The 141173-nt window shown below is 41.5% G+C and overlaps 9 protein-coding genes across 17 annotated transcripts; 4 read left to right on the top strand and 5 right to left on the bottom strand.

Annotated features, from left to right (window-relative positions):
* Positions 1 to 2686: 2686 nt before the first annotated feature.
* asap2a (ArfGAP with SH3 domain, ankyrin repeat and PH domain 2a) lies at positions 2687 to 59274 on the top strand. 4 transcript variants are annotated; one of them, XM_085441373.1, is made up of 29 exons: positions 2687 to 3246; positions 19521 to 19593; positions 27005 to 27150; positions 28994 to 29068; positions 36714 to 36763; positions 37142 to 37165; positions 40765 to 40894; positions 41750 to 41835; positions 42517 to 42592; positions 42673 to 42759; positions 43840 to 43943; positions 44507 to 44576; positions 45352 to 45439; positions 46176 to 46224; positions 46513 to 46679; positions 48118 to 48251; positions 48784 to 48878; positions 49792 to 49981; positions 50141 to 50226; positions 50597 to 50712; positions 52103 to 52170; positions 52277 to 52384; positions 53369 to 53594; positions 54097 to 54237; positions 54628 to 54724; positions 55146 to 55204; positions 55315 to 55394; positions 55968 to 56087; positions 57741 to 59274. In XM_085441373.1, the coding sequence occupies exons 1-29, from the start codon at positions 3118 to 3120 to the stop codon at positions 57813 to 57815; spliced, it is 2949 nt and encodes a 982-aa protein (XP_085297499.1). In that variant the 5' UTR covers positions 2687 to 3117; the 3' UTR covers positions 57816 to 59274. The 4 variants fall into 4 exon arrangements, with proteins under 4 accessions (XP_085297499.1, XP_085297500.1, XP_085297501.1 ...); XM_085441374.1 differs by having other exon boundaries at positions 55971 to 56087; XM_085441375.1 differs by lacking the exon at positions 37142 to 37165.
* Positions 59275 to 59696: 422 nt separating this feature from the next.
* Positions 59697 to 63855, bottom strand: itgb1bp1 (integrin beta 1 binding protein 1). The gene is made up of 7 exons (XM_085441379.1): positions 63512 to 63855; positions 61903 to 62017; positions 61740 to 61818; positions 61516 to 61646; positions 61301 to 61393; positions 60755 to 60904; positions 59697 to 60670 (listed from the first exon to the last, which is right to left on the bottom strand). The coding sequence occupies exons 2-7, from the start codon at positions 61972 to 61974 to the stop codon at positions 60587 to 60589; spliced, it is 609 nt and encodes a 202-aa protein (XP_085297505.1). The 5' UTR covers positions 61975 to 62017; positions 63512 to 63855; the 3' UTR covers positions 59697 to 60586.
* A 4-nt stretch (positions 63856 to 63859) lies between these two features.
* LOC146686493 (cleavage and polyadenylation specificity factor subunit 3) lies at positions 63860 to 73662 on the top strand. Its single transcript, XM_085441377.1, has 18 exons — positions 63860 to 64066; positions 64191 to 64254; positions 64505 to 64602; positions 64708 to 64836; positions 64915 to 65092; positions 65201 to 65290; positions 65393 to 65543; positions 65734 to 65909; positions 65997 to 66155; positions 66591 to 66737; positions 66831 to 66983; positions 67092 to 67200; positions 67391 to 67489; positions 67691 to 67785; positions 68204 to 68291; positions 72350 to 72416; positions 72552 to 72648; positions 72728 to 73662. The coding sequence occupies exons 1-18, from the start codon at positions 63996 to 63998 to the stop codon at positions 72827 to 72829; spliced, it is 2073 nt and encodes a 690-aa protein (XP_085297503.1). The 5' UTR covers positions 63860 to 63995; the 3' UTR covers positions 72830 to 73662.
* Positions 73661 to 75412, bottom strand: LOC146686494 (uncharacterized). The gene has a single exon (XM_085441378.1). The coding sequence runs from the start codon at positions 75334 to 75336 to the stop codon at positions 74296 to 74298; it is 1041 nt and encodes a 346-aa protein (XP_085297504.1). The 5' UTR covers positions 75337 to 75412; the 3' UTR covers positions 73661 to 74295.
* Positions 75413 to 86644: 11232 nt separating this feature from the next.
* On the top strand, positions 86645 to 92038 carry LOC146686495 (transmembrane protein 151B). 3 transcript variants are annotated; one of them, XM_085441900.1, is made up of 3 exons: positions 87141 to 87204; positions 88538 to 89480; positions 89654 to 92038. In XM_085441900.1, exon 3 carries the CDS (start codon positions 89732 to 89734, stop codon positions 91253 to 91255), a length of 1524 nt encoding a protein of 507 aa, XP_085298026.1. In that variant the 5' UTR covers positions 87141 to 87204; positions 88538 to 89480; positions 89654 to 89731; the 3' UTR covers positions 91256 to 92038. The 3 variants fall into 3 exon arrangements, with proteins under 3 accessions (XP_085298025.1, XP_085298026.1, XP_085298027.1); XM_085441901.1 differs by having other exon boundaries at positions 87147 to 87204; positions 89429 to 89480; XM_085441899.1 differs by lacking the exon at positions 88538 to 89480 and having other exon boundaries at positions 86645 to 87204.
* A 1612-nt stretch (positions 92039 to 93650) lies between these two features.
* lrr1 (leucine rich repeat protein 1) lies at positions 93651 to 98772 on the top strand. 2 transcript variants are annotated; one of them, XR_014916712.1, is made up of 6 exons: positions 93651 to 94194; positions 95586 to 95684; positions 96879 to 97131; positions 97345 to 97819; positions 97920 to 98301; positions 98592 to 98772. XR_014916712.1 is itself a non-coding variant. In XM_085441405.1 (5 exons), exons 1-5 carry the CDS (start codon positions 94012 to 94014, stop codon positions 98173 to 98175), a joined length of 1266 nt encoding a protein of 421 aa, XP_085297531.1. In that variant the 5' UTR covers positions 93651 to 94011; the 3' UTR covers positions 98176 to 98772. The 2 variants fall into 2 exon arrangements, 1 of the variants encoding a protein (XP_085297531.1); XM_085441405.1 differs by having other exon boundaries at positions 97920 to 98772.
* On the bottom strand, positions 98767 to 101380 carry dnaaf2 (dynein axonemal assembly factor 2). Its single transcript, XM_085441404.1, has 2 exons — positions 99381 to 101380; positions 98767 to 99290 (listed from the first exon to the last, which is right to left on the bottom strand). Exons 1-2 carry the CDS (start codon positions 101139 to 101141, stop codon positions 98910 to 98912), a joined length of 2142 nt encoding a protein of 713 aa, XP_085297530.1. The 5' UTR covers positions 101142 to 101380; the 3' UTR covers positions 98767 to 98909.
* Positions 101381 to 103848: 2468 nt separating this feature from the next.
* On the bottom strand, positions 103849 to 107441 carry LOC146686498 (Krueppel-like factor 11). The gene is made up of 4 exons (XM_085441896.1): positions 107241 to 107441; positions 106146 to 106448; positions 104842 to 105781; positions 103849 to 104627 (listed from the first exon to the last, which is right to left on the bottom strand). The coding sequence occupies exons 1-4, from the start codon at positions 107253 to 107255 to the stop codon at positions 104326 to 104328; spliced, it is 1560 nt and encodes a 519-aa protein (XP_085298022.1). The 5' UTR covers positions 107256 to 107441; the 3' UTR covers positions 103849 to 104325.
* A 9231-nt stretch (positions 107442 to 116672) lies between these two features.
* grhl1 (grainyhead-like transcription factor 1) lies at positions 116673 to 132525 on the bottom strand. Of its 3 annotated transcripts, none has more exons than XM_085441229.1 (16): positions 132336 to 132525; positions 129982 to 130171; positions 129633 to 129706; positions 129002 to 129135; positions 128665 to 128897; positions 127971 to 128053; positions 127536 to 127689; positions 127097 to 127208; positions 126612 to 126706; positions 123738 to 123981; positions 123141 to 123268; positions 121474 to 121502; positions 121189 to 121274; positions 119662 to 119747; positions 119194 to 119258; positions 116673 to 117964 (listed from the first exon to the last, which is right to left on the bottom strand). In XM_085441229.1, exons 1-16 carry the CDS (start codon positions 132353 to 132355, stop codon positions 117850 to 117852), a joined length of 1848 nt encoding a protein of 615 aa, XP_085297355.1. In that variant the 5' UTR covers positions 132356 to 132525; the 3' UTR covers positions 116673 to 117849. The 3 variants fall into 3 exon arrangements, with proteins under 3 accessions (XP_085297355.1, XP_085297357.1, XP_085297356.1); XM_085441231.1 differs by having other exon boundaries at positions 129982 to 130174; positions 132336 to 132523; XM_085441230.1 differs by lacking the exon at positions 132336 to 132525 and adding an exon at positions 130279 to 130340 and having other exon boundaries at positions 129982 to 130174.
* Between the last annotated feature and the right edge of the window lie 8648 nt (positions 132526 to 141173).

Here is a 141173-nt window from a genome sequence, read left to right on the forward strand (position 1 = left end):
CAGGAGAAATGCAAGCACTCTGGGAGCAAAGGCTGTTGTTTTTTCAAGCTCCTGTTGACAGAAATTCCGGCATGAGAGTAACTCTTCACAGTTTTAGACTGTGCCTAATGATAGAATATTTTATTTTCTGAACTGTATTTTAGTAGATCCAACTTTTTTTTTTTTTTCATTTTTATTCTTGCCTGTAACTTAAAATACCCATGCTCCATGGGCAAAACAAACATATACTAAACAAACTCTGAAGTGTAGGCAGATAAAAAGATGATAGAAAGCACACCATCAGATTTCCCTCCTTGCACTGATGCTGGTCCTCTTCAAACATAAATCTGGAACTTTTTCCTTTCTTTATCAAAGATGTGGTAGGAGCTGTGACACTATCGAGAGAACAGGAGATCAAAAATGGGTATTTTCCATTTAATCTTCTCATGCAGCACAGTCACATTAACGATGCTCACCTTTAAGCATCAGCATAATCCAAACAATCACATTCAATCCAGTTATTTTAAGTCTTTATTCTCTGATTCACTGAGCCATGATGAGCGGGCTCCTTGAATGAATACTGTACATGCTTTAGCTACTGCTGGAGTATTTTAGGCTCTGTTTGAAATCACAGGCAACATCTGAACAGCAACCCACTGTTACACAAAATAAAATGTTAATGTGCTCCTGCTGTTTAGGTGTTTAGCCGCATATAATTGGATTCAGAGATTATCTTTAGTGATGATCATTCCTTTAAAAGTAACTGTGTTTGTACAGAATAAGAACTGCTTGCTTTATGAGCATTACAGAAATACAGACCTGCAAAAATGACACTCTAAACCGCACTTTGATTATGATAGTGCCGCCAATTTGTTACACCCGGCTGCTTCTCCTCTCTCCACCTTAAAAAAAAGAACCAGCAAGCGACTGTACACTCAAAGTGATGCTTTAAAGGTCTGTAGGAAATATTTCGGTAGGCGAAAAAGCTGACTCGTGGAACGCGGACAGTGCACTGAGTTTAGCTAATTTAACACATGACATGTATGTTATATTCTATTGTGCATTTAATACACATATTCTTACTTAACCCTTTATGCCACTTTTGATTATAGGCTAAAAAACCCGCATGTAGTATTATTGGTAGGGTGTTTTGCCACTTTGCAGCCCTTTGGTGATGTCCTCAGGCACTAATTTGTGCAATATCAGTGATGTTCTACATTAACTTATATGTTATGTTATGTTTTCCTGCAAGATTTAAAAGTGGCATGTATAAAATTACCATAAAGGCATCAGAGTCATATGTGGACTGAGTACAGCTAGCCTAACAGATACACAATACTGTTGGTGTGCCCTACAGTATTTTTTTTTCCTCAGATATTTTTATTAAAGTTTCTGCATCCATTTTTACAAAAGACCTACAGTATTTTTTGATTGAAATCACAGTTTGTATTACTTTTATCAAATGTAAAGGTTCATATCAACGTGAAAACTGAAGCCCCCCACACTCACTACAGTGTCCAACCTCCTTCTAAACGTCAGTAAGACAAAGGAGCTGATAGTGGACTTCAGCAATAAGCAGGAGAGGAACTACCAGACCCCTGTCATCAACGAGTGCCCAGTGGAGAGAGTGGACAGCTTCAAATACCTCGGAGTTCACATCACGCAGGACCTGTCATGGTCCTGTCACATCAACACCGTGGTGAAAAAGGCCCGTCAGCGTCTCTACCACCTCAGACGCTTGAGAGACTTCCAACTGCCCTCCAAGGTGCTCAGGAACTTTTACTCCTGCACCATAGAGAGCATCCTGACGGGAAACATCTTAACCTGGTTCGGGAACAGCACCATGCAGGACAGACGAGCTCTACAGAGGGTTGTGCGGTCAGCTGAGCGCACCATCCGCTCCGAGCTCCCTGACCTGCACTCAATCTACAGCAGGCGGTGCTGGACCAAGGCCAGGAAGATCGTGAAGGACCTCAGCCACCCCAACAACAGACTGTTCTCTCTGTTGAGGTCAGGAAAGCGATTCCGCTCCCTGAAGACCAACACAGAGAGACTGAGGAGGAACTTCTTCCCGCAGGCGATACGGTCTCTCAATCACACCACCACACAGTACTGACCCACACATATGGTTCTTACACACACTGGACATTCTGGACATTGTTTTCACTTCATTACTTAAATCACGCTGCTGTTATTGTGTATATGCTGCTGTTATTGTGTATATATTTATTTATATTTCTTCATACATTCTTATATAGTTCTATATTGTGTATTTTGTTGTACAGTTATTTTATTTTCAACTTTAATTTATATATTTTATCTTATTCTCCCAGTTAAATTTACCCTTCATTCTAATTTGTGTTGTACAGTTATTTCATTTTTAACCTTAATTTATATTTTATTCCTTCCTAGTTAAATTTACCCTTTTTAATTTTTCATATTTATTTCCTATCTTATTCATAGCCTTTTCCTTTTTTGTTTTCTTTAGGTCACGAGCAGTTGTTCAAGCATTTCACTACATATCGTACTGTGTATGACTGTGTACGTGACAAATAAAATTTGAATTTGAATTTGAATTTATATATCACAGAAATCACCTTCCTACTGCGGTGCTATAATTTACAAGCAGCACTGAACGCGGCGTGTCCCCATTGGCTGGTGCGGGTTCATTGAATCCCCTCCTCTACCTTTGTCAGTTCCTTGCGCTCCCGTTGAAACGCCTGGTTGTTGTTTCCCGGGGCTTGGAGGAAGGAGAAGTTACCTCTGCTCTGCTGCAGGTTTTCGGGACACCGAGAGAGGACAGCGGGATCTGCCGAGGAAGCTTTTCTTTCCCCTGTGACCACCCGGCTGGCCGTTAAACTGAATGGAGTAGCGGGATAAAAAGGCAGGAGGGATTTAACCTTATCCATCACCTTGTAAAGCACGGCGCGGTGAGAGCGGCAACGTGCAGCACTGCTGCGCTGGATTGTGTAGGGAGCAAACAAGGGAATAACACAAACAGAGATGGTTTACTACCCGCAGGGACCTTCACACACACCACTGCTGCTACTGCTCCTCTGAACTTTTCAGTCCTAGAAGTGCGCAGACGAGAAGGGGGTTAAGAAAAAGGGGCTCGTTCTTATCAGCAAGAAGGGATTAATGATGCCGGACCAAATCACAGTTGCAGAGTTTGTGGCAGAGACCAATGAAGATTACAAATCGCCGACCGCCTCTAACTTCACCACCAGGATGTCCCAGTGTAGGAATACAGTGGCTTCCCTGGAGGAGGTGAGTGATGGTAGCCCCTTGTTTTGCAAACATAAATGAGTTCTATTCAGATTTTCCAGTATTGGCAGGTAGTGACGTAAACGGTTACCACTCACTTACACATCCCTTAACCTTTATATTCACGCTTTGGCAAACTCAGACATCATTAATTAGAGGTTTTTTACTGTTTTGCGTCTACAATGTGCTCTGGTTGTAATTCAGTTTAATTTTAATGTCCAATTAGAGATCAGTCCTCACAGGTTTGCACAGCATTTCCAACATATCTATCCGTAAACCCCCGATTCCCCAAAATGGAAGGAATCTAAAAATGTATAACAGAGGAGAGGGGTTCTCCTTTCTAAGAGGACTAGACATGCAATAGATGTCTCATGTACAGAGTAAATGAATGAGGTAAATTAGGGGCTGTGAGAGGATTAAAAAAAAAGAGAAAGAAATCAGTCAAATATACACGACTTTTCACTGTTCCTGCACAGAGAGCACTTTGTGTTCTCCTTTAACTTGCAGGTCATCAGGAGGAAGGACACTTCCGCTTTGTTTCCTGACAGCCCTCTGCTGCCTCCCTCCCTCTCTTGTTGTAGTTTCCCTACTTTGTGTACTGTAATGGCAGAGCCTCGCCCTGCCTCCTGGTAAAAATAGCATTTCCCACATGAGTAGCTCCGTTTGTTATGTGTGTTAGTGTGTCGCTGCTTTGTTTGCCGTTGGGTGGCATGTGGAGGGAATGGGGGGTTTAATTCTGGTGTCATTAAGGTAAAAAGTTTTGGAACTGGTGCAGTCATTTTTCCATCCAACACCTTTTTATTTAAAAAAATAAATAAATAAAAATGACAAGATGAGGGAATCTGGTGGCTTAGATAATCCACATATGGGCTCAGTGTCAGCTTAAGCTTCCTGATCCTCCACACCTTGGTGAGGGTTGTGGCTTCATTTTTAACCTGTGTATATATGTGTGTGTGCGTGCATGGAGGACTGAGCCAGGCAGACGGTCACACACCTGCTCTAGCTGACAGGTGCTTCTCCTTGGCATCAGTCACCATTCTGCACATACTTTGCCTCAACCTTTTCATTTATTTATTATTTATTTATTTTGCTGCTGCTCATTTTTTTTAAAAATAGCCACTAATTTCCAGTTGGGAAGGATTTTCAGCACTGCTCGAATGTCTTTTCCCGTAGAAGTAAACATAAAAGTGTTTTTTTTTCTCTTCTTAAATAGCAGGTCAGCTGTAATTGGTGGCTTTGTGAGCTTGAATTGTTGGGTTGAGAGACTAATTCAGCAGCTTTGTTTTAGAGTGCTGCTGCCGCTGGAGAGGCGCACAGAGTGGCGTGTTGTTGTTTCACATTGACCTGCCCAAAGCTGAGGCTCAGGGAACACAGGGCCTTATTGTTGGGCCTAGCGGAGCTCGCTCACTTTGGTCTGTTTGACCAATTAAACGCTCCAGTGGAAGGGGAACACTTCCTCTCATTGTCTGCAGGCCTGCCTGGAATTTCAAGCACATGTACGCAAACATAAACACATTTACATACACATGCGTGCACGAGCATCTGTTAGTGGTGCTCATCTTCCTGGTGGCTCATCTTGGAAAAAACTGACTAGCAGTCAAATGGACAGCGTACTTCACGCATTTAACCTCGAGTATAATAATACACCTGCATACTGTCTAGTCATGAATGCCGGATGAAGATTTTATACTGCTGTTTTCAGCATTATACCGATCGTCGAACCTTGTGCTGATTCTGGCCTTTCTGTTTGCTGTACAAGTGCTCATTTCTTTGCTTTTACCCTTCAGCTGACAGTCGAGGACAGAGCAGCAGTGTACTCTGTGATGCTACAGTGTGTTGGTATATGATTTCAGGTGACACTTGTGAGCTTTGTTTCCCTGTACAAGCTCCACTCGACAAGTAGAGCTTCTCCACTAAAAATGTGTTTTTATAAAATGACCACACTGCTATCATTTGCACAAAAAATGCATTTTATGGTGCAGTAGTGTATCGTGGTATCTCCTGTTCCACTGCTTTAGGAGCTTGCCCCCCATTATAACTTAGCAATGGGTTATTTATTAGTAGAAAGGAATGATTACTAGTCTTAAAACAGTCCTGTTTGCTGTTTGGGAAAATACAGGAGGTTTATCTGCTTTATCCTGTACTGTTTTGGAGATGCAAACTGCTTATAAACCTGGACGCCTCACCTCTTTGGAAGGTTGCATCCAATAATCCGTTTTCCTAATGAAGCGTGTTGTAAAGTACCTGATGGGCTTACAGTCTCAACTTCTTTAAAGACTCTGATCTTTGTTTCTGGCTGTTTATAGAAAAGCTTTAAACATGTTAACCAAAGCGGAGACTGCACCGCTCTGAGAGTTTATGTCAACGGGTGCACATTGTTGTGTAATTATTTCTTTCCAAACTTAATTGCATCTGACAGAATCTTAATTAGGCTAGTAGCTTTAAAGTGCTGGCTATTAGGAGGCCATTCAGAGAGCTTGTGCGCATGTGGGTGCTCGTTTGTAAAAACCACAACAATAAAAAGCTGTTTATCCAGTAAGAGGATATTGGGCTTTGTGTCATGGCCCCCCTCTGTGCTCATGTAAAACACTTGTGCTGACTTTGCTCTGGGCACACTTTTCAGCAGTCGAGATGTAGGATCTGTTTTTCTTTATTCGTAATAGTCTGTAATCGTTTTTTCTCATTCCTTATTTAAAAATATGACACTGAGGCAATCGTTATTATGTCAGCTGTCAGGTTTTTTTTGTTTTTGTTTTTTGTATAACACAGACTGTGCATATCAGGAAAAACCATGAGCTCAAGTGGAAAGCAGGACTTGCCCTGAGGGATGATCTGATCCCTGTCTATTGATCACGCTGAAGAGTCATGCACTCAAGGCTCACCCGAGGAGAAACTCATGAGTATGTTTCGCTGAAGTCAGAAATTGGCACACATTGTAGTCGTCTCAGGTCTGTTTTTGCACCTTTTTTTCCCCCCCTCTTTCAGTTACTAAAGGCTGCCTGGCAGACAGACACCTAAAACAGCTGCAATCAATAGAGTTGCCTCCAGGAACGAATCTCACGTGCTTTCACTTCTATCTTTGGCAGCAGTACCTGGTAGTTTCGTGTACTGTCACTATGTTGCGCTTGAAACTCACAGAGGAGGTTAAAGAATTACTAGTACATTCATTCTGTGGTAAAGTGGGTCACTTACTGGGTTCGCGATGTGTAACATCAACAGTCCTCTCAAACCGTTTGCTAACGGTATGAAAGAGATGTTAGTCATACTTTAGACTGCTGAGCAGCAGCGTCTGGGGCTGTAAAACAGCCGTCACTACTTGATATTCAAGACAAGCTTTTGTGTTCTCAGCCCTTTGATCAACCCTTTGCAGGCAGACACACAATATCCGTTATGACATTACAGCTGCTTTCTCATTTAAAGTTGTTTGACAGGTAGAGTGCTCGCCTCCCCGGTGTAGCTTCGTATGTAAAAGTATCCCTAACTTGTTCCTCGACCTTAGTATATTTGTCTTTCTGTTGTTGTATAGTTATATGATATGTGTGTTGCTTTTGTGTGTGTGTTTTCTTTTCTTTTTTCTTTTAAGGATCATGTAAACCATTGTCCACCACAATACACACACACACAACAAAGGAAGACAATTACTTCATGTAAAGTAGCATAAAGTATTTATGAAAGGCCACTTATCATGCAAGTGTTTCAACATTTGACAAAAAGACACCTTACAGCTTGCTCTAAGTGCATGGTTTAGGTAAGGCCTCAGTTAAACAAGACTAGAGATGAGTCAGCAACCTCTAGCTGCTAGGGAAAATGTGTATTTCCAGGGAAAAATGTTTATCTCCTGGCTGTTTGTGACTGGTAGCTGGCACTCACTGTGAAATTGACTGCTAAAGCCCTGCTCACACAGACCAAGAGAGTGTTAAGTGATCTCACTGTTGACCACAGAGTGCTTGGGAGAACTTTATATTCTTTAACCTGTTGAGGTTTCTGGCAGTCGCTGGAGTGAAATTGGCTGCAAAGTTCAGTAGATGGTACTGCACCAAAAACCTTCCCGTGATTGCTTTAGTTGTAAGTTGGGTGCGGTGGTTGACAATAGTTTTCATGGAAGGTGCCAACTTGTCTGCAAACACTCGCTGTTTACTGTACATTGTGTTTACTTTGGTTTACAGTGAAACTGCGATGCAAGCCAGAAGTGGAGACCGTTCACTTTCAAAGTAACAGTTGCTTACTGCTTCAACCAGCACTTTCCAAAAGGTGCAACTTTTACTTTGAAAGTCAACATTTCTAATTTTGGTTTGCATCACAAGCGTTTGTTTCAAGTCACCATCTTTCATGCAGTCTACAGGCAACCATGGTGATGAACTAGAGACCAGTTGCAAGGAGGTTGTTGTAGGTCTTTAGCTTACAATGTGAAGCTGTTGTTGTGATTTGGTGCTGTGTAATTAAAGTTAAATTGACTTGCTACAGCAGCCAGTTTCACCTGGTGACAGCCGGCAATGTCTAGAAACCACTTGCCATCTGGTTGAGGAATACATGTTTTTCTGTAGCACCAGCAGTTTCAAGGGCATTGTCAACTGGGCTCGATGCGATTGTAAGTGACGTGTCAGGATACCGCGTGCAGGATGCAGCACCAAAGACATCTATTTGCCCATGCGTGCATACAGATTTTATACAAGGCAGGTTAAACAACAGGTTAAAGATCTGCTGATGTCCGATCAGGCGGTTTAAAATTTGCATTTTTACATGCACTTCCATTTGTTCAAGAGCCTCGGGGCTGCAGTGCTTTTGTGAAAACGGCTCAGGTTACTGAGCCAGAAAACTTAATGAACCATGACAAGGAGCAACTAGAGGTCCAATCTGAAGCTTTAAGTGACTTCAAGTTCATTGAAATGCTAAAAAAAATCAGTTTCTTGATGTAATGGCAATAGTAAATGACTGATGCAGAATACTGCATGGCTTATGCCCTCTAATACACCCACTCAGTGGGCCTCTCCTTCCAACCTCTATCTCATTGTTAAGTTTATTCATTTTTTGCAGATGAATAACGGTTATTTATAGCCAAGTCAGCTTTTCATGGATTGTTCCTGGCGTTAAGGGCAGTTGGGGGTAACTCGGTCTTGAAGGCTAGCATCATTATTCATCCATCTGGCTATTAATTCACCCAACAGAGGTCCATGACTCTGGCATGCCAGCTATGCATTGTAAAGCCTGCTGGATTATTTGCACTTGATTTTGTAGTGAGATTATTTTGTGAGTATCTCTGGGAATGGAAATGGCATTCACAGCATGCACGGGTGCTGGCTCTGCAGCCCATACCAGTCTGCAGTCTGGTTCTCACAGACTGTTACTAACTTTTCTAATGCTGGTGTGCAACATGGGGATGTGGCTTATGAAAAAAAAACAGTGTGTTTAAAAAAACAGCAGCTGATTACTGCCTGCCCTGAGTCTTTAGCCTCTCATCTCTTTATAGCACCTCTAAGCCTAATCTGAAGCCACCAGTTGTTATGGGTACATGCTCTAACTTGACGCTATCCTCTGTTAGCACATGGTGATATCTCTTAATTTCTAGTCTGTTCTGCATAACCGGTTGGAGCAGGACAAAACATTTATTCTTCTCCTACTATTTGCGTTGACATGTTTTACCTAAAGTGCAACAATTTGTGGTGGATGTGTCAACATCTAAAGACAAATGTGGTCTCCTAACTCATTTTACACATGTCATTCTGCTGGCTTGTGTTGATTTTCCAGCAGCTCCCGGGCCTAAAGAGAGCGTGGCCTTCTCCTGTCCTGATTGCTGCCCCATCCCAGGCGTGGTTGGTGTTAACGGCTGTGACCTGGTCAGGGACAGCAGCTGCACCCCCATTGGAACAGGTGGCCTGGAGGAAAGTTTTAACAGCCTTCAGACAAGGATTATCAGTGCAGGGACAATCCACATCTAATAGCTTTAGAGCCACACAGTTGGATCTATAAGCTCTTACACATACGGCCTAAATGCGCCGTCTGGTCCAAGTGAGCAACCCAAACCCCCAGCCACCTTGGCCAGTCTTCTGTATCCCACCAAAGAAGCTTAATGATGCTCTCAGTAATTGAAATGGGATTTCTGGCACGATCACAGCAGTCTTGTCTCCTCCCTTCATTCTAACTCTTTATCCGTTGTCCCTCGACTTTGCCTTAACTGTAGTTAAGGCACCAGAATAGGCCAAGTATGTTGAAGCAAAGCCAAATCTTGGGATGAGCTCTTGAATTTTTAGCTTTTAGTTTATTTTCTATAGTAATCTTGCTTGAGGTACTGGTGATGGAATACTTAAAGTTGATATCTGGGAAAAGACATGTTGCATGTGATTAAACACTCTCACTTTATGACTATATCTGTGGTAAAAGTCCCTTTTCATTATCTGTGTGGGACTGCTAACTCAATGATTCCCAAGGGTTTCAAATGGGAGGTGGCTGTCTGGCGTCTGGGGCCTGGTAATGCAGTGTTTGTGTTATCATCCTCCTCAGATGGACTCTGGCCAGGACTCTCTATGATGTACCTCATTAAGATCTATTAGCGGCAAGCGTCCCAGTCACTTCAAAGCATTGATGCCTTTTATCCTCCGTGGCTTTGACTGTTACGATGTGATATGATTTTATTCAGTTTTGTGTGCTGTCTAGACTTGTGGGTGAACGCATCAGGACTTGGTAGCGAATTCATTTTCCTTTATTGCAGCCTGTTAGTCATTGTTAGACCTAATAAGTCTGTTTCATTAGGAGACAGGGTGAAAATGGTCAGAAACTGAGTCCGGCATGGTGAAAAGGACTGAGGTTAAAGGACAAACTGGCTTCTCTCTGTCCTAAACAGAGGTTAGGGGGTTAGACACCAGGGGCACTTGGGGATGCCTGGAAATTAAAGCCCATCTCATCCATCAGAGTGTCCTGGCCCAGATTGTCAGAGACGGCTGCTTTTGATGGCTTTTGTTCCCTCACAGGCTCTACCTCTTCCATTAATGAACTCCGCTATTGATTTGTAGTCCCGTCCACTCCATGTTGCTTAGGCCCACGGTGCCGTGGGAGGGGTGAATCCTCACAGTTGTGCTGTCCTGTTGTCACTTTCACTCAGAGATCTGACCCAGACCTCTCCTTTGTTTGTTCTAGCGTTGCCTCCTCAGAGGCTCTCAAGGCAATCTTAGTTCGATTGCTTCTGACTCGCTTGGGGCCTAAGATCAGTTGTACGGTGTTGGAATTACACATCGGTAGTCTGGAAGGTGTGAAACCGCCAGTCGAACCTGCACCACCACCCTTCAGTTGTAGTACTGCTCTGCAACATCCAACATCTGTCCTCCTGGTGTGCAGTTTTCATAATATCAGTGATAAATTAAATGTTCAGCACAAGTCACAAAGCAAATGCTCTAAAATAGATTTGTAGAATTGATTTGTGGGAGTCTGCTACAGCACTGGAAACAGTGATACTTCCTGTAATTTTTGAAGCATGTTTTATCTGCAGAGATTGCCCGAGTCTGACACTTTTCAGATTGTCTGAGTTTCGTAGAGCGGAGTGAGTTCATGTCAATCGGAGCTCTTTTCAAGTTCTGAGTTCCCGGCGGAGTTCAGAGAGGGTTGTGTGAAATACAGGTCATCCTCGTCTCTACGTCTGAAGTGCGCTCTCAAGCCAACAACGGCACACAAACACAATCGTGGTCTCTGTAGTTTTTTACAGCAGAGTTTTCCAGGAGAAAACAGGTCATTTTCCCCTCTGTCTCTCAGGCATCATGTTGTAACTGTTGGTCTCTGGCACAGGAGTCTCTGACACCGTGAAGCTGGCACAAACCTCCGTGTGAAAAGAAGCCAAACAGAAACTTTAAGGTGAAGTCAGAGGAGGGTTTTTTCCCCACTGCTTCCTCAAAGTGCAGCACATTTGGTCCTTATTTCCCCCCCACCCTCTCCTGCAAACTTTTATCAGCCTCCTGCTACTTTTATAAACTTCATTAAATACTCCCCCTCAAAGTTAGGCAGACCGTTTTAGCAGGTTTTAAATACATGGCGCCATCGGGGTCTTAAGCCTGCTGCTCATTTAACCCTCATTTTTAAGATCTTTTATGTTATATTTGAAGTCATGCACAGAGCGTGGCGGATACAGTGATGCAGACCTGAATCTGTTAGTGATGGGCTGGGGCTGCTCAGATGCTATAGATGCATTTCACTTTGATGCAGTGCAGCTGTCTGGGGAAACCAAAAGGAAACCATACTTGCATTGGGGTCTCTCACCTTGTAAAATGTAAAACACCCTGAAATACGCCTCGGGACTTAACATGAAAGTTTGTTTTCTCTGCCACTTAAAGCGCTGCAGTTGATGTTGTCATCCCAGTGTGATTTCTGGCAGCTGGTAGTCAAGGCTGTGGTCCAGCAGCGGTCTTTGTAGTGCTCACCGAGGAGCTGTAAAGCAGCGAGTGCGCGGTACTAAAGTACTTGTGGGTGGATGAGATGTTTTCAGAAACTTGCAGTTGGGGAGAAAACTTAAACAGAAACGAAACCGAAACTTCCCAAGTGAGTTCAAGCTGGAATTATTAGGCTCCCTGGAAAAAGATGTTGACTCATAATAAATGTAGTCACTGTTTAGCTTTGTGCTGGAGTCTTCATCAGTTCTGTCGCCAGAGATGCAAAAATGTACGCATTTCTGTGTTAATGAGCTCATGTCAGCGTGGAGTTTTCCATGCTGACCTCGGGCAGACTAACTTCTCACATCTCTGCAGTCGAGGGAACAGAAAGCCTGCAACTATGGCCCGTTAGCAGTCCACTCCACGAAACCCACCTCTGTCCAAATATTGACTTTTCTCACTCAGCACAGAGAAAAGTTGTGAATGAAACACTTGAAAGTGGCTTTAAAGGAGCTCTTTTAAAGAGGGAATTCATCTGCAGCTCAGCTGAAGAGGTTTAAAATCGAGATTATAGATAAAATCTGTCTCGGGTGGAAAATCAGAAGCAGAGACATAAGAAAACGGCATGGCTTGAGCACAGCTTCCTCAGAGACATGCCTCTTGGTTTTAATGTCTGCATGTTTGGGGACATATTATACTCATTATACATTTCAAAGTAGCCCTTATATTTACTTTGAGCCTCGATGCAACTAAATTCATCCACTGTTGGGTTGAGCCTTTTTTTCTTAGCTCCTGTTCCTCGCAAACAAAAGGTTTGAACAGGAAGAGAGACGGGCTTCTGCGCTCAGTGTCGCACCTTTGTCACAAATGAGATGATCATATTAAGCCACATTAAACATGTTGCTTCACATCATACAACATCATACAGAGCCAAGAGTTTAAAAAGCTCTCCAAGGGGATTACTTGTGGCTATTGTGACCTCAATGTTTGTTTAATATAATAATAACCACTGTGAAGGGAGACTTATGACAAGATATAAGGAAAAGCATAGTAGGTCTACTTCAGTGTTCTGAGTTTTGAGCTGAGACACAGATCTTCCTTCACCGACACAGAGCGAGTTTCCCTTCCTGTGTTTCCACTGTGAAACATATGGAAGTGCAGACAGCAGCCCGAAGGCTGGTCAGTACTTTGCACTGTGCAGCTGCTTCAACAGCACACCTGCAGAAAACCTGACTTGTCCCTTTTTTGTAATGTTTCAGAGAAGACTGCATACAAATGTAATGTTTTATTTATGTTTCTCTTGGGCCCAAGTATACTTTTTTTTTTTTTTTTTTCCCCCCCCCCCAGGTGACTCAAAAAAAGGGAAAGTTTTTGATGCAGTCTCACACAGTGTATAGATGGGCGTTAACCTCGTACACCTAATGATAGATGTTCATAAGACACTTATGTAGCGCTAGTGGTCGACCTGCTAACCGCGGTGAGTCAGTTGCTGTTTGGCCTGTGAAATCTTTTACACAGCTCATCTGCTGTTTCAGATATGAAGTTAGATCTGTCTCATTAAGAGATCCTGTTCCAGTTTTTGCTGTGTGGGCTGACCACCTCGCAGTGGGGAAATAAATATCAATGTGATGTTGAGTGCAGTCAAATGATCTTCACATCAAAACTTAGGCTTTTTCTGTCCTATTAACTCACTCTTTTAGTTGTAGTTGTTTTTTCCGTGGAGCTACTGTACCAACACATGCAGCAAATCCTAGGCTGCTGCTTTCTTACTCCCTGGTTTCCACTATATGAAGCAGACGCTTCCTTGGGTCTCCCGTCGCAGGCGGTGGGGAGCTTAAAGGGTAAGGCAAGGTTATAAGACGACTTATAAAGACGCACAGACAGAGCGCAGATGTGCGTGTGTGTGTGAGCTTCAGAGAAGTGTGTGAAGATTTCTCGGATTGCCTTTCTTTAAAATTTAACGTGTTTGTTGTCTGCTGATGGGGCCTCTGAGGAAAGAGGGACGGCATCTTGCAAAGCAGACATGCTGTCATCAGCAGATAGTTAGCTGGCAGGAACAATGGGGCTGGGTCTCTGTCTTGTCTGTCAGTCACTCCTGCATGCAATCATCCAGGAATGTGTTTCTTCTTCAGACAGAGGAGAAAGAGGTGGAAACTGCTACGGATAAAACAGCCCTGTTAGCTGGACCCACTTTTGCTGGCGTTGTCTATCACTCCCCGCTGTCTCACATGGTCTTCGTGTTCTCTCTACCTCACTGTGTTTTGGGTTTTGTTTCTCTTCTCAAGATATAAAGGTTCTTTTGTCAGTTACAATTATTTTGTCCTTATATAATGTCACTTTTTTCAGTCTGAAACCAGATTTGAAGTAAGTTTTAGTTTAGAGCAGGTCACCTACTAATTGGAAGGTTGTTGATCTGCATGCCAAATATCCTTGTGCAAGATAGCGATCCCAATTTGCTTTCCGATGCATCCATTGGAGAATGAATGTTATCAATGTTGGATAGAAAGCACTTGCATTGGAAAAGCATAGAAAAAAGTGCTTGTATGAATGAATGTTAATGAGTGAAGTTGTATTAAAAAAAAATTCTTTGAGTGCTCCGTTTGAGCAGAAATGATATGTGTCCGCTGTTTTTTTTTTTTTTTTTTTTTTTTTTTCTCCTCTTAAAAAACCCTTTAAATTCTTTTAATTTTTTTTAAAATGTAAACTTTAGTGGAGTGGAGTTGAGCATCGTCAGCATTATTCAGCTTTACGGTGTCTTCTTTCCTTCTGTCTCTGATATTATCTATCAGCTGTGGGCTCACGGCGATCAGTAACATGACATATAATACTCAGCAATTCAGGAAATGTACAAACTCAAGTGAATGGATCACTCTGACAGTCACCCCCGTGACCCTGCGTTAGTCTGCGCAGATCGGCTGCAGCAGATGCTGCTTTGTTATAATCACCACGATGATGATGCTGATGTCATGCCTTTAAGATGATTATCAGTAGAATTCAGTTTGGGTCTCTGATCCTTCACAAGATGGGAGAAAAGTGCGCTTCTAGTTAGTTTACTGTGAACTGCTAACAGGGAGGAGAAAACGGCTGACATCGCAGAAATGTCACATAAATTTGGCTGGTGAAGCAGCTCCAGGCCGGGTGACGAGGCCTATTGTGTGTGTGTGTGGATTCAGCTCGGAGCCTGGGCTGAGCCTGGGCTGATGAAATATTACAACACCGCGGAGTTCCCCTCGCACTGTGAATACATTTCTGGGTTACATTTCTGCTTCAAACAAGTTTTTACAAAAAACTGCTCAAATGTGGGCAGTGCATCGGAGTGCAAATGTGTGAAAGTGATTGATGAGTCATGTGAGAATGAGTCAGAGGAGTGTGTTTGGTGGGTTTATTACCCTGCTGGCCTGTCAGACCACTCTGTGCTGATTGATGGTGTGCTTTGTGCTTGAGCGGGGGACACCTTGTGTGTTTGGGAGGCGAGATGCCTGTTCCAATGTGCGTGTAAGCCTTGGACTCGTCACTTAGTGTTGTTATGAGAGAGGTCAACCAGAGGTTTAGAGGTAACGGTCTGTGAGAGCAAAGTATTGACAGCTGAGCAGCCAGAACATAAAAATTGGCTGTTTAATATTGTGCCACTGAAAATAGCTCTGACCCATCGGATCGCACTCCGGCACCAGGTCATTGACCCAGTGTGTGGGGAGGGAATCGTGCACTCTTGGAGCTTATCCTGGGCTAGTTTTGCAATTAGGTAGGGCACATTTTCTTCCAGCTGGAGGCATCTGTCATGGGGGAGTCCCATTAACCTGTTTGGGGAGAAGTTTTAGGAGGGGTGATACATGTCAAAGTAATATCCACAAGAATGAGAAGACTCTAGCCAATTGCAGCACACGAGGCAGCATGTGAGTAGTGAAATGTATTCTGGGATAGCGCCGCATCCACCAGCGCACCCAGTTTGCATATGCATTGTAAACCTACTGCAACACAAACCTGCTTTATGTGAACAAAGCTGGACTCTTTTATTCATCACAACTGTTATAACCTGCACAGGGAAATGAGGTCACATTGAAATCAATGTTGCCTGAATGTCAGTGTTTCCCTGTGTACTTTGCAGTAGTTGACAAATAACTTCTAACATAGAGGCTGTTTGCTGATACTGATGCAGAACACATAGCTGCCATCTGACTGCTCTGATACAGCATATGCACCAAAATCTTTAGTCACAAAACTAACAGATTGCGGTAAATCTGATCCATTTGGCTCGTCGTCCTCCATGAAAACATGCACTTTATTGCCAGAGAGTCCCGCTGAGTCAGAGTAAGAGTGCTCCATGACTACCGACCTCGTCTTGTGTCGTGTATTTTTTTAATTTAACATATCATTCTTATCTCTTGTTATAGAACTCACTGTTCAACTTAACTGGAGTGAGCTTGCACCTGACTGTTATCTCAGTGCATGCAGCACACATTTTGCACTTGTGTTTTAAAATTATGAATTAAACATACACAGATGATTTACTTTTTTATTTTTTATGCACAAAACTCGTCTGTAAAATTCTGCCACATGCGTTAGCTTCCGCAGCTCACCTCTGTTTGACCTCTCGTCCTCCAAACCAAAACACACTCAACCTCAGATGATCAATAAACAGATGAAAGGTTCAAGCATGTTTTTCTGAAATTGCTGGCTAGCTTAAATGAATTCAGCTATACGTGAGGCAGTTTTCATGACACCCTGAGAGTTACAGGGTAACTGTGAAATTGCACATCATATCGCCTCAAGCGCCAACCCCTCACTATGTTTGATATGTTTTGAGCCTGAAAATCATTAACTCCACCTTATGTTGAAGAGGGGATCAATGAGATCCTCCTGGAAGCCTTCTACACTCTCGCAGAAGCTCAGATACCAGCAGAAATGCTTTGAGTGCTTTTATGGCTTTCGTTCTTAGCACTTGGAGTAGACTTGATGTACAAAGGCAAGCCCCAGGTGAGATTAGCTCTACTAAAAAAATGCGCTCTGGGTTAAAAGTCTTTGTGTAGTTGAATTGGTTTGGCGGCGTATGCAGAGATGATACTCTTTGTAGGAAAGCTGTACTTTTCCTCAGTCCTTTTTCCGATTGAAGCTCAGTCAGAGCTACAGCTGCAGAGTCTGTCTGAGCCAGACAGAGCTAATGGGATAATGGCATATGTTACAGATGAGTCATTTAACGGTAGCTGAAGGAACTAAAACCACAGAACTGTAAGTCCCACTTATATGCAAAAGCTTCTTTTAATTTGCACAGTTCCTCTGGTTAAATACATCATATTTTATTTTTAGCACGTTACTGTTACCAGACGCTGCTGTCTGGAAGCTTAGTTGTATAAACACATATGTTCAGGGGGGGAAAGCAGTTATATTTAGAAATTTGAAATATTAGCACTTTGCACATGCCTGTGTTTTCACAGCATGAAAAATGCCTGAACTGTATATGGGAGAGATTTGGTCTTCTGTGAAACGCCAAGTAGAGGTTGACAGTGCGGATAATGTGCTGCTGTTTCAGGGGTCAAGGCTAGGTGAGCGTGACCGCGGGGTATTTTTCAGCTGAAATGAGCAGACTAAATGCATTTGTCAAAGGCAGGAGTGTGTCATGTATCTTATTAGTTTAGCATTTGTGTTAACAGTTCTGCACATATAAAAAAAAACTATTAAGAAGTTAATAAAGAGAGTAATGAAACAGGAAAATGCCCACCAGTGTCTGCTAATAAGGGAAGGTTAAATCATTCATCACTAAAAGTGAGTGAAGTTGATTGAGAGCTCTCCTGCTGGGGTAGTTTCTTTTTGCTTCATGATGGATGTGGGAAATAATCTTCCTGCTATGTTTCCATCCTCAGTCTGCTAATCTGCTGATCTGCTAACTAATTTTCTCATCTGCAAATTAGTGATTTGCATCAAACACGTCAGTGCCAAAGTGCCTTAAGCTAGCATGCTTTTCCAGTGATTCCAGTAGACTGCTTTTGTTTCAAAAGAGATTTCCTATTGTAAAAGACTCCTCGGCTCGACTCATATGGCCGACCTTGTGAATGGTAAGTTGTATCCCTCTGGTTTTCCGTCAAACCCACTCTTAGTTACAGGCCTAGAGACCAGTGGGGAGTCCACTGGCAGTCACCAGTTCCTCCACCCAGTTTGTCAGTGGTTGCTAACAGCTTCTGTGAAGCCGTTTGCTAAAGCTGCTGTCATGTATTTTGAAAGTAAAAGTTTAGCCTTTTTTGCCTTCACTGCTGCTCGGCAAGTGGTTGGATAGTGTTTGCAGACTAGTTGGCAAGCAGCTGTGATATGCCAGAAAGCACAAGGAGGTTTTTGGTGCTCTTTGCGTCCAATTTAACATAGTGACAGCCTGCGTGACATAAGATGACAATGACTAAAATCATCACCTGGCAGCTCCATAATAGTTGTTAGTTTCATGGTTTCTCTATCCATTTTTTTTTTTATTTACAGTTTTTTGAAGTTACATCGATTTTACATTGAAGTAAGTGTAAATGTCATAGCTCATTAAACTCATTAAAATGCTGTTAAACTATAAAAGTTTCATCATTCTGTTCAAGACTGATCCCCCACACCCCATTAGTCGTTTTTTCCCTCTTCCATGAGTGTAACTGTATCCCCTAACAGACTGACAGGGTCCCCCCTCTTTACCCTTATAGGTGGCCTCTGTGAGCCCGTACTGACAGAAGAGTGAAAGAGGACATTGTGAATGTTCTTGTCTTTTCTCTGAGCTCTGTGTTTTATTCTGTCTGTCCCTCAACCAGTGCCACTTAATTTATCTGTCACTTTCCCTTCAAAGTCTCTCATCGCTTCCTCTTTTTCTGTTAGTGTGGGTGAGATGTGACCTCAGGGAAAACGACGTGCTGAGCAGTTATTCAGCATCTCGGAGCCTGGATATTAAAACGATTTATGGATTTAATAAGTTTTGTCATCGCATCTTGTGCAATTGCAGAGTAGAAAAAGTGCGTGTGTGTGTGTGTGAAGTATGTGTGAGTACATTGCTGAATGGGAGTCATTGTCTATTTTTGTTTTCAGGGAGTTGAGGGGATCTGATGGGTGTCAGTAAGACGGGGAGCGGGGCAGAGAAAAGTGGCGCCGGCTTTGCCCTGGTCAAGCGGACATACTTAATAAAGTCTCTAAAAACTTAATTTCCTAAAAACCCCCTCACCCCAAAAGATTCCTGTCATCACTGACACAGTGGCGCATTGTGTGAGCTTTTCTCTGTGAGACTGGCCTGAATGCATTGGAGGGAAGGTGTGTGCGTGCATGTGTGTGTGACTTTGGTTAATCATAGACTTGTGTATATATTCATTGCGGGGAAAATGCCCTTGTTGCAATGGACCTCAGTTACTCACTGCTCTTGCCCTACGAGCCGTTACAGTGATGAACACACACACACACTGACACACTGACTGATGAGGGAGCCCAGGTCTATTCTTGGCTTTACCTTGAATAATGCATTGCTAGGAGCCACATCGGTGGGTTAGAAACGCACAAACTGTAGCGACCACACACAGGCGTGGATTGAGGTTGTGGACTAAACCGAAACCACTCAACGCCTCATTACAATTCAGAGCAGAAGCACAATCTGGGATTAGGAGGTAACTATCTAACAGTACACATTTAATAAAGGTGGTACATTGTGTTACTGCAAAGCATGGCTGCTTGCAAAACCTCAATCTCCACACAAATATGAGCGATTCAGATATGTCCATCTACCTCACAGGAAAAGGCACCGTACAGACTGGTGTTTCTGTATTCTGTGCACACTGTTGCACTACATCCTACTGAGTTTACCTTTGGAAGAAGAGTAAAGACCTCATGCAGACTAAACATACGCCATCTTTTTCACGCCATAAATTTGCACGAAGTTGAACGTTGACTTCTTAATGTGCTCTTCTCTGTGTGTCTGTCCAGGCTCTGGATGTGGATCGCAGCGTGCTGTACAAGATGAAGAAGTCTGTGAAAGCTATCTACACGTCTGGGCTAGGTGAGTCTTGACTACGCTCCATCACCACAGCAGATCGCCGGCCTCTTCTGCATTACTGAAAGAACAATGCTGCATGATTCAAATATTATGAACCATTTTAACATGCCAGCACTGAAGGAAAGAGTTAATTTGCAGTAAGACTAGATGCTTATGTCTTACCTTTTGAGTCTCCTTTAGGAGGAGACTCCTTGTTGGAGTGCAGTGAGCAGAATATTTCTACATCTTTATTTAGTAAAAAAATATTTAAGAGGTTGGTTTGCTGGAAATGCTTTTTTTCAGTTCCTTTGGTCTTTATTTTCTGTTTGATTTTAAAAGAAAGTATATCCTCTGTCTTTGAGGGGGAGAGAGAGGTTTGTCTTTTAAGCCCTGTGTATGTGTGTGTGTGTCATTACCATGCTCATTATGCCTGGCTGTGCCAGTGTTGGGTGTTTTTTAGTGTCTTTTGTTTGGCCTGCCTGACAGAACCCTGCTGAGAGGCAGAAATGGAGAGAGACCTCTGAACAATGTGCTGAGCACGTCTTTTTCAGAACAGTGTGAGCTCTGTTCAGGCAGGAGGGACAGCTGTCTGATCCAGACCCCCGGAAGGAACAGCTGGGGAGGGGCACAGCCTGTGTTTGTATGTGGCCGCTGAGGCATGGACACACACGTTCTCACGTCACTCATGCATTTACATTTATAACGTCCAGCACTTTTCAGTCCCATGTAATCTTTCATGCAGGTGTAAGCGTATAAGCTGCAAAATGTTGCCGTAGGCTCTTCATTTGAATCTTTTTACTGGGACGTTGCTGCATTTCAGACGGTTTTTATAAATGTTTGGAGTAGAAACATTGCTTTGTCTGTAGGAATACCACAGGGGATGCTCTTATTTATGCTCGCATGAATGGAGGTCACCTTTTGTTATCAGCAATTATCAAGGAGAAGCAGCCCAGACACCAGTGTGTTTTGAGTATAACCCAGAGGATTTCAGTTTCATGTCTGTGTGATCCTCATGTGCCGAGTACATGGCACTTTTAAATGGAAACACAATAATGACAGTTGTTTAGTATATTTTCCAAATACAGGCTACTAAATTAAAAGCCATATCTTATACTTAAAGTTTTATTGATCCATATTTCTATAATAACGGTACATCCACTGAGTGTTGTGACAAGGGCAGTTTAAATTACTATCTGCCAGTTCACTTCAGGCTTTTTGTCGCTTACATCTTGCTAACTCGCACTTGTTTTTATTATTAGGCGGCTGCAGACCTCCTCTGTTGTGGCTCAGTGTGCTCCCTGCCCAGCAGCTAAGTGTATACAGACATTTAGCTGCTATGTGGGGAATATAGTGGAGTATGTTGCAGGTGAAGCCAGATAATTACCTTTTGGATTTGGTGGTGATCAAAACAAGAAAACCAGAAAAGTGACTATTATGTTTCTCAGGTGACCAACCCAACAGTGTGTATTTCCTCACTCAGCACACCTGTGTCCCAAATGAGCGTTGCCAGGTTGTTGTGTTATCCCGAAGTCTGACAGACCTCGGTATCATTAAATCTAATGTTTGTCACTTCAGGGCGGCAGGCTAATGCTAAGGATTTAGAATATGAGCGATCTGCTTCCTTTGCTGCTGCAGCCGTCTACAGAAAGCTCGGCTTGCTTGCTAGTGGCTGCATATTTCGTAGTTGGACGGCAAGGCAGCCTTGTTTGTTTGACAGCATGCCAAACTAACCCGCACATCAGTGTAATGTAAATGGGTTACATAGCGCCGTAAATAAACAATCCCTCGACTGTAGTTTAGGAGCAGTGTTCATGTGGGCGGCTTTGCAAACCCTTTTACCTGCAGAAACAGGCTACATACACTCAAAAATGATCCTATTGGCTCTTTAAAACCAGCTGAGATTAATTAGATTGTAAGTGGTTAATGACACCATGCAACTTGTATCTAAAGCCAAGCTCTAACATAAATATAGAGGAAAAAGGATCACTTGAGTTTTCTTAATGTTCTCCAGACAAGGTGTTGTGGGTAAAGTGTGAGTAATGTGACACATAACAGGGAGCCTCAGCACCTGCTATGGCTGACTGACTCTTCCAAAATTCTGCAAAGATATTTTAGGCTGAGAAATAACGTTTTGTAACGATGAGGAGAAAGAGGAGCTGGGTAAGCAGAGGGAATGTTGAATGTTTAGAGACTGTATTGAGGTCAAATCAACGATTTTTTTAAAGAATTACCATCTCAGGGAAAATCTGAGAGGCTGAGCGTGCATGGTGAGTTTGTAATGTGGATAAAGAAAAAGATGGGAAAGGGAGCGAGAAAGGTGGAGTGGTTTTAAATGAGCAGGAGAACCCTGTGTTGCTGCAGAGACCTGTCAAGGTGTCAGCATGTGGGTTTTGATGAATAAACCAGCAGCAGCATCTCAGACCTCAGAAGGAGCAGGAGCTGATCGCGCAGAGCTGCTCGGACAGGCTTGTCAGAGCTGCTGAACAGAGGATAACTGGAGGGGGATGATGTACCTGTAGCTGGGAAGGACATTTAGTTGCTGAATATAATACAGAACTCAGACCACGCTGCATCAGAGAAACACTGAAGTTGATCATGTGTCTGCAGGTAGCAGAGAAAACGAGATTCTCCATAAACTTTTAGCACGATTACCTTTAATGTCTGAGATAAATGGGCCGAGGAGAAACTAAAATGAATGCAGAGAGGACTCAAAAAAGAGCTCATGCTACTTGTGTAAAGCGGTTTCTTAGATTTTAGTAAATACAATTTAGAAAATATAACGTTGTCTTTGCAAGACTGAAGGTTTCAGGTGGAGTTTGCAGCTGGTTAAGCTGCTGGGTACATAATTGATATTTAATTATTTATGTTTATATATAAATACGTATATCAATGTTAAAATAAATTATTTGCATGTGCATTGGCTTGCATAGAAATGTAGCTTTAGACAAAGTTAAGTTGGCCGAGCTAACCCCGCCAGTTTCTGTTTTCATTCTAAGCTAACTGGATTTGTACTATAGCACATGTTCTCACTCACTGTCATCTCACTTACTGTCCTCGTTCCAGGAATTTGCAAAAAAAATATTTTAGCAAAACATCAAACTTGAACTTTAAGGAAAGTTTTCTTTCTCCTTTGATTGTCTCTCATGCCTCTGCGATTCCTTGTCTCTGTCCCGTGGGATTAATAGTCACGCTTCCTTTTCTGTGTGCTTGTGGTCATTTTGCTCAGCGTTGTTTTCATTGAGCCCTTAGAGAGATCTGGAATTGATCGGAGGTCACCGGCGCATTGTGTCGCCGAGCGTCAGCTGACCCGGACTTACGAAGCTGTGTGGGAGAGACGGAGAGAGGAAGTTGCTATCTGGTGATTAAATCCCGCATGTGTGGGAGAGAAATGGAAGAGGCTGCAAAAACAAGCCTTTGGGATGTAAGATAATCCTCAGCAGACGCCTGGAAAGCTGTACATGTGTGTGTTTGTAAGTTTAGGAGGAAAGATACAGCGGTGAATGCCACAGGCGTGAGCAGGCTTCTGTCTTGCAGTGAATGCAACTTTATCATTTCCTGAGGTTGAGCAACAGGAATCCTTTTCTCTCCCTTTGACGCACAATATGCTGCCATTTACTTTCAAGCCGACTTCTTAAGCCATTTCTCATGCTGATTTTAAATAGACAATAACATCCACTCTCAAAGTTTCCCTCAAAGGAAGATGAAAGTACTGACTTCAGTTATACAAAGGAGAGGGGACCATCTATCCTTTTATTTTCCTTATCTTCATACATTACTGAGACAATATACGCTCAACAGCCAGTTTATTCAAACTGCGTATTAATGATCTATTGCAAATAACACGAAAAAGCTTGTTTCAGAGATACCAGGAGAAGCTAAATAAAGATGACTTATTATGAACTGTGACTCATGCAAAGCTACACTAGTAGAAACTAAGATTAAAAATACGGACTAGAAAAAAGCACAACATTCCCCACATTGAGTTTTTTGCAGAAGGGTAAGGGTTTATGTTAAAGTGGGCTGAATTGTGGTTATTTGCATACCTGTGCAATAGCCTGAGGAATCACTAAGAACTCGCAGTCAGCCTGTCAGCTCTTCACTAATTGTAGCTCATTTAGTGTTGTTATATTCTGAGTTTGTCTTCTCTGAGAAATTTCCCTGTAACCTCTCGTCAGAGCCTGAGTTGGCGTCTTTTAGATCTGCAACAATAAAAATCAGGTAAAATCAGCTTATGTAATGCAACAATCAATGAATCTTTTAAGCTCTAATCATATAAAATCCCAATTCCCCATTTTCTGTTGTTGCATATCTTTAAGTGAGGTTCGGAACACCAGTGTTATTTCATGGAAATGTTTACTCAGTGTCTACACATCTGCAGGTAAACAAGGAATTAGCAGGTTGTGTTTGCAGTGTAAACTACAGGAAAATGTCTCTCCTGTCCTTTGTTGGGTTTTTTCCTGCCACGTAAACTCACACGCCCTCTGCTCTGTACTACGGGGCTGCATGCACGACATGTTTGGGTCATGTTACAACAAATACACATGTAGTCACTAAGCTGCCCTGGAGGGGTTTGTGCTATTTGTCAGCTTTGAGTAGGGCTCTCATGTGCCACTTCAAAAACAACAACAGGACCCCGCCCTGTTGGCTCGAAACCTGGCTGAGCTAAACAGCTGGAGCGGATTTGGAAAGCGGGCTGTGGATGTGTGGCAGTGGTCGGTTTCTGACACATGACTGTGATTGAAGTTTACTACATCTTTGTGTGGTACATCTCACTGCAGGTCTTTGTTATGTAAAAGAGGATTTGGTGCTTTTGGTTTTTTATTTATTTAGTTTTTTGGATGAAGAATTGATCACTTTATCGAAACATGAGATCGTTTTTTTCCCCCTTTATTTATTTTTGTAGGTCTTTTATTTCTGCACAGACCACAGACAGAGGGGGGAAAGTCTCATTATAACACATACTCGCCAGGCTTCTCATTTTGCCACTTCCCTTGTGAGTCTCGCGGCAGCTTTCTTATCATCGACCTCTGTTATTGCGTCAGATGATATTTTGTGGCTTAAATTAGATTCGTCTCGTGAGCATGCCTGCAGGTAGTGACTCAGGCTTTCAGCTCTTCCCTTTTAATAACCTGATGGATACGTCAGCGGCCAAGACGTGAGCTTATCTAGTTACCTGGAACATCTGTGCAGTTGCTCGTTGTGTGTGTTTGTGTGTGTGTGTGTGTGTGTGTGTTACCTCTTAAATGCTGAGTCATAATGTGGTTGCAGGTGTCTTTTGGCATGCATCCTCACAATTTCAGACCCCCCCACCACCACCGCATCCCCTTATTTTTTTTTCTTTCAGTTGTTCCTACTTACACCCCCTTCCTTCCACCTCTGTTGCGTTTCTCTGCAAGTTGTCGTCATAGCAACAGTCCCCTGGCGCTCCATCCCTGGCTCCACGGCTATCCCAGTGGCATTGGTTGTTATCAGCAGCCTAGTGTGGCGTGAAGTGCATTAAGTGGAATCTCCTAGGCCTAACCTTGTGGTACATTAAACCGATTTTAGACGCACTCTGAGATTTTGGGGCAGCAGGCGGCATTAGATGAGGGAGGCCTTTTGTGTGTGTCTTGCGGATTACATTGAAAACCGGATGGCAAGCTTGACACGATGGTATTGTCACAATACCCAGGAAAACACTCAATAACATTTTTCGATACCACAAGGAAGTTTCACCCCAGATTTAACAAAATAATTTCAGATTATCATCAGAGGTTTCATTCATTTTACAGATTATGAACATTTCTTTACAAAACCTAGTAATAAACCAAGGGTACAACAACACAATACCTAAAGTCACAACAACTTAAGTTAGAAGAGCATAAAAGTTGAACTTTGGATAAATTGTTGTGGTTAACATTTCTGATAACTGGTTAATTATTCAGTGGTATTGAAATGGGAATTTTCCTGACCTTGTTTAATTTAATATCAGTGTTTATTCTCTATTAATATTTGAGTATTGATACATTTTTTTTCCTTTTTGACAACCTTAGTGAGGATTTGAGTAAATTAAAGAAAACTTGAGATTGGGCCGTCTCCGGACCAGTTCAATCAGTGGTGATCAGTGCTGCCACAGGGTCGCTGGGATATCGGCTTAGTGGGAACTGTGGCACATAGTGACCGAGCCCGGCAACCATCAGATGCTAACATTACGTGTAGTAGTCCAGCTTGCTCTCTCTTGCAGCCTTTCACCACACGGGCGCTAGGATATTTCCTGGTGGCAATCTCGTGCTTTTGGACGACTGTGAACAGTGAACCGGAGTTGGTGGTTTGCTGATTACTAACTGTCAGGATTTGCATACATACATCCCAGGTCTGCACAAGCAACTCACTGGCAACAAAATCTAGATAAGATTGGCAAAATATTATATAAAGACCTTGCCTAGATGATAGCTAAAGTATATGTAACACATTTAAAAGGGACCAGTTGTCCTTTTTTCCTTATTTCTGTCATTTATTGTTACAATAAGCATTCATCAGTCAATTTTAGTGTCAAAATTGGGAAGAACGATAAAAGAAACTGCTGATCTACTGCAGTTTTCCCACCCAACATTGTTCAGTCTTTAGCATGAAGTCAATGAAGACAAAATCAAGTCCATCGATGCCATCGAGTGAAAAGGACGGTATTGTAGGAAGAGGAAAGATGGCAGGCGGGGAGAAGATAAAAGAGTTCATTGCTACAGATGAAAGCAAATGCTGAAAAATAACCCTCAGATAGGGACCAGTTCTCAAAAACGTGAGTGAAAGCACAAACACGCTTGGCCTTATAATATTATTATTGCATATCATTTGAACATTTGCTCTCTCTGTGTATCATTCTGTTTAGGCTAATTATCTCATCATTTGTATTTGTACGACCTATAAAATATGAGTATGCCCAGTGGGTGTAGACACACTGTAGCCTACCAAGAAAACACACTTCTCTGGATAGAGTCTGACCAATTTATCAGGCAGCAGATATTAGCCATTTGTCCATCTATTGGTATCGCCAGTTATATCAGTCATTAAAGGGAAAATTTAAAAAACTGAAGTAGAGACTGGAGAAACACCCTTCAACCATGTTATGAGTGTGGATGTTGACTAGTTTGTCCACCAGACCAGTTTGTCCAAAAATGATTGCAACTATAACTTGACTGAAACATTTTATCAACATGTAGGGTTAATTTGTAGAATTTATGGTTTGTGCCGGGGGTGAGTATCTCTTTTGGTCCGTCCCTGCTGACCACCTTCACTATAGATGTGTGAGGAAAACCGTGTAATGGAAGGAAACTGGATTGTTTTACACTGGAAGACTATCACCATGCATTATTAATACTTATTGATTGACTTTTAACTTGTTAGGATCAGAGAGAAAAAGACTTTGGTTAATCTGTGTGTATATATGTGTGTTTTTCAGCACATGTAGAAAATGAGGAGCAGTACACTCAGGCCCTGGAGAAGTTTGGAGAAAACTGTGTGTACAGAGACGATCCTGATCTGGGCTCGGCTTTTCTCAAGTTCTCCGTCTTCACCAAGGAGCTCACAGCGCTTTTCAAAAACCTTGTGAGTTCACACTGTGTGTGTATGTGGCTGTATGTGTGGGTGGGTAAAGTCCTCTGGGACAAAGACAAATTTTCATGCTGTCCTTAACTGTGTTTATTCCACCGTGTGTGTGTTCTCTAACACACACTGATCACACACCAAGTCCAGCTTGAACTTAAAGCCCTGAGGACATAGCCCTAGTTTTTCCATCAAGACATCCGAAGAGCCAGTGCAACACCAAATATCTCCTGGATCTAATACTGCCTGATCTGTTAAGCCCAGGTCTTGTGTGAAAGCCAACGCTTCATTAAAAAAATTTGACTCCATCTTGTGAGGTCTGTCGCTCCCCTCGCACACTTTATCAGCTCATACCGAGAACAGGAGCTTTAGATTTTGTGTTGGTGTGATCTCAGCGTCTTATATTAAAGAAATATGAGCTTCTGCCTGACCTGGATGTGAAGATGTAATCTCCAATAGCTTAAGAAAGCACTGGGTTCCTAGATTGCGTGTAGGGGCTGGCCTTTATAGCAGCTTGGAAACAGCCGAGTTAAAGGCAGAATTTGTGTCTTTAACAAGTTTGAAATGTGATTAAATATGAAAATGATACCAAGGGTGGTGGAATTTTTATACCCAAGACACTGAGCTATGTGTAATTAACCCTTTTGCACCTTCACTCGATGTTTTCTCACAAGCTTAACGATTCCTGAATCCGTTTCAGACTAAAATCTTAATAGCATTTCGTTCAATTCACTTTTGTTTAGATGCCACCGATTCACAATAACAGTCACTTTGTATAGTAAGATCTGACAGTGTTAGAGAGGATCTCCTACAGTTGAACAAATGATCAATTCAGGTCTCAAGCACACAAATCTAGAGCTAAGTCCGTGACTCTCGTGGCAAGCATGGTCTCCAGGAAAAAAATCTGCATTCCTGGACTGGTTAGCAAGTATAATCAGTCCCAAAGAGCGTGCCGCAATAAAAACCTCCCTGTGATTGCTTTGGTTGCTAGCAGACTGTAGTGATCGCCTATAGTTTGCATGTACATGGACTTTTCTGCAAACACTCACCGTTTACTCTCCGAGAAGCAGTGAAACTTGAAAAAATGGAACAGCAACCAGAAATCGAGAGCATTCTCCTTCAAAGTAAAAGATTTATCTCACTGCTGCAACCAGAAGATTTTCAACTTTTATTTTGAAGGAGAATAGTATTTGCTTCCTGTTTGCGTGACATTTTTCACAGTTTCACTGCTGTTTTGCAAGTAGTTTGCAAGTATCTGGAGACTTCTGTGCAAACTACTGACGACTGCAGCAACCTGCTAGCAACTAAAGCTATCACAAGTAGTTTTTTGCTGCCAAATGGTCACCAACACGTAACTAAGCCTGTGTGACTGAGACCTTATCTTCATTAAGATGCTACATACTGCAGGCTTAAAGAATAACAAAACGAATGACCTGATTCAGCTGATTTCCAACCTTCCTTGACTGAGAAACCATCCATACCACTGCTTTTATTGTAAAACATGACCAGTTGTGTATACATGCTGTCGTAGTAGATGTTTACACATATTTATTTTTAGTGTTTAGTGACTGTTTCCACTGAACCTGTGTGACGTGTTCTGTGTTACAATTTGTCTGCTAGTGGCTTCTTTATTTGCGCAGCATTAGCCTTTCAACGCTATTATTTACTTAAGATGAAGAGCTGAAACTCTGGATACTCTGGATTTTGTATGTCCACTGCAAGGAGACGCAGCACACAGGACACTGCTGAAAGGATTACGTCTCAGTGACTTTCAGTCTCCTGCTGTCTTAAAATCTCTGACGTAACCTTTCGACTCTTATTTGTGTCTCTCTTCAACTTCCTCCAGTTCCAAAACATGAACAACATCATCACCTTCCCTCTGGACAGCCTGCTGAAAGGAGACCTGAAGGGTGTCAAAGGGGTAAGGAAACTAAACAGCAAGTCTTTGTGTTACTCTCCATGTGCTGTGTTTTATACAGGAGGAAATATTAAAGCCATTATTCTTGGATGATGCCCTGAAGTACCTCTTATTCTGCGATAGTGGACGGACACTAAGGGTTGTTCTTGCACTAATTTCAATGTAAATGTCAGCTGATGAACATATTCATCTTGCAGTTGTTTAATCCGTCAAAGAAACCAGATCGCAGAGTGAAAACGGCTCACTAGACGTACAGAGAGACCTTCTGAGTGGTTCAAAGCTGCTGGACAATTATTAACCTCCTTTAGGTGCTGCAGTCTAGCTATCAAGGTTAATAACACGCTGCTTTGATCTCAGACCACGTTCCTGTTCCCAAAAAAGTAAAAGTGGAGCTGGCAACACACAGAGAGAGAGAGATGGTGGATGAAGCAGTTCCTGGAATATACCTGTCTGCAGCAGAGCTGATTCATCAAACTGCAGAATAAAAAAATCAGCTTCTGACTGAATGAATATTAATGTTAATGTTTTTGTGTAGTTATGCAAAACTATGAGGGATGGAGTCCACAATCTCTCAGCTTGAGTGATTATTTATTAATGTCTTTGATTGCTGCTACAATGGTGCAGGTTCATATTAAAATGGCCATAAGGTCAGCAAGCGTGCAAATAACAACACCAGTGAGAGCAGATATTCTTAATAAGGTTCTCTCAGGAGCACAGCTGCTTACAAACATGCTATTTATATGCTTTGTTTGCAAGGGGAGGCCAATCAGATACTTGACTTAAAGGGAGAAGGGCGCTAGCTAATAATGTATTGACTTTTTCAGATCGAGGATGAACAAGGCCCAGAAAATAAAGATTATTTTGAACCATGAATTATGCAAAGCTACTTTTTAGAGGCCGTGAATAGAAATGCGGAGCATATGAATGTTTGAGAACGTGTTACTGTGCATGTGTTTGCAGGATCTACTGCAGTGCTTCTCACTTTTTCTGTTGTGAGATCTAAAACAATATTCATTTGCTTGGCTGGTTCAATCTATAACTGTGTGTTTCTTGTTTAGCTTGGAGAAGCAAAATAGTTTTCTGCCCATCATGGGCGGTTTGTTTAATTTTGCAGTCCTTTCAGGTATAGAATAATAAATATGTTCTCCTGTAAACTCTTCTTCTTGAAAGCCTACTAGGAGTAAACCCTGAAGCTCTTCTCTGAACTTAGTGCTTTCTGTGACATTTCAAGCCTTCTTATAGAGGAAATTAACTGTGTGTGCATCAGAAGTTAGCTGGGGTGGTCTCTGCCTGTGCAGCTATGCTCTGAAAAACCTGGAAACTATTTTAATAGTCCTTAAACGGAGTCTTTATTGATATTTTACGAGGTGTCAAAACAATGTCGTCTTTATCGGGGGAAGAGCTAAACAACCGTGAAATGCCACCAAAACAAAAGCAGTAAATTAAGGTGGGAATAAAAGACCGTAGCTCAGTATTTTCGCAGGTTTTTAGTGCTACGTTTGGAGACTGCAGTAAGCGAGGGAGGGGTGACACAAAGACTCGCAGCAAGGAAATGTTTAATGCCTGCAAACACGCTTTGGTCTGAAATAAAGTGTGTTGAGGTTTAATAGACAGGCCTGTGCCTTGTGTATTAATGCAGTCTGCTAGACGGTCATGTGTGTCCACCAATCAGACTAAACCCAGACAGACACTCATCAACAGTCTCTGCCAATCTGTAATGCAATCAGACTGTCCACAGTGGTCTGTGACCTTTCACTCTCTAGGCACATGATTAGATTTGGTTTCCACTGAGGTATGATGTAGTTAAGTCGGCTCTAATGAGGGTGGTTGCCATGGAGAAGCCAGTTGTCCCCATGACCCCTGGCCACTTTGTGCTGTCTGGCCCCTGAACTGCCCCCCCCCCCCCCCTTTTTTTTTTTTTTTTTTTTTTTTGCGTTCTTTCCTCAAGTGTTGTCGTTTTGGCTTCAATCTCCTTTTCTGTTCTGTGATTTCCTGCCTTTGTCCTCTCGTCTCTGTTTTAACTCTGCTGATATCTCCGCCTTTCTCTCTCGACACTCCCCCCCCCCACCCCCCCCCCACCCCGCCCACCCGGCTTTGGCAGCCAGTTGTCTCCGCAATGCTTGCCCACTTATTGCTCATTAGCCCACAGATGATTCTCATTACCCCAGTGGCAAAGGACTAATGAGCTGCTGGTTATTTTATACTTCAGGGCACACTCACATTTACACACACTTATATAAATGTCACCAGTGATGTAGTCACTAAACCTGGAAGTTAGGCTTCTACACAAAGAGAGAGAAAAGGTCACAGAGATGTACAGTAATGTTTACCTGTTGCTCACTTACACAGCCCAGAGGCTTTCCCTCGTCTCTTCCTTATTGCCATTCATTATTCACCTGTTAGGAGAGCGGGTGGGGGAGTAGGAAGAAGTCCAGACATGCACGACAGGCTGTTTACACTACAGGGAGAGGAACAACTGAAGTATAATATATTAATTGGCTGATGTGGATGTCATTAAAGAGTAATGTATTTAAAAGATCAAAGGAGCTTACGAGGAGGAATGTATTGCAATGCGGATGGGAATTATGTACTTCACCAGTCACAAGCAGGAACAAGATTTACACATTTGTACGCTCATTTTAAACGAGTTGTGGTGTTTTTGGAACAAATATGCAACAATTTTACAAGCAAATCAAACTCGCCTCGAATAAATGTTGATGACGGAAACCTGAGTTCACTTTTATTAATGTAGCTTCGAAAGCAGACCGTGCTTGAGGTAATAAAAGGAACTTGTGCTGATTTCCCTATTTTGTTCTTTGACTTTAATAGAATGGCTTTGCATGATTTAGGGTTCAAAATAATGCTTGTTTATGTTATACCAGTCCTGAATAAGACATCTGAGCTCACCTACCGTTTTAGCACCTTAAGCCCGTCTTACCTATAAGTCGTCCCCCCCCCCCCCCCTTTTTTTTTTTAATAGGTAGGATTAACCCTAACTTCTGCCAGTAACTCTTTACTCAGCATTTAAGGCTAAATGTATATCTTGATCAGATCATTTCTCAAAAATTTACACACAAAAGAGGGCAACTAACAGTAACACCTCAACAAATGAGAAGTATGCTGCGTATTTTGAAATGTACTTCCCTCTTGCCGTTCAGTGCAGATCAAAAATGCAGTTTGGTCTCTTAAAATTCTCCACGTTCAACGCTGCGGTGTGGCAGCTTCAGTAGTTACCAGCCTTTACATTTGATTTAATTCAGGATTTAATGGCTTTCTGGTGACCGGTGCTCACATAAACCCTGTTAATATTCTGCCAGTGCTGTCTTCAGCAATGAGTGCAATGAACTCACTCTGCAAGAGGCAGCAGCTAATGGCTCTGGGATTAGAGGGCTAACACTTAACAACCTGTCACTGCTGTTACTTGATTAAAAACCCCGACCATCTTATCACAAAGGAGAATCAAGATTTCATGTGTAAAAGTCAATTTTAAGGCAATGCAACACCCTTCTTCTCTTCGTATTTTGCTAGGAAAATGTGAAATGCATTTGTTATGACCATCTTTATTCTTCAACACAGCCTGAAGTCTCTCAGGCTTTTTGTCATTTCTTTATGTAGTCTTCAGGAATAGTTCTCCAAGATTCTTGAGTGACATTTTGCTCTGTTTTTTGTCAAGATAATCCAACACTGCTTAATAATGTTGTGCTCTCTGGGGAGGCGATCCATGTCTGATGGTGTTGCACTGTGTGTGTTTTTTTTTTTTTTTTCCCACTCATTATGTCTTTACTGAGATCATTGTGATGCTGAAAAATGAATGTGTTCGTGCTGCCAGTGAGAGGCTTTCCAGATGGTACTCCATGGTGAATTAAAAACTGATGGCAATTTTCTGTGTTCATAATTCCATCAATTTTCACAAGCACCAGTGGCTAAAATGCACCTCAAACCACGACAGTGTTTTACAGATGGTCGTGGAAGTTTTGGTATACCTCAGCATTATTTCCTTGTTTCCCTTCTTATAGAAAATGGTCAGGTACAAGGACTGGACTGAATGAAAAATCGGCCAATATCCAAAGCAAAACCTTGAAAGATTTCAAAAAACATGAAGAACTATTGATCAAGACCACTTTGAAAAAAAATGACAGGAGTAGAAGAAAGTCTGGCTGCTATGAAGAAATTAGTGGTGGCTAAAGAAGTTTTGCACAGTAATGAAATTAAGCCCTTTCACTGTAGTACCAACAAGAATGCCGCTGTGAGGGTCAGTGGAAAGCCCAGTAGTGTTATTGCTGGAGATAGACACACTCCCACTCAGGAGAAATTAGAAAGTGTTGATTTCACCAGTCTGTTCTGCTAATACTGAATTGTGAGAGCGGATGCCTGCATGACATCATACCTGCCGTCTACTCGCTCATCACATGCTTATGGAGAGGTCTCTAACACACCGTGAATCATATCAACTTATCAGTATTCAACCCCAGTGACTAAGGGGTGCAGAACCTAGTGTGTGTGTTTGGAGCTTTGGTGGGGGGAAGCTAGTGTGGACTAATGCATTTGGATTGAGGGATATTAGTCCAGCTGTGTCCCCCCCCTCATTGTGTTTCAGTGGATCGTGAACACCCGAAACCGCCCACGCATGCTAGCTGTTGGAGGTTTTTTAGATGAGAGCTGATCTGTGTTTGCTGATCTCATTAGTTTGCAAACCAAATACTCTGCAGCATTAGTGCTTTTAAAAATGACATTGGCAGACATTTAAAAACAGCACAAGGAAGTAGGTTAACGTGCCAGTGGACCTCCGCTGTAGTAACCCTTTCGTAGCACCACGTCACATGTAACACAGGCTTAGTCATTATTCTGGTGGCCTCGCATCAACTCCAAGCATTTTTATTTATTTTTTTGCAAGTCATCCCTCTGCTTTCTCCCTACTTTCCTGCCTCTCTGAACCTCTCTGTAAAAAAATAAAAAATAAAAGGGAAAAAGTAGGTCAGTAGACAGTTCTACAAAGTTTTAAAGTTAAGAGCCTCCACATCATTGATACATTCGAGTTTCATCTTATTACATCCCTTCTTCTGTTTCTCCACTCTTGCCTGATCATATCTAAGATCCCGCTGTGACATTCAGGGGTCTTTTTGCTGCTCACACTTTCTTCCTTTCTCTCTAAATATTCTTTAGCCAGTCTGTTAAATGATGACAGTAACATTTCATTTGTTTCTCTTCCTGATAGGCCCCCCAAAACATGCTTTTATTTTGTCCATCTTTGGCTGTGACGATAGAAGGATTATGGGCTGCCAGCCAATGCAAATGCTACGTAGTTCTTTGTCTTTTGTGCCCTCTGTCTTCTTTGCAGCAGGCGATAAGCTAACACACAAAAAAGATCCCAAACACAAGCAAGAGTAATCCACAGTACTGTTTTTTTCACATGTTTTTGACAGCTGCAGCATGTAGTGATTCTGCCAGGGTGTACATAGACCCCACACTCCCCCAGTGGCACCCTTACCTCTCATCAAGAGCCCTTGAAAAGGACTCCGATCTACTTTAGGTTGCACATTTAGTATATCTGTAGGAAAAGGTGTGAGGCACGTATTCCAGGAGCTGCTAATCCTTCACATGTATGCTCCTTGTATGGTCCTGGGTAGTAAAAGGTCGCCTTCTCCATCTTTAGATTCAGCCAGACAGGATACAGAGTGCTAAAAGCCTGCATATCTCTGAGGGAGTGTTTTGCCCCTGTGCCTTGTCCTATTCTGCTCTGCCCTTCCCTGCCCAGTGATGCCTCTGTCTGGTATTTTTAGCCATTGTTACCATTTTTCCTCCTCTCTCCGGCTCTGACATTTCCTTCCGCTTACCCTCTTTTTTTCTTTTTTTTTTCTCACTTGCTCTCTTGACCTGCAGTTCATTCTTTTAGTGGCTTCCTTCTACCCTTTGACAATTTTCCCCGCAGTCCTGTTCTTTTACGTTGGATTTTTATAGCCTTTTATACTCTCTTTTCTCTGGCGGTTTCTGCCGTTGAGCGGGATGAGTGAATGGCTCCCTGCCCCTTGAATTGGCCCAGTGAACCATGTTGTGATCCTGTGGGCCGACAGGTCGAGCCTGTCACTCCTCTGCTGTTGAAGTGGAGGTCAGCGGTGGGGATCAGCTCACTCTGGAGATCTAACAGTGGCACTGAAGCCGTAAGCAAAACCTAAGGCAACAGAAATTCATAGCAAGGTGAAGAAAAGTGCTGCATGATTTGGTTTGGCTTTCTGTGGTGAGCTCACTGTAATGTTTTAATTACAAGAATTAAAGCAGCTTAATTGCAGCTAAATCCTTTAGTTTTTTTTTCTGTTTCTCTGCTGTACAGCAGATTTTCCTGGCCTCCTGACCCCCCTCCACTCCTCATAACAACACAACAGTTGATTTTGGTGTATTGGTTGTTTTTTAGGGAATAAAATGGGCAGCTGTACCCAGTAATGTCTGCTTTGTGCGTCCTAATCACTGTTTAATCAGCACTGGAGGACCAAAGAGGTGCTTTAATCAAGAGTTTTGCTCAAGCAGCACACGACGGCAAGAAATCGTTACCAGAGAATTTGCGTTATGAATGCCAGAAACAGTCACCTTGTGCTCCTGCTCACTGTTGAGACAAATGCCGGCTGTATAGATTAGCTATATTTTTTTTGCAATGTTTTGCTATTGACGTGGTGAAGGCTGTGTCATTCTGCATCCAGTTTCTTGATTTCTGCTCGCTATTTTAACAGTGTAACCACACAGTTCCCGAGTTTTCTGCTTGATGCGCTTGTCTGCGTTGATTATGTATAGTACATGTAGGGCTCTGACTATCAGTTACTTTCATTGTTGAGGACCTAAGAGTATTTATTAACCGTGTTTGGAAGTCATATGTGAATAAAATCTTTGCACCTTGAGAAGCTTTACATAAATACAAGAAATGGGTAGAAGCTGCTAGTCTCTCTTTCTGAGAGGTAAAAAATTATATATATATATATATATATATATATATATATATATATATATATATATATATATATATATATATATATATATATTTTTATTTATTTTTTTTTACCTGCTAGCGCCTCTGACTAAGTCTGAGGCCGGCCAAGATGTAGACAACTTCCCACAAAAGTGCAGCAACTTGGACTCATTAAACTAAACAGCTGTCACGAGTATATTAATGAGCTTCAGAGGCCTTTTATTATTTTTGGATAAACACAAGCTGTTTCCTCCTGTTTTCAGTCTTTCTTGTAACTTTTTGGCTTCTCCTTCGTGACGTCCGAAAGTAACTTCCCAATGGGTCTCAGCTTTCTTAATTAAATGTATGTGAGGATCCCAAAAGTTGCACCAATCACAGGAAAACCACAGAGTAATGTTTTTTTGTTTGTCTGTTGTTGTTTTTTTATGAAGATGCAATAAAGGCTTTGTTCTGATAAATGAACCAAACAATTAATAGACTGTAAGAGCCAAACTACCCCGTTCATTCAGCACCTGCAGCTTTGAATGTTACCATGTGCTCCACTTAAGAAAATGTCGTCCCAGTTTATTTCTCGTCTATGTTCTACTCAACCCTCGATCGTCTCGCTGTCTTTCAAAGAGCTTGTTGCTGGTTTTGTTCAGTTTTTAAAAATAATTATTATATTAATTAATACTTCCTTTTGTTTTTTCGCAGGATCTGAAAAAGCCCTTCGACAAAGCCTGGAAGGACTACGAAACAAAAGTGTAAGAAACTAAGCGCATCTAATCAGCAGTTCTTTGTGTGTTTTCTACCATATTTGATGTTTGCACTGTTGTTAGTCCATGACTTGTGCTCATGTAGTTATACGTAGTTTAACACTTCAAGTTAGTTTTGTTTGAATGATTTTGGGCAGTATGTTTAAAATCAAATGTTTAGTAAGTGTCTTGTGTCTGTCCTCCATGTTTCCCTTTTAATGCCTCTTCCCTTGATTAACAACTCAGGCAATTCCTTATAATGTGAATAACCCACTGTCACCTTTTCCACTTCCACACTGAGACTCCATTTTCACCGACACTCCTTTGTGATTGTGCATGCAAAGAACTCGGGAGTTTTTATAGCACTTTCATATATTTTACAAGCAGCAAAGGACATTCTTTACTGAAAGGGTAATGCGTCTTCTCTCCAAACCGTTTTGATCAAGCAGTGCAGACTGTGTGCTGACATTAAGGGTTCATCTAGATGCCATGTGACCATTCCCGACCGTCCTAACTTGTTCTATTTTGTTCGACTCCATTGATGGCTAATGGAGGCCATCAATAGAGTTTTCTGCCTGATATGAAAAGCATCCAAACATATCAGTGATCATCTAATCTATCCGCTGTCTCCATTTCATAGGCTCAGTCAAAGAGCAATTACAGTATTTGGTCAACATGGCATTGATTTCTGGTTTCCTAATTTTGTTTGCGAGCTCTTTGCACCCAATGCCTGATTTTGAATTCCTTGTTAGGGGTTCATCCCACATTAAAAGCTGTTTATTCAGGAAGTGTTTTGGCTTCATTTTCACAAGTGATTCATTTATATTTTGTTTAAATGTAGAAAAACTCCAAGTCCTTTGTCTTGTGGGTGCTTTGCTTCCTGAACCAACAGTAGTGAAAATGAATGGACTCTCAGCCCCGTCGTCATTTGAACAACTGTCAGTTTGGCTAGCAGCCAAACAGCCTGGCTAACACGTGTCTCTGTATTTGTCGGGGCTGAAGATTCATGTGCTGACAAAGGCCGGCAGTGTAAACCTAATGAAATCGGGTTTGGCACCTTCAGCAAAGCTAAACAGAAAGTTTAGGACAAAAACCAAAAAGCTTTTGGGACTAATGTCTGTGAGTGTGAGGTTGTTTGTGTGTGGTGTGCTAACTGTGTCTAAGGTTTTAACACTGTACCCATGAATATACACTCACTGGCCACTTTGCTAGATACACCTGTTCAGCTGCTCATTAATACAAATATCTAATTAACAGCTGAATTGATGCCAGATGCCACATTGCAGCAGCTCGGTACATTTAGGCATGTAGACACAGTTAAGGTGACTTGCTGAAGTTCAAGCCAAGCTTCAGAATGGAGGAAGGTGACCTAAGAGCCAGATGGTCTCTGAGAGAAAATATCTCATGAGCGGCTGTTCTGTGAAAATGTCTCGTTGATGTCAGAGATCACAGGAGAATGGCTACAGTGTTTCGAGCTGGTAAACAAACAGCCACTTGCTGCTGCCTAAGTATGCAGAAGAGCATCTCTGAATGCTCAGCACGTCAAACCTCTCACTCCATAACCACTCCTGTCAGCTAAGAACAGGAAACTGATGCTGCAATTCTCATGTTCCCACCAAAACATTGCCTCACTTTCAATGATGGCTGCTTCCAGCAGATTAATGTGGCGTGTCACAAAGCTCAGACCATGACGATGAGTTCACTGCACTCAAACGGCCTCCAGATCTCAGTCCAGTAGAGCACCAATAGACCTGATACCTCAAGATTTAAGGCACTTCTGAAAGCAAGAGGGGGTCCAACCTGATACTACCCAGGTGTACCTAAACACAGTATCCAGTGAGTGTACCTCCAATGAAACCTAGACAAATGTGACTGTACAACTAAATACAAACAGCTCATAATGTCACAGGTAAGACAAAATATTTAATTAAATAATTAATGGACTTGAAAGTAAAATTTTAAAGTTGCTTTTTTACTTTTGCTAAGATTCTTAATTTGAAGTTTTGAATATTAAGTTTAAGGTTAATAAGTGAGTTAAACATCAGGTAGTGAGCTAAAATGTCTCGATGCATGCTCAATCCATCCAGGTAAGGAAATCCCAAAAAGTCGATTGTGTTCATGAACACAATCAACTTTTGTTACTTTAACGCACATGAAACAGGCTGGACTCTTACGCAGCTTTCAGTCACATTTCTGCATAACTGTTTAAAAAATATGCTGTGAGAAAATGCGGCACATCCAAAAGAATGACCTGTTGCATGAAAGGTTCCCCCCCCCCTCCCTTTGTTGTCTTTCTGTGTTGTCCTGATTGCCTGTGGAAGATGGAGAATTTATGGGAAAAACTGGCTCTGAGCGCTGGCTGTCAGGCAGCATGTATCTCATTGGCTTGTAGTCTCTTAGGTCCTACTCCTGACCTTTTTAGTACACTAAACCCATGGCTAACCTTAATCATCTTTAACGTAATCATCCTCAAACACTAAAAAAAACCCATGCACAAAAGAATCCTGCAAAAAGTGTGGAATCGAATCGCTGAGTCAAACCCCTCTCCCTGGTCGACATCTGCGCTCTAATTCCTTCTGCTTTATGTACTGATCTCAATTGTCGTCATCAGCGAGAAACTACAAGTGTTTGATTTCCCAAACAAGCTCTCAGCTAATTATGGAAACCTTCCAAAAACAGCGCTGATGAGCTTAGTGCAGTTTGACTCTTGGCACTTCTGTTCAAGCAGCTTGGATTATTTATTTATTTATTTGTTTTTCTATCATCTCAGTGAAATCGGTGCAATGAGCCGTGCGTTCCTCCTGTGCAGACACACCTACGCATTTGGTGTGTTTGCTTCAGGACACGATACATCTGGCAGTACAAGGTGATTAAAAAAAGGCGAAATGAGACACCAGCTCGAATTACTGAGGAATGAATGAAGTCGGCTTTGCAAGAATTACTTTCTAATTCATCATGATTGTCTGACATAGCTGGTGGATCATTTCTAATGGGGTGTCTGCAAAGGAAGCAGTTCGCTGATCACAAATTCGGAGAAAGTCGGAGAGATTCAATGATGACGGGTAAAAAAACAAAGTGGGCATTCCCCCGAGTTAAACTTTTCTCACTTTCAAGGCGACATGTGACAGAGTTGTGAAAATTCGAGGCAGCTAGAGCCTGGAATATCAAACATCAGCTGTATTCTTTGTTCTCATTGGTTGACACTTCAATCACTTGCTTTGGAGTTGAGAGAGGTTTATCTCAGGACCGGTCCACTCTTCATTCCCGAGCCTTTTTACACCCGTCGCTTGTCCCTTGAGCTTCAGAGCAAAGCGTGGCGAGTTAATCGTTCCCTGTATGGATGCCTTTTTGAACATCTCTCAACTCTGAGGCCAGTGACTGAAGCGGCCATCAATGAGAGCAAAGGATACAGTTGATTCACAGAGGGTTACCTAGGCAACTGGAGCCTGGAATGTCCTCTAGCGGGCTGGATCACTGACATAGGAAATCACTTCCTGTGCCAACGCCCCTCGGTGTTGCTCAATACTTTACTACGCAAGAACTTTAGGCACTTGACTAAATCTGCGTCCATGCAGCATCACTTTGTCGCTAACGGATGGTTTCTAGGAGACGTTTCAGGCTCCGGTTGCCTAGGTAACCCAGTAACATATTTAATACCAGGTTATGTCAATCCTGTGCTCTTATCAGGAGCTTCTTCAATTGCTCGCCTCGATATTTTCAGGTCATGAGACAACTTTTTTCACTCAAAATCGCCAAATGTAATCAACACTCTATGGTTTCTAAACATTAAGTTTTAATAAAGAGAATTTCTGCTTCTTCATGTAAGCCCATCTACTGCCTTGACACTTTTACAAAGCTGGCTTTTTCTCATCTTATATGTAGCTCAACCATGAACTGCCTGACAACTTTAGGGCTGATTTTTCACATTATGCCTTCTGTATGCTTTCGGTGCTGTTATGGATCTATTGATTGCTCTTTGACACCCTCTGCCACGCTGTCACTCTTGCCAGCACCAAGATAGAAAAGGAAAAGAAGGAGCATGCGAGACAGCATGGGATGATTAGGACGGAAATCAGCGGGGCAGAAATCGCTGAAGAGATGGAGAAAGAGAGAAGATTCTTCCAGCTGCAGATGTGTGAGGTTAGTTGGAGCGATTATCAAGAGACGGGTTTCATTTGGTTACCAGTGTTTTAAATATATATAACATGAATTAATGAAACATTAAAATTGTATGAAATCCTGTACTCAGCATGGATGATCTGATATCCTCGTGTTGGTGTTGTTCCCAGACCATCATGAAAATGTTGTTCCAGGTTCAACATTGCAAGTGACCAATCACATTGTTGTGACGTTATTCCTTTGCGCGCCAAGCCATTCGTGCATTTATGAAATTCCAATGTTGCAAGGACAATATTAATTCTGCTTACTGTTTATTAAAGGGTCAGGGTCCATTGATCGGCGGACAGAGGCGGTTTCACGCAGCTTAAGTACAGTTTTTTGTTTTACGCCGGTTTTTCCCGAAGTCGCAAAGGTATGACGTCACAACATTCTGATTGGTCACTTGCAATGTTGATCCTGGAACAACATTTAGTATGATGATCTGGGAACAACACCAACACGAGGATATCAGATCAACCACTCAGCATAGTGTTTATCAAGAAAATAACAGGCAGTGGTGGGTTGAGAAAACAGGGCAGTTTCTGTCAAAGTAACGGTAAAAACTGAATACTGCGCAGCCTGATGGAATACAAAAATCACATTACATGTAAGCATGTTTATGTGCTGAATGCCTTTTTTTGATGTTTCATTTTAATGAAGCCTTGCTTGAAAAATTACATTTTTGCCCTTTTGAAGTGTCTGGGTATGAGATGAAAGTGATGTATACATTTGAGATGGTCCATGAGTATTTGAAGTCTCAGACTTCAAAGTTGCTTTTCCATCTGTGTGAACCTGGACTGACCCCTCTTCCTGGATCTGGATTCAATCTGTTTACAGTATCTCCTCAAAGTCAATGAGATCAAGATCAAGAAGGGGGTGGATCTGCTGCAGAACCTCATCAAGTATTTCCACGCACAGTGCAAGTAAGACGTGCATATTATATACGTCAAATTTATTTTACATCGTAGGCCACGTACATACTACTTTGATGCTAAGTGGACCTGACACATTGTGTAAAATTACAGAAAAGTTCTGGTAGTTCATCATCATCCAGACAGTCTTGTAATTATAACATAAAAAGATTATGTTATCATATAGAAAACTTTTGTCCTTTCTGTAAATTCACTGTTAAAAAAAACAAAAAAACACGTGCATTTATGTAGCAGATGGTGAAAAAAGTTTATGTTATTTAACTGTTGATGAGGCTCCTTTTATCTAAATAAAAGGCTGTAAAACCTAGGAAAATGTGGTTAAACGTTCAAGATCTGTGCACTCCTTTACATTCTCAAAAGCCATCTAGCGGGCGGAATAGGAGTCTTTACCAGGCCCATTCTGGCCCCTAGGCCCTATGTTTGACACCCCTGATACACGTGGTTAAATTGAGTATATATGAAAAGCATATTTTTACTGTCTAATAGTAAAGATTTAGTTTGAGGTATGCATACACAGTTGATGTTATTTTTAATGTATTATATCAACAATATATTTAGGATTTAGGCAAATCCAGTGCCCCGATCCACTGTCACTGCAAAGAAAAAGTTACTCACGTATACTGTAAATCTGTTTTGTGGCACTGGGATAAATTTGTGTGCTTCGTCATTCAGTTTCTTTCAGGACGGTCTAAAAGCTGTGGACAACCTCAAACCTTCCATAGAGAAACTGGCCACAGATCTGCACACGGTCAGAGCCGTTTCAATCCAGCCTGTTTGTCCACTCTTAAACTTTCCTTCATGACTTCGACATGACTTGTGTCTGTACAGATAAAGCAGGTGCAGGACGAGGAGAGGAAGCAGCTGGCTCAGTTACGAGACGTCCTCAAGTCGGCGTTACAGGTGGAGCAGAAGGAGGTAACACCCACAACAGAAACGAAACGATCAAATGCTTTATGATGTACCGGACAAGCTGAAATCTGCTTATTAAACTTCAGCTTCTCTCAGTGATGACATTAAGTTGGGACTCACGCACACACTAATGTATATACGACTCCATTACTAATCTATCCCTCTGGGTTGGGATCTAAACTATAATTGAAAAGAAGCACATCTTTTTTTCTTTTCTTACATCTGTCTTGTTTCTTGCATGTGCTATTAGTCGTTTACTTCTCTACCCAAATGAACTGAGGTAGACTGCTCATCAGCTAGATGCTCAGTGAACTGTTAAATATGCTGCAAAGCGCAGCAGCTTCAGGTCTAATCTGAAGATTGTTTTCTTCTCTCCTCTGCCGCCGCCGCCTTTTGTGAAACAAGTCCAGAAGAGTAAGTGGATTTGTGGAAAAAAAAGAAAAGCTATAGCATCTCGTGTTCCCTGTGGTGATGTCGTTGCTTCCAGTGCTCGATGTTTTCGATGTAGTCGTTCAGTGAGAAAAGTTTGAGGTGGGCCTGTCATATCTTTTTTTGTGTGTCTGCTGATATCGGCACACATCAAGCCGCTCCACCACTCAGAAGTCGTCCTCTCTGTTTCCCGTAGTGTTTCCACAAAAAAGGAATATGCAAAAAAAAAAAAAAGTCTGGGTCCTCTTTCATGGTAGCTGATGTATTTAAATGAAGCCTATTCAGGCTGCATGTGTTAAAACAGCAAGAATTGCTAATGAGATTAAAATGCTAATGACACAATTTGGCCAGCTGCTGCTGCAGACTCTGACTTCAAAGGCGTACAAGCTCTTATTTTCTCCCTTCCCTTTATTTGCACAAAATCACTCAGGCTGAGAGGAGCAATCTTAACATAATTGATATTTGCTTTAAAATCCTCCGCGGAGCAGGAGACCCAGAAGCACAGTGTAATCCAGAGCAATTTTGCACTTGTGCAGCTTCCCCTCGACTTCATACTGTTTTTTGCTAATTCGGTGTGTAGCTCCTGCCTTCCGCACCTCATTTTCTGAAATGACAGCTCTGCTTTGTCGCCTGTGTTTTTGCTGTTTTTTTCCTCAGGATTCACAGGTGCGTCAGAGCACCACCTACAGCCTGCACCAGCCGCAGGGCAACAAGGAGCACGGCACCGAGCGCAGCGGGTACCTTCACAAGAAAAGTGATGGGTATGTTTAGAAAAGGGCGTTCAAAAGATCAGATGAGTCACTACACAACAAACTATTTCTTCAGTGAAGAACGCAGAGAAGGCTGTGGCGTTTAGAGGCCTCATTATTCCTCCACCTCTGTCTCTCTCGTGTTGGTGGGTTACTAATGAGTGTTTGTCAGCAAGATTGTGCAAAAAATTACCTGCACAGTTTCATGCAGCGGCTTGGTGGAGCGATGGCACACGTGCAGTAAAAGAGCTGGCAAAATAAAAGATGTGTGGTTTGCTTTGTTTAAAACGAGCAGTCTGCAGATCATCTTGAATGCTGAAAATGTCCATAACAAGTAGTCAATGGTTACTTTGGCGATCCTGCTAGATGACATTAATTTGTCAAAATTGATTCAGATCATTTTGGCTTTTAATTCTTTTTATTGTTTTATTGTAGACATGCTCACCCCGTGTGTCATAACTAATGCATGTGAATGCTAGTGGTAATGTGATAATGATAAATATTTCATAGGCTTTACCGATTCACTGCACGGGTGTATGCGCGACATACTAATCGCTGCCGTCTCTGCGTCGCAGGTTGAGGAAAGTGTGGCAGAAGAGGAAGTGTACAGCGAAGAATGGATTCCTCACCATCTCACACGGCACAGTAAGCAAACAGTGGAAAGAAACACAAGACGACATCTTTTCTTCTGAAAACACACACAAACCTTTTAGTTTGTCTGCAAGCCTCATCATTGCTGCTTGTCTTCATATACATTGCAGTGAAAAAGCACAAAAGTGAATTTTTAGCATTTTTCACACACTTTTAACACACTTCAGTGTGTTCAGTGTTTTTTAAAGTTTTTAAATGATCATTTTTATTTATTTAAGGGGAAATCTATCCAAAAGAAGGGAAAAAAGTGATTGCCCCCTTGTTAAATTATGATTTTTTTTTTTTTTGATTTTTTTTTTGAATAGTCCATCTCTGATTGAGGTTATTAGGTTTAGAGGACAATGGCTTTTTCACACAGGGGGAGGTGAGTTTGGATAACTTTTTCCCCCCTTTAATTGAATTAAATTATCATTTAAAAAACTGCATTTTATATTCAGCCGGCTGATTTTAAATTGCTTTGATGATCTGAAATATGACAAATAGGCAAAAACTGAACTGCACATTTACATTTTCCACAGATCAAAGGACAAAGTCTGCAAGTTTACACTCCTCGGAGTTTCAGTTCACTTGGCTCATTTACATTAAAGATTCGGTCAACCCCTCTCGCTGACACGGTTCATCTCTCACAGAGCTGCTTATCAGATGTTCTGTTTGGCTCCAGCAACAGTCAGATACACTTAAACCAACACTCCTGCTCACTTGTTCTCTCATTTTTCTCCTTCTCCCCCTTTCCTTTCTTTCCCTCCCTCCATCTGTCTCTCTTTCATAGGCTAACCGGCCACCAGCTAAACTCAACCTGCTCACCTGCCAGGTGAAACACAATCCTGAAGAGAAGCGGAGTTTTGACCTCATATCACGTACGTTCAGCCTCTTCTCTTTGCTTTCTGCCGCCTGTGTTCTCCAGTGTGTTGTTGTAACCAAATGCCTCTGTTTAATTGGCTTCGAGCAGCAGCTGGCTGAGATTTGTTATGTAGCTGAGCAGATTTCAATTATTTCCCATGCAGCAGAAAACGGAGATGATTAAGAGACAATATTAACACGTCTGACGCATCTGAATCCAGCGTGTAGACTAGACTCAAATACCAAAGAGCAAAATGATGGTCGAATAATTGCTTTCATGGCTGAGAGAGATTGAAAGGCTACAATGTTGCTTTCTTTTGTTTGTTTCTGGCGAACAAATATTCAAATAAGACTTGCTTGGAAGTCTGGTCATAAAGAGATGGCAGGAAAGGAGGATGGAGAGAGGGATGATCTGTGTGATGATCATGTGACAAACATGGCAGTTTGTGGCTATTTAAATGAAGACTAAACTTCAGGCTTTAGGGATATAACACAGTTTAAGTTTCCTTTCATTTAGTTGTATAAAAAACTCCCATGTGAAGATGGAAACACTCGTACTTTATGTTTTTGTTTTGCAGCGCGCCCTCAGTCTGACCTTTCACTTGAGCACTTTAATGCCCTCTGGAGAGAATCACTCAAAGCTTTTTACTGCATATCTGCAGCTCTTTGACTGATCTTCTTCCTCTTCAGTTTTTTTCTCCCGCTCATCTTTTCTATTCCATCATTTGTTTCCTTTCTTTTTTTTGTTTTTAGATGACAGAACGTATCACTTTCAGGCCGAGGACGACCAGGACTGTCAGATGTAAGTGCTTTTCCCTTCCTTCCTCTTGTGTGTGGGTACGCCTGTTTATCACTTCCAATGCTTTCCACACACTTCCTCCCTGACACACACTCAGTCACTTTACCTCCCACCTCATGCCCATTAACTGCCCTTTTACTCCAGTCTGAACCCCCCGTGTCTGCCTTAGCTGCGCCTGTTTTTACCCACTTTCCCCCCTTCTCCTCCCCGTGCTTCTCCTTTTGTCATTTTTCCTCTTTTCATCTGCCCGACTCATGTCTCCCGTGATCCTTTACTCTGTCTCTCCTGCAGCTGGATCTCGGTGCTACAGAACAGTAAGGAGGAGGCGTTAAATCAAGCTTTTAAAGGGGACCATCATGTCGGCGAGAACAACATCGTGCAGGAGCTGACCAAGGCGATACTGGGGGAAGTCAAGCGGATGATAGGAAATGATGTTTGCTGTGACTGCGGAGCCCCGAGTGAGTGGCACAGTTGGACGGGGGAAACCCTCAGATGCCTTAATAAAGTTCAATTTAAGCCTAAACAAATGGAAAACTAACTATGTTTTGAATCTTACATGATCATTATGTGATATCCCACAATTTAGATTATGCTAAACTCTTATACAAGCAGCTTTTTAAGACCAGAAACGACTAAGTATGCCTTTTTTCCATTTAAATACAAGGTTTACATGCTTTTCATGTTTTGTTTTGTTTTTATAATTGAAAGCATAGTGATGCCAGCTCATTTACTTTCATAAATGGACCAGATTGGGTTGAATAACAGGCGTTGAGAACTCAGGATTTCCTGGGATTTTCCTCCAGTATCAGCTCCTTTTTCCCTGAAGAACTTGTTTATGTGTTCGTGTACTAAGAGATGATTTATGGGAAAGACACGATTGCGCAACTGCTGTTGTGTAGACCTCAAATTGTAGTAATTCAGAAACCATAACGATCTCAAATTTTAGTAGGCTGGCGTGCGCACATAGTTGGTGGGTCTCCAGTCATGAGGATCTTCCGATTTCTTCAATTCCTTAAACATCATTCGGATTAAAGATTTTTAAGTCTTTACATTTAGCTTCAAATATTACTCTTATATAATTTCAGGTGTTTTTTTTCTGTCTTGCTTACAGCTGGGATCTTAGTGAATGCATATACAGTGGACCCTAAGAGTATTGTTCCAAATAGAGCCGCACCGAGTGCATTTTACACAGCACAGCAGCCGATAACTTCATTAATTATTTAAATCTCCTGACACAGGGGATTGGATCAAATCAGAAATCTCCACAGTTCTGCAGTCACGATCAGATTTTCTGGAAAAAGCAACATTGACTTTAACATCCTTCCGCTTGTATCCTCGATTCCTAAAGGCAGCGGACACTTAGAAGCCTGCCTGGAGGCAGATCAGACATGTGCACACTGCTTTGGCAAAGTGTTTGCTGTAATTTAATGTAGTATACAGTACTTACGGGGAGCGGGTAGTGTAATTCATGCACACCAGTGGTATAAATTCCTCGTATTGAAAACTCTTAGAGTGGTTCCCCTGAGGAAATATTCTGCCACAACCTTGAAATTAGTTTTGTGAAATCCCCCAAACCCATGAAATACCCCCACCACAGATCTGTACTTTATTATAGTATGTACGTACGGCAGGCACATATACCTACACATGCACAGAGTAAGCAGTCCAGCTCGGTCACTTTCCTGTGACAGTGTGTTAGTGTTAGTAAAAGGCTTTTCAGGCAGCCATTGGATTTCCACAAGGACACATCAAAGTTGGCTCACAGGCTGCTGAAGTGACTTCTGCTTCAGTGCTTTTCACCCACATACACTCCTCTCTCATGTCACTCATGCATTGTTTATGTCCCTTTTTCTCCATTTTCTTTACAATGATCTTTCCTTTTTTACCCCTTAACAGACCCGACATGGCTATCCACCAACCTGGGCATCCTCACCTGCATTGAATGCTCAGGGATACACAGGGAGCTGGGAGTCCACTACTCGCGGATCCAGTCCCTCACACTGGATGTACTCAGCACCTCAGAGCTCTTGGTAAATCACTACCCATCTTCTTGTTCCTCTTTTTCTTATCCAGAGCTCTCTGGAATATTTTAAGCAGGATAAGCTTGGAAAATGAAACAAGAAAGGGGAAAAAATAGAGGGAGATTTTAAGGACAGGTGGACAGTAAATAAAGATTGGGTGAAAATGAGAAGCCTTACAGTGCCTTTTGCGTCTTCCTCTTTAAAAGACCTCTGGAAGTCTGCACACTCAGAATAGCTGAGATTTTGTTTGGCTTTTCTAATCACCGTTTGGAGTAGTGATTTACTGCCTAAGGGACGGTCGGGATTAAATGCTTCCAGCCATCATTGCTTTCCCTGGTGTTAAGACGCCAGTCATGTTGGCCACAGTCAGACGGGGCGTTGTGGAGTCTGTGAGGCTCCACACTTGGAGCTCAGGATGTCTCCTGCCTCCCGGTGGGGGCGTGATTGGCGCTGATGACTTTTGAGTTAATCGATGTGGCTCAGAAAATGACACATAACTAGTTTTAATTACTGTGTGTGTGTGTGTGTTCGTGTTCCACAGCTGGCCAAGAATGTGGGGAATGTAGGCTTTAATGAAATCATGGAGGCTTGTTTAAGCGCTGAAAACGTGGTGAAACCCAACCCGGCCAGTGACATGTAAGTCACCCCCTCACACTCCATTCTTCCTCTATCCCCTCACCTCACCTCCATAGCTCTTCTGCTGCTCCCGTCTCCTCACTGATCTCAGTTTACACTCTACACATCGACTTGCGATCCTTTTATGTGACCCTTTAACACATTTTAAGTAACAAGTTTGACATGTTTTTATTGATTATCTCTTCTGTTTTAAAAAAAAACTAAGAAAAGAATCTGAAATCTGATCAACTTTTTATCATAATCACAAAAGCTGTTTTTGATCCTCAGAGTGAGAACAATTAAGGCGACTTCTGAAAGAACAGTTTAATGCATTATTGAAACCTGGAAAGGTAGTGTTGAGGTGTTGTCTTGAGGGAAGAAGTGTGATTGGGGGGAAGAAAATCTTGAATGATTCTAACTTTTGATTGGATGGTCGTAGATCGCTAAACATTAGCAGAATTCATGGCTCTTGTTAATGATAGTGAAAATAAGAGCATTTCCACATGCACGGTGCAAAGAGGACTCAAGGGTTTGGGGCTAAGCAGCTGGATAGCCTTAAGAAAACCACTTGCCAGTGAGACTAATCGGAGAAAAGGGTTTCAGTGTGAGATTCAGCTCTGGAGCAATAGAAAAAGGTTGTGTGATCTGATTACTCCAGATTTAGCCTGTTCCAGAGTGATGGGTACATTGAGGTAAGAAGAGAGGAAGATATGGTCATGCACCCTTTATGCCTGGCGTCCACCCTACAAGGGCCAGAGTGATGATCTGGGGTCACTTCAGCTGCTAGAGCTGATAAGTTCCAGGTTCAGCAAGATTAAAAAAATGAAGACAGCAGATTAGTTTTTCCATCAATGGATTTTTTTCTTCCCTGATGGCACGGGCATATTCCAAGATGACATGCTAAGAGCATCTGTGTCCTCGTGTTCTCCCCCAGGCAGGCGAGGAAAGACTTCATCACAGCCAAATACACGGAGAAACGTTTCGCCAAGAAGAAGTGTCCGGATGCGATGTCGCGGCTTCACACGCTGTGCGACGCAGTGAAGGCCCGAGACATCTTCTCCCTCATCCAAGTCTACGCTGAGGGGGTGGACCTCATGGAGCCCATTCCTCTGGCCAACGGGCATGTCAGTGCACAACATATGTTAACATTTTCCTGCGTACCGTTTCTCCTCCTATTTATAATAATCTGTGGCATTATTATTGCTCTCTATCTCCTTCCATGAACCTGAAATCCACCACACGTTCCAGAGATTTCATGCAAATGCTTGATCGTTTTATTTCAGGAACAAGGAGAGACGGCTCTTCATCTAGCGGTGAGGCTAGTGGACAGAACGTCCCTTCACATCGTCGACTTCCTCACTCAGAACAGGTAAACACAGCACTGAAGGCAACCAGAAATCAATATGCTGAGATGGTCTGTTGGACCATCATAAAAAGACCAAAAGCTTATTTTCAGTCCTGCTGGTTTCTTGACATCCACTTTTTTTCTGTTAACTCTCTTTTCTCTATGGACAGAAACTATTTGCATAATAATAACAATGATGCATTAAAAACAACAATAGAGCTTTGTTTTGCTGTGGTTTGCGTGCTAAAAACACAATTTTACAGAAAGTGTTTGTATTGGCAAAACTACTCCCTGGTCTTATGGAGCACTGAGGCAGGACAGAAGAAAGCTGGATTTTATATCCTCTGTGTTGGGATTTAAAGTTTTTCCCCTCTTTGTTTCTCTTCCCTGGAAGTTTAAATTTGGATAAGCAGACAGCCAAAGGCAGCACAGCGCTGCACTACTGCTGCCTGACTGACAACAGTGAATGTCTGAAGCTGCTGCTGCGGGGGAAAGCCTCCATAGAGATTGGTAAGGAAAAACACCAGAAACAAACAGCACAGCCGCAGTGCATCAACAGTCCATTGTTCTTTTTCTGCAGCAGCTAACAAAGTGCAAGGACTGAAATATTGTAATTACAGTTTTGAGGTAATTGTGCTTTGGGTGTTTCCATGTCCATCTATTTCTCTCCCTGTACATTTAGTCCTTTACATTTTTCTGACAGCGTGAGACACCGGTCATTTTAATCAGGAATCACAAGCACAAAAAAACCCAATTTTGCAGATTAAACTTGATCACAGTACAGTTTAAATTGCACATTACTGCACTGTGCAAAAGTCTGAAGCCCCCCCTCATTTCTTGATATTTGGATTTCAAGGAGTTAGACTTTCTTATAGTTGTAATATTAACTGGTTTAAGCACTAGCTCTCCAAAGCTTTCTAAAATTGTCAAAAAGGGCCTTTTAGGACAATTTTCTATCATTTTCAATCCACTCCTTGTACTTGATCATTTTCAGAGTATTATTTTTTTGTGTGTTAAGCCACTTAACACTGACTTCTGAATCATTCGAGCTTTAAAAAAAAAAAAAAGCACCTAACTTAAGGGATGAACCATTTTTTTCTGCCTACATATAACATACGACTTGGCAAAGAATTGATTTTAGGTCTGAAGTGGTGTCAGAAGCCATTCTTAAGGAAGGGAAACTGAGAGAAAAGGCTGAGGTGTGCCGTATTATGCAAGAACTGGACTAAAGAATCAATGAAAATAGATCTTATATAGTAATGAAATGATAAAATCATCAGTTTGTGTGGAGGAGACCATGAGGGGCACAGTGAGTGTAAAACATGGCGTCATGCTTTGTGATCTGGTCAGAACTGAATATAGAAAAGTCACTTGCGTGCAATACCATAGGAAAAACTTCTAATCAGCATGGCAATGTTCTTATTGCTGCACCTATTTACTAGTAAAATATAAAGAAATGAGGGGTGGCTCAAGACTTTTGCACATTATATAGAGGCCACTGCAATGGAATTTCTTCATAACAGTGTGCTTAATACATGAAAGCTGCTCGTATTTATAAAGTTGCTTTTGAGTGAGACTTTTGAGTCCGGGAGTTTGTTTTCTCTGGTGGCCTATCTTCATCTCACACTTGGTTCCCAGAAAACAAGCCGTGGCAACTTTTTCTCACAGCACTTATCTTTCTGCTCTGCTCTGCTCTGAAATCAAACAAAACAGCCAGATAACAAATGAATGGAGACGGAGCACAGAGAGACACCAGAGAGATGCTCGGTGTGGGAAACGGTTTAATTATACATTTGTCTTGTCACAGTGACAGGAAAGGGAGAAAATGGGCCGTGTGTTTGTGCTCATGTGGCTTGTGAGTACAACAGTGATTATATGTGTCTGTTGTTTTGCCTTCTAGCTAATGAGGCCGGGGAGACACCGCTGGATATCGCTCGAAGGCTCAAACACCTACAGTGTGAGGAGCTGGTGAGCTTACTATGTTTAGACTTGGCTTAATCCTGCAAGCACATCGTCGCTTCGTGAAATGTAAGAGCTGTCAGTCATTTGCGTTTCCGTACGTATGTGTTTACAGCTGAACCAAGCACTGGCAGGAAAATTCAACGCCCACGTCCACGTCGAGTATGAATGGTGCCTGCAGCACGAAGACCTGGATGAGAGCGACGAGGATCTGGATGAGAAGGTGAGGGATGCTTTTGTGAATAGTAATAGTTCCTTTTTTTTTTTTTTTTTTTTAAAGATTTCAAGACAAAAAAAGTTTTAAAAAAGTGATAAAGAGACAAACAAACAAACAAACATGAAAGGGATGAAAACGACTAACGCTTGAGAGAGGGATCAAATCAGCTTTGTAGTGAGGCTGCTGTGAAAAACAACCTGAAGAGCTCTGAATTTCTGCAAGAGGTTTATTTTATTTTGTTTCCACTAAATACAATCTCCTTAACTTAAACACTAAACTCCTTATTTCCTTTGTGCTTTTTAATGCGCTTTGTCATTCTTGCTGCCTGAAATGATTGAATGTGATTGGATTTTGGACAAGTTTAATTATTGATAGTTAAACATGTTGTTTTCAAGGCTGAATTTTAACACAGGAGCCTTATATATATCTAGGAGGAGAAATGGTGCATTTTAATGCAGGAGTTAACCTGCCTCAAGTGGCCATTCGAGGAACTGCAGTTTTGGCGCTGGCTTGATTTTTCAAACCCTGAAAGTTGCCACTTAGATTTGATTGGACCTGAGTTCATTATTGAAAACTCATCAGATAATTGAAACTGGTTCAATTTTTGGGGGGGAATAACCATGTTTTAATTTTATTTTTGTTGTGTTGTTGCCTTTGTTGAAGTGTTGTAGCCAAATGAGAAATCTCCTAAATACTAAAATAATCATTCAAAGTAATGCTAGAAGATTAGTGAGAAGCTTTATTAAAAGGCAAAGACAAAGTCCCATGACTGGGACATTGCTGCCTGCGCAGAGCGTGCAGGAGTCACATGACAGCCATACTTCACTATGAATGCTCACGTGCACCTATGTCAAGTAATATCAATAAAAAGTTCATGATTGTGGTGCATGTGTAAAGTGCATGGTACCTAGGTTAATCATATATGATGTGCTCCTGTCTCACATTGTGTAACTGTAATGCTCACATCCTCACATGCATGCCTCCCCTCAGCCGAGCCCCCATCGGAGAGACGAGCGACCGGTCAGCTGTTACACTCCGAGCAGTAACTCCCACCACGTACAGTCCGGCCTCGGCTCCGCCGGCCGTGAAGCTAAGGACAAGCAGCGCCTCTTCATGCCCAACCTGGTCAACAACGAGACTTACGGCACCATAGTCAACACAAACCCCCCTCAGCCCACCACCAACTCTGCTCCACCTCTGCCCCCGAGGAACCTGGGTAAGCTCAGACAGGAGAAATAAAGGCAAATGTAGGTAGAAACCACTGTGAGCGAAACACACCGGCAGGCATTTAATAAATCTGTTACGGTTTATATGAATGGGAAAAAAATGATCTCATTCTCCAGATAACACAGATAACCTCACTTCTTCTGAAGCTGGCCTCTTTGCCTGCCTATAAGGAAGTGATATGAATAAAAAAATCAATAAATAAAATCTAGTGACTTGCCACAGTCGGCCTATAATACCATTAGTGTCTGTTTGGAGTGCTGCCAACAGAGCAGAGGACGAACAGCCAGCTGTGTCGCCCCCCTCACGTCCCCACAGCTCTCAGCCTCGGCATTCATTGCCCTCATTAACCGTCGCTCTCAATTACACTGAAATGGAAACGACTTGACTTTATTAGTGGACGCTGGTTCTGGCAAACAGCCCTGCTCTCTCTTAGTCTCCCTTCTTTTTCATTTTAATAACCCCCATCTCCTTTTTCCCCATCTCGTCTCCAGTCCAGTTGTCCGGCCCGGGAGGCTCAGCGTCCAGCACCTGGAAGCCCAGTCCTTTAGACCTGACTGGCCGACAGAGGTCGTCCTCAGACCCCCCTAACATGCATCCTCCGCCGCCGCCCATGAGGCTCACTTCCACTGGAGGTATGGCCCCAGTTTTGTGCACGCTTAAATGCTGCCTTTAAGGCATAGAAACTCGTTCTCAGTCTTGACCAGAGCTACAGTGAAGTGATTTAATAAGACGTAGTGGACATTTTATAGATGTGTTTGGATCGCAGCTCTTCTCAGCGTCTAATAAAACATTTTACTGGAAGAAAGCTGTTAAATGTTTCATTTACATAATCGACACATGCACTTAGCTCACGTTCAGTTTTCTTTTCTTTCCACATGCATATGTCAAAGGTTCTTCTGACCTTAATTTATCAGTTGATCTATTTAAAACCAGACTTCCTGACTCATCACAACATCAGCTTAGTCACATTTTTCTTCACACTGTAAACAAATGAGCTAAAGCAAAGGATTGCTGTGTTCCAGCTCTGGGTCTTCCTACTGCGATGAAGATTGACTCCATGAGCAAGTCAGGTCAGGGGCCACTGGGGTCCCGGGCGGTGCCACCTAAATCTCCCGCAGGGTAAGAACATAAAGGCGCATTTATTTATGCACAGCAAAGTTTTAGATTTCCTTAGATGTAAAAGGCGTGTCGACATGTACTAGAACTTTCTGAGCTACACAAAAATATTCATGCATTCACACATACACATGAAGATTGTGCACTGCGGTCGTGTGTCTTGTTTTGGCTGCTTGTTTTGTGGCGTTTCTTTCCAAGTGGATAGAGACGCTTCTTTAGCTTCTAGGCTAAGCTCCACATCAAGCCAGACAAGTAATAACTTTCCTCCACAGTCGTCCTTTTGTTTTGTTTTTTTTTCTTTTTCCTTCCCACAGGCCTCATAGTGTTGTGATAAATGCCTTTGAGCTTCCTCAAGAGCTCTTTTCACCATCTTGGTACGACTATCACTCTTCTTCTTTTTTTCCTTCTTTTTTTGTATTTCCAGAAATGATAAAAGCTTCAGCAGAGGGCCCCTAAATCGAACAGAATCTAAAGAAAGAGCATGTGAGTAACATTGTGTGTGAGTTGTTTGAGTATTCGCTCAGATCCCGTTTCTCCTCTGGAAACGTGGAAAGTTTTGTTGTCACCGTGATCTAATTTCCTTTTCATTCCAGCTAAGGAACTGCCAGGATGCCCTCAGAACTCCATAGGTCAGTCTCTGCCTCCAGCCCCCATGCCGAGGAAAGCATACCCAGTGAGTCCCTGATTTTTATTTTTTCAATTAAACCCCCCCCTCCACCCCCTTTAATTATCATCCAGATTTTACTTTGCATATTCATTCAGTTTGCAGTACAGACTCATCTGCAGCTTATTTCCTAATTCATGGCTTACTGCCTTTGTAGAGCTGTGTAAGTCCCCTCCCTATTGTTTCAGTGATTCTAGTGCTTGCTTGTAAATTCAATCCCTTCTGCAGCCTGACTCCATAATTTGGCCTTATTCTGCATGTGAGAGGGCTACTGCTGGCATTATGTGTTTCATGTTAGCACATTTTAAGCGTTTTAATATTGCAAAGCGATTTGAAATTGACTAGAAAAACCAGAAAAGAGTGCACGTCTTTCATTTGCATGGTCTGTACACTAATCCCCCTCGCTGGCTTCTAGTTGTTGGTATTTGCCAGTCCAATCCCATGCAGTGCCGCGATGATTCACAAACCTCATCTTCTCGTCAACTTTGCCTTAGTTTGCTATTTAAAAAGTAAAATCCCACAGATTAACGCAAATGCCCTTGAAATCCTGTGTGTGTGTCTGTGCTTGTTCCCGTGTCCCAGAAGCAGAGGCCAAAGCGAGTGAAAGCCATGTACAACTGTGTAGCCGACAACCCCGATGAGCTGACCTTCTCCGAGGGCGAGGTGATCGTGGTGGACGGAGAGGAGGACCAGGAGTGGTGGGTCAGTATCTGTCACGTTGAAGACTCGGTGTGCAAGTTGTTTTGTGCATCTTGGATGTTTGCACGTGTTTTCAGATTTGAGATATTAAGCATTCTTTGATGGATGTAACTTTGATAAACCATGAGCTCATTCCCTCCTCCTCTTTTTCCGAATGCTGCTGCTTCTGCTTCCTCTGTGGAGCCCCTTGTGTGAACGCTGACCAGCTGCAACTTGTTTTCTCTGAGCCACCCCTGCAGATATGACCGTATTTAGTCAGTCTCACTTTGTGTCCCTCCATGGATCCAGAGTTTCCCCCCGAGGACCCCGTTGCCATGCTTCCTCTCTGTCCTATGTCCAGCTACATTATCACTCTTTTTGTGTCTGAGATATCAAATAACAGCACAGAGCTGCGGCTGCACAAACGGGTCTATCATACACTATATAAAGTCTGTTTCCTATGAAAATATTCTAGAAAACCGGCATAATGAGGAAAGAATGCTTTACAGTGTTTAAAACGTGACTTTTATCTCTGACGTAGTTCCTCTGATAAGCTTTGATCAGCATTTGATGTTGTTACTTGCCATGTTTCATTTAACTTTATCGGAGCAGAAACATGTCCTAGCTTTTTACTTTCAGGTATAGACGACCTTTAAAATGTCTTTAATGGAGATAATAGGTACTGTCTTCTTTATCCTCAAGGTAATTTAAAAGGGGAAAGTCTTTTACGTGTAAAGCTCTCATGTTTGTTGTGACGTAGCCTTTTATTACTCTTTGCAGATTTAGATGGTGTTTCTGTTGATTCAGTTTTGTTTGACAAAATCCCGATTGATTTACATGGATACATGCTCATTTTTCATATAGCTGAAGATGTATTTTTTAGATTCTGAGCCAAACACAGAAAATATAGAAGTATATCAACTAAATCCAAGCACTTTAGAGCCTCTAACGCTGCCTGCTGTATATCCTGATGATACTTGCACACATGACAAATGCTCGTTTCCCCCTCTGTGAGCACTGAGGGACTGTATTTGTGCATTTTCACACTTTTAGCTCAGTATACTTGTGTCAAGCATTATAATATACACCAATAAAAGCCAATGAAGTATGTAAGTAGTAGTTTTGGGATTTAAAATCTCAAAACTGAATCACATGGGTTGAAATCACAAATATTGGAAAAGTCTTCCCCACCTGTTTTTAACTACTCTGTCATTTTCTGTGGTGTTTGGTACTGTCGTAGACTGTATGTTAAAGATGGGCGTAGCTTCCTGCTCTAAAAAAGTGAAGCCAATGCTGAAGTGCCTGAAAGCTGCATTGTTTTATAACGGCCAGCAGGAGGCAGCACTGCTTATTGCCAAAACAGGTGCAAAAACAAACCCTGTTGCTCATTTGATTTGATTTCTAACCTCAGTAAACGCTTCAAGTCTTATTGCATACAGCTCAGTCAGATCCAGGTGTTTGTCCAAACGCTCAGCCTGAGGCTACACAACTTTAGTCAGCCAGTAGGTGACTTCCCTGTGGCTATGTCCATCTTTTAGATGAAGTCTGTGCATACTTTAGTTGACTCAAATAATTTAAGCATTTCTACCCAAACAGACTAAACCCCTCTGTTTTCTTGTCATGGCTGCCTCATATCGTCCTCCGACCTCACGTCTCATCTGTCTTTGCTCTTCGCAGCTGGGCCACATCGAAGGCGAGCCAATGAGAAGAGGCGCCTTCCCCGTTACGTTTGTGCACTTCATCGCCGACTGAAATCCGGGACTCGGGAAGTATCACACGTCCCACTATCACCGACAAAACATCCACCATCGCCCCAGTGTTTGCAGTCGACGTCATCGGCACCATCATCACCATCTTCGCTGGCGTCTTGAGCGAGCTCGTTCAAGCGTCACTGCTGCTCCAGCGAGTCTGGGTGTCACAGGGGACTCATCGGACTCTGTGGTTTTAATGCTTGCAGTTAAAAAAGAAAAACAAAACAAAGATGATTGTAGTGAATGTCCTCTCACAATAAATGCACTTTTCTTGTCTTTTCCCTTGTTGACATGGATGACAGGAATCCTGTACATACATTTTCTCCATTATACAGACAGTCCTTAAAGCGACAGCACTGAGAAGATCACAGTGTTGTGTTTTAACTTACTAACAGCTGTCAATGTGAACTTAGTCCCCATGCTTACATTCCATATCTGTGCATGAGCAATTCTGAAATGCCTGCTTTTAGGTGCAGCTTTCCACATATGTAGTAGCCCTCCCGTGTGGAGGTTTTTCTAATGGTGCTAAGTTAACCTTAAAATATGCTGGAAGTTGCACCCAAGGGAGCCTTTCCCTGACCCAATTTCAGTGACGGACTGGCAATCGAGAACGGGGATGCTGCATGTTAAAATAGCCTCCAGCCCATCACACCTGGGAGAGTCCACTTTCCCGAGCCGGCATAGAGTAATAGGAACATGCATCCTCTGCAAGGCTTTCCCCCACACATGCACACTGTCTGCCCCAATTTAAGCTGCGGGGCAGGGGGTCATATTCAAAAGCAACACTCCAGTTATTCCTCCTCCTCCTCTTCTTCCTCCTGATGCAGTGCTGACTGGAGCTGCAACAGGCAGTAATTACCTTTATGCTGAGTCCTGACACCTCAGGCCATCTCTGCCTGTCGTCTGCCTTATTAGAGGAATAGAAGCGTGTGCTTGTATGTGCGAGTGCATGTTTTGTCTGTACGGAAATAAGCTGCAAACGAAAGCATATTCAAATAACAGGGAGCAAAAAAAATGAGAGCGTGGGAATGAGATGAAAAGCGGGCGCAAGCTCTGTGACTTTTGTTGCTTCCTCGAGACTTTTTCTTCACAGATGAGCTAAATAGAGAGGGAACACCCTTCCTGCAGCTTAAGCCTCATATAGTACTTTTAAGACAAGTTTATCTAATGCATTGTGAAATAAATATTAAACATAGTGTAATTAACTTCATTTTAGTTGCAGAGCAACTTTCTCTCTGTTCATATTGTTGATATTTAGGCATTTAACCTGAAATCGGAGCCTTTCGTGGATTTGTGAATGGCGAGAGGGTGGTAGCTGATGCGCACTCTCTCCACCGTGTTGATTATTAACTCACTGGATTGTTAAATCTGTTTGTGTAAATAGAGCAGGTTTTGTTTGTGGATATTTAAATGTAAAATATTGAAAATAAAAGGAGGGGGAAAAAAAAAAAAAAAAAAAAGCAGGTTAACCCGGGCAGTAAATGTCTTTTAATGCACTGTGGTGATGAGCAGTCACACAACCTCAGCTGGGCCTGTGTGTGTGCTGTTAACATGAATACAGATACTAATGTGTGCACGCACACACACAAACACTATTCAAATCATTCTCATTAACAGTCTGTGAATCACTGCATTGACTCCTAACTCTGTTGTGCAAGTAAATCGGAGAAAAACAAACAAACTGGAACAATAAAATCTGAAATAGTGCAAGGCGTCGGTGTGTTTCTTCTTCAGAGTTTGTGATCCAGCAGCAAGTGTTTTTTCTTCCATTACCATATTTCGTGACCTGCATTTTAAAAACAATCTTGTCAAGCTAAGAGTTAAATGATGTCTCATGAGCTCCCTCTGCTGGCAAATGCACTCAAGAAAAGGAAAACGCTCCTCTGCTGTACCTGATCCACGTCTTTATTTTCCTTCTTCACACACATTTTCAACTGGACCAAAGTATTATTTCACAAGGTGAAGTCAAGTTAGTACCACAACTGTAAACAAGTCCCACAAAATCTTACATGTGTCGCTACCAGCCTGTTAAAATTTACTTTTTCCCAGCTAATCACACTTTTGGTACCAAGAGTTAAAAAAAAAAAAAGAATTTTAAAATAAGCTCAAGTAAATCTTTAAAAATGAATAAATCCCACAAATTAAGATCAATGTGTCCAAAAAGTCAGGCGATATTTGTAACATTCCTTCTGGTCAAAAAGTGACCACTATTGTACCAATACTGCTGTTAGAAAACAAAACACTCACAGGGTTTCAAAACCTGAAGAGGGATTTGAGTGATTTCCTCTTGAAGCCAGCTGTCACATCTGTGTACCGAGCAGTTAATCCGATGATTGTCTTCCGTGAATTAACATATGCCAGCAAAGTTTTAGCACTATGTAGTACCATTGCGTACATTAAATACACTTAACGTTACACTTATAAAAGCTCTGCATTGTGTCCCAAAGCTATATTTAATGCAACCGTTTGCCTCCTTACTACACCTTCTTTTAATATTTATTGTGAGAAGGCAAAAAAACAACAAATTCCAGGGAAGTGACTCAGAAAAATTCACCACAGTTCTGTTTTAACTGGATGGATTACAGGAAGGGGAACAACAGCTAGCTCACGCCAGACTTTTCCATCAATAACAAAGATTACGCACCATCAGATCTGCCCTTTAGATGACCTCTCAGAAGGGTAAGAAAGCAAAGGTGCAACATTTTTGCCAATAACAATGCTGGTTGTCTAACTGTTGCTGGTTTTGCAGATGTTTCGCTCTCATCCCAACTCTCACTCGGAGCCTCTGGACTTGTCTGATGTCAGAACGCAATCGAAGGAGGCCGACAACACTTTGCAGATGGACTGCGCCTGCTCCTGTTCAGACAGACAGCAGATGTCACGCATCAGGGAAAGGAAACGCACAGTGACCATGTAAAAGACCTTCCATTTTGTACTTACTGAGCTGCTGCACTGGTACACCCAGATGCTGCACTCTTCTTGCTCTGTGTCAGTGGTTTTCAGAGCCAGCAGGTTCTTCCCCGCGCCTAGCCCGTCATCGTAGCACAGCATACGCACGATCAGGTAGAGAGGATGGCGATGCAGCACATTCTGAGAGTGTAGAACAAAAACACATAGTAGGGGTCTTTTTCAATTTGTTAACTCCGTTTCCAAAAATGATTTGCAAATCATTTGTGTGCCATGTTTAATTTAAGTTAAATTACGTTAAAATTAAACTGTTAAATCAAATCACATCAAAGGTTGGAAGTGTGAAATTTCACTGCACATTCACAGAATTCACGCTCACTTTGAATTTGATGCCAGCAACATTTTTCAGTGCATTGAGGGCAGGAGCATGTTTACCACCCTGTTGCATCACCTCTTCTTTTTAAAATTCAGGTAACCGAGGAGCTCAGTTGTTGTAGTTTAGACACCAAAATGTTCCTCCGTTCTTGGGATACTCTTCGAAATGACTGTGTACCACCTTTCTATTCCTTTACTACTCACACACTGGTCCAGCGACGCCACCTTGACGCCGTACTTGGACACTACGAGAACCATCTCCTCATCTCCGGGAACAAATGGCAGCTTTCCATCTTGCTATGAGAAGAGGAAGCAAAATTTGCAGTACCTTCTCTGTTTTATATCAGAATAATTACAGCATGTTTCCAAGGAGAAAGGTTAAAGTTAAAATGTGCCCAGATCTTTCTCCAGCTTCTTACCTGAGCAGCATCAATGTAGTTGATGAGGTCCAGCGGTTCCTGGAGGGTCTTGCTCATGTCAAACTTTAACTTCTCAATAGCACCCACATATTTCACCCGAAACTCAGCGCATGTCTCAGATGTGTTGTTCCCTATAGACAAAAAACAACAACAACAAAAAAAACACCAGTTAGAAAATTAAACTGCGAGGCTGCTTCAAAATTTTAACAGGAAGACAAGCTGACCTGAGCTTTTGGTGGAGTCCGTGTCAAGGCTGGCAACAGTACTCGATCTGGAGAGTCCTCCCAAGCTGGAGTCCACAGACTGCAGTGAGACAGAAACATTAGACAGCGCCGCCTTAATGAAACGCAAAGACACACGTGTCTGCATGCTTGTGTTGTTAACCACCTTGCTCTTTGTGCTGATCTCACTGCTTTGCGAGCTGCTGCTGCTGTGGCGCTTTTTGCCTTTCCGGAACATCCTTCACCATGACGACCGCATCCAGCCCTCCAGACCCGCTGACCTGGATCATCACAGGGCTCAGAGTTAAACGCGCAGCATGGCTGCCTTCTCAGGTGTTAATGGAGCCCATAAATAATTAAATGCAGGACACAGGAGCATATACGGTTTGAATAATTGATACCTAGTTTGTTCCTCTTTGGGGGTCTGGGCTTTGGGGAGGCCAATCCATGACTGATAGTGTTCTACTGTGTGTTTCTCTACCCTGGTATACTTTTACTGCATTGGCAGTGTTTTTGGGATTACTGTCATTCTGGAAAATAAAGGCGTTGCCAATCAGGCCCTTTCCCGATGGCACTGCCCAGTGGATTAAAATCTGATGGTACTTTTCTGTGTTCATAATTCCATCAATTTTAAAAAGGTCCCCAACAGCACTGGCTGAAAAGCAGCCCAAACCATGAGAGAGTAGTGTGTTTTACAGATGGCTGCACACATTCACCATTGGACCGTTCTCCTCTCCTCCTTTATACATGCTGATGACATTCTGAACCACTAATGGCAATTTAAAGAAAGAAAAGATTCATGGGTGTGTGTTTAGTGGCTTCATTGAAAGTAAAATATTAAGAAATGAGGGCTGGCTTAAAACAACTGCTAAATATCTTTCATGAAATTCATGAGATTTCTTGGATATTTATATAATTTGTATTACTTTGGCAAGTACATGTTTCCGGTTGGTTTCTTTTTAAAAAATTAAAAAATAAAAATTGGGCTTTATTTTTATTCTAGCGAACTAAAATCCTTTCCCTCAGTCTTCTAGACCAGTTTTAGTTAAACTATAATAACCTTGAGTCATCCACACAAAAAGACATCCTAATTAAAATAACAACACCCACAAGTGAAAGGTGAGATATTTGTTCGAGTAGTTTCTTCATGTAGGAAGGTGTACTTGTCCTGGGAACTCTGAAAGCAAAGTTAAACTAAGGCTAGAAAAGCTACAGTATATTCAGTCACCACCGCTGCTAAACCGCATTTCACTTTCAACTTGAGTTTAATCACGTCTGAGTCTGAAAATAACTCAGGACCAGAATACTCAGAATAACAGACGATATAACACTCAAACAAGAGCCTAAATTGATAATATCGATTATAAACACAAATTTGTGAGATTATTTGTACTTTTTAACATTATAGTATAGTATTACAGTACTATTTAACAACGCGTACAACCACCAAGTTTAAAAACAGGAGCACCATTTAAACAGGAAACTACACCTGCAACTGTAACAGCCTCGTTTAGGTGCGGCTTGAACAGCGTGTCTGTAAACAGATGAAGCTAACGGAGTCCCAGGCTACAGACACCAAAGGTTAAGACGCCTATCACCCAAACTACGAGCTGCTCTGTGCTTGTAGTGCTGTAGCTACAAGAAAACCTGAGTGACTCAAACTTATCCTACTCACTCTTGGTCGCATTCATTTTAAAAGTTACAAGCCGAGGACTTCCTCGGAGGGGCTTGTAAAGAGAGTGAATTATCTAACGCTAACATGACTTGAAACATACCTGTTGTAACGAGGTGCTCTCAGTGTACCGTTTATCTGCTTTTCTTCCAATCCACTTTCTATTTATCCACAGTTTGACTCTTCGGCTTCCCTTTGAGCTTTGAAGCCTACACCCAACACCACTTAAAGGGGACGCAACGCAGAGGAAAAATAAACACATAAAAATCCTACGAATAATACGGATTATTGTGTCGATACATTGCTGAACTTAAAATAGATAATCCTAAATTGAGCTAATATATTTAACTGCCGTGCCTCTTTTTGCGTCGGGTTGTTTAACAAATGTTAGATCAAAGCTGGTAAAAGCCAACCGACGTGCGTCTCGGAACTTCTGTCACACGACTTGATTCCAGTCGGGCGTATTTTGGACACGCCCCCGGAAGTTCATTCAGAAAACACATTGAGTGCAGTATTATCGGATTTGTTATTATTATTTTATTTTATTTTTTTGTATTTTAAAAATGACACTAAAATTTTAGAACAGAATGGCCACAAAACGCAAAATAGAGATAATTGTCCCTGCCGAGGAAAGCGACCAGCTCCTGATTCGTCCACTGTGAGTTAATTTCTATTTTTTAGATATATGCACATACATATAAATATTATATTTTATGGCTGATTCATTGTGCCACCATAAAACCACATACATGCACTGATACCGTATTTGGCTCATGTTGCAGCGGTGCTGGGCAGGAGGTTGGGCGGTCATGCATTATCCTGGAGTTCAAAGGAAGGAAAATTATGGTAAAATAAATAATAACAAATAATTGGTTATACACTTATATCAATAGCAATAATAACTATATTACGGTTACCTGTTTGAAGGAGTACAAAGTGCAATTTTTTGTTTTTGATCCATTCATTCAATACAATTAAATTAATTTTATTATTTTATATATTTTGACATATAGTTGCCATTGTAGTATTTCATGTCCGAAAGCAGCATTGATGCAGATTGGATTTAAATGAACAAAGCTGTATTTGTGTGTGGCAGCTGGACTGCGGCATTCACCCTGGATTGGAGGGGATGGACGCTCTCCCATACATAGATTTGATTGACCCAGCTGAGATAGACCTGCTGCTGATCAGCCAGTGAGGCTCAACTGCCCTGTCTCCTTTACATTTTCACATTTTTCCTGCACAGAAACGACAGTTTAGATCTCTAATTATTGCTGGTTTTATGTGTTCTCATTCCAGCTTCCACCTGGATCACTGTGGAGCTCTGCCCTGGTTCCTCCAGAAGACCAGCTTTAAAGGGAGGACCTTCATGACTCATGCCACTAAAGCCATCTACCGCTGGCTCCTATCAGACTATGTTAAAGTCAGGTAGGGGCAAAGGTGCCTAGAGACAATTACCTTTTAATTGCAGTGCAGCATACAGTCATATTTTTATTATTATTGCAGTAACATCTCGGCAGATGACATGCTTTACACTGAAACCGACCTGGAGGAGAGCATGGACAAGATAGAGACAATCAACTTCCACGAGGTCAAAGAGGTGGCTGGGATCAAGTTTTGGTGCTACCACGCTGGTCATGTGCTGGGAGCTGCTATGTTCATGATCGAAATAGCTGGAGTCAAAGTAAAATTGCTGTTGTTTAATCGATAATGATAAGAAAGGATTGTTCGCTTAATTTTTTTTAAAAAGCTAACCTACATGTATATTCCCCATCTCCTTTTCCCTCCAAAGCTTCTGTACACAGGAGACTTTTCCCGCCAAGAAGACAGGCACCTCATGGCAGCTGAGATCCCCAGTGTCAAACCTGACATCTTAATCATAGTATGACATTATTTAACTATAATAAGTCATATTGAACACCTTTTTAAAAGGCTCCGTAGGTGATCGAAACATAGTCAGAAACTATTATTTGTCTTTCTGCAGGAGTCCACCTACGGCACTCACATCCATGAAAAAAGGGAAGAGCGAGAAGCTCGGTTCTGTAACACCGTCCATGACATTGTCAACAGAGAGGGTCGCTGTTTAATCCCTGTGTTTGCTTTGGGACGAGCACAGGAACTGCTGCTTATCTTGGGTTAGAAGTCATGTTTGACTCCCTGATACTGAAAATGTGATAATGTGTGTCAATATTGTTAACCTCAATGTTCAAATTTATGTTTAGCACTGGATTTCCTCTGATAGTTATGACTTTGGTTATTTGTCTTCTCTTTATCCCATTATCACTCATAGAAGTCTGTAAGATTGGGTTTAATGTTCTCTTGCAGACGAGTACTGGCAGAATCACCCAGAGCTCCATGACATCCCCATCTATTATGCTTCTTCCCTGGCCAAGAAGTGCATGGCTGTGTACCAGACATATGTTAACGCAATGAACGACAAGATCCGCAAGGCCATAAATATCAACAACCCTTTTGTCTTCAAGCATATCAGCAATCTGAAGGTAGAGACTGTCACAGAAACCCTGTGCATATTCTCAGGCTTGACTGTCTCTCTCCAAAAATAAAGCAGCACTGTCTATTCTTTCCAGAGCATGGATCACTTTGATGATATTGGCCCCAGCGTGGTGATGGCGTCTCCGGGCATGATGCAGAGCGGGCTCTCCAGGGAGCTCTTTGAGAGCTGGTGCACCGACAAGAGGAATGGAGTTATCATCGCCGGTTACTGCGTGGAGGGCACACTCGCCAAGGTTAGAGCACAGCAGGACAGCAAAAAAAAATTTTCTGAGCAAAGTGGGAAAAGATGCTGTGATCTAATAATCGATATGCTGATTCAATTGCACCAGATTGCCGTTATTTACAGCAATTTTCAAGCCATCAAATTTAAAACTCAGAAGCTGTGACAAAAGACAGGAATTACTCATTTTTTAAAGAAAAGAAATTAAGTTGCCACAAGAAGAAGGAAAAAAAAGTTTTCAGTGTTCTTTGTTCATTTTCTCTAATAAAAATGAATCGAACATGTGAAGTTTTTAGGTCATTAATTTGGCAAAGCAATCAAACTGAAGGCTCTAAAAGCAATTTACGTGCCATTTTCTTTAACTATTTTCTAAATCCTTTCACTGACTAAATGATTTATCAAGAAGATAATTGTAAAATCAGTCCTCAGTTATTTGCACACTCTACAGCACATCATGTCTGAGCCCGAGGAGATCACCACCATGTCGGGACAGAAGCTGCAGCTAAAGATGTCGGTGGACTACATCTCCTTCTCTGCCCACACTGATTACCAGCAGACCAGCGAGTTCATCAGAGCCCTCAAACCGCCACATGTGGTATGAGAAGAAAACAGTGTGGTGAAATTCACAGTTCTCTTGACTCGTCTTTTTTTGTCCTTTGCATAAAATGTTGCACATGTTTAATTTCAGATCCTGGTACATGGGGAGCAGAATGAGATGGCGCGCCTGAAAGCCGCGCTGATCAGAGAGTACGAGGATAACGACGAGGTTCACATCGAAGTCCACAACCCTCGCAACACTGAGGCTGTCACGCTGAACTTCAGAGGAGAGAAGCTGGCTAAGGTGCAGTACGCTTTTTGTGATCAGCAGTCGCTGAATTGTGCGTATGCTTTTTAATGACACTGTTAAAAATGACAAATCCACTGAAAATGGATACACTTCTCTTCTCAGGTGATGGGCTCACTGGCTGATAAGAAGTGTGTTCAGGGTCAAAGGGTATCAGGCATACTGGTGAAGAAGAATTTCAACTACCACATCCTCAATCCCTCTGACCTTTCCAGTAAGTTCACTTTCATTGTCCCCAGATGGAGAACAGGGCCACCAAGGCATTTTAGTAGCGTTGATGCTTCATGACTCTGTCATTGTTTTGGGGTATTTGGCCTCAAAACTAAACCAAAGTAGACTATGAATGAATGAATGAAACATTCCTCCTCTCGGAGCTGTACTGACCTGATCTGTCTGTTCTGCAGCGTACACAGAGCTGGCCATGAGTACAGTGAAACAGACCCAGGCCATCCCCTTCACTGGACCCTACTCACTGCTTGTCTGCCATCTGAGGAATCTCACAGGTAAGACTGCGTGACCATTTCTGTGGGAATCTCGATGACCATCTCTGCAGACAGTAGACTGTCTGAGACCATCCAAACTCATAAAAAGAAACAAAAAAACACAACTGCCCACATTGTTGCAGTTTGACACGTACTGCAACCTTTTGAGTTTTGTCAGCGTGTGAGTGATTTTTAACCCGTAGTGGTGACCGTCTTTCTCAGGTGATGTTGAAGAGCTGGACGGAACTGAGAAGAACACTTTGAAGATCTTTAAAAACATCACTCTAATCCAAGAGGCCGGCATGGTGCTGCTAGAGGTGAGAGCCCACAACGTAGCGCTGTGCTTTTCACACTAGTGTGCAAAACTGGGAGTCCTAAATGTATTTCTTTAGAGGATAGACACAGGGTTTGATATCACTGAAACACTCTAATAATCCTTTTAACAAGGTAAGAAGGTGAACACTGCACCAGTGTGCCACGTAATAGCAACTACTCATTTATGTTTTCTGCTGCTTTCCACGTGCATGTGTCCAGTGAACTACAATCCTGGGTTTGGTTCGGTGCAGACTATTGACTGGATCACTCTCCTTTGTAGCCATATAAAATCTAAGGGACAACTTTATGATTGGTTATTTCTGCTCCTAGCCACAGATTTTTAAAGGGAGTGTACGTTGTGATGCTCAGAGACAGCTTGGGACTTGTGTTTTATTAATTTGTCTTTATCTGCTGTTTCAGTGGATAGCTAACCCTCTAAATGACATGTATGCTGATGCTGTCACCACCGTGGTACTGGAGGTGCAGTCCAACCCAAAGGCTCAAAAAGGTCAGCTTGGTTATATAGACCCATATAAAAGATGGATGTAGGTAAGATGAAATCGCACACTGGTTTGTTCACACACACTTTGAAGCCTGAAATTAAACAGTTTGGCTGTGACATTTGAGCTAAGGGCTGTTGAAATCCCCAATCCACCTGATGTCATAGAAGTCATAGTCTTGGTGATTCTGGCCATTAGATTGTTTCTTTAATCATTTCTTTTGGTCGATGATCATGCACTCCTTGTTAGTTTTTGGTTTTTATGACATATTAAGTTCCCCTTTGTTTTTCTCCTTGCTATAATCAGGACCTTTGGATGTGTAATACACCTATTATGGTCTAGCATCCAGAAACTGCACAAATGGATTGGGTTCTGTGCACAAAGTACTCATGCACTATATTAACAGTTCACTCAGAACTTTATATATGGGATTGTTATCACGAATACCCATGAAACACCTGGAGTTGCTTCATGGCACACTTTTTGGGAATTATTGTCTTTAATCCTGCATTTGTGTGATTGAAAAGTGTGTGCAATGACACAGTTTTAAAGATTTGGCCTAAATAATTCTGGAGTGAATGAGCCTAAACATGATGACCGGACTAGTGACACCATATAACCTGTGACTCTCACACATGCACGTATGACTTGCCAGTTTCAGCTGAAACAATTTCAGTGTTTCAAACCATGTTCCAGAGTTTTTAGTTCACCGTTCATGAGGTTTCAAGAAGAAAATGAAAGACAGATCTGAATGTTTGAAAGTGTTTTGGAAAAACTCTGTAAAGATTAGATGAACAATACTCAAAGGATAAATCCAACTGGTTTATTTTGTTAGATAAGTTGAACAAAAAGTTAAACAAGCAAGTAAATAAAGAAACAAGGTAAAATGAAGTAAGAGCAAAAAAGTTAACAAGTAAATAAAGAAACAAGGCAGAGGAGAGAAAACCCCAACAATCCCCTCTGAGCAAGCACTAGGCGACAGTGGGGAGGAAAAACTGCCTTAAAACGGGCAGAAACCTCCGGCAGAACCAGGCTCAGGAGGGGGCAGTCAACTGCCGGGACTGGTTGGGGGGGTGAACAGAGGTGGAGCAAGACGAGGCTACATCAGTTGAAGAAGCAGCAGAGTTCCTCTTCCGGAAAAAGCTGAAGAATTTTTTCTTCTTTTTCATGGACTTTTCCACGAGGGCCTTTTTGTCCAGGATGAGGGTTCTCAACTCATCGATGGTTTCGGTGTTTTACTTCTCAAGTTTCTTGCATGTTTGTTCCACCTGTTCTAATGTTGCTTGTGTTTCTTCAAGCTTTTCTTTGAGGTCTTTGGATGTTGCCTCCTGTGTCAGCTTTGCCTTCTGCAGGTCTGCATTTCTCAGTTGATCTTCTTTGTGCAGGCCTTCTAGCTGCTCATTTCTTTTCTGGATATCGTGGAGCGTACACTGCAGGTCTTCATGCGTTCTGTCTTATTTTTGCTTTTGGGCCTGCATTTCTGTGTTTTCCCGCTTCAAGTTGTTGAATTCCAACAATATCCCCTTAATGAGCTCTGAGTTGTTTTTTGCCATTTGATCGATCCTTTTCTGCATCTGTGAGCATCGTTTTTCCAGTGTTTCCTTTTCTCCCTCCAGCTCACTTGTTTTGACCTTCAGTTCATTACAGAATTCTTGCATTTTTTGATTTTTACTCTCAAAGTCCTTGATAATGCACTTTTCTTCTGTCAGTCTTTCTTGCTTTTGCTCTTTCTCTTGAAGGAGGTCTTTCTTTTGGACCAGTGTTTGATCCAACCTTACCTTCACCATTCTGTACTTTTCCTGCATGCCTTGGAGTTCACGCTGCAGGTCGTTTTGCTTTGTGTCCTGTTGTTCCTTCTGTTGGAGGACTTCTTTATTTTTTTCTTCAGCTTCATCAAGCTTTTTTTGGAGCAGGTGATTCTTTTGGTCCATGTATTAGAGATCCCACTCTATCTTATCAATCGTCGCTTTCCTGCCTTGAAGCTGCTCGGACATTTCTTTAACTTCAGCGCTCTTTTTCTTGTTTTCTTTGATGAGGAATACAATCTGCTCTCTGGCTTGAGCAAACTTGATCCCCCAGCCCTCATTAATAATGTTGATGTCGGGCTGGCGCTGTAGTGTTTCTTCCAGGTGTTTGTTTTGTGCTTCCATTTGTAAGCACTTCTTCTCCAGGTGACGTTTTTCTTCTTCAATTTGTTGAATTTTGTTCTGGAGATGGTTGTTTTCATTCCTACTCTCCTGTAATGCCCTTTGGATGGATAAGAGGCCATTTGGAGAAATTGGCCGGCCACGCGTTGAAGGAGAGGCGGCGTAATCTTTTTGTCTTGGTTGCCGTAATCTTGGATACATGTTGGCGTTTGTATCCGATGACTCTGAGAGGTTTCCAAATTTTTCTGTAGTGAACGTTTGAAGGCTGCAAACAAACGAACTAAAAATTGCTGTTTCTCACCCCTACTTAAGGAAAAACTTCAAAGGATCAAAGATCCTTGTGACATCATCACTCCTAAGCCAATCAGATTGTCACATGACATTTTGAAATGTGGAATGGGGATATATATTTTTTTAAACAGTTTTCAAATTTAACTTAATATTTAAGTGTTTCTTACTTGACCCGCTTAGTCGATTAAAAAGTTAATTGCCACGAATACCCCTAATGTTATATAACAGACCACAGAAAAAAGACAGGTTTTTTTCTACGTGACAGAGCTATAATAAATGTTTAGTTTTTTTAAATCATCCTACTTTTTATAAAAGGGAACATTATTTAAAGAATATGTATTTAATTAAAAAACTCTGTATTCATCTAAAGGGTATAACAAGAAGGGTGACCTTCCTGCTCGAAAATGAAATGACCAAAATAAATGTATTTCTCTGCAATTACAAACTCTGTGTAAACAGTCTTGGTGTCAAAATAAAGCTAACACTGGTGAGATGTCATCAGAGCTGTAAATATTACTGCAGAAGTTACTGTGACTCAAACATAGAAAATTTGATTTTTTATTTCCCTCACCTAATTTTTAAAAGTATTTTATAGCAGCGGTCCCCAACCCCCGGGCCTCGGACCGGTACCGGTCCGTGAGTCGTTTGGTACCGGGCCGCGAGAGTTGAGGCTCAGGTGTGAAATGTATAGTTTTCAGGGTTTTTATCGGTTTTCAGCGTTATTTTGTTATCGTTTTTATTGTTTACTCGGTTTTCCTGGGTCTCTTCACGTGTGTTATGAATAAATTTTCTTTTTTTCGGTACCGGTACTAGTTTTATTTTGTTGTATTTATCCGCGACACCTTAAAGGCCGGTCCATGAAAATATTGTCGGGCATAAACCGGTCCGTGGCGCAAAAAAGGTTGGAGACCGCTGTTTTATAGCATATAACACCTTTGAAAATATGCTTTGGTTCCCATTTAAGTCCAGAAAATCCTAAATCAAGATATGGATATTACCTGTCCACAGATTCATGGTGACGTAACTGCTCTTTTAACTGTCTGGTGTCTTTGCTTTGTTTGTTGTTTGCAGACATGGTTTACATGAGCTTTTAGCTGAGATTCAGAGGTTTCTGTGGACACTACTCATGTCAGCACTTATATTTCGGACCTCGTGTTATAATCGATTAAACGCGATCTCCTCCCTTTTGCCCCCATTTTTGATGTTTTGGGTGCAAATGATCAGGCATGACATTCTCATAATAAATCAGATAAGATACTGCAAATAATTAAGCATACTATACTTTGTCATATATATTATGTTACATGTGACCATAATTTAAAAAAAATATTTAAAAGATATATAGTCTTAGTCTTTAATTGAAGAATGTTTTTACTAAAGTCATAAATCAAATGAAAAGCAGGGAAATTATAACATAAAAACTGACATTTTTTGCTGTAAGAGGAGTCGCCCCCTAAGGGCCATTAGAAGTACTGCATTGGTTTCACATTTCAGAACTCGATGTTACATCCATCTTTTAAACACAGTTAACAAAGCGCCATTAAGCACGTGGTGTACACGTGTGTTTAGTTGCTGCTGTAATTTTGAGGCGGGTGCTATCTGGTTAATGCTTTCTGCCTTATGAGCAGTGATGGAGACCCAGAGCAGCACTATGGACATGGATGTTTTCCATACTCGGCTAGAAGTCATGTTGCAGTAAGTGACAGAATAAATCCATAAAACATTTTTATAATGCAGTAGCATGAATATTTTTATGGAAATGAAGTTCCTCGGATAAATAGTTGCTAAGCTCTTAATGAATTATGTTATTTGTCTGCTGTCTGTTTTCAGGGACATGTTTGGAGAAGAATGCGTGAACTTCAGCGATGGTAAAATCATCTCTGTGACTGTGGACGGGAAGACGGTGCACATTTGCTTGAAAACAAGGGTGAGGATCTTTTGTCCTGTTAATGGGAGCTGCTGATTTGGTGTTTGAGTATGTCGCTGACTTCTTATCCCCTCACCAGTCTGTGTGCTACGAAGATGAATGCACAGAGGACGATTCACTCAGAGAGATGGTGGAACTGGCGGTGCAGCGGCTCTATGACGCTCTAAACCCCGTTATCTGAAGAAAGACACACACCTGCCTGCGGGTCTCCAGACATTGTTAGTGATCAGATATACACACACAGTTGGGACATCGTGTTAATGTAGATTAAAAACAAAATGCTGTGATTTGCATTGAAAAACACATTTTATCCACAGAGCATAGAAAACATCAAATGTTTAAACTGAGAAAATGTATGATTAGCTCAAGACGAGCTCATTTTTACTTGGATGGCAGCATCACTTCTTAGGAAAGTTGGAACAGTCATGTTTATCCACCAGATTGTCTGTTTTATGTATTGTAGATGATGAGACAGTCTTCGTAATTTTACAGAGGAACATTCTGAAATTGTTCCACAGTTTACAGAGCTGTTTCACAGACTGAAGAAACACAGTAACAAGTGAGCAAGACTGACTTGCGAGAATAAGCTATGTGATGTTATTTAACAGATTCTTGTGTTGTTTGTATTGTAAGCACTTTTAATTATAAAATACATCATTATGTTAACTGCGTTTGAGTGTAGATTCACTGCAGGTTTCATTTGACCTGAGTTCATTATTAATATGCACTGATATGACTTGTTTACTTTTAAATGTGATGATGTGTGTGAATTTCTAAATGCACTACATGTGCTGTAAGTATTTGTTGTTTTAAGAAGGCTTCTACTTTAAAAACAGTGTTGTGTTTACTTTTGTCGATTTTAAATATACAGTATTCATTGTAATCGTGTGATCTTTGGACATACACATGCTTGTTTTATGTAATTTAATATTTATTTTTGTTTTAAAATCTGTTCTCACTAAAAACACTACATGCATTGACAAAATCAAATAAAAAGAGGCAACACAAACAGTGCCCATAAGTCTTTTATTCATTAAATATCTGAAAAAATATACCCAGTAATTTCACAATAAATATAATCAAAGGCACATTCTTTAAAAATAACCATCTGATTTTAACCATAAAGTTGCTTTAATTCCCATTTTGGCTGGACTTTCAAGATATTACCACACCCTTTACTTATATTACTATAAATATGTCATAAATAGTAACACATTACCATTGAAGCTTGGCTTGTCATTAACATTTGTATAATTTCTACCAGACAAATGACTTTATTAAAGCCAAAGGAGCTGAAGTGAATGGTTGTAAACCAACCACCGAAGTGCTGCTGTGCAAAAGGTAATACAGGATGAACCAAGACCACAAGTGATTTCTATTTTGTCATATTTAACCTCTTCTATATGATGTATTCACAAACAGCAAATGTGCATGTTGCACTTTTTTTGCTGATCAAAGCTCCAGAATGAGCTATTTTTAACAACACATTTGAACGGGGGGAAAAAAAGCTTTAACTAATGGATGCTTGTTGTTTATTTTCATGACAATTTACTACCCGACTTAAAATTAGGTGAAATGTTTAATAGTGTGATCAGTGGAGGAGTTTCAAGGGGGACCACAGTGTCCCTCATTTCCCAGCAGATTTATTCATCCCCGTTTTAAGTTGATTAGTAAACCTATGGCTACCACCAGCAGCATACCAACTCCCAGCTCCATCATCTTGCCCATTTCCTTCTCGCCTATAGTGTCCTGTTTCTTCTTCAGTATCTCCTCTTTGCGGACTCGGATGTCTCTTTGCCTCTGCAGCTGCTCGCTGTAGTGGGACTTGTAGAACTGGTCGAAATCAAAGATGCCTCCTCGGCCGTCTGGGTCCACCACGGAGCGTCGGCTGTCGGTTTGCCGTCTGCCTGCGCTCCCGCTCGTGTCCTTGACGGTAGGCCTGACTGTAGCGGTGAGGTCTGCCAGACTCAATAGTCCCAGGTCATATTTCTTCCTGAGCCCCTTGTTTCCCAGCACGGTGTAGGCCTCGCTGATCTCCGAAAAGCGGACTGTGGCCTCTTCGCTGCCAGTGTTTCTATCCGGGTGGTAGGTGAAGGACTGCTTGTAGTACGCTGTTTTTATCTGGGTTCGAGTGGCGGAAGGTGCCACTTCAAGGATATCATAGTAGCCAGTTTTGGTTTTGTAAAGAGGCTCGGATCTGGCTCCATCACCGCTGTAAGCCCTGATAAATGACCGCTGCCCGTGTTGCCAGTACAAATGCTGACTATAAGGGCTCTGCTGTCGGCGGAAAGTGCGGGGCGAAGTCCTCCAAAACCCGGCGCGTCTCCACTGTCGAGACAGATTCCTGTTTTCTCTTTGTACCTGGTTCTTATTATAAAGAGAAAACTCCTCAGGAACATAGTAATGGTAATTTTCTGCAACCGCTCCGTTCTCCCAAATAGCACCAAGCACCGGCTTTACACTTGTGTAACCGTCCCGAGAAGCTAGAGCACGGTCTGTGTGCGCGGCGTCTTTGGCTCCATACGGCCTGCCATTATGATTATCACCCCAAAGAAGCCCTGCTGGCAAAGGCGAACCGTGTGAGGCACCTTTCTCGTGTTTACTGTGGCTGACACGTAGGCAGTAGTTATTTAATTTGTGTAAGAAACCGTGCGCCCTCCTTCCAAAACAACTCCTGACCTCCGCCATGTTTCCTCTGACGAGTGCTATGTTCGAAGCGTGTGTCGGGTAATCTCGGGGAGTTTTTGTCTTCTTCTTCTGTATAGGGTTTACTGGCGGTCGGCAAACAGCAAAATGGTGCATTACCGCCACCAACTGGTGTGGAAAGAAAGAAAGAAAGAAAGAAAGAAAGAAAGAAAGAAAGAAAGAAAGAAAGAAAGAAAGAAAGAAAGAAAATCCAAATTCTCCCGAACAAATGGGTCTGCCTTAAAAACCAAAATACAGCCTGATAACTTTCACCTATAGAGGTCGTGCGAAACAAATCAAGTCGAACTTCACTTCCAATATAAAAAAAAAAAAAAAAAGTATTGCTATTTATTGAATACTTTCTCTCTTTTTAAACTGGGACGTAGAAACACTGAAATAAGAGGTCATGCATAAATAAACTAAAAATCAAGACACTTATATGTAATCAATTATCATCTAGCTTCTTAATGAGAGAAAGGTGAAGCCAGATACATCAGTAAAAAATATGGACACTCTAAGTGACTTAACAACAGTGATGGGAATAAAGGCGTTACAACTAACAGCGTTACTAACGGCATTACTTTTTTCAGTAACGAGTAATCTAACTAATTACTATTCCTATCGTTACAACGCCGTTACGTTACTAACAAGAAAATGCGGAGCGGTCACGTTACTATTTTTCAACAAACAGACGGTTGATACGGAGCCCCCCAGGGGACATGGGAGAAAAAAAAAATTACGGAGGAAAAAAAAAAATTAGAGAGGAAAAAAAAAAGAATTAGGGAGGAAAAAAAAAATTAAGACGGACTTTTGCGAGCGCTCGCAAAAGTATTGCGAGATCTCGCAAAAGTATTGCGAGCGCTCGCAATAAGTATTGCGAGATCTCGCAATAAGTATTGCGAGCGCTTGCAAAAGTATTGTGAGATCTCGCAAAAGTTTTAGCCGCATTCTTCGGAGGCCGCCAGCTCGAAGCCGACCGGGAGGTCGAGGCACGATGTGCCGGGAAAGCGGTGTTCCTCCCGGCTGTAGTAGGTCTCGACTTCCCGTTAGCTTCGAGCTAGTGGCCGCCAGCTCGAAGCCGACCGGGAGGTCGAGGCACGATGTGCCGGGAAAGCGGTGTTCCTCCCGGCTGTAGTAGGTCTCGACCTCCCGTTAGCTTCGAGCTAGTGGGTGTCAGATCTCCAAAAACGTCGGAGCTCTTTTGCAAATATGTGATGTCTTGTAAACCGAGCAGGTATCTGACGTTTACACAACTACATTCACGCCTCAAAATATCTTAAAAGTGTATTTTGTGACCCAGAAAGAGTAATATTACAACTAAGTAGCTGCCGCCATTGTTGGAGTTTTGCGAGATCTCGCAATAAGTATTGCGAGATCTCGCAAAAGTATTGCGAGATCTCACAAAAGTATTGCGAGCGCTCGCAATAAGTATTGCGAGATCTCGCAATAAGTATTGCGAGCGCTCGCAAAAGTATTGTGAGATCTCGCAAAAGTTTTAGCCGCATTCTTCGGAGGCCGCCAGCTCGAAGCCGACCGGGAGGTCGAGGCACGATGTGCCGGGAAAGCGGTGTTCCTCCCGGCTGTAGTAGGTCTCGACTTCCCGTTAGCTTCGAGCTAGTGGCCGCCAGCTCGAAGCCGACCGGGAGGTCGAGGCACGATGTGCCGGGAAAGCGGTGTTCCTCCCGGCTGTAGTAGGTCTCGACCTCCCGTTAGCTTCGAGCTAGTGGGTGTCAGATCTCCAAAAACGTCGGAGCTCTTTTGCAAATATGTGATGTCTTGTAAACCGAGCAGGTATCTGACGTTTACACAACTACATTCACGCCTCAAAATATCTTAAAAGTGTATTTTGTGACCCAGAAAGAGTAATATTACAACTAAGTAGCTGCCGCCATTGTTGGAGTTTTGCGAGATCTCGCAATACTTTTGCGAGATCTCGCAATACTTTTGCGAGCGCTCGCAATACTTTTGCGAGATCTCGCAAAAGTCCGTCTTAATTTTTTTTTTTCTCCCTAATTTTTTTTTTTTCCTCCCTAATTTTTTTTTCTCCCATGTCCCCTGGGGGGCTCCGTAGGTTGAAGCTGTGTTTAGGTTACTGCACCTTATATCAGTTGCACGGAAGTAGCTGTAAGTAATCTGGACGCTACAGCTTTAAGTAGCTGCGCGCGCTCCTGCGGGTGGCAATCACTTTCTGCCCAACGATCACTTTTTTGCACAACACCTGGAGCTAAGGGGGCAAAAGAATCGCATGAGTGCTGCTGTTTAACTGAGGAAGAATAAAGTAGTCGTAGTCGGTAAGCCAATCACATGACCACTTCAAGATGACAAAGCAACAAGGTGATATTTTTAAATTTTGAATTTTTAAATTGTGTTGATAGGCCACGTAAAACCAGAGTCATGATAAACAATATATACATGGCGTTTTTTCCTCAATAGTTTTGTCAAGTTTACTGTCTAAGGACAGCGCTAGCAAGCACTCTGCTTATGACCAAAAAAAGAAAACAAAAACCCACCCCTTTCGTGTTGGTGGAAAAATTCACAATGTCCACCAATCAAAAACTGATAGGGCAACCTGACATTTGGTTGTTTAGGAAGAGGGGGAAGTTTTAGGAGTGATGAGAGAGAGAGAGAGCAGAAAAAGAGAAAGAGAGTGAGTTTTGAGATGTGAGAGGTTTGTGACGCTTAACATGTTTGGAGTGTGTAGTTAATGTGTTGTCTCGTGTAGTTAGTTAGTGCGTAGTGTTGTGTGTGTGTGTCATAACAATGAGGTGACTGCTGTCTGCAGGTATCAGGCTGTGATGTTCTCCTTTATAGTGGACAGAAATTATTTTTTCGGAGTGGCACAAATAATTTGTGTGGCATCTTATTGAATGCAGAACAGCTGATTGTTCTGTAAATAGTTTGAAATGGTTATTTAAAAAAGGGTAAAAGGTAAATGGCTGCAAATAACTTTGTCTGCGAAACTTGTGCATATGATTTTAAAATTGGCAATTTATATTAAAGTTATGAAATATGATTAAATAAACATGTTTGTGGTTGTTACAAAAAACTTTTCTACTTGGGATTTATGTTTTTTGTCTGATTTTGGATCAATTTTATTAATACAGTATGTCAAAATGAAAACATAACTGTAAATTCAAACACGTGAGGTTGTGCTGAAAACAATGATACCAAACAAGGCAAAGTAAATAGTTTTTAACGGTGAAATGTAGAGGAAACATCAAATGTAATGAAAAATGACCAATTATACCCTGGACCCCAGAGGGTTAATTTTTTTTTAAAGTAACGCAATAGTTACTTTATAAGTAATTCATTACTTTTAGAATATTGTAACTCAGTTACCAACTCAGTTACTTTTTTGAAGAAATAATTAGTAACTATAATTAATTACTTTTTCAAAGTAACTTGCCCAACACTGCTTACCAATATAAATATCACTGAAAAATGATATGACATATATTAGTGGACATGCAAATGTCAGACTTTAATGTCAATTTTATTTCTATAGCACATTTGAATGCAACAAGGTTGAGCAAAGTGCTTTATAAGTTGGTCAAACCAAAAAAGATAAAACCGTAGATCGATCGAATTAATGGAATAAATATGGAATAAAAACAAACAAAAACAATAAAATGAGCTATATTGGTGGCGGGGTTAGCACAGAGAGACAGATAACCATTCACCATCCACAATCATAACATAAAAAAAACACATGGTACTCAAACTTAACCCAAGTTAAAAAAAAAAAAAAAAAAAAAAAAAAAAGCGACCAGAGCAAAACAAAACACACAAGTAAAATATATGTGTCAAAAACAAAGACATAGCCTAACATATTAGAAAACCTAGCCTTATTGTAAGGCTGTATTTGTTGTTTGGTTAAAATGTAACTAGTTATAAAAACATTATAACTTGACTGACTTAAATTTCATAATTTCTAGAAGATTCTTTTGTCCTCAAATATAATGATTAAATAATAACAATTTAACGTATATGAAGGAAACGGTTTCCAGGGCCTAATCCGTGGATCGACTTCCTTCGAGGCGTGGACGTCTATCAGCAGAGAATGTACCTTCACCTATCAGCAGAGAATGTCCCTTAGTCTGTAACACAGTCAAATATATTCTCAAGTAATATTCAAGCATGCCATTCAGCGTGTTAGTACGAGCTCGGGAGCAGCTTGGGAGAACAAGAAAACAGAGACTGCTTTAGATTGTCTTCCCAAAGTGACTCAACTTTATTCACAAGTACAACAGTTTATATAGAGGGTAAAATTCATGAGACAGCAGATTATCAGTTTAAACCAGTACAGACCAAGATAAGGCAGTGTCTTCCTGCCCATGGGTGAAGAAGCATCCTTTGTGTAGTGTATCAGTTCAGCTACAATTGTGATTATCTCAGCGACATATTTTCAAGGCACAAAACGAAGAGTTCTTACATTAGTGAAATCTGAAACAAACCATTTGGCCTCAACAGGCGTCTCCTAAAAGATTAAGAAACTAATGTAGCTGAGGGAGTGATCTCTGTGGTATTTCAACCTTGTACCAGCCTGTGATTCTCACACATCAATTCTTGGGTCAAAGAGAAAAATAACTAAAACAAAGGGGCCTTATTGAATGACAGAGTTTTCCTGCATAATGTCACTATAAAACAATATCCAGTAAATGCTACCATGGTACTAAAATACCTAACAGTTCCCCTCTTTTATTATTTTTTAAAAATAATAACTCAAATAGAAAGGAAAAATCACAAATGTAATAACATAATATAAAAAGCAAATCATAAAATGTAATAGTTCACAACCTAATGTTCAATATACACATCAGGAACATCATTGGTAACTACTGGCACATCCTCAGGATCAATTTGTGCTAATTGCAAATACATTGAAGTAGCTGTACTGGTAGCTATATGGGTTATAACGTGAGGAGTGTACTAGGTGGGTGTCTTGCCAAGTGGAGCATGAGGTATTGTCAGCAAAATGTGGCTTGCAGAAATGTGAACAGGGTTGCAGTTTACAATACAAAATAGTAAATAAAAATCCTAAGGTTAATGCAGTAGATATGATTAATAACCTAAATATATAAAAAAGACAGTTCTTTAGTCGTCTTCTGGCCTGGTCCCAGGTTCGAGAGACACCGTATAAGCGTCGTGTGATGACAATGGGCATTTCATTTTCTCCATTATCAGGATGAAACGAGTCTATCTTTATCAGGTTAGACATTGTGTGGTACTCTAGGCTTTCTGTTCCTGCTGGATGTTCGAGTACCTTGTTGTTGTTCAGGTGGGGGATCAAAGGGCTTTCTGAGTCTTGGCTCTTTCCGGCGTTGTGTGTTAATCAGTGATTGTGTGTGTGTAGGTGTATTGGATCCGGGCGCTGGCTCGCCTGAGTCGTCATCTATAGGTGTATTGAATCCGGGCGCTGGCTCGCCGGAGACGTCATCTACTTGATCCGACGCCTTAGGTGGTTTGGTGGGGCTGGTCTTAACCCTGCTGGCATGAATCCACTGAGGTTGTCTGTCTGTGAGGATGCTGGTTCTTCGTCACTGCCAGTACAGTCTGGGGCTGGAACACGCGCGGCCTCCCAGAGAGTCCTTGGTTTTAGTGGCTTCTCCAACATGCATCTCCTTGTCTCCACTGGTGGAACTGTGGAGGGGAAAGGCTGAGAGAGACAAACTTTCTGATAGTTATTATTCAGTTTTTCTACCAGGTTGTGAACATCAGTGGACAATGCAATATACATCACCTTCTACTAGCGGTGCCTCTCTGGAAGCTGACCATGGTGTTGGAAATAGTCTTATTTCAAATGGAGATAATTTGGTTACTGCAGATGGAGTCATTCCAATCTCACAGAGGACTTGAGGAAGTAATTTGACCCAGGTCATTAAAGTTTTAGCACACTTTTGAATTACTTCTAATGTGAATGAAGATCCTCTATCACTGTTAATCTGGTGAGGTATTCCGAATCTGGGTATTATTTCATTGCTCAACTTTTGACAGACTACTTCTGCAGTTTCTTTTGATGTTGGATAAGCTTCTACTCATTTACTAAATTGATCCACTATTACCAGTAAGTACTTGATGCTTCCTTGTGCTGGCATATGTGTAAAATCAATTTGTAATGTATGAAATGGAAAATCTGGTTGTGGTAAATGCTGATGTTTTGCTTTTGATTTTCCTACATTAGTTCGTGCACATGTTAGACAGGTTGCTAATATGCTTTTACTGCATGTGATGTTTTCTCAATTACAAATCTTGATTTTATTGCCCCTATTACCCCTCCTTGTCCGACATGACTCACACAGTGAAAATGTCGGGCAAGGACTGGCATCAGGGAATATGGGAGGGCAATCAAACCCTTAAGATTTTGTATAAGCCATCTCTGTCATCTAAGGTACAGTCATTATTCTCCCAACAGGTGTAATCACATGCAGAGGCCTGCTCTTGTATAAATTTTAAATCAACATTTGTCTCTAAATAGTCTGGGAGTGTAACAAGTGGCAGCTGTAGGGGCACAGATAATACTTCCTGCGGAGGTGGGAGCTGTGATGCAGCTGCAGCCTTGGCTGTCACGTCTGCTAAAGCATTACCTGTTGCTTCGTCTGTGTCAGCTGTACTGTGTCCTTTCGTTTTTACAACTGCAACGGCCGATGGCAGCTGTATAGCCTGCAAAAGTCTTTGAACAAAATCAGAATTTAGCAATTTATTTTCCATCAGCAGATCTAAATCCTCTCTGTCTCCACAATGTGCCAAAGTCATGCACAACGCCAAATGCATAGCGGCTGTCTGTGTAAATCGTCACATGCTTATCCACATGGAGCTCACAGGCGCGTATTAAAGCCATGAGCTCTGCTTTTTGTGCTGAGTGAAATGGTAATGAGTGAGCCTCTAGTATGATGTCAGGCACTGTTACCACTGAATAGCCACAAAGAAATGAGTTGTCATTCGGCCTTGAACAGGACCCGTCCACATAAACCGTGGCTGAGTCTGGGATTGGTGTTTGCTCTAAATCTGGACGTGGTGCTGTGGATTCCTGTATACGTGTCATGCAGTCATGAACATCAAGCCTGTCTGAGCCATCCTGTCGGTCAGAAGAACACAGTATAGGATCAATAAATGTGCTGGCGAATCAGGTGTGCTGCTCGCTTTTATAGTGAGATTTGCATATGTTGTGTAGTTATGTTTGCTAGAATGGTCGTGACCTGGTGATTGGTGTGTAGAATAGTGTCATGTGAGAGTGTGAGCTTCTCGCAGTCCCTTATCATGATAGAGCAAGCTGCTACTGCCCTCAGGCAGGCCGGCATTCCTGAACAATTCAGGCAGCACCTTTGAGTGGCGGAGGTCAGCACTCCCTTTAATGCATTGAAAGAGGCAGTCATTTCTGTGGATCACAGTATTCGAGGAGGCTTGTCTTTTTTACAACAGTCACGCAGAATGTGGTCATGAAAAGAACAGTCTGGTATCCACTGTCTGCAATAGTTCACCATGCCTAGGAAGGACAACATTTCCTTCTGTGTAGTGGGACGAGGGACAGAGGTCACAGCTTTGACCCTGTCTGCAGTCATGGAACGTTTTCCGTGAGACAGTGTGAATCCCAAATATTGAACAGAAGTCTGACAATACTGCATTTTCTTTGCAGATGCTTTGTGGCCAGTCTTTTGGAGGTGCTGGAGAAGCATGTGTGTAGCAGTTTGACATAGTTTTTCACTTTCAGCACAGAGGAGGAGGTCATCCACATGTGGATCAGGGTGCAGCCCTGGAGGAGTGAAGCACCATTGAGAAAGCAGCAGAGCTGTCTATCATGCCTTGGGGCAAACGAGTCCAAGTGTACTGCTTATTTCTATGTGTGATGCAATGCATGTCAATATGCTGTGAACATCTGAAACGAGAGGTGGCAGAGGAATGTTGACTGCATTAATTTGCCTTAAGTCTTGTATGAAACGCCATACGCCAGGTTTGTTAGGCTTTGGCACAGGATTGACAGGAGTGTGGGCTTTATTGCTCCTGTAGTCAATAAATCTCCTATCATGACATCTAGGGCTGCGGCTTTTTCGGCAGAAATGGGATGCTGCTTGACATATACTGGCTTGTTGTGTTTTAATAGGTGTACGTGATAAAGTGTACAGTCAATAAATCCTATATCATTCTCACTTCTTGACCACAATGTCATATTCTGGTATTCAGCTGGCAACATAAGTGCAGAAATAGTACAGTGGATAGGATAGGTTAGATCTATGTGACGACATGGTGTAGTTATATCATAACCTATGTCTGAGTTATGTGACAAAATCACTGTTTGACCTTCACTTGTGTGAGCAGTTATCATGTTGTTGAACAGTGTGAGAGAAACAAAAGTGTGGCTCCCAGTCATGGGATTACCTGGTAGTGGCGTCTGTACACGTTTTTTTTTTGGCACAGTGTGTGACATAGAGTACCGGACAAAAAGGATGTTGAGTTCATTCTCTGCTGAGGGTCCAGCTGACACAGAGGATGTTCCTTCTCCATCATGTCGGTACATAGGGCAGAGAAAACATAAGCTGTTATCAGTGTCAGCAAACATTTCACCCTTTATGTTAAATTAAATACACAAATTCATTTTTGCTCTGGGTGTCTGCGGCTGCTGGAAAACTGAGCTAAATTTGCACCTCTAGCTTGTCCAACAGTGCATAAAGCGTTTTATGAATACTAGGATAGATTCATCAGGCTTCTGTTTACACATAGTTACTGCATTTAAGTCAATTTTGTCTCTGGACATTGTTAGCAGGAATTTCTTTAGATTCTTAAAGAAATTGGTGATTTTGTCATTATTTACCCACAAAAACTCTGCAGTTGTGGATGCTTTATCATGCTTTGGGTCTAATTCACCTATCTCTCTTATGAGTTGTGACTCGGTTACTCCAGGAATGCATTGACACAATATGTACCTGTAATCCGGACGACCCAAATGGTGATATCTGGTACTTCTCTGTAGTGCAGAGACAAAGGCTGTAGGATTTTTAAGAGGATCGGGAAGCTCTTTAATAGTTGTCACTAATTCTGAGATTTTAGGGGGCTGAATACAACACTGATCTCCTATTATCATAAAGGGGTAAGTGTCATTGACGTCACTAGATTTTGGGTCTGTTTGTTTACTACCGCGAGTGTTGGCGTGAGGACCTTTGTCATTCCGGCTTTGTTTTTCCTTTTTTCCTTTTAGATAAGTCTTTATTAAAGTTCGGGTAACAGGTATTTCTTTAGCTACCTCTAAACCTCTAGCTACGATATCGTGGCGTTTCATGTGGGTGTCTATTGTGGACACTGCCTGATGCAAAAGTTTTTCTTCATAGTCGTCTGAATTGTTTTTCATAAGTTCCTCACATTCTTCTTTCAAACGTTTTTCTCTTTTTTTATGTTCTGCTAATTCTTCCTTGCGGCGTATATATTGTTTTTCCTGATCCTGTTTAAAGAGATGGCTAAGATCCGTTGCATATGATTCAGGTTTTTTCGTCGCTTTCTTTTGAGCTGGTTGGATCAGAATGCTGACATTGTTTGCGTGCAGCTGCTACAGCGACTATTAATTCGGTCTCATCTTCGTAAGGCGGCGGGGCTGTAGGCTGAATGGCTGAGCATGCAAGACTAGCTTTTCCCGCAGTAGATTTATTTTCTTTGCTAGAGCCTGCACTAGTTTTATTTGATGTAGAAGTATCTACACCTGGTTCCGGTCCTTTTTTCCATAGTGGTAACATTTGATGTATCACGTCGCGGCATTCTATCATGTATTTTCTACAGGACTTTTTAAGCAGACTACTTTTCTTATCACAAATGATATTCAACATTTCTACTGACCTGTTTTCTGGCGATAATCGTTCGGGATAAGGCTCCGAAAATAAATTAGAATGGATTGAACTTCTTAAGTTGTAAACAAAGTCAGTCACATAAGCACTTCCGCATGTTCTGGATACGTGATCATGGACGTCTTCACCGATTCGCGGACGTAGGTTACACGTAACCGGAAATGGGAGTTGTACTGAGCCGTTATTTGAGACTTTATTTGGTATTTTATTAATTTTTTGGTTTTACAGGTACTTTAGATTTTTTTATCGGATCTGTCTGTGGTCTTTGAATAATTCTGACCCATGTTCAGTGATTTCCAGAGGGGTTTACACGCTAGGAGGATTTAGGTTAGTATTTATTTTTGCTGTGGCACACCTGAGGTTACTTGATTTTTTGCTAGCAATTTTATCTTTTTAGTGAGCAACTTCTCACTTTTTAACGAGCAACTTCTCGTTTTATGACCCCAGGCAACTTCCTGTGTCCTTTCTGCTGGTGAGCAACTTCTTAGTTTATGACAGCAGGCAACTTCCTGTGTCCTTTCTGCTTTTATTTACAAAACAACAGGCAACTTCCTGTGTTTCTATGTGGGCCACTAAAGAAGGCTCCTCAGTGTATCCCACTTGTTACTATGTGGGCCACTGAAGAAGGCCTCGTCAGCGTATCCCGTTTCTATGTGGATCACTGAGAAAGGCATAACACAGTCTTATAAAATAAAAGACACGTGCCTACCTTCGTCAGGATCCCACTTCTGACACCAAAATTGAAGGAAACGGTTTCCAGGGCCTAATCCGTGGATCGACTTCCTTCGAGGCGTGGACGTCTATCAGCAGAGAATGTACCTTCACCTATCAGCAGAGAATGTCCCTTAGTCTGTAACACAGTCAAATATATTCTCAAGTAATATTCAAGCATGCCATTCAGCGTGTTAGTACGAGCTCGGGAGCAGCTTGGGAGAACAAGAAAACAGAGACTGCTTTAGATTGTCTTCCCAAAGTGACTCAACTTTATTCACAAGTACAACAGTTTATATAGAGGGTAAAATTCATGAGACAGCAGATTATCAGTTTAAACCAGTACAGACCAAGATAAGGCAGTGTCTTCCTGCCCATGGGTGAAGAAGCATCCTTTGTGTAGTGTATCAGTTCAGCTACAATTGTGATTATCTCAGCGACATATTTTCAAGGCACAAAACGAAGAGTTCTTACATTAGTGAAATCTGAAACAAACCATTTGGCCTCAACAGGCGTCTCCTAAAAGATTAAGAAACTAATGTAGCTGAGGGAGTGATCTCTGTGGTATTTCAACCTTGTACCAGCCTGTGATTCTCACACATCAATTCTTGGGTCAAAGAGAAAAATAACTAAAACAAAGGGGCCTTATTGAATGACAGAGTTTTCCTGCATAATGTCACTATAAAACAATATCCAGTAAATGCTACCATGGTACTAAAATACCTAACAGTATATATTTTGACAAATCTATTCTAAATCAATTAAAAAAAAAAAAAGAATGCATTTTTATTGTGAAGGACGCCGTTTGATCCTAACCGGAAGTGAGTGCGGTCTTCTTTGTCGTCGTAAAACATTTCATACCAGCGTTTCGGATCCACTTAGTGCCTGCGTTAACAAATGCAGCGATGCCCCTTTTTTATGGTCTTTCTCAGGTAACTTCAGCTACTGACTTAGTACACTGACTGCATCATGGTTAACCTCTGCTGTCTCTGCTGCGGTGAACTCCCTGAACCCCGCCCCCCTCCTCCGGGAGCAGCGCGGGACTCCCGCTCCGCACAGCAGCAACATCAGCAGCAGCAGCCTGCTGGCTCCGGCCCAGACGCCTCGGGGCTGAGGGGGCCACCAAAGGGGGGAGCGAACGGAGCGCTATTAGGAGCGAAGCAAGTGAATAAAAAGGAGTGAGCTTCCAGTTTCTCTCGGACATGCGAAAAAGTGCAGCATGCTCTCATCCGATCAGGACTCTGCGGAGGACGCGGCGGCCAGCGGTCTCAATGATGTTGATGGAGAAGAGGAGGAGGAGGACTCACCGGCTGAGAGTGATGTCCCGGAGGAGGTAAGAGCAGACAGATGTAGTCATTATTTTTTCTTCTCTGATAACTTCCAGAAAAGTAAGTAGTAGGTAATAAAGAGCCATATGTTCATTGTTCAAATGTAGGAGGAAAAGCCACACAAAACATGCGGTTTTGTTTCATTACTGCCTTTTTGGTGCCCCGTGCAGTCATCTCTGTGCCATCACTTTCACCTGCAGCCAAACAGCATCATTGCTTCTTGAAATGTCACAATAGTTAATTTGACATAGTGGCAGCACACTCGAGTGATGTGGAAAAGTACTGTAACGACAAAAGCACAGATTATAGTCTTGCACAACACAAGTTTACATGCATGTGTCTGCATTAGTTCCTCCACGCCCTTGGTGTTTACTGTCATCGCGTAATTACTGTGCTTCTGTCTGCAGGGGGATGACTCTGACCACATTTCTGTGGTTGCAAACAACTTGTGCCTATTTTTCCCTTACATTTCCTGAGTTCAGCTTCCTGTAAACTGTCTCCATGACCAAGGATCTAGCATATATGAGTCAGCTTTTCTTTTTTATTAAAGGGTAACCTTTTTCAGATGTCGCACCTATGATGTCTGCAGTCACAAGGCTTGGGCCGCTTCAAAGTCCGCCCTCTCTGGTTCACAAGAACCGAATCCCTCATTTGCTCCACAAATAACTCAGGTGGAACCGGCAGTGTAAGGCATCTCCACCCCTGTGGCAGTGCAGTAATGAATGGCTGGCTGTCAGGATAAATCCTTTCACTCCATAAAACACCAGAGGTAGTCAATGTGGAGGAATATCACCACGAGACAAAAACAAATTTAAGCATTTGAAATCAGGAATCTCAGATAATTGCTTGACAAAATGCAGTCAATTTAATTTCAGTAAATAGTCTGAGCTAAGGTTCTCTTTATGCACTCTGGAAGTTTTGACTGTTAGTGTTACTGATGAAATAGCATTCAGCCAGTGTGTTTGCTGAATAGGACTGTTTGACCGCTGCTCAGTTTTGCAAATGGGAGCACTTTATGTTTCTGTTTGGGCGCTCCGCTCCAAACCTCCCAGTGCTCCGCAGAGTGATGGATGGGTTTGTGACAAAGTGGTAACAAGAGAAGCTTTCAGGACATGTACTCAAGGGAGAGTGAAAAAAAAGTGGAAAAAAAGATACTTTTACCCTACTATTTCTTTGGGTAGCTAAAAGCTTTGAGATATATTTTATTCTTTACTAAGAACAGTATAGGCCAACTGCAAGTAGAATAAAATGGACATGTTCAAGAGAAGTACTGGTGCTTCATAACTGAAATTAACTGTGGTCCATCTATAAATTTTCTTAACTGCTTATCCTATTCAGAGGTTGCGGAGGATGGAGTCTGTCTCAGCTGTTATGGGGCAAAATGAGGGCTGCAACCTGGACAAGCAGACACCTACGGCAAGTTTAGAATCACCCATTAACCTAACATGCAGGTTTCTGGAGGAAGTCAGAGTACACGGAGAACATACAGCTCCATGCAGCCTCACCCAGCTGGTGCATGTGAAGCCAGGACCTTCTTTGTGTGAGGAGACAGAGCTATGAGCCACTGTGAACCCACTGTGTTCAGTTACAGTCGACCTCTATTTACTTTAGCTGTAATTTAGCTGTTAATGCAACTAAAATGTGTTGTTTGGAGATGGAACAAACAAACTGCTTCCATTATTGATAACTGGTGGAACTTTGTTTTGCAAAATAGCATGAAAAAAGCTTGTATCCATGCCGACACTTCCATTAAGAGTCTTTCTTTCAGGAATAAATCTTGTTTCTCTCTCAACATCATGCAATACTTGATTTCTGCCACTTTATTTTTTACCTTTATTATGGTGATCTGATTTTTACGAATACACCTGACCTTACCTAAAAAGATCAGATGCTGTCTGCCGTTGTTATTTACATTTTTATCAGATTCTATCATAGTCATGTACACCATTGTTCTCTGTATGCTGCTGTTAAGCGGCTGTCTCTGTGCGCCCGCAGGCACAAACGTTTGTCTCCAGACTCAGAAGAGAATTAGAAAATAAGACTCTTTAATAAGCAGCCGCTATTATCCAGGAACAATCTACAGAAGGTGGTCCTCCACAGTAACCGGTGTAGGATCAAGAAAAAAGTTCCCTTGATCTGCTTAATTGCTCTCATAATTGCTCTTGTTTTTGATATGGTATTGCATATGATCCGGTTAACTCACTTGTACATGTTTTACTTACATTACAGTCCCTGCTGAATCCCAGTGTTCTTCCTTCAGTGTGATTTTCTCTGTGCTTAGGTAGGGAAAAAGCGCTTCGATTTATAGCTTAACCACTTTCATTTGCATTTCTGCTGCGAGCCTTAAAATCGCTGCCATGTTTAGCGGGTTCATTGCTTTAAGTGTGTTTTTTCATTACTCTCCCCTTCATTTCTTTTCCATCCCTTTCCCTCGCTCTCTCTTTCTCTCTGCAGCAGCGTCCAGTCAAGCAGTCCCTGGGTGCTTGTGTCTGTCGGGAGTCCCACTGGCGCTGCCTGGTGCTCTCCCTGCTCATGTACAGCTGCCTGGGTGCAGTGGCCTGGTGTAAGCTGACCCGGGTCACCAAGATAAGCTTCAACTCTGCCCTCACCTCCTCTTTAACATCCTCCTTTACCTCCTCCCTGCGGGGCGCCTCTGGGGTGGGCATCGGAGGACACGCTATGATCTACCACGACAGCCCCTGCTCGGACGGCCTCATCTACATCCCCCTGGCCTTCCTGCTCATGCTCTACGTGCTGTATATTGTGGAGTGCTGGCACTGCAGGGCCAGGAGCGAGCTGCAGTGCAAGGCAGACGTGGACAGCGTGTACGAGCGGGTGCTTCGGATGCAGCGGGCCCAGCCTTGCATATGGTGGAAAGCCATCAGTTACCATTTTGTCCGGCGGACACGACAGGTGACCCGGTATCGTAACGGGGATGCGTACACCACCACGCAGGTGTACCACGAGCGAGTCAACACTCACGTGGCCGAGGGCGAGTTTGACTACAGCCACTGTGGCATGAAGGATGTATCACGTGACCTTAGAGGCCTGGAGAGGCATCCAGCCATTCGCCTGCGCTTCACCAAGTGTTTCAGCTTCACCGAGGCGGGCCCAGAAAATGATTACCTCAGCCAGAGAGCCAGGTTCTTCTCTGAAATCGAAGGTTTGGATGATTACATGGAGGCTCGGGAGGGGATGCAGCTGAAGAATGTGGACTTCAGAGAAAACCTCTTAGCCTATGTAGACCCAGACAGCATGCCTTGGTACACTTCCCAGGTTGCCTTCTGGCTGGCAGCTCTGCTCATGCTTTCCTGGCCTCTAAGAGTGCTCACGGAGTACCGCACTGCTTACGTGCACTACCGCATCGAGAAACTGTTTGGGTTGGAGTACACCCACAGCAGCCCCTCCCCTCTAGATGAAGACAGGCCTGTGGGGAGAAATATTGGTTGCGTTATTCCCAGAGTTGACACGCTGGACAGCACTGAGATGGAGTGGCACATACGCTGCAATCGCCAGGTGATTCCCAGCTACTCTGAGGCGATGCTGTTAAACATGAGGACAGGGGCTTCTAATTCATTACAAGACACGTCTTCCTCTAACTGCCTTCTACTGGACAGCAGCCAGACTGCTGAGAGCTACGGAGCGCTCCAAAGCCAGGACGACTGCGAGCAGTGCAGCGAGCTGAGCGGACAAGGAGCTGGAGGAGGCAGGAGGAGGACGATCACCAGCTCCAGCTGCTCCTCCATCCTGTCCTGCCACGGAGCGCTGTTCCACTCGCACCTCTCCTTGGACACTTCTCGCTTTTCCCTCTGCCGCATGTACGGCTCCCATCGAGGGAGTCGCAGCAGCAATCTGACGGAGCCCTGCTGCGCGGACGAGCAGTGCTGCCGGTCGGACTCCAGCCAGCTGGCGCTCAGCAACAGTCCACCAACGTACAGAGACGCACACTTCTTTCCTGTTCTCATTGTGCACCGGTCCGAGGGCAGCGAAGGCGGGAGGGAAGTGAGGCGCTACTATGTACGGAGGGGGTCATCCTGTGTGGAGACGGCCTTGTGAGACAGTGGTTAATATCAGATATGATGGAGGGTATGGTGGGGTTCATTGCTATGTGGATCAAATATGCACTTTTAGCAAGTTTCACAGTAAAAAGAAATTAAAACAAAAGGAAACCAAGAGTGTTAATTTATTTATTTTGAAAAAAGTTACAGATAGCGATAGCACTGAACTTCATCCACATCCTGTTGCTACACCAGGGAGTCTTATCTTGGAATTTTCATGTCTTTGCTGCATGATCTGCGCATCCTGCTAATTTCATCATCTGTCATTTGCAGAAATATTTTCATTGTGTGTGTGTGTGTGTGTGTGTGTGTGTGTGTGTGTGTGTGTGTGTGTGTGTGTGTGTGTGTGTGTGTGTGTGTGTGTGTGTGTGTGTGTGTGTGTGTGTGTGGGTGGGTGAGGTACCTTTATGGTTACAGAGCGTTGATCCATTCAGAGGCACATGTAAGAAAAAGAGGTAAAATTTAAAAAGTTGCATGTTGTTGCAGACCATTTGAAAAATTAAGACACGCCAGGTTGAAGCCAAAGACTTTTTTTAATGTTATTTTTTATTGAGACCTAGAAAAAAACAATGTGGAACATGTGAACTGAAGACCGTGATGTGAATGTCTAAGTGAAAACAATAAAGGTGTCAAAATGTCTAAAATCCCAATGAATGTTATCACTAATAAAATGACTTTTTAATAAACTGTAACAAATATTATAACATGTGTGTCTGTGGGGCCCTCAAAGCACAAGATGAGAAAGAAAGGAGACAAAACAAGGAAACAAGATCTGAGTTAAGTTTTTTTTTTTTTCTCTGATCACATTGATCCAAAGCGACAATGTCACACACTCTCAGACTCACAGTTCACTGTTACGTCTCCTGTCCTTAACTGCAAGGGCACAAACTCTAAAGATAGAATTGGGACTTCACTTCAAATAACACCAGAGGGACGAGTGGTACAAATGAAGCATATATTGATACAAAAATAAATTCAGCATGCCTTTTAGACTGGAGAGTTCATTTTCTGAATAGCAAGCTAAGTTTTTGATTCACTCTACTTTAAATTCACCCAGTCTTATTAGCATAGTAAGTAACTGCGCATTGTTAGAGACTTCAAAATGTTTTTCTAGAAGAATTTCTAGTAAAATTTGGGGTTCTAAGACTAAGATCTTTAACTGAGGAGAAAGATTTGATCCTTTTAAACTGGAAGTTATCAATCCTTTTATCTCATTCAACTCATGCAACTTATTGTAACAATTGGTGGATCCCCCCCCCCCCCCAAAAAAAGAAAATGTTTAAATAGTGACATTCTTATTATCGAATGAACAATTTTTTTCTTTCATCTGCCTACTACAAAGCACCGTTGGTAATACTCCGTTTTCCACTTATTTTCAGAGGAGATTTTCTATTTTGAAGATTGTTACACATCAATATTATTCAATTAATATTAACCAGATTAATGTTTATAAACAAATTTACAATTTTAATGTAAAACCATTCTAAATTTGCACACTACAAATTGTAGTTTGAAAAACACAAGGCCACTTAATATTTTATTTCATTTTATTTTATGTCAGGCATTTACATAATTTGCAAAAAGTCATTAGTAGGCTATATAAAATAACCTATATGTGTTATAGAGAGATCTTTGTTAAAATTATTATCATCTGAGAGGCTGATATTAGTTATTTGCCGATATATCTGTATCAGTATTTATAAGGGCCAAATAAATATGTTATTAGTATTGATGTTGCATAGTTTGTCCACTAGTGGCCACTCACACAACTGGAGGAAGGAACACGTAAGCTGAAGTAACCAGTGATTTGTTGTGACAATAAAACCATTTTTAAATTCATTTTTATATTATCTTATTGAGGACTCATGAGTAATCTGTTTATGTTTAGTGTGTCTAAACACTGGCGGATCGCTTTTTAAAATCCCGAAAATATCAGCTAGTCTTAAAGATCCTGTACCAGTCAGGCGCTAGAAATTATAGGAATTTTGCGTTATACTTTGGCCGGAGTAATACAATAAATAAATATGGGCATTAATACCAAATCTGTAAAAATAATAAGTATTCATATCAAAGTATAAAATATTTGTAAAACCCAAGTAAAACTAAACATTTTCAAACAATAAAAACTACAAACTCCCAAACAAAAAGTCAAAACAAAATAAAAACTAGTAAGATAATATAAAAGTATAATAACTCATATTGGAAGATTAGAAAAAACTTTGGATGGCCTTAATTTTTACTTTTATATTCTGATCATAGGGTAGGAATTTGTTGTACAAAACACTAAAAAAATAAGAATTAAAGCACTTCTTAAGTCAAACTGGAGTACCTAATGAAGTGGTCGGTATGTGTACATGTTTATCGCGGGCTTGGTCTCGCGCCTCCCTGACGTCACTTCCCTATACACGCGAGGTTTGTGCTAACGGCAGCTAACAAACCAACTGACAGCCGAGAGCGTTCACTGAGCTCTGTAGCTTAGTCAAATTAATGCGAGGAAAACCCAAGTGACTATCCCCGCGGTAGATGCCGGCTCATTTTTTCGTCAGCGGTTTAAATGCAGCTGCGGCTCTGTGAAAAAGGCTGGTCTGTTGTTGACATCCATAACGAGCACGGATGTGTCGCCAGCCTAACCACAAACGCTTCGAGCTAGCCTAACTTTCTCACGGAAGTTTTCCACCTGGTATGCTTTTCAAGCATTTGCTCACTGTAACGCGGCGTTAGGCCGGACTTAAGTCTGTTACTTAAGAGATTGCGATGAAGCTCCAGTGTGATGTCGAGGTGGTGAATCGGATGCTGCCGACGTTTGGGATGAAAAGTCGAGGCAAAGGGACGAGAGCAGTGCTCTCTATTGGAAAGCATTTGGACAAGACGACTCAGCGCAGCAACATCTACTTGATGATCTGCACAGCCAAAGACAGAGCCGGATCAAAGTACAAGGTATTTTACTCCTTACTTTAAAAGCTATTGTACAGCAAGTACTATCTGTTCAGTCTGGAGCTAATGTTTATCTCTGGGTGTGGTGCGTCTGTTTTTATTTGGTCCCTAAAGTAAGCAAATTACAAGATGATTAAAGCTAATTATTTTATTTAATTTACTCAATTTTTCAAAGTACATTTTAAGACCAGAAACGTGTAATTTAGTTCTTCTGGCGTCTGTTTGTTATGTCATGGATGGCATGAGAAGTGAAGTGACGCTATCCCATCATGCCTTGCTTTTCAGACACTCAGGGGGAAAAAGTAAATAAATATATAATGAAACCCAACGGCACGGCTCTAAAAAGTTAATAACTTACTAAATCGTGAAAACTATCAGTTGATCCGGCGACTCAGCATTGTTTAGAATATTTAATAAAGTAAAATATACTTGAAATGTTACGGTGTTGTGCCAAAAAGTGATCGCTGATGTTTATGTGTTTTTTAAAATCTAATATCTTTCCTTAAGTTGATGAGTAGACTATAGTCAACTGGATTTAGTAAGGGGGTATATATAAAATAGAGAAATTACCTGTTTTGCTGCTCTCTTTATGACTCTGTTCTGTATTATAGTGGCCACCTACGATATCTTTATAGAACTAGTATGTTATATTTGTTACAATTTCTGCTCTCCTCTTGTTTAGACCTGTTTTGGTAAAAGGCATTTTTAATGTCAGTGACACTTTTTACCTGGATAAATGAAAGATATAGAAAAGCCACTTTGCCAAAAACATATGACATAATTTTTGACTCAAAGTGTATTTATATCATTAATGAGAGATATGTTTTAGATGTGTTTGACAGATTACACCCTAACAAGTCATTTAAGACAGTTTTAATACCAGAAAACCACTGCCTGTGCTGTTTATTGGTCAGTGAGAACACACAGACCTTTTCTTTTCATTTTCAAGCTCCAGCAGCTAATATATTAATCATTTAGTTTATTGATCTATGACCAGTTTTCATAGTGAGTTAAAGATTGGATCATTTTTCAAATAGAAATTCACTAGTTCCTGTGCACACACACTAAATGATATTTAAGAAAAAGAAAAAAAAATCCCAAATTTACCTAAAGAACAAACATCAGGAAAATCTCACTGGAAAGTACTGCTGGAGTTAATCAGATCTGCCTTTTAAAATATTCATTATTTTTCCAATAGTGACCTAAACTGGAAACCCTCGTCATATTGTTTTCATTTTGTCAGCCTCTGATGTAAACGTTTGCAGCTGTTGTCACCTAGCTGTTGAATGTTGAAATTCAGTATTCCAGTCTTAACTTGCTTGATGCACCACCGCCCTGAAGTTGTGTAATGTTTTTTCCCACCGCTGAAATTTGACCATTTATTTCTCTTCTAGCTAAAAGGCAACATAGAGAAGTTCTTCACTTGGTTTGTGGAGGAAGGCAAGGCCACTGTGAGATTAAAGGAACCTGCTGTTGACATTTGCTTGAGCAAGGTATGACATAGAACACACCGTGACTGCAGTCTTAGTAAGGAGTATACAACTGAAGACCCTGAATTAAATTAGAAGATGTATGTACATTACAAGAGTGAAACAAATTGTTTTGCATTAACTAACTGTCCAATTCCACTGTTACATGGTTGTTTATTGAGCTTTTAGTCAGCTAGTTAATAAAAGTTTGACTGTAACATGTAATTTTTACATTGTTTTTACATTTCTCACAGCAGAGTGATGTATTTTATGAGGATGTTTAAACTGTAATATTAGAAAAATACACAAAACCTGCTTCAGCCGCCTAAGCAGTCTTGTTTGAGTCTGTGTAATAGGAAAACTCAGAGGACAGAAGACACTTTGTTTGATTAACAGGCTGTTGTTGGATGTGCCTGGAATAGTCTTAGCCTTATTCTTTTAGTTGGTGTTCAGATTTCTGAGAACACTGAAGAATGAATATAAACACAGGATTCAAGCCAGCAAGTAGGCTTAGCTTAACTTCCCTGTCATAGGATCATGTCACTGTATTAAAGCTCCCTCCCCGCTCACTAAGTACCTTGCTAAGAGTCTAATTTTGCATTGTAGTGCTGGCCCTTGGAATGGTTGTTCTCTTTGTCTGTCCTGGAAAAAGAACTTTATGTTCTCTGACTCATTTGTCAACCACAGACACACACACACACACACACATACACACGTCAGTTTCAACCCCAGTTCATGCCATAGCAGAGAGCTTAGATGACTTATTGTTTGTTTTTCTTATGTTGCACAGCCCTCCGAGGTGTTTAACGCGTCACACTCTTAGAAAGCACACAGCTTCTCACAGGCTTTTAAATTGAGCAGGTAAACATGGAGAAATGTGTAAACCAAACCTCGGTTAACCTGCTTGGCCACAGTTTTGTAAACATTCTACTTCTCCTACAGTAAATGGATTAAATTACCTGTCAGTGCACTGTACAGGTGCACAAACCTGTCTCCAACTCCTCTATTTTCTATCCAACCGACAATCTCTCACTCCCAGCTGCATATAGTCCATCCTGTTCATTCAAAAGAAGTATGTCAGAGCATTCTAGGTCAGGGAATCTGGGTTAGATATTTCAGTGAATCTAGTCATGCACCACAGCGACCTTTGAGGAGCCGTGAAACTGCTGTTTCCTGTTAATCCACTGATCCAGAGTAACTGTATTTATCTATCTCTAGGCCGACTCCAACAGCTTGAAGAACTTTCTCTCGGCGGCTCGTCTGGCAGACAGAGGGAGTGACACGAGCAGCCTTCCTCTGTCCACACTGACTCCTGTTCGCGCCAGAGACGTAGAGCAGCCCAAGAAGAAGCTCGCTATCGTCTCCAAGAAGGATTACCCACTCACCTCCAACTTCCCTCACTCCCTGGAGCAGCTGCAGGTGTCGTACTGCAAACTGTCACGCGTGGACATGCGAATGCTTTCACTCAAAGGTAAATTGATAAATAAAATAAGTGAGTCAAGTTGGTTAAAGGTACCATGTCTCCTTGTCTATGCAAATCCAATAATAAATAGTTGGGTGTAGCTCCAAGTCACACATGGGGAAAAAGCCATTTCAAGACCCCAGACTCCTAAAAAGTGAAAATTTGTGTGTCAGAGTAGACTCTGCTCTCTAAGCTGAGGTGTTTCTGTTTGATTTTTTTCAGCTCTGCGCAAGCTAGACCTCAGTAACAACCATATCAAGAAACTTCCTGCCACCATCGGTGACCTCAGCTGTCTTTCCGAACTCATCCTTCACAATAACCACCTGGAAGCCTTCAGCGAGGCACTCTGTCTGTCCACCCTCCAGCGGACCCTCCAACACCTGGACCTCAGCCAGAATCGCTTACAGACGCTCCCTGCTCAGTTCTGCCAGCTCAGAGAACTCGTGAACCTTAAACTGGACGATAACGCACTCCTGTGTTTGCCGTTCCACATCGGCCGACTCTCGAAGCTGAGGTTCCTGTCCGCGGCACACAACCAGCTGACTGTACTGCCCGGTGACTTCCGCAAGCTGAGTCTAGAGAACCTGGACTTGTTCGGAAATCCATTCATCCAGCCCAACCCTCTGGACCACAAAATGCAGCTTACATTCCCACTTCCACTTCAGGAGTTGGCCTCCAGAGCCGTGGCCAATCTCAGGTTAGATTTACATGCTGCTCTGCATCCAGTTTAGACCTCACTGTGGTTCTCTAGCAAGTATAAAACTCATTAATCCTTTATTCTTTCTGTCACTTTACAGAATCCCATATGGACCTCACCTTATCCCTGCTCACTTGTGTCGGGACCTCAAAATAGCCAAGACCTGTTACTGCGGTTGCATCTGCATCAGTTTCTACATCAAGACTGCAGTGAGCATGAACCTCCACCAAGTCTCTCACACAGTTGTGCTGGTGGATGACATGGGAGGCACAGACGCACCGGTGGAGCAGCACTTCTGCTCGCTTTCCTGCTACTCCGAATTCTTAGACAACTCCCTCCAGAGAGGAACCAGATGAGGACGGAGACCTATTTGATCGAAAAACATTGCCGCCTAGAAACCTCTGTGCACGCGCATGTGTGCGCTGCAGTAGGTAGCATTGTGGGATACAGTCTTAAGAGTACGTGAAGAGGAAGCTGCAGTGGTAAATGGCTTTGCCGTAGTTTCCTTATGCTGCCTTTGTGTGAAAAGACAATATTAAGTTTGTTGTGTTTTTAAAAAGAGCTTCAAGCTGTTTGTTATATGCTTACATTTATGTTCTGAGGCAGTTTCCGTTTATCAAAATGGGCTCTGAGACAAGCATGAATATGTTACCTCTTGCTCCATCTGAAACAGAGTGGCACTTACTGTACGTTATGATAGCAGGCAGCACAAAACCTTGTGCTGCTGGCAAGTCTCTTAACAGTATTTTTTTTTCCTTCCTTGTGTTTAAAGAGACTGCAGGTTCACCCACTGACCTACTTCCATCAGACAGGGGAATTACAAGATTAGATAAATTTCCTGAAAACAGTGCCTCAGGGTCAATGACTAACAACCAAAGGGAGGTGCTTTTTACTGTGCAAATGACCCACAATTTTTACATATGTGAAAGATTAAATAAAAGTATTCATTGTCATGTCTTAAGTACTTTATTCTGTTGGATCCAAATGATTTATTCCCCATTTTTGTCACAAGTTTGCATGAAATCAGCAAAAAAGGAACGTCAGGTTTTTAAAAATTACGAGCAATGTTTCTGCATCCTTCACAGCACCATCAGTCCAGCTCGTACATTAGAGTGTTTAGGAAGGTGAACCCAGCTGATGATGTATGATCACTGATTACTATCTCATTTCCATCCTTATCAATTTCCCTCAGTAATACAGGTGGAGGCTTGTTACGTTGTAAGACTGGTGAGATTTGCTCCGTCTGCAGGTCATCTTCATCCATTTCCTGCTTTGCTGAGCCTACAGTGACGTCTTCAGAGCAGAAGGTGACCCGCTGGCCCGATTCTCCTCCACTTGATGTCTTCACGTTACGTGTTGGATGCGTATCCTTGGACTTCACAACCCTCTCAGAAGTGTCGCACTCATCCATAGCTGTTTTTCTGGCTTCGTCACTGGATGTCTGGTTCTGAAATGCTGCATCTTGTTCCATCTGGCACAAAATTGATGAAAGAAGAGGAGAGAAAAATCAGTAGTTTGTAGAAACTTGTACCAACAAACTGAATTTTACAATTGATCTCACCTGCGCCTTTCCTGCTACATTTGCTTTTTTCTTTTCAGTCTTCTCTTGGATATCTGAAGGTTTCATTTTGGATGCCTCCTCCAAACTAGAGGCCAGATTTACATCTTCCTCTCTTATTGCACCATGGGATTGTTCAGTGGAGATTAAAATGTGCTGATTTTCAATCACAAGGCCCTCATCATCAGCCACTGGGCCTCTTTTCAGGGCAAAAGCTTCACACAGAGTATCATCATCCTCTGCTGCTCTGTCGCATCCACCTTCACTTGACTTCTCATCTTCATTCTGATTACCTTGTTTTGCCCATTGCTTCTCCTCTTTTAATTTGTCGTCCTCCTGCGCTTTTCTGCCTTCGTGACCTTCAGTTACTGTTTCCTCCTCCACATGTTCCTGGCCCTTCTTCCATTTTGCCTCATCTGCACCGATCGCCTCTTCCCTAATTTGTTCTCCTTTCTCTTGAACTCCGTCTTCCTCTTTTTCACTATTTTCCCCCCCTTTCTCCTGCATGGGATTTTCAGTTTGTCTTTCTTCCTTTAATTCAGCCCCTTTCTGTAGCTCCTGCTCCCTCTTCTCCCCTTCCCTGTTTTTCTGTTTGTCTTCTTCTTCAACCTCACTTTTGTCCTCCTCGCTCTCATCACAACTTGCACTCTTATTGTTGGCCATTGCTGGCCCTTCAAATAAATCAGGAGGCAAATTATGAGGAAGAACAGGCAGGGTGACGATGAGCTGTCCTCTCTGTTTGTTGAACTTGGCCTCTCCTTTGTCTTCATCCACGGGGTAGGCTAAATGTAGTTCCAATCTGTAGGCTGGTTTCTTGGTCTCCAGCAGCAGTTGCTTCTCTTTTACTTCAAGGCTTGTGTCTTTGACAGATTTTAGAAGAGGCAAATCAACAGTCACCACAATCTCTTTGGGCCTGGGGCTTTGGGCTGAGTCTCTAGAGCATCTAAAGTCCTGGAGATCAATAAGTGATCGATACTTTACTGTATAGTTCGGCTTGGTTGGCTCTCTGGTTTTCAGTAAGCTTTGAGGTTTAGAATCAGTACTGTTTTTTGTTGTTCTTGGTGCCTCTGTGGGCTTTGATTGTGTGCTCGGTCTTTCTTCATCTGGGTATGGAAAGGCAAGGGGGTCTGGAGGGTCTGAAGACTCCTTGGCTTTGAATCCAGGTATGGCTTTTCTTATAACACAGGGCTGTGGGGTGCCTTTGTATTTTGTTTTCATTTCTCTCATGTTCTTTTTGTCCAGAGTCACTTTAAAAGTGCCCTGGATTCCCTGGATAGCTATACTGTCCACCATTTCCAGAAAGCTCTTGTTTTTGCTTGCCATGCGGGTAGTGTCAGGGTGGAAAACAACATCATAAATCATCATTTTGTTACCTTTAGGATCTGTGTCCTGCCTCCCAGGGTGCAGACTGTGAGGCAAGGACCAACACTGACCTCTGCGGCCATTCTCCGACACAACCCACTTAGATGAAGGCTTCCCAACTTTATCACTGGCGCAAATGTTGATGAAACATTTCTGCTTGCCGTCCACGCTGGTTTTGATGGCCCTAAACGGTTCCGGGTGGATAAACTCGACGGTGTTGCCTCGCTCCTGCTCCAGGATTTTGATCCCTTCTTCGTACATTTTCCTGTTCTCGGGGTCTGATATTTCTTGGGTGTAATCCCGGAGCATTTCCCGGAATTTCTCGTCTTTGAAAGCTTTCGTAAACCTGTCGACTTCATACGCTGTCAAGTTGAGCTCTTTGAGCTTCTCCCCGAGCTCCATGCTGACACTGGGAGAACAGAAGCGCTAAGCTGAACGTAGCTCGGAGGACAGAAAATGGCCTCAAATTTCCGTGACTTTTAATCTTTGGATAAAATAAAGAGGTGAAATTCAAAACACATTTATCACCTGGTCTTACTAATGTGAAAGATACGCGATATATTTTTCTTCTTTAGGTCCAATAATAGACGGTCCAGCGACAGTGTAGCGGAAGCAACAGTTGTGTTGATGTAACTATAGCAACGACAGACCGGCGCAACCAAAAATACCGACTGACAGCCCCCCCCCCCCCCCTTTTTTTTTTTTTTTTACGGATTAAAGGTTAAAATCCAATAATAAACAATAATAAATGTCGTCATTTAACGAATGAATACCAAAAAAATGAAATATGAATGAGAATATGAGACACTTTTAAATCCCATATTTGGGAAATTATTTTGTTAGAGCAGGTGAAGTCATGATGAAATGTGCTAATAATATTAATATCATTATTATTTTATTATCTTTTTATTACTGTGTTACACAATGTGACAGCATGCGGTATCAAAGGCTCGCTATATCTGTCTTAATCAGTGTATTCAGTTTGTTGATGCCACAAGTTCCAACTATGGCAAAGTGCACTGCCTTCCCATCATTTTGCTTCACGTGTACATGTTGAAGGACCTCAGCTTCCTTAGGAAACTCAATGTGGACACTACTCTTCTTATAACAGCCTTTGTGCTGTTCTTTCAGTTCAGCCTGTTGTCAATGTAGACACCCTGGTACTCATCCAGTGTGCTGATGTCCTTGTGCTGAAATGTGCACCGTCTCTCTGATGTTATTTCCATTCAGAAGCTGATGATTCTTGCCAGACCACTCTATCCAACCAATGTGGAAGTATAAGAGTATTTCTGTACATGGCACGACTTGGAGTTGTACTGGAAGGCTCAGGTGTAGAAGGTGAACATGGATGGAGACAGCACACGCTCCCTGTAGAGTCCCCGTACTGCACATCACCAAATCAGACAGAGAAGGTAGTCAGAGATGGTAGATATGTTTTCTGATATTACTACCAATTCACTCCCAAATCTCTTAAACCCAGGTTTGTAACAAAATTGTGTGCAAGCGAGTGACTCTGAATAGGGTTCATAGGCACAGGGTGTTACCTAAAAACACACTGGAAGAGACTTCATCAAAGAAACACCAGATGGACTTTAGTATTAGAGCATTGCAGAAAACATTTCAAAGTTACATTAAAAAATTCCACTAAACTGCTGACCTTAAATGTGTAACAACGTAACGAAATTGCAAAATTTTATTTTAGGTTACAAAACAACATTTACGTGTGTCAAGGTTTGTCTTCCTATTCTCTTCTACAATGAAAAATTCCACAAACATGCCACTGCTACAGTTTTTTAAACAAATGTTTTCCTGACCTTTAATAGTTTAGTCTTTACTGTCATTTCAGAAAAATCTTAATTAACATTTTGATCATTTTTAAAATATGATCTGTTCGGAACTGTGATTAAGGAGACATTGTATAGTAGATACAATTGGTCCCAACAATAACTCCCAGTAATACCTAAAATCTCGTCATTAGAGCATGCCACCTAATCACAACCTATGAATTAAACAAACTCTATTAATTAAAGCTTTAAGCAAATAAATTTGAATAAAATGCATAGTACAAATAATCAATTAGCTACCCTTGAACTCTATACAGTATACTTTTTAATTTCTACTCATTATGTTATCATGTTAATGATGACATAATGGGTAGGCCGCTATTTGTGAAATATCCTTTTTTTTCTTCTTGTTTTCTTGTTTTTTGTTTTTATATTCCGGGCGTGTTTTTTCCATCGTTGCAAGCAATAACATTACACAGTCCCACCAGCAGGTGTCTCCGTAGACCACAGTTCAGGTGGAACTCAGCCAGTTAGTATATCGGTTAGTAAGGCAAATGGGCGGGTGTGCGAGCGAGAGAGGTGATTGGTCGCACCCCCAGCAGTTCCTGTTCCTCACTGTGTGATTGGAAGGGGTGGACTGTTACTAGGTATGGGACCACTGCTTATGAAACTGCGTGTGTGTGAGAGAGAAAGCGGCATCACAAAGAGACAGTACATCGTTATGATTCATAAAAAAATAAAGTTCTAACAGTTTCTCAGAACTTTGCACGAAAAAAGGTCAGGCATGTGACTTTATTCTAAACACCAGTCCACATATGCTAAATACACCAGGGACATTATAATGAACTTAGTAGAGTATTATGCAAGAGCTGTAACTCGTGCCCTCCTTGCTCCCATGTGACAGATCTGAATGTGCTCAAATATGCTTCTAATGAACTCCAGTACAGAACAACCAACTTGCCTGTCTGTTCTGACTCATCTGGCTCTGTCTCTGAGCTAATGAACAGGACGCGATGTCCCCAGATGGATTTGCCAAAAGAGCTTTTATAACACCCAGAAAAAAATCATTCAACCAGCAGGAAGCTACCCACAGGCCAGTCAGCACATTTGAAAGAACATGAGTGAGCTTCAGTTGAGGGCGGTGGCGGTAGTGGGAGTCAGCATGACACACACACACACACACACACACAGGATGTGGGCAGGCACCACTTTTGTGTATTTGTGCGTGAGATGACTGGGAAAGATTGCTGACTTCATCTTGATCCCACACATGATTTTTTTCATTTTTAGAATATGGGAAAGGTCACAAGACTCACAATCACGACTCATTTACCCTTGTTTTTTATTACAAATATGTATTAAATAATATGAAAAGGTAGACAGGGAGATACAATCAAGGTATAATTATGGTACTGATGATTACTATTCATATGTACATTTCTTTTCACCCATCCCCCCAAAATGTGACAAATTCATTTCATAGTACAACAAACAACACATTCACATACACGTACATGAATATCAACACAAACAAAGGAGAGGTGCAGAAGGTGAAATGTATAAGACAAAACTTCATACAAAGGCTTTGGCAAGAGTGCATACATATAATCACAATTATATAAACAAAGAATCTTTTAGAGAAAATATGTGTACAAATGAGCAGTAGAGCAGGAAGAGAGTCCAGTGCATGATTTCTTTTTCATTCCCATGATTCAAAAGAACAGCAGTCCCATGTGCTTGACTGCTTCCTGTGTGTCCCTCTGGTATCTTGGGAGTGGGTCGGGTGGCAGGTTGTTCATTGTTTAGTTTGAGCCAACAGGTACCAGCATGCTTAGCGCTGCAATGCCAGACTTCGAGGGAGGGATTTTTCCTGTGGCCATTTTGTTCAAACTCCTGACGTCAGCCTGCCAGGAGGGAATTTTCTTTGTGGTCATGTGGCGGCGGGCGTGTTTGGTCAGGTGATCGCTGCGCATGAACCGCCGGTCACACACGGGACACACAAACTTCTTCTCGCCAGTGTGCGTACGCCTGTGACGGGAGAGCTCGTCTGAGCGGGCGAACCTCTTATCACACCCGTCCCAGCTGCAGCTGAAGGGCTTCTCACCTAAGGGAGGACCAAGTGAAGAAAACAAGTGAGTCACATTGTAGTCATAAAAACTTGACACATAACTGAGCTTGGCTTACAATAAAACAATGAGCTCACTCTCTTTCCCGACAAGAATAACAAGGTTGGAGAAGGAATGTTTTACAAACAGGATGCAACACTCATTTTCAGTCCACATTCTCACAAGCAACTCTGAAGGCAGTAAACCCCCCACCTGTGTGTGTTCGAAGATGAGCTTTGAGGTGTGAGCTCTTGAAGTATGTCTTCCTGCAGCCTGGGAAGTTGCAGACATAGTTCCTCCTGCGGGAAAAATCCATCTTTGTGGCTGTTGTGGTGCTGCTGGGTCCTGTTGACAAGTACACAGGGGCTGGGGCCAGAGGTAGTAGCTTGGTGTTGCCCAGGGTCATGACAGTCTGAGGGCAGTGGGTACCCTGAGAGACGGATGACTGAGGGAGGACCAGCATCACTGTGCCTTGGGGCACTGAGGAGCCCACAATCAGGGACTGCTGGACAGGGGGGTTGTTAGCTGAGGTGGGTTGGGGGAGGATGGGTGTGGCAGCAGCCCGAATGCCAGAATTGGATGTCTGAACCGCACTGGGGATGAAGGCTGAGATTATACCCGATTGGCTGCTGACAGGGAACATCTGGCAGATGATTTGAGGGCTTGCAACTGGAGGAGGGGACACAGTTGTGGGAACAGGGGGAGAGGGTGGGCTATTTTGTGGTTGGCTGTTGACAGGAGTTAGGGTGGGGACACTGTCCAAACAGGATTTGGGGGGACTGGGTGGCTGCTCTGTTTTTGAAGGTATGAGAGAAGCAGGAGGGGATGGAGGTGTGGTTATCTGCTCTGTGTTTGTGATGCACTGCTGCTCCTGCTGCTGGGAGACCATTGTAGTAGCTGTTACCATGTCCCTAGCTTTCTCTGGATTGGGGGCCACTGGAATGTGGTGCTGGCAGAGGGTTCTATCCGCAGTGTGGCGGATCACGCTTGTCGCCATTGCTTTGCAGGGCTGTGTGAGGGGGAGAGAGGGGGTCTTTTCAGCAACGGTTGCCAGGACAAGTTGCTGTGTGGATGCGACCAAGCCAGAACTTGACTGCGACGCGGTGCCTGATGATGTTTCAACAAAGCTGGGACTGTGGGGCGGGGTCATACACTGCAAAGAGACAGTCAGAGAGTTAAAAAGTGCATCTACTGTCTCTAGTTGCATAAGAACCTACATTTGCAGTGATAAGCATCACAGGTGGCAAGAAGATAAGACATAAGAATAACCATCATAATGAGCTATAAAACAGTGATTTTTATGACCCTGCCTCTGCAAGAAGGAACTCTGCCTGACAGTCAAACACCTAACTGTAACAAGGTTTTTCTTGTTGTAGCAATTGTCAGCTGCCCCAACCTCATATCATTAACACTTATGCATCACAAGGTCAAACCTTTCAGTCCTTTTAGTTCAAACTATGATGAAGAAATGCTGCAGTGGTGGTGCCCATATGTTGGTGCTATATGATATGTCTTACCAGGGAGGAGAAGGACACAAAGTCCTTTGGGGGGTCTGGAAGTTCTGATGGTGGGAGGGAGTCGCCGGAGTCTGAAGCTGGGGTTAGGGGTCTTGGTTTGCAGGTCTTTGGCTTTGGTTTTGGCTTTTTGCGGCTAAAGAAAAGATCTGTGCTCCAACAGCTCATGCACACCAGAGCCTCCGCTGCTTCCAGGTCAGTGTACTCCAGACCAGAGCAGTCGAAACCCAATCCACTAGAGTCAGAGTGCTCGCTGTCATGCCTCCTTCTCTTTACATTAACCTCACAGGCATCCATATTCTCAGTCTGGGGGGGGTGGAGAAAATTAAATTACATTTCTGTGTTCAGGTCACTGACAACACACGTACAAACACACAAAGCTATTTTCCACGCCTATTCCACATTATGTTTATTCAGCTTTTCTCCGATCGCGCTTAGAAGGAGACATTTTTTTATTCTATGAACCCGAATGGAACAAAAAAAAAAAATTCTATTTCCAGTTATCATCTGCTCAGTCACTCTTCCTGTACCTGAAGTTCCCGGGCCAAAAAGGAGAGGGTGCTGGTGACTACACCCCACCCCATGCACTGCCTCTGGCCCGAAGCCAGGACACCTCCCATGACCAAATATAGACCAAACAGTGACGTGCTGCCGAGATGAGCCATGTGAAATCCCCATAAAGCGGGTTTGCATCAGGAAGTAGGCTTGTCACGTTCCAACTTTTATTATATATTTTTCACAGTAAACAAAGCATATTAGTAATTCTCCACAGAAATACACCCGGACTAAAAAAAATTGACAGCGACAGAGTTGCGCGTGTCGTTGCGTGATATTTTTTTATTTTTCTTATTTTATTTAAGGTTGAATAAAATGCTAAAAATAGTGTTCATGTTAAATATGTTTTTTGTGGCACTATTGCAAAGTTAATTAGACAAAAAATTATAATAAATATACTTTTTTAAAAATGTCGAATTAAGCTTTTCATTTATGTAAGTGCTGAAATGTCAAAGTAAACAAGTGGACGTTAAAAGAATTGAAGTGAAAACAAACAAAAATGTTGCGTAAAGCTAAAGTGACAGTTTAATAAAATTGCCTTACCTCGAGTGAGTCCATTTCGTTGAATTTTCGCGATGGCACTGAGGAATAAAATATTTTGATATCGCGTTTTTGTTTCTGAAGCCAGTTTAGAACAAAGAGACGGCGGTTGCCAGAGCTGCTGCCTGTTCCGATAGGGTTGAGGTCGTCTTTTCTCTGACTGGCTCCCTTTTCTCTCAGCTGTGTGTGTAAAACGTGGGGGGTGAAAAGGAGGAGGGGGAAGGGGAAAAAAAAAAGAATAACAAAACTCACAACACGCAAAGGCGGGTGGCAACACTCCACCAATCACGAGCGTGCGTGTGAAGAGCTTCAGCCAATGGGAGAGCAAAAAGCGCGTGAACAGTGCGTGCTCGCTGGACGGTTGGAGGAAACAGGGTGCGTGGTCGTTGGTGGGCGTGGTCACAGGAGTCAGCAGTGTCAGGGTAAACCCGATGAACTGCCATCCGCCAAACTAGGCGAAAGGTCGTTTCAGTGTATGCTGCATTCATGGGCTGTAGGAATAATCTCTCGGAAATCACACATAACATTAATTTGGAGCTTAAGCACAATGTATGTCCTGGAGAATGGTAAATCGGATTCATTTTAGTATATGTTAGAGTAATATATTATAAGACAAGAATGAAAAACAATGGCCAATAAATGTTCATAAGTGATGACTGGTGATTAAAAATTATTATTTTTATTAGATCTACCTTTCACAGTCTAAACATTTCATCAGACATTTTTAAATATTCAAATAATAGCCGCTATCTCTCTCTTCTTTTTGATATTAAATAAGAAATTGCAGTGAACCCTCTTATATGAAGTTTTAACTGTATTTTTTTCTGCTTTTTTGTGATGCTGTACGATATGTTTTTTAATAATCTAAAATAGAATGAATAATACAGCAAAAAGTCCACGTCTAGTTGATTATTTTTGAAAAGCATTTGCAATAGCTCATAAGCAAGCAAACATTTGAATTTGTAGTTAACTATCTAGAAAAACATTTCAGTAGGCATATTAAAAACAAGCTTTTAAAAAGCACCGATTTAATTGTGCTTTATACTCAGCTGATTTGACTGAATTTATGGAAATGGGTCTATCTGAGAAAGGTAGCGAAGTCATTTTTACCAGCTTTTCCCACAATACCTTGAATGCAACACGACTGCCTGCCGAAACGCGGGGTTCTGTCTCCCGCGCTCGTGTGTTTTGTTTTGTTCTGCTGTTTTTCAAGGTGTTTATGTCGTTTTCTTGCAGCTGTTAAGCAATTGATTACGTATCAAATTCACGTTTTATAACACAATGATACTCAGCCAAGTTTCCTAAAGCTTGTTGTTGCGATCTTTAACTTTGTTGCCAGAAATAATGTATCACTCCCATGTTTCAGTTTTTCCCCCTCCACTGTAAACTAGGCCATCCAGGAAAACACACCAATTCACTGTCAGTCATGTTTTCCTGTTTTGTTTTTTTTGTCATAATCCTCGAGCCTTCTTTTGTCTTATTGGGTATTTTATTTTTATTGAACATCTTCATACATATGAAGACATGCTATGGCTTAAAATAATTCAAGTCTCCACAGGGCAGTACATGCTTATTTGTCCTGTATGTAGGGCAAAGTGCTTTCTGTGTTATGCATTGTGCTTCTGACTCTAAATATGTTCTGAAAGCTTTATGTAAGTGTGTGCTGCATGTTTTTCCTGTGTCCTATTGTCTGACCATTTGTATGAGCACATCTACATGTAAGAGAAACCAAACTGGTCCTGACCTACATGTGCTGTTAGTTACATCATCACCAACTGTATTTGGACAAAAGGGGGAAAAATGTGTCAGAACTTCTAACAAACTTCTGGAAACCACAATATGAAAAAAAGTAAAAATCAGTGCTTTAAAAGCATTTTCTTGTTGTTGTTTTTATTTTTAGTATAATCACGAACTTTGAAGGGAATAGCAGGTCCACTGTGATTGTTATGATTACCATTGTATTTTATATTTTATTTCTAGTCATTGGTGCTTATACAATAAGAATCTGAACACAGTTTACCTAACTGTTAAGGTGCTGCTTGCTTGCAGCAGGGAGGGGAGTAGCAGGTGTGTCGGCTCAGCCTTGGCAGCGCATGGCTGCTAAGGAGGGCCTGGTCTCGGTATGACTCACATAAGCATGACCTCAGGGAGCATTGAGGGCTTTGGAGCTGCGGTAATGCAGTTTCATTGCCAGCTGTTAGAGAGAAGAGAGGGGAAGAGGGAGGAGCTGCTAAGAAAACCAGTTAGCATGCAGGCATGACAAGCAGCCGGGTCTTACGACAGCAGCCTGTTTGTGGGCCAGTTCACTTCATCTTACTTAAGGGAATCTGGAGGAAAGGTTATGCTGGCCCTATCTGGGCCTCTGCATGCACAACTCCCCTGTCCAACCCCCCCCACCTCAGCAACTCCTGGACCGGAGTCAGGAAATGGGGGAGTTGCCCCAGTGAGGTTAAATATATCACCAGGGGCCACATTTCACTAAGAGCCTCTGAACTTTGACACCCATCCACAGAGAAGGGTTTCTTGTCTAAAAATGTAAAATATCATAAATATCACTCACATTAATCCAAATTTATTCATCTGTTTGCTAAAATATGAGGGTGTGCGCATTCATAACTTCTCTATAAACAAACTTAGCACGATCTCAATTCATTTTTATGGACCTGAATTCAAAGTGAAGCCTGCAAATATGTGGCAAGATTGTTTACCTCCCAGTTAAAGAAGACATGCACAACCAGTTTGTAGTTCTTGCTGTCCTTTGCAGAGCTACGTTGTTGTTTGCAGATCATTGTTGCAGCTCGAATGTTGCAACCCTTGGCAACACTTGCACGGTTTCCTGATAGTCACACACGCTAATGCTAATATTACTCAGAGTGCTTTGTGGGCTCATAGAAACACTGTCCAGCAGTTGCTCCTTTTCACCATAACTACAAACTGGCATCTGGGTGAAAGGACACAATACATAACTACATGGCTGATAAGGAACATTTGCAGTATGTGTTGAAAATGATGAATTACACACTGACATAAAGACACTATTTTACTTTATTATATTTGAAGTTGAGATTTGCAAAGTTATGAGAAAAACGTGTATTGAAAAACAAAGCAAAAGACAGAATGGATGTTTCCTTTAGAAAAAATTATTAAAGTGTGTTTTTGTATATTTTAGAGTCGCTATTTAGTCCGTAAATGTATGTTTTTTTTAGCTTAAATATTATTTTGAATGGGCCTTCCAATGGACTCTGACCTGTTTAGGGTGTACACCACCTTTTGCCCTATGACAGCTGGGGAAGGCTCCAGCCCCCCTGCCCCCACAACCCTGAACAGGATAAGCGGCTAAGAAGCAGCTGTATAGTGCTTAACAGATACATTAGACCACACGTCATAAAAACAAGAAAACACAAATATTTTAGAAATCTGTCAAAAATATATTTAAAAATAAATCCTACTGAATTCATTGAACAAAATTCAGGTTTTTGTACACAGATTTGAGCAACTGTACATTTTTGAGAAGTGAGAAATGAATCATGTAGAACATTCAACCACTAAAACATTTTGTTTCTGTTCCGGAATGCAAGTAAATACATTTAATTTGGCATTTTAATTAAAAAAGCCAAATCATTATTTTTTCTGCTTTTTTGTAAAACAATACATTTGAAGGCTCATGGATAACAACAATTATTCTATTTTTAGTATTAAATATATCATTTCAATTGAAGAGGTCTAATAAATTGTTCTAATAATTTTTACAATGACCAGTTATTGTGTCAATTACTGGCACAATTACTAGTTCTAAAGGAACTTCACTGAAAGAATCCTTTGAGTGTGCATGAATGTAACAAACAAAACAAAGAAAAAGCACTGAAATACGACTGAACTCTTCATCTTAATAATCACAGTTGGTATGCAATCGCTCTCAACTTTATTGGAAAAAGAGGAAAAACCAATTTTATTTCCTGCTCCTGATGAAATTTTTTGGTGTTTATTTCCAGCCACAGATGACCTGTAGTAGTCTGCAGTGAAGGATGTTTTATGTACCTCACACCATGTGACTCCTCCCCCTCTCCTCCTACACATAAGAGTGGAGCAACAACAGGGAGTTCTCATCCAGCAGCCGACTCCTGATTGGTCAGAATGGGATTCTGAAGACAATCTGTTGCTATGAGAGACTGACTTGTGTGCTGCAAGCTTGCTGTCTGTTGTCCTGGCAACATGAGGAACAGGAGGCAGGTTTGAGGGCTCCCTGGAGGAGCTTTCCTAGAGGAGACGATCTAATGATGTGTGGTGCCTAATGATGTGGGCTCCATGTTGTTATTAAATATTACACTTTGAATTTTGTTCTGTGCGGCTGTCGGGCCACTTGGTTCTCTGTGCTGCTCTATTCATCATCCCCACTTTCTAACACCTACATTAGTTACATTACAAACTATTTCTGTGCTCCATTGTAAGTCTGAAAACAGCTCAGGTCTACTCAGTGTGTGCTCTGTTGAACCTCACTATCCTATGTGCTCTCTGTGTTTTTAAGATATGGACTCCAGCCAATTGTCTTTCTAATTCTGGGCATTCGATGAAACTCAGGGGCATTAAAAGAAATACAGCATCAAAAAAGAATTAATAAAAAACAACTAGCACATTTCCAGGCTCATGAGCAACCCCAAGACCTGGCTATGAGGGCACCACAAGTTACAACAAATACAACACATAACAATATAACAAGTAAAAAACAAACACAATATTCCATACAGACAAGTGAACATAAATAAGTGAATAATGTGCGATAAAAGTGTGCGGCAATCGCACTGACCAAAAAGGCTATTCTCTCACTCCTTTAAAATGGACTTAAACTCCCCCATTGTAACCATTTCTGAGATTTGTATGCTGTTGTGATAGCGTAGGCTATATTGGTTGTGGCTTTTACACAAAGAAACAAACAGATAAGAAGGAACCAGCCAAAGCAAAGATTTATAGATAAAAGCCAACCAATGGGAAATTCTGCGGATATGAAGAGATGGCCAGTGATGTACACAATTTCCACAGGTAATAATAAACCGTAAAGAACAAAAGCACAGTATCACAACTGCACAGGCCTTAAATGCATTGCTTTGTGGTGCGGTGAAATTATTTGGAACCTTAAGGAAAAAATCATAATCCTACTTAGGTAACTGTAAAAATGGTTTTGTGCAGAGTAGTCTTTTTCACAATATTAAACATTAGACTGTATCACTGGATCATAATTCATTAATGTATGTATGACTTTAACACTGCAGCAGGAGATAATTTTAATTAGATTTCCACTACTGGGCATCTTTCCTTTTAGTAATAAAGCATCCATTTATCACTGCACCTGGGTTATTGACTGAATTTTGAATTTTGTGGGTTTATGAGTTCTGCTGGTTTTGAGAAGGGACACCCACTTTGGATCCTATCAGTCCATTCAAAGGGTTTTATTAGAGGTAAACAGACCGATAAGAGCCAGACTGGGCCCTCTATCATCCATTCAGATGGATGGCCACCAGCTGTATTATAACAGAAGACTCCAGAATGAAGGGATTATGTAATATTTATAGTCTTCTTTTAGTGATGCAATTTCATATTCCCTGGTGTTTTTAAGTTTCTTTGCTTGATTATAGATGAATTTGGGTTTATTAGTTCCTGTTTGTGCTTCTACTATTGTTTTACTGGTTGTCTTTCTGTGCCTAGTTTGTATGTTTGAATCCTTGTCTCTGTGTCTCTGTGTTTGGTTTTTGGTCTCATGTGTTTTATATTTCATTTGACTTCCCCTGGTCTGATTATTCCAGATTTATTCCCACTGTGTTTCCCACCTGTTTTCCCCTCACCTCATTACCTTGTGTATATATTGTCCGAGTCTCCCTTTGCCCTTTCTTGTGTCCTCCCTCTTTGTAGTGTGCCTCTCCAGTTCCCGTAGAGTAATTTGGGGCTTTTGGTTATTCATGTCAATGTTCAGCCTTAAACCTGAAAACAGTTGTATTCTAATATTATTAGTAGATTTATATCTATATTATATCTATATATGTAATCAGAACTTTTAAAAAATGACATGGAGTATAAACTACAGTAAAGTAGAAGTAGAAAATAGTATAAAGTATAACAAATGTACTATAGAGTAGTAGTAAATTAAGAAGAAAACGGTGCAAATATATTAAAACTGCTCTTCAGTAAAGCACTTGAGTTCCTGTAGTACAGTTTCTGTACTGTAGCGGGAACTCCGAGGATCTCTGCAGGAACAGCCAGCGCAAGCTCGCTTTGGTTCTTCACTATAAGTGTTAGCAACTCTTTGTACCTAAGAATATTTTCTAAGTCTGTTGTAATTACATTTACTAAGCTGTGGTCTGTTGGGTATTAAAAGGAAAAGGATGGTGTTAAAAATGCAATGAACTCATCAGGAGCGGACACGGACAATGTTCATGCAGCAGGGAGAGAAGGGTCTTCTGAAACCTCCTCTTCATCCGCACACTTCACTAGAGATGACTCAGCTTTCCTATGCAATATCTCTTTACAACTCTATACAGCAGTACTTTAAACCCTTCATTTTAACCCTGAACTGCTTGTTGTACTTTACACTTTGTTTACGCAGTCACTTTAGTTGTCTTTTTCGGCTACATTTAATAACCTGTTGTTATCTGCTGTTGTAACAATGCCGTATGTAACTATAGAAATTTTGAAATCCAGTGCCAACGCTTAACTTACTAATTTCAATTTAAATCAATTTCTTTAAATCATATAAGAGAAGAGTTGTGATCAGGAACCACTTTCCTGATCAGTCATCCATACTTACAACAGAAGTTCCTTCATGACACCAGCAGTGGGTTTAATGCAAGACGTTATGCTAACTCAAACTAGTTGAAAGAAAATGTCCAAAACACACATTTTTATTTGTCTTTACAGGATATATCCACTATCATTTATGCAAATTAGTGCATTTCAATAAGAATAAAAATCTCATTGTGGCTTCATAATGTGGTGGTTTACACTTTTTTTTCTCCCAGGAGGAGACAAAAATCCCTTTGGGTTTGTGTCAGAAAGAGCATCTGCTGTAAAAAAAATAAAAATAAAAAAATCGGATAAATCAAACATGTGGAGCTACCTGCTGTGGTGACTTCCTGTGAATAAGGGAACAGTTGAAAGTAGCTTTCAGGGCATTTTAATGAGCTCATTTGCATATTCAACATTTTAGAATACAAAAACATAATAACAAACAGTTTTATTCAGTAAGCAAATAATTCAAGTTTATTTATATCGGGCTTCCACAGCCATAAAAAAGTTTCATCATGTGTAATAGTAGAGTTTTTTTCTAATCTATTCTCCTGCAGAATGAGAAAGTAAAAGACAACAGATGGTGGAAGACACTTGAAGGCATCGCAGTGTGGCAACATGGCAACATGGCAACATGGCAACACTGGCGAGGCTGGTTGGTTAAATTCTAACTGAGTGCTTTCTCCTCTTTATAACTGCACAACTGAACCATAAGAGAGCCCCCTCTTTTATGATCATATGTTTAAAGGGATCAGATTGCTTCTGTAGCCACAAATGGTAGTACTGCATGAGTCTACCTACTGACAGCTGTAAGCAGGGCCAGGTGGGTAACTTTGGTGAGACAAAACTGGAGGTTAGAGCAGGTAGCTACTAATTTGCAGGTTTTTGTTTTGGATCCCTGTTTAGATGCTGAAATGTCTGCTTTTGTACATGACCACTAATAAAAATAGACAGACTAAACAACTAAGTTCAATAAGCATGACCTGCATTCACTGGTCTGTCTGCTTTCCCAGGTGTTTGGCTATTCTTTACATAACTTTCCCACACTATAAAACTCAATGCTGACATCATGGCTCTAGTCCAATCATCTTTCTGACCTCCTTCTTTAAGCCAATCAGCCTTCACTCTCAACCTAAATCACACTGCTAATCTCTCATTCTCTCTTGCAGATTCCTTCGTGCAACTTGCCTCCTCTCCATCTCCGCCTTACCCAAATCACTCCATCCAAGCCTCCATGTTATCTTCTCCACCACCAGCTTCTAGACTCTGGGGAGCGGGGTGAGGGGGTTGTTTGCCCTAAATTCTATTAATGCTGGGTGTCTATTCAGTAGTGATGGACCATCCAAGCTTAATCACTAGATAATAAATTCTGTATATCAATAAATCATGTTCAGCTCCTTCTTATGATCTTTCCTTATTGAACTAATATTAAGAACATTAATTTGCTCCAAAACACACCGATAGAAGCTGTAAGATTGTCTCCACAGACAGGAACAGCAGGAATCAACATCTGCATCTATTGATAACAGGATAGAGAGAAAGACGTTCTCCAAAAGCTGTGCAGCTGATTATAAATGCAGTTATAATTAATGCTGTTATAGCAAGCTGTAGGCTGTTCGCCCAGTTAGAAAGGGTATTTCTGTTTTCTGTGATGTTTTTTTTTATTGGCTGAAGAAAAAGAAAAATATTCCTGTTTGGTTTTGGTTGGTTTGCATAATGAATGAAACTAGCACCACTGAGGGAACAATGGACTGGGAGGTCATTAATATGCAAATTCTCATGATCATTGATTAACAACCACTGATCAAAGATCATTGATCAAAGACCACTGATTAATGGCCATGACTACCATTCACAGAGAGTTGGGGAATGGCTGATGTACACATCCTGGACAGGGAGGAATGCTGGTTTGAGCGCGGAGTCAAGGAGGCAATTTACATGAAAAGGAAAAGACCATCTCTGAATTGAGGAGGGGGCCTAAGGGTACGTCTTTTGCCATCTTACAATTCTGCATTTTTACATTTTCTAAATCACCAAGTTAATACATGCACAATTCTGTGATGCACACTTTGTACTTAATTCAGTGATTTTAGTAATTTACAACTTGACAAGTTGCACATATAAAACATATTCTCACTTACACTTAAAACATGTTTGAAATAAAAGAATCGGTGAAAATGAATCAGTGAAATGTAATGTTTCCAAATGATTTTAAACCGAAACATGAAGGATAACCTGCCTCCGATCAGGTTTATAGCTCATTAAGTCATTATAATCGCTTTGTAGTACACCACTCTGGGTGGTAAACTTTATTTTAAAAGCGTGGGTACTGTGTTTTTCTACATCTTTACAAAAATGAGTAATTTAAATGTTAATTGTAGTATTAATGTATCAAATTTCAGGACCTAGCGCAATCAAAGCATGCCAGCTACTGTATGTGGAAATTTGTGGCCAGGTTTCCGACAGAGAAGCTTCTCTGCACCAGGCTATCCTGTCATGCCCACTTCCTGTCTGCAGGGTTGGAGTTGATGCCCAGACATCTGCTCCTGTGGACCGACAGTTAATCTCTGCCACAGCCCAACAGATCAACCACCATCATATCTGATATTTAATAAAAAACATCTTATTAGAAGAAAGAAAAAAAGTCTTACACAACCAAAACAGCAGCTACAGCAGAGCTTTTATTAGGGAACAAAAACAACAAAAAGATGTTAACTTTGTGTTCCTGAACGTGTAATTTTTGAATAACTTCATATAAAAAGAAAAAAACAACAACATTATATTATGATGAAATAGAAATCTATATATGGTTAAAAAACAATGACCCACATCCATTCTCTTAATAAATATATACACAATAAGTACTGAGATACAAAAGAGAGATCATTTAGATCCCTTTTTTCTTTTTGCTATGTACAAATAAAAAAACAACAACATGATTTCTATAGTGTATGTTATGGCAATTGATGAGATTTGTTTTCTGAATCATCATATTGCACTTCCAGGACAGCCATTACAGACTGTGCTAGATATTAATTGACCTATTTTTACAGCATTTGTGAATCTACTCTAGAGGAAAAGGGTAGTTCTGTTTTCGCAATATTATCAACATATTTAGTGACCATTTAATACTTACAGAGGAGACCATTATTTAAATTGATCTGAGAAAAAGCATTTTTTAATGGCACCTAAAAAAAATCTTCTAGGCTAAAAAAAAAATACATTTACAATATTCTACCAAATTATATGATGGTTTTACACACTAAATACTGCCACGTTTTGTTTAGTATTAATACACTGAACCTCTGGAGCTTCATCAACAATTCAAGGGCATTTTACTACGAATTTCTGTGTGCTAAACTTTGCAGATCATCAGCGCTGTGGCTTTAGAATGGGAAAGATAATCTCTTTCTTCTGATGAATGAATGAACTCTGCTGCTTTGTATAGCATGAGGTATAGCAGCACTTCAACTGCTCTGCAAGCCTGAGCAAAATATACAAAAGCAGGCACTGACATTTGAGGCTCAGCTCATATTCTCACTAAATGCAAAAGTGTCATGTCAGTGTCAAATATGTCCTCACTTGTTAATTCTTATGCACAAACAAACAGCTTTATAATGATCAAAATGTATAACTTACATCTCTAACCAGTATCCGTTAAGAGCTATGGCTTTTAAAAAAAGGAAACAAACAAACAAAAAAACATCTGTTGAACGCTAATACAACACGCAGACAACATGAATGACAGGTCCATAATCACTGCATAGCCAGAAGTGTAAACTTGACGGCTCCATTTGTCCTCAGCCCCTCTTTTCAGGGTAATCTATCACATCTCCAATCAGATTTCAGTGAGGGTGAGTTTGTACAAGCCGCCCAACTCCTCCATGGAGATCTGGAAGGTGTCTTCGTTGGAGTAGTGTTTGATGATGTTGTCATCCATGTGGACTAGAATGCTGTCAAAATGACAAAATAGTGTGTTGAAGTGAAATATTTTAAAATGTTTTTTTAATATTATGAATTATTGTGACATATATGTAATTTTGCAGTGGTACATATTCATATGAATCATAGCCAAAGTTTTAAATACGTCAGTGTATCCACAAATAATCCATATGAGCCAAAAACATGGGCTTCAATATGATCCAAACAAATCATTTCAGACAGCTTTTTCTACTCTTAGCTCTGTATGACATCAGTGACAGGGGAAATACTTAATATGGTCATTTAGGCTTAGTAACCCCTCCCACCTACTTTCTTTCAAAGAGAAGACAGCTGTTTTTTAAGGGAGGTGAAAAGACTGATTTTTTGCTTCACATAATGGCCCAGTATACAATAAATACACTTATTTTGAACTGTGACTCATGCAAAGCTACTCTAATGGAGTTCAAGAATAAAGACACGGAGCTGGAAAGGGGCATATTAGAAAGCATTAAGTTTGGGTGCGTGCAGGACTAACCATGCCAGAGCCACCAGCTGGTTAGCTTAGCATAAACACTTTCTCCCATTATATAAGTGTAATTCTTGTAAGGCATGTGCGTATTTCCTCCCAGGTCGTGATTACCTCATCTGCATGTGCTAATTGCTGATTGGTCAATTAATCCCCAAGTTTACCGTTACTTTATGTGTGAGGAGAACCTGTTGTGATTTAATTATAATAGTGCTGTCAGCATTAATATTGTTAAAATGACGTTAATGCGAGTTAGCGTGGATCGCCCCGTGCTGCACGGCGTCAACACATTAACGAGCTAACCGCAGTAACGTGTTGACGCCGTGCAGCCCAATGCACGGGGCGATCCGCGCTAACTCGCTGACAGAGATTTACTGCATTAGTGCGGTTGTGGCGTTAACGTCATTTTAACAAGATTAACGCTGACAGCACTAAATTATATATATTATTATAATATAAATATATTTTGTTATAATTTATATGATATAATATATATAAAATAATTTGATGTAAAGGGGAAAAACCAATCATTAGTCTAGAAATACAATGGAAAAATATGATTGGTTATAACTAAATGATCTATTTCATCTGCAGGTGAAACAGTTCAGTAAAGCACCAAGAAATATAGAAATACACTTTATGAATTTTGTATTCATTTGTTCATGGATAACAGATTTCCTCCTTCACAAAGTTTCAAACATAGTGTGGAAATGTGATAAACATGTATACACTCACCCTTTCTTGCACTTCTTGTAGACCTTTCCAACCTTATCATAAGGCAGTTCATACTTCTCCGAAATCTGGTTGGAAAAAACAAAACAAACACAAATTTGTGTTAAGAGAAATACAGAACACCTCTACTACCTGTTATCTCACCCACTCCACATAAGTACTCTATTACTAATATCCATGACCTTCACACTCTTTTTCATCTTTTTAAACTTGATGACCCCTGAAGTACCCATTCCACTTTTTTCCCAGGACATTTCCACGTTCCATGTCTTTTCTAAATCTTTTCCCCTAACCCTCCCCTCCATTAACACCTTTTGTCCCCTGTGCAATTCTAAAAAACACATTTTTATTTTTTCCCCAATCACTACTTTGCACGATTCCTGTGTTAGTGGCTCAGCAAAGCTTAGATGATGCAAGAAACTGTTCTTTAGTACAATCCATAGCTAGTTCGGTGAACTGAGGACAACTTACAGCTTCCACCAGGCCTTTCAGCGTGGGATTCTTCAGCATGAGGGCATCAAACACCTCGTCTGTTTCCTTGCGCACGTACAGCAGGACTGTGTGGTGAAAAAAGAGAGAGGAGGCAAGCAGGCGTCAAAGAAAAGCATGCACGCTCATGGACTGAACACAAACACAAATTCAACCTCAGACAAATGTCAGCGGCAGTCATAAAAGGGTTTATCTGCGTCAGACCAGACTGCTTTACTGATGCTTTGGTACATTTGTGTGGGTTTGAGGATTTGAGGTTTTACCACATCTCCAAAGGACTTTCAGAGTGGTGAAGCTGCATGCATATATGTACACATATGCCTTGAGCCATTAATACATTTGCAGCTATACTATATATAACACTGCAAGCCATCTCTTTGCTAGACTGCAGAAGAACATGCAGAGATCTCAGATAGAGCGCTCCTAGAAGGTTCACTGATACTACACTAGATCTGGTTCCAACAGATTTTTAAGACAATTAAAAAATAATACAGTTTGCTGCTGTAATCTGAGTATGTGGCTAATTTATCTACTTCTTTATGTGGACTAAAAACAAACAAGACAGGGGAAACTGAGAGATGCTTTTATGATGACACAAGCCAGATTTACACATTTACACTGAAGTAGCCAAACATAATGACAGATTTCAGTTTGAGGAGCCTGCACAGGAGCTGACTGACTACTCTCTACGTCACTGAGACGTCAACAAGTCCCCAAAGCTTACAGTTTTACAACAAGGAAAAACATGACTGCTGTGGAAAGGTAGTAAACCTTGCCACAACAGTAAGCCAGTACAGAAGGGTTTGTACCACTTGCAGTGTTACAGCACCTTCTAAATGTAGTTACTTCCACTTTTCTGCCTTGTGTCCCCTTGAAATGAAGCAGCATGTTTAAAGACCACAGAAGAGAAAAAAAGTGTCCAGTTATTGATGAAATTATTTTGAAAAAACATGCAATCGGTGACTCCTTCCTCCCCTCTCTGTGGTTAACATCATTCCGCAAGAATGTATTTAACAAGGTCGAGTGTGGCTTTGTGAAGGTACGAGAGGTGTATTTGTGCAGAAGCACTTTGAAGCAGGCCTGAATGTTTAAAACATTCCTCCCTAAGCTACAAAATATTTCAAAACATGCATTTACAGATTTGTAATGTATTGAAAATTGTAGTGTCTATGAATGGGATAGGTGGTGAAGGGCAAATGCTTGTTTGCATAGATGTCTGCATGCACGCAGTGATCTGTGGTATTTCGTTGGGTCAGTGGAGGGCTGGGGCACGTGTATATGTTGGAAGACTTGGAATTATCACATGGCCCAGAGAGAGAGCGAGAACGAGGGAGAGAGTGTGTGTGTGTGTTTGTGTGTATGTATGTGTGGAGCTACAGGCGCTGACCACAGCAAACACAGACGGACACGCACGCACACGCAGCCGCACAGGGGAGCATCACTCAAAGGCTGCTGATTAGAACATGAGCAGTGTGGACATTGCACTACAGCAGCAAACACACGTAGTACCTTTCTTTGCTTCCTCCACTCTCGGCAGCTTGTTTTGGGGTGAACCGAACTCATCGTCACTGAAGGGTAATCTCTTCATGCCCGAGCTGTGGTTGAAACACACACGCACACAAACAGCTGCTTAAATGGTCTCAACAACCGGCTGACAGGCCATAAAGCACGAGCACAGACAAAAAAGCTCACGTACATTTCCTAGAAACCGCAACCCTGTATGCATTTTACCGGGAAGTGTCAAAGGTCACGGCAATTCAAAGCTACCATGAAGCAAATGTGAAGTGAACTCACCTGTCTTCTCCATCATCTGTGGAGAAGGGCTGCAAAACAGAGAAAAATAAGAATTTCACTCAAATGCAACATAAAGGTTACAAACTACATACAGCATCTCACAATACATTTTATTTGCATTATAGTTAATTGTTATCAAATATTTATGATGATTTGTTAAAATATATCCAAAAACGTTTTTAACCAATTTCCTGCAGTTGTAACTTTTCACGTAACTCTTCATGGTAGTGGCTAAATCAGTCAACTAGGCCAAAGGTAAAGTCAACAGCCGAGTCCAAATAGTTTCCTGTGTTGCCCCATTTATTCTTCCTTTATCACTGAGAATTGGAACTGGTCAACATAAACCAGTCTGTACAGCTGTGGACGGTGAAGTGCAGGTCGGGTGGACTGACAGGACTCACTGGTATCTTGTGGCTCACGCAACTGCACTCCTTTTTTATCTTGTTAGCGCTCGTGTTAAATACCAAATATCGATTAGTGTCATTATTTATCTATCACCCGATTGAATAAATTTGACTGCAAAATGTGAGAATAAAGTAGAACTTGTCCATTTAGTCTCAAACACATCAACTTAATGCCTTCAGATTGCAGGCTCTTAATAAATATTAGAGTTTTTTTATCATATGAAACAAAGTAAAAAAGCAGATCCTCTGATTTAAAATGATCCAACTCTTTTTTTTTTGTAATTCCTGGAAGGCTGTTGTTTTTCTAGCCTTTCGCCCTTTGACTGTATCGATTACAGGCATTGCTGTGAATAGATTTTCTATTCTGAGAGGAACATCAGCAAACCCGTTGGTTATCAAAAACTGATAGCGAGGCTGCAGAGAGTTCGGTCAGGTTCAATGTCAATGGCATCCCCAAAAATAACCAACCTCCTGTCTCTTCCTCTGCTTTCCTGGTATTAATGTAAACGTCACATGCATGAGAGAAGGGGGAGGGGGTGGGGGGGGGGGGGTGTTGGTGTCCTACTTGCATCATTTACCAACAGGGGGCAGTCAAAGCTCACACCTAGTGGAATTTCTCAAAAACAGTATCCTTTGCCCGGTAAACTCATGTGAGCACGTCAGGTGTGCATGCTTCGCCGTGTGGCGTGCTCATCTTGAAAGTGCCATGTGACGTGTTCACTGTGGCAGAGCTCAGAGTCCAGTTCTAAAGAAGAGGCGCTCCTTCCGTTTAAAACTCATAAAAAAGCCAGATAACCTGCAGAGTTCAGGTAAACTCCTATATCTCTCCTCATCCTCTGCAACATGTTTCCACAAACCGACAGGAAAACTGCACTCCTCTCTCCCTGTGCACCAAGACTATTTTTTGCTCTGAGCATATGAACACATAAATCAAGGTGGTTGTATGCCGGTTTGTTTTGAGTCACTGGTAAATGAATCATGGTGTGAGTAACCAGTTTGAAACCTAGCCATCAGTATGTAGGACTTGTATCAAAGCTCAAAACCAGAACTCTCTGTTCTTGCCAACTAGCAAGCAGGCAGGTCACCTCAACTCAGCTGGCAGCCGAGTGGGCGGAAGCTGAAAAACAAACTGTTTATGGACCACCTAAGATGCTATGAATGTTGCAACAGACACGTTCGTGCTTTGGGAATGGCAGGAAACATACAGTTTTCAGTGGTGGCCTAAAAAAAAAAAAAAGTTTTGCGGCTTTGATCGGCACTCACATGACGTTGGAAGGTGGAGAAGTGAATGTCGGGAATGAAGAGGACAGGCTGGGTCTCGAGATCAGTCATCATCTTAAAGATGGTCACATCGTTACGTTTCTGGAGCATTGGTACTTTCATGTCTGCAACTTTGAGGGGAAGACAGCAGGAAGCAATTTAATATTCATGCAGTAGGATGAAGTCAAACATAACACGACATGAGTGAAACAAGGTTTGATTGAATACATGTTTGCTGAAAGTTATCCAGCAAATGCAGAGGAAAACCTCCTGGACACATGAGGACCACATTTACTCTTGTCTTTGCTCTATTCTGGTTTCCAGTATTAGAGTGTAGTTATAGTGAAGTTGTAGCGTAGGTCTTCAAAATAAAAATGTTTAGCTGAAGCAAGCTGAAACATGCTGCAGAGCTCAGAGGAACTACAGCTGCAGGGGGTAAACACACTAAGGGGATGTTTTCATCTACATACAGGAAATCATTTTAACAAATACACGTGTCAGGGCGACTTGAAATGAAAATTGATCGTACTGTGGAAGCCTCTGGTCATTTTAGTAATGATATGTTGTAGCTGATTATCCTAAAACTTAAGAGCAACTTACAAGCCAGCCCAGAGTTTAGGTCGACAACTTTCCCTTTCCTGCGGGACTGTTTCCTCTCCTCATCTCGGATCTTCCTCTCGGCGCCTTTGTCACAGAAGACTTTGATCTGGCAGTAGGCACGGTGGATGGGCTTGTTGCTGCGGTTGTTGTAACTGTAAGTGTCGATCTGCAGATTCAGGGGAAGACCCTTCACCCCTTTCTGAGAGGAGAAGTCTGTGCTCAGACAGTTGACGGAGATGAAGATCTGTGAGGGGAGGAGAGAGGAAGAAAGTTGAGGACCGAAGCAGACTAATGTACAACTTTAAACTTAAAAGTTTGTTTATTAAAGTAGAAACTGCTTCTTAATCATGAAGCCAATGCGATGACGTTTAACTTTCAGGAAGGCCTTGATGCAGCAGGTATCTCATAGTCAGGCCTCACATGCTTTCAGTGTCTTTTGCTGGCCTCTTTTGGTGGGCTTTAGTAATTACATGCTCATTTTACTTTCCTTTGTCCTGGTTATTTGCTTTGAAAACACACTCTAACTGTGTTAACACAACACACAATCAAGACAGGTTTAAAAATACCACATAGAAAAGTCTCAAGGGGAAAGTGCTTAACAAATTTATTAGATCACCACCAAATGTAAGGTTTCTGCCACACGTGTGCGTTTTCTTGTCTATATATATAATTTGCTGTTTTACAAAAGAGCAGAACAATAGTAAAGTAAGTCATTATTATGCTCGAGTTATTTCTGACTTCTCAGAGAAGTCCAGTGTTGAAATTTGGCTATAACCACCTGAACTATGTTCAGTGAATTTGATAGATTTTAGTTTGAATTGATTTAATTAATTTGTTAAGCAGTGTACAAATAAATATAGCCTTTGTCGTTCATTTGGTGTATTCCACAAATGAAGACATTTAACAGTCTTTAATGGTCCTTAATGGTCAACAACTATATTTTAAATGTTAAGGAAAAAGTCTGTTTGGAGCAGAAACATTTTATACATCATTTTATATCCATAAAACCTAATTGGGGACAATAATTAATAATTAATTAAAAAATTCACACACACTAAAGGAATACCAGGTGTTACTTTGAATCCAAATCATTCAATATAATGTCTTATAGTATTTAAAATGTAACCAGTTTAGTATTACGAGTAATGGAAGTCATGGAAATCATATGATAAAACTGCACTTAATAAATCGATAAACTCGACTTGATAACAAAAGTACTTTTAAAGAGAACTGATGCAGCGTCACAAGCTTTTCCATAGAGCATGTTACTGTGGATGATCTAATACTCTTTCTTCCTTTTTTGAGCTGTTTCAATCAATAACAACCACACACATGCAGACAGTTTGGATGTTGGTGCTGTTTTGATGTAAATATACTAAAACAATATGATTTGCAACCTTGATTTGATATAGTAAAGCCTTACATAACTTTTGCCTTTGTTCCTCATCTTATAACCTTTATTACCTCCATCATCACAGGACTATATAAGGGTTACATATACAGTACACTTTGATATATGCACATATACTGCTATGCATTCAGCCCAAGGGCAAACCACACACATACAGGTACTTCCTCTAACGGACTTCTCACCTTAACACACACCAAGTTTAACTAACACAACCAAATGATTAAACTCCTAATTATATCCTGAAATCCCATCAGCATGTAAATTGACCTCACTTCCCAAGGTCAGAAACCCAAACTGATCCTCTCAGACATCCATCCAAAGACACACACGCCAAACACCTTCATCTGTAACCAAACACCTCGCTGATGAGATGCTCAAACAATGTGGCTGGGCGGTTATACAAATGGTGAAGTAACAAAAACACACAAGGATGAACATCCTATGAATGCATGCCACAAGTCATGAGACAGTTAGACCCACATCCTGGTATGCAAGCGTGAGTGTGTGTATAAGTGTGTGTGTGCTTAGGAAAGTCTGTTCATGTGACTTTATTTATCCAAAGTGTAGCCTAAAGAAAAGTACGCCGGTGATGAGCGGCAGCGCCGTGTTGTCTCTTTGTCTGTTTGCCACCTTGTCAGTAGTCTTCCATCTCAGGCCGAGAGCAGAGCAGAGCAGAGCCACAGGGCAGCACGAGGGTTGGGAACAAAGAAATAAACAATCATGAGTGGAGACGAGGACAGGAGCTCCTCCTTTCTGACGGATTTTGTTTGACAACTGTTCCATCTGGTCACCTCCCTTCCCAATGAGTTTCCTCATTCCTGCACTCTTTGTTTCTCATGTCCAAAAATACCTAAACATGCGACATCACAATAAGGGTGACAGGCAGGTTGGACCAGTCAAGAATATAAGAACAGAGTGTAGGAATAACTCTCTCTTTCACACACACTCACACACACACCTACACCTCTGTGTTTTTACACAACCTGAGTAACCACACAGGAGAGGAGTGACTGCGACATGACCGCATCCTCACTCTTCTTTTTTAAAACCACTAATTATATTTAACAACTGTTTTTGGGGGGATCAAAGTGAGCAAAGGGGATGACGATCACCCATAAAGGGGACTCGGCACCTGACACTGTCATTCAGGCACGGGGCCTTAACAAACAAAAAGAAAAGGAGGACTATTTTTAGGTGTCTAAGTTTGTTGTTGTTAAAAGGTCAAGCCTCATATTTAAACGTTCAAGACCAGGAAGTACGCGGAAGCCTCGGATCACCGGTGATCCTGAGAACCAAACACTGTTCTTGTTTTGACAGGAACACTGAAGTGCAAACAGTGAACTGTCATGTTTGGACTTGGTTCAAGCAACAACTGTGTCAGAGATGTCAGTGGGGGTGTCAGGCAGCCGTGTACCTGTGAAGGTATGGATGTGGGTGTGGATGCGTTAAGTCCACTGACTTACTTTGGCCTCCTCGTTTGTGTCCCAGGTGAAGGAAATGGCGTTATATGAAATCTCCTCAATGTTGCCGATGGTGTTGAAGCTCTCCTTGTAGTCAGCTGGAGCAACAGATGTTGGTTATTAATAAATGATGTATTGAAAGCATATTAACTGCTTTATGCCGAGTAAAAAAGAAATTAGCCCATTTAAATAAATCTAAATAAATGATAAAAAACAAACCAGAAAAAGTAAGAAAGGTAAGGTAACTTCAACATATGCTGAGATTTATGAAAGTTACAGACTAACAGTAATCCATCAAAAGCAAAATGAGCTGTCACAATCAAAGAACACATCTTTTCCTGCTAAGCTGTGCCTACAAACAGCTGCTTGAGTTTGCAGACAGATGAGGATTAGCGTGTCCGCTATGTCTCCGCACTCAAACTGGTCGGTTTGGTTTGTTTTATTTCACGATGTGGTTTATTATGAAAACATCGTTTTTCAGAACTTACCGATGTCGAGGCACCTCTGTTTAGCCGTGTGCTGTCTGGAGTGCCAGTACTTCCAGTGTTTTAGCTGGTCGTCTCTGCACTTCTCCTCTCCAAACACAATCATCACCACGCTCTGAGGAAAAAAAATAAAGCACAGTGATACCTTAATATGACTGTCAATAATCAGATTTTGCAATACACTTTCTCCTGTCTTCCTCCCTTCATCCCCAACCGGTCATGACAGATGGTTGCCCCACACTGAGGTTTCTTCCTGTTAAAACTGAGTTTTTCCTTCCCACTGTCGCCAAGTCCTTTGGGTTTCTCTGTATTTTGTAGGGTCTTTACTTTACAATATAAGGGACTTGAGACAACTGTAGTTGTCATTTTTATATGAATAAAACTGAATTGATCTGAAATGAATTATATGTCATTTCCTGGTTTTTTAAGTGCTCTTTCTTACCCTGACTTTGGTGATGGGTTGCTGCAGGCCTTTGTTGTCAATCTCCCTGAGGGTGATGGGGTAAAACTGGCCCTTGTTGAGGTACGTCATTGTCCCGTCACCTGTCTTCTGACGCAGAGATTTGGATGCCTCGAGAGTGTACTCAAAATTATTCCTGAGACACACAAAAATAAGGGTCAAATCTAGTGAATACCATAAACAACAGCACGCTGCGTTTAAAAAAAATCCCTTCTGTAAACAAATCCGAGGAGACGAATGAAACAGCAGAGTAACACCTAGCGGGCTTTAAATATGTGCAGACACTTGTGAGACACACAGACGGGAGTCTGGTGTCTCCCCTGTGACTGAGATGAATGAAGCCATTCTGCTGTGCCGTGTCAAAAGCTGAATGGCGGTGTGGAAGTTGGACGGTGGGCCGGCGGCAGGGCGACTTACCCCGGCACGGTGTCAAACTGAGTGTAGTCCTCGGGCGTCATGGAGGTCATCCGAAACTGGAGATCTCCTGGGAGGGAAAACACCTGAAGCGCAAAAAAGGAAAACAGAATCAAGCAAAGCATGGGAACAGGAAATACAACAGCTGCTTTGCATAAATTTTAGATGATTTTCTTCAACTAGCAAACTGTGTAAGCAACTAGATGAACACTGTGTTTCATTCTAGTCATTTATTAGGCTAGGCTTTCTCTCATCAGGTATAACAGTTTGTTTTGGTGTTTTTTATTCCCCTTCATTTTGGTTTTTGTTTAAAAAAAATGGCTCTGCGGCCACCTCCACCCCCTCCTGTACAGGGGTTTTGTTGGCTTTTCTGAGGTAATTCCCCTCCAGGTTAAAAAGAGAAAGAGGAGAGAGAAAGGGCTTTGGCTATTGTAGGAGAAAAGTACAGCACTTTATTGTGTTGGTGAGACAATGGCATAATAACACACTGGCCACTATTTTGGCATGTTCAAATAAAACCAGGGAAGGTTGAGCCCACCGCTGGCTCCATGGGATCGGGTGAATATCCTATTGTCTGATGGGAGAGATCTGAGAGGGGAGAGGAGAGGAACGCGAAGGAGAAGGAGGAGGTGGGGTGGAGGGGGTGCTGGGAGAGCATTGGCAGGGTTTTGACGGGGGGGGGCATCGAAACACTCACTTCCTGGGAACCATCCTTAAAGCTCTCGGGAAAGGTGGAGTCAGGGGGCGTACGAGCCTGGGTGCCAGGGCTGAAATGGACCGCGTTGTGGGTGAGCTGGCGGTCAAAGACGCCCACGTGGCTCTCCGTTTCGCTGCAGTTGTTTGGCACAGTCACCGAGAAGCCGTGAGTGGGCACCTCTGTCTTGATAGTCTGGTTTGGCACGGTGGCAATGGAAACTGTGACAGTAGTATCTGAACAAACAAAACAAAGCAAAAAAACCCAAAACAGTTAACTGATCATCAGGTTTCTAAATTTTTCTGTTTTTTTTTGTTTGTGTTGCTGAATCAGAGCAGACCTGGTGAAGAAAAGTGGGCTCTCTTGTCTGGGCCCAGCTGAAGAATATTGAAGGGAGGCTTGAGCACCGGGATCCTGTTTTCCATACTGGCTTCCTGGAGTTGGACTATGGAGTGTCCGGTCTGGATCTGGTGCCTGTGACGAAGTAGAAGTGCACATAAATTTTAGATCTCCAATACAATACATCATTGCTTTGATAAACCTTGAAACAATGGGTTATTTATATGATATGTTTTTCTGCTTCTCCCTTTTCTCAGTCCTGGGTTTCACCTTTGGTGTTGCCATGCCTGAGAACTGATTAACGACCCATTGATAACACAAAGGAATTTGTACACCGGACATTTTCCTTCCTTTTTTGAGAATTTAAAGTTGTCTTCTATGACACTCGGAGCAGCTATTTTAGTACGCCTGACTAAAGCAGCAAAAGAAATCCTAATGTCAATAATCATTTTTCCTTGCTGCTCTGGAGAAAACAGGTACACTCCTGAGAATAAATGTGCATACAGTTTTTAAATAGAATTTAAAAATCATATCACAAGAGCTTGAATCGCTCTCTTGTTTTCCACTGTTGCCCTCTGCTGTGCTTTTATTTTTAAAGGGGGAGGTGGTACGCGGAGAGGACTGCCGCTTACCTTTTGTTGGGATCCACATCAGAGACCAGTGTGTCTGTCTTGGGCTGGTGTATTGTTCTCTTTTCCCTGGGCACCTGTATACGAGAGTAAACACAGCCGCTCAGCGTCTGACCACATCACATCTACCAGACTGGGTCATCCTGCTGTTTGTACTCATAGTTAGATCAGTTACATGACATAATGTAGACTCTGTCTCACAGATGTTACTTAATGATCAGATGTCACTAAGGGTGAGGATCACAGAGGGAAAGTTTGCAAGAACCTGGCAACTATTCCTCCAGTATGTGATTTTGCACTACTCCTCATAGAAGGAGGGGAGAAACTATTCCTGCTGAGCTTTTCCTGATACCTTATAGTAGTCGTAGAGCAGACCCAGAGCTGCGGCACTATCCTCGTCTCCATTTATGCTCATCATCGCCTTGGTGGCAGCTGTCAGCGGGTTCTCCAGAAAAGATTTCCAGGCTTCATCCTCTGTGGTGAAAGAGCGACGCTGGCCGCCATAACCCGGCTCGTTCTGGAGAACCAGGACCGCACGTTTACTGCTAAAAGGGGGAGAGTGTGTGCTTTAGTTACCGCATACAAAGCAGTTAATGACATGAAATAAAAGCCATGGATGTGCGCAGCAAAAGGGAAGAGCCGTCCATACTAGAAGGGATTCATCTCCTGTTATGGACTTATTTTCCACACTGACTCCACATAAGCTCTCCAGACCGGGACCTGAAATCTCAGTGTCGCTCAAAACAGACAAACAGGTTATAAGAGCGAGAGATCACCCATGTAGATGTTTTTTTTTTATCTGCAGGACCAGTTGGTCAGGCTTTTCGAGGATTGTGCAACAAATCTCTGCCGCTGAACCACAGAGGCAGAAGGTGTATCGAGAAAAAGATGCTCTACAGGATCGTCCAGTGTAACGACTCTAGTTCGGGGATCACTCATTGGTTGAGAAGCCGCCCGCATGTGACGCATCTGACCCGGCTGCATTCCTGCGCTGTGCTTGCAAACGAACTTGTTTGTGACAAATAATCATGAGATTTTAACGCTCAGTCGCCGCCTGCCTCGCGCTCCTTCTCTTCCTCTTCAAAATTCAACATCGCCTTGGTATGCTGTGCACAGTGTGCAACCTTAAGCTATTTGAACCTGGGTGCATTACATTTAAAGTAAAACAAAAACGCCTCTGCGTGTACGAAACGGCTGATGATGAGCCTGCGACGTTTGCACTGAAGTCACCTGTTTACAGTAAATTTTAATGTTTACACAGCTTCTGTTTGCTGAGACGCGTTAAGCCCCAGTCAGAGTAAAGTCATTAATGGAGCTCTTGTTATTAAAGTTTCATCCACAAACTTCGGAAACCGCATATATCCCCTCTTCAGCCATCCTGCAACCACATCCAACAAAGTAATTATTATAAAGTGTGAACGGACTGGATCAGTTTCCATGTTGAGTATCTACAACAAATACAACTTTTTTGTCTCCCAGTGGTCAGAGAAAGTGATAATTAGTAACCCTATATCTAAACGCAACCTGATATAATCCATTATGTGTTGGCTATAAAAAAATATATCTAAGGTAAGGCAATATAAGCCATTATTTACTAAAACAATGGTAAATGGTAAATGGCCTGTATTTATATAGCGCTTTACTAGTCCCTAAGGACCCCAAAGCGCTGAAGAGTCTGATTGCTGATCAGGCAAAAATTACACTGAGATGTCAAGAAATAAAGTGAGTAAGGCAGCATGAGTCCAGACTTCTGTCACTTTAATGTACAGGAGCAGTAAAAAAAAAAAATAACACTACTTTTTTGGACATTTAGAGAAAAGAGCTTTAATCCCTCATTTTAAATTAAAAAAACAAAACAAAACACACACAGCAGTGTAGAGTAAAATCCATGAAAACCTCAGATAGCCCTGTGCTCGCTTGTCTATGTTAGTCGTGGGGCCAACGCCTAGCAGGTGTACGATTTCACTCCCCTCAAATGTCTCCTTGTCACTGCCCTCAAACCCCCCCACACACAGAATACAGAATATATCTCAAACTAAACACTTATATATCTGAAAAACACTGATTTATTTTTATTATTTTATTATTTTAAGCTCTATCTTCCATTAAAACTCTTTTACACCTGTGCAGAGGCAGTTTTCCTTGGCTGACACCTTGCTGCCGGAGACTTGTGCCTATTCCTGAGCAAACATCATTTCTACTATCCACATAACAGTTAAAGCTTAAGGCAAAATCAAACAACCGCCCATCTCTACTCCGGGACGGCTCTTATTCCAACAGTCGCCTCCAGCTCGCACGACAGGTGGAGGTACACCTGTACAGGCTCGAACATGACAGGTGAAACGAGCGGAGTTACAACACCATGGGAAACTATGAGACTACACCAACTCCCCGCTTGGCAACCCGCTGTAACAGAGCACACTTACCCTTTTAAAAGGAGCTATAATGATCGTAGAATAGGCTCATGCTTATATGCGACACGAACATCAGGACACGATTTTGAGAAAAATACAGAAGGCTGCAGCTGCAGGTCACAGTGTGACCTCGGCTTTTGAAAAATCCGTCAGTGCAATGAATGTATTTGTTTAAAAAAATAAATTGCAAAAATAATCAGAAAATCCACAAAAGCAATTAAAGTCAGTATTACAAGCTTATAGTGTCAACATGCTCGTTGTGCGGGCTAACAGAGGAGTCAGGACAACTTACTTGTCATGCTCCTGTGACATCTCGGTCGGTCGAACTGGACTTTCTAGTTGGTACTGAAAATCCAATCCGTCTTCTTTACCACCCTGGAAAACTCCGCTGCTAACACTGGATAAGGGCCACGGCAACAAACAAGGTGTCCCCTCCTGAGAGAACGGGTTTTGTCGGCTTTTCTCGCTTTTTGGGGCAATGCTTAGAAATTAAGGCCGGTTTTACCTGTGACAAGGACGCGGATTGGATTACAGGTGGACGGGAGGCGGGGTCTTACTGTCAATTGCCCTTGCCGGGCTTGTGATTGGCTCACCTGATGGCCTACCTGCAGCTGTAGGGTGAGTTTGGAGAAAGCAGTGGTAAAACTGGGTTTTAAAAGCTGTGATTTTATCATATTGGAATATTAAATGAGAAATATATTCCCCCTACCCCTAAAAAAGGCCAGTGCAAAATTTATTGGGATGACTTAAAAATTAAAATGATTTACAAAAAAAAGGAAAGAAAGTCTTTGATGATTACAGTCACTAAGGAAATATTCACTTATTTGTACACCTGCAGGCTTCATAGATGTCACTATGTGGGAGCTACTATGATGGAGATTATTGTGGCAGAAAGACCTGATTCACTTCACAAAGACATGAACAAGCGCGCTCTTTTAAAGTCTACACTGATAACTCCTGTATAACACGGTAATAAGACGTTTAGTAAACTAATAACGTAATTCACTGATAAATGATCAACATGCTGTGGATAAGTGGAGACCTGTTTTTATGAGCATGAACTCAATTCAAAGGCGACAAATTAAAGGAGAACCCTCTGTCTCTGTATGGTGGCTCTGTGAGAGTTTTTTGATAACGTGGGTCTTCCTGGAAATCCTTTGCTATCCTACATGATGCTGTGGGAATTCTTTGTCATTGTTATTTATTTATTTCCTCAGTGTTTTGTGTTAAGCTGTTGGCCAACATGCTGTTGGCTGTTGTCTGTGCTTGCATTGAAAATGTACATATGAGTATGACTAAGTAATGCAGCTCAAATCTATCTATGGGTACAAATAAAATAATCTAACCTCATCTAACCTAACCTGTGCCCTTAGAGCAGGGGTGAGCCATTCATTCACTAACTGTAAACACTTCTTTTATTAGTGGCAGTTTATAAAGACTTAAAATTGATGTTAAGCAGAACTGAGTTCAGATTATAGGTGCGACCGTACACAACAGTCCCATCCAGCCCCTTGGGAAATTTAATTGCCCACACCTGCCACCTCTTCTTCATCTAAGGGATTTCATTCATGTTGAACTATTTCTATCCTGATAGGATTCACCTCTTCCAGTATGACCTCCATCCATAAGGCTAAAGGAGTCCCTTAATGGTTTGGAAATTACCCGAATTGTGTGTTATGGCCTGTATGAAAATTTGGACCAACTTTTTAGCCAGCTGGCTCCAAGAAATATGTTTGAGTACCAGATTATTAGAATTTTGCAGCAATGATGCCAAGTCACACAGAAGCTGCTGTGATAACATCGTAAGAAGATAGTTTACACTAATTTCTTTGGGATGCACAGATATAGTAGTGAAACATGGGTATTGCCAATATCGGACCTGCTATTGAATGATATCAACAAATAAGATGCCATCTACTGACATCAGTGGTCGGTATATACCTGTGCGTTCAAATTTATGAATAAGTGACATGACAAATATCACAAGTGGTCTATCAGTGTGCCTGATATAAAACCATGTGTATCAGTATTTACTACATGAAACATCTTTGATGAATACAAACGCTTACAGTAACCTGTCTTAATGCAATAAAACAAGATGATAAAACTGTAAAGCAAGTGAAGAATTATGCTTTGGGCTTTTTTGTGTCAGTTTCTGGGTATCTTGAAGGCAACAAGAAACTGAATTTAAAAAGTTCCAATCATGGGACCCCTCACTCACCTAAACATATTCCCTCACATAGCTGGGGGCACTTTTTCCATTCTGTTTAACGGTAAGTACACCTTTCGTCCCACCTGTGTCTCTACTACTAGATGATGTTACAGAAGCTTGTTTACCTTCTTCCAGAGGACAGATAAGCATCAGTCTGCACAGCTGCAGGTAAGAAACAGGCAAATTAGTCCCGAAAGCCACATCAAGAGTGCAAATAAAGTGATGACACCACTGAACCAAGAGCTTGGAATAGAAGCACACTAGCACTGGCAGTCACGCATAAAAGTTTGAATAAATTAGTGGTCATGTGTCTATACGGCACATTTAGGATTGTTTGATTGCCATTTGCTCTGCAATTAGCTGTGAGCTATGACTCTAAAACAAGCAAGATGAAAAGGAAGTCTGAGTGAAAACAAACAGCTTTGTTAGCGATAGAAGGGTCTTAAGAGATGCTATCAGATATATTCAAAGTTTCCCCCTCACACAAACACTTACATAGAAACTCTCCAACGACCCCACCCCACCCACCTAGCCTAACTGCCTACCGATCCCCCCACATCCCTGACACACTCCCATGTAGACACAACCTCCTGCTCCTGGATCCTGGTGTACTGTTTATTTATCCCAGTGGAAGGACACCTGCTTCTACTGGTGCTTATTTGTGTTTGCATTGAGGACATGGGATAGTAGAATAAGGGAGGGATGTGAGGATGTGTGTGTGTGTGGTGCTTTGTGTGTCTGAGAGGGGAGGCTGGGAACACGTGGCTGCGCTGTTGATGGTAGCTGCTGCTTGATGCTGACTCGACAGAGCACATATAGGGAAAACACACCAAAGACAGCAGAATGTGGATCAAAGCACAGGTTCAGACATGAGAAAAGACCTGCTGAATCACTTTTGGGATGTAGAAGACACATTTCATCTGAACAACAGTGTAAAAGAACAAGCTTAAAAATGTGTTGTTAAGAATTGCTGAAAATTTTAAAGTGAACCGAATGTCTTTAAAACTTATTTTAGTTTTAATTTCAGGATGTCCAAATAAGCCTCTCCCACTTTACAATTCTCCTTTGATGCATCTTTTTGTCCCTCAGAGCGCCTGAAGGACAGTCAAAGGGGACTTTCTATAGCTTAATGCTTTGATTCAGAGCTGTTTGGTTTGTTTTTCTTTCTATCCAGACTTTTGAAAGTCCCTCTTTGTTTGAAAAAGAGATCTATGTCCATGCCACCAAAAAGCATCTCATACAACTTAAAGTTAATCACCTTCAAATAATGAGATTTAAATCAAATTTAACATTCCTGGGAGGACTTTAAGAGATCTGTTTGGTGACATTTCTGCAGTTATTTAAATTATCAATAGGTCTCTGTTTTCAATGTGGTCCAGACAGGAAGGTGTGGGCTTGGTCACTACGTAGTTCGATTCTTTTACTACATGACAACATCTGATGATGTGAGCCGAGTAGGTAATACATGACAAAAAACTTTCATGAATGGTGCATTTATTTTCTTATGTTTACAACAAGAGCAGGAGTAACATAATCCTGTGTCAGCCACCCCTAAACTTTCTTGTAATTTTTATGTAGTGGGCTTGAGCAACAGTTCTCCAGGCTTTGTGAAGGTCTTTTAAAGGTTTTCCTTGGACATACCTGACCATTTTCAGAGAAGTGGTTTTTTTGGTTTGTTGAGTCACTTTACACTGACCTATAGGTCATTCAAGCATAAAAAGACACCTAACCTAAGGGATGAACCAGTGTTGTGTCGACACATAACAGAGAATTTAGCAAAGAAGCAATTTTGAATTATATCTTCAGACGCTTTGTTACTAGCAGCCTGTCTCACAATTTGTTTCATTTTCTTTAGTAGAATTTCCAGTTAAACTGGCATAAAATTGTATTTTTCCATCAACAAGGTGATTCCTAAACAGCTGCAAACTTGTGTATCCTTAAAAAAATTGAAGAAACTGGACAAGCAGGGAAGGTAGGCCTAAAAATGATCTACAGCAGATGAACAGTATCTGAAAGTCCTTAAGAAATATTAAAAAACAAACAAAAAAACAAAGACCTGATGCAGGACCTGAAGGCCTCAACAGTAATGTTCTCAGTGAAAGGGTGGCTGCCAAGAAGTCATTCTTAAGAAAGGGAAACAGGGAGAGGCTGAGGTATGTCAAATTACACAAGAACTGGACTGAAAATAAGCACCTTATGGAGTGAGTTTGACACTATTGGTTCAAATTGTCATCAGTATGAATAGAGGTCAGCAGAGAGGCTGTAGAGGATTGTCTACAGCCATCTGTAAAACACTGTGGAAGCTCTTTATTGGTTTGGGCCTCATTTCAGCCAGTGGTGTTGTGGATCTTGTAAAAACCGATGGAATTATAAACACAGAAAGGTATAGCCATATTTCAATTCGATTGGTAATGGCTTCATTTTGCAGCATGACAATGATCCAGGAATCAGCGTTATTGATGCATTGAAGTAAAAAACTGAAGACGTCAGATGTTTTTCAGGAATAATTTCTGCTTTTTTGGAGCCGAGAGGACAGGATTCGTTACTCCTACTCTTGTCGTAAACGTAAGAAAATAAATGACAAGGAACAGTTTAAAAAGCAGCCAACAGCTGGACAAGAGCTTTTGAACATCCTTCAGGAAGCCTGGAAAACTATTCCTGAAGACTGCTTAAAGACATGAGAAGAAAACTTGCCTATGAGAGTTCAAGTGGTCGCACCAAATACAGACAGTCAAACTCTCTTAGAATTGAACAAACTCTGTTTTTATTTTGTGTGTACTGTATTTCCATGTATGTTAGCACATGTTTAACTGAATCACTATGTCTATTTCCAGTTTTCCTAACAACATCAAACTGTAATGATTGTAGTGCATCTATCTCTGTTTGTATGTTCCCTATCGCTTCCTAGGCAAGTGGAACACTCTTGATGAGATTTTGCATAAACACTGCCTAGGGCACTGTGAGCGCCAACATCTGCACAGCACATACAAATATTTTATAAAGAGCCCCCGATTGTATATATTTGTGCACTTCACAGCTCAACTGAGCAGCGAATGAAATGTAATAGTATGAAACGCTGTGTCACAATATAATGTATCATAGCATCATACTATGATCATGGTAGCACATTCAGGCCTGTTTGTACGTACATGTATTGTGGGGGTTTACTAGTGTACAGAAACGAGGGCTGACTCAAGATCTTTGCACAGCGCTGTAATATGTTATAATACTGAAAACATTTTTTAAGCGTATGATTCGGGTGACCAGGTGTCTCCTTGTCTCACGTTTAGAGAAAATGTCCCAGATTTTAACCCTGGTCAGCTCACATTGACTCTCATATAGAGCATTTTTCTCCTGTTTTGGCTTCCCTTCATTGGCTTCCTGTTAAATCCAGAATTCCTGCTCCTCCTTAAATCCTGCTCCTCACATACAAGGTCTTAAATAATCAGGCCCCATCTTATCTTAATGACCTTGTAGTACCATATCACCCTATTAGAGCACTTCGCTCTTGCTCTGCAGGCCTACTTGTTGTTCCTAGAGTATTTAAAAGTAGAATGGGAGGGAGAGCCTTCAGTTTTCAGGCCCCTCTTTCTGTGGAACCAGCTTCCAGTTTGGATTCAGGAGACAGACACTATCTCTACTTTCAAGATTAGGCTTTAAACTTTCCTCTTTGCTAAAGCATATAGTTAGGGCTGGACCAGGTGATCCTGAATCCTCCCTTAGTTATGCTGCAATAGATGTAGGCTGCCGGGGATTCCCATGATGCATTGAGTTTTTCCTTTCCAGTCACCTTTCTCACTCACTATGCATTAATAGACCTCTCTGCATTGAATCATATCTGTTATTAATCTCTGTCTCTCGTCCACAGCATGTCTTTATCCTGTTTCCTTCTCTCACCCCAACCGGTCGCAGCAGATGGCCGCCCCTCCCTGAGCCTGGTTCTGCTGGAGGTTTCTTCCTGTTAAAAGGGAGTTTTTCCTTCCCACTGTCGCCAAAGTGCTTGCTCATAGGGGGTCATATGATTGTTGGGTTTTTCTCTGTACCTATGAAGCGCCTTGAGGCGACTTTTGTTGTGATTTGGCGCTATATGAATAAAATTGAATTGAATTGAACTGAATATAGAAATGTGTAGTTCATAAAGAAATGTGCCCGTCTATGGATGCAGCTCTGAAAGTGAATACAAAAGTGTACAAAGGCTTCAGCATCAGAACAATTGTATTAAAAAGACAATATAAATGTCCTGGATAGAAGTTTTATCACAATCCCAGACTCAGACTACCTCCCTGCATTAGTCTCATATTGGTCAACACGAGCACACTCTTTGCCCTACATGTAGCTTCTTAGAGTCTCGTCACCCAAATAACCGCAATCATGACTTTGCGTCTCATAATTATGACTTCTTATGAAATACTGGGGAAGAATTTCAAATTTCTCCTATTTGGACTAGCACAAAAACTGAGCACTAAATTTGAACAGAAATATTTTTATTGTCCTCACATGGGCACAGGGGGCTTATTTTACACTTATTAAGCAGAATGAAGTAGAAATTGCAGGAAAGCCAAAAAGGAATGTCGCCATACCAGGATAGGGGCTCAGGATGTGAAGTTCTAACGGCTTAGATATCATATTTATGGCTTTGTGTCCCATAAAATATGGTACAATCCCATATTAATGAATTTTAATGGCTTGATGATCTAATGACATTTTCTCATAATTATGAGTTTATATTCATGTGCCTAAAAATGAAGAAGTATAGTGCCCTAATTTTGACTGGCTTTCTTATTTTGATTACAAACTGTTTGAGTCAATTTTATTTATTTATTTTCTAATAACTTTTTGCAGAAAAGAGCTTCCATAGAACCCACATCCAGGCCAGTCTCCTTGTAGTTGTTCAACAGCCTGAGGCAAAGTGATGACGTCATGAGTGTTTGGGAGAGACAGAAACATAGAAAGAGTAGGAAAAAAAAGACAGACGGCCTAAATGCACCTTTAGTTTATTTTTTGGTGCAGTTCTCCAACAGTTTCCAACGACTTCAACTTGTCAGCACGCTCGTATCACCTGCCTGACAATGTGCCCACCGTTCACCAACCACTTTTTTCATCTTCCTCCCCTGTCATGCCTCTCATCTTCGTAGTCGGTTGGTGTTTAACGCTATCCTAGCACACTCCAGGCACATAACTGGGATGGAAATCAGATGCAAATCTTTACCCCGTTTGTCCAGCATGTGAGTACTTGTCTGAGCAGGCGGCATTTCTAACTGTAGTGAGGTCCTACGGTAGAGGGTGTTATTATTGGTTAAACAGGTGGGCGACCCTTTGCGAACAATGAAACAGTGTTGTAATGTGTCTGAAGATCATTATCATTTTTGCTGGCTAAATGTTAACGGACGTATGCGTACACAGAGCTTTTCAGCACGGAAAGTGATGCGAGCCGCGTAAATCTATTTACATGTATTAAACTGGCGACATATTAGTTTGACCTCCAAATGTTATATTGACATTGTGGGATGGTCACCATGCCTATAAAACTGCAATCAGTCATTATTCAATGAGGTCTTGATTTAGGAGCTTTAAGTGAAGGACAGTTGGAGAGTCTGATGGAAACAGCGCAGTAATCTTTTATGCTGAGGTCGGGGTTAGATGGTATCACGATGTTTCCAACTGATTACAGTAAAAACAGCCATGAGGACTGAGGGCACAGCAGACCCGCATGCTGCTTCACGGCAACTAAAACACTTGCACTAATACTAAAAACACACACACACACAGAAAGAGGGAAAGGAGCCGGTGTTTTTTCCGGGTGTTATGGGATTCTGGGATTCTTGATGATGTGTTTGTGTCTGTGTTTTGCTTCACAACACTGCGGATGTTTTAGCCCCGAGCTGCAGATATTAATGACCATTTTGACCTGTTGAAGAGACCCTTTTTCTTAATAACATCTGAATGCAGAGCACTTAACTGAGCTATACTTGTCATGAGAGGAGTTTGATCAATATGCCTATTTTATATATTATATACATATAAACATATATACTGTATATAAAGATTGCTTTGATATACACATACATTATGTATAGCTGTTACAGACCTCAATCAGATCCCTTCACTTTTGCCAACTTTATTGCCCTTTAACTTTGATTTTTATCAGACTAATCTGAGTAATCCAAAGTAACAAAAATATTTGTTAAAAAATCATAAGGACACTTCATGTAATCCGTTTATAGAAGCTCTGTTATCAGCAGTTGCAGCTTTGAGTGTGTTTGTCTTTACAAGATTTGCACGCATGGATTTGGAGAGATTATCTCTTTTTTTTTCTTTTCCAGATCAGCTCAGTTTCTCTCAGAGTGACTGAAAATAGCACAGTGACATCTTCAGGAATTTCGATAAATTTGTCTGTTTAAGGTTCCTCCAGTGTGTAGTGGTTATTGTAGTCACTTGGCAAGTGAAAGGTTGCTGGTTTGATTCCAGCCAGCGAGACAAAAATCATTTTTTTTGGCATAAAACTGCTAAATCAAACATGTGGAGCTGTACAGTTTGTCTGAAGTCCAAAGACCTCCTGGGTTGTCAGAGGTGAACCATCTCCCATATCTCACAGTGCTGAGTTTCCTTAAAAAACGAACTGTATATAACTGCATTTAATCCTGTGCTGAAAAGCAATGCAATAACACAAGCCCACTGCCACCACAGATAGCTGCTTTAAATAATTACTAAACAATAAAAACTGAAGCCAAATCCTGATTTTTATCCATCTAAAATTGCATTTACAACGTTATGAAGCATCCAGATATAAGATTCAAGATTCTTTATTGTCATTATAAAGAAATATACAATGAAATTAAGTTGACCACACTTAATGAATATATAAAAATAAGAATAAAAAATAAGTTATGCTATAAATAGAAATAATGACAGTTAATT

Source organism: Copadichromis virginalis, linkage group LG19 (assembly GCF_057382275.1).
Source record: "Copadichromis virginalis isolate Kocher_CV1m ecotype Utaka linkage group LG19, C_Virginalis_male_GT1.1, whole genome shotgun sequence".
In the NCBI taxonomy this organism is placed as follows: domain Eukaryota; kingdom Metazoa; phylum Chordata; class Actinopteri; order Cichliformes; family Cichlidae; genus Copadichromis; species Copadichromis virginalis.

What these genes read in the sequence shown, in the direction of transcription:
- asap2a (XM_085441373.1), top strand. Translation starts at nt 3,118, where the DNA reads ATGATGCCGGACCAAATCACAGTTGCAGAGTTTGTGGCAGAGACCAAT. An exon ending in TACAGGTGGAGCAGAAGGAG is followed by an intron (nt 42,760 to 43,839) that starts GTAACACCCACA and finishes TTTTTTCCTCAG; the next exon opens with GATTCACAGGTGCGTCAGAG. An exon ending in ACGAGGATCTGGATGAGAAG is followed by an intron (nt 52,385 to 53,368) that starts GTGAGGGATGCT and finishes GCCTCCCCTCAG; the next exon opens with CCGAGCCCCCATCGGAGAGA.
- itgb1bp1 (XM_085441379.1), bottom strand. Translation starts at nt 61,974, where the DNA reads ATGTTCCGGAAAGGCAAAAAGCGCCACAGCAGCAGCAGCTCGCAAAGC. An exon ending in AGATCAGCACAAAGAGCAAG is followed by an intron (nt 61,819 to 61,902) that starts GTGGTTAACAAC and finishes GTCTCACTGCAG; the next exon opens with TCTGTGGACTCCAGCTTGGG. An exon ending in TGGCGTCGCTGGACCAGTGT is followed by an intron (nt 60,905 to 61,300) that starts GTGAGTAGTAAA and finishes CTACACTCTCAG; the next exon opens with AATGTGCTGCATCGCCATCC.
- LOC146686493 (XM_085441377.1), top strand. Translation starts at nt 63,996, where the DNA reads ATGGCCACAAAACGCAAAATAGAGATAATTGTCCCTGCCGAGGAAAGC. An exon ending in CAGCTCCTGATTCGTCCACT is followed by an intron (nt 64,067 to 64,190) that starts GTGAGTTAATTT and finishes CTCATGTTGCAG; the next exon opens with CGGTGCTGGGCAGGAGGTTG. An exon ending in ACATTTGCTTGAAAACAAGG is followed by an intron (nt 72,649 to 72,727) that starts GTGAGGATCTTT and finishes TCCCCTCACCAG; the next exon opens with TCTGTGTGCTACGAAGATGA.
- LOC146686494 (XM_085441378.1), bottom strand. Translation starts at nt 75,336, where the DNA reads ATGGCGGAGGTCAGGAGTTGTTTTGGAAGGAGGGCGCACGGTTTCTTA.
- LOC146686495 (XM_085441899.1), top strand. Translation starts at nt 87,091, where the DNA reads ATGCTCTCATCCGATCAGGACTCTGCGGAGGACGCGGCGGCCAGCGGT. An exon ending in AGAGTGATGTCCCGGAGGAG is followed by an intron (nt 87,205 to 89,653) that starts GTAAGAGCAGAC and finishes TTCTCTCTGCAG; the next exon opens with CAGCGTCCAGTCAAGCAGTC.
- lrr1 (XM_085441405.1), top strand. Translation starts at nt 94,012, where the DNA reads ATGAAGCTCCAGTGTGATGTCGAGGTGGTGAATCGGATGCTGCCGACG. An exon ending in GAGCCGGATCAAAGTACAAG is followed by an intron (nt 94,195 to 95,585) that starts GTATTTTACTCC and finishes TTTCTCTTCTAG; the next exon opens with CTAAAAGGCAACATAGAGAA. An exon ending in AGAGCCGTGGCCAATCTCAG is followed by an intron (nt 97,820 to 97,919) that starts GTTAGATTTACA and finishes GTCACTTTACAG; the next exon opens with AATCCCATATGGACCTCACC.
- dnaaf2 (XM_085441404.1), bottom strand. Translation starts at nt 101,141, where the DNA reads ATGGAGCTCGGGGAGAAGCTCAAAGAGCTCAACTTGACAGCGTATGAA. An exon ending in ATGTAGCAGGAAAGGCGCAG is followed by an intron (nt 99,291 to 99,380) that starts GTGAGATCAATT and finishes ATTTTGTGCCAG; the next exon opens with ATGGAACAAGATGCAGCATT.
- LOC146686498 (XM_085441896.1), bottom strand. An exon ending in TTGTGTCCTTCTCCTCCCTG is followed by an intron (nt 105,782 to 106,145) that starts GTAAGACATATC and finishes GTCTCTTTGCAG; the next exon opens with TGTATGACCCCGCCCCACAG. An exon ending in TCATCTTCGAACACACACAG is followed by an intron (nt 104,628 to 104,841) that starts GTGGGGGGTTTA and finishes GTCCTCCCTTAG; the next exon opens with GTGAGAAGCCCTTCAGCTGC.
- grhl1 (XM_085441231.1), bottom strand. Translation starts at nt 132,355, where the DNA reads ATGTCACAGGAGCATGACAA. An exon ending in ATGTCACAGGAGCATGACAA is followed by an intron (nt 130,175 to 132,335) that starts GTAAGTTGTCCT and finishes TCCCCCTTTTAG; the next exon opens with CAGTAAACGTGCGGTCCTGG. An exon ending in ACAGAGGTGCCTCGACATCG is followed by an intron (nt 126,707 to 127,096) that starts GTAAGTTCTGAA and finishes CTGTTGCTCCAG; the next exon opens with CTGACTACAAGGAGAGCTTC.